Below are 121,541 nucleotides of genomic sequence, written 5' to 3'. Positions count from 1 at the left end.
GCCCAATTGATTTTTCAAAAAGCGACCTGAGTAAGATTTTAGCTAAAATAATATGTAAGTATCAAGATTTGGCAAATAGATGTCCAAGCATTTCTGCCAGCTATGTGAAAAATCTATAGACTTACATAATGTTATTTTGATTATAATCTTAATCGGGCCGCTTTTTAAAATCGACCCGAATCTGACTTTTTAACAATTATCACCTATCACGTAATACTCAGGACAACCGGTCTTGAAGTAGCAATTATTGATAATTTGAAGATCTTTAACGACATAGTGGTAGCTAAGATTGAGAGGGGTGGGGTACTATTAGATGGGAGTTTCCCAAAAAATTTTGTTGCTTGCAGGTTTTTAGGCTCACTTATAAGCAGTGTTGTTAAAATAGCGCGCTACTTTTTTCAGTAGCGGTAGCTTTAGTTGACTACTTTTTAAAAATAGCGATAGCGGTAGCTCGCTACAAATTTATTCAATTTTATATAATAAATACATCTAAAAATTATTAAAATATATTTTTTATTAAATCTAAAATTATAATCCTTTTATTTAATTTAATTTTGAAATTTACATTTATATTTAAAAATATACATTATAAATCTAGTTAGCATTATAAATCTAGTTATTAAAAATGTGTGAGATTGTTGAAGATAGCGAAATTTCTTTGGAAAATGAGAAAAATATAGATTATCCCTTCCCAAAATTCAAAAAATACTTTAATCTTGAAGAAAAAATTACTACTGGATATCGGTTTCAATGCAAGAAAATTTTGCCAACCACTGGTAGAGTCTAGGCTAAAAGGCATTGAGAACAGGACAAAACTATTTTTATTTTCTATTATACAATTATATAAAATGAATGATTTATTGCTTGATTAGCCATAATTTAAATTGGCTTAATTTACAACACAATCTATAATATTAATATAAAATTCAAAATTAATATATTATTAATTACCTTGTATATAATAATTATATTTTTTAAATCTTTATTTACCATAATTTAATGCTATTTTAATATTTTTTTATAAATGAATTTAAATCTCAGATAAATTTAAATTTTGAAAATTAAAAAGGTATTCTTCTAATTTTATAATTAATACAATCGCTTTATATAAATTAGATTTCTAGATCTGTATGATGATGATAATGTAATAGCTGGCATCGTTCATCCTAGTTTCAAGTTAAATTGGCCATACATTAATTTGATGAATCTAAAGGGCAACTTGATAGGCTGATGGTAACGTTAAAAAATGCCATGCCTAACCATGATACTAATACTATAGCTAGATCAAAACCGCGGCCTTCCATAGATGATTTTTTTGAAATAATAATAATATATTATTGAACCTCTATATGCTTTTTTTAAATCTAAAAATACTCATTTAAATATCTTTGATGATTTTTTTCATATAAAAAGTGTGTTTATTAAATTTAATACTGCGTTACCCTCAAGTGCTAGTGCTGAAATATTATTTAGTATAGCAAAGCTTATACTTTCTGATCGTCGCTCTAGACTTGGGGATGACAGTACCGAAATTTTATTATTATTAAAGTGCAATATTGAATAAATTATATATATATATATGTAACAAATTATAGTCATGTTTTTATACCAATATTTTATTTGTGGAAATAAAGTTATGTAAAAAATATTTTAAAAATATTGAACAAGAATAAATACTATAGAATAAATTGTGTGAGATTTATTGCATAATTAAGGAAGAATATTGAACAAGAATAAATACTATAGAATAAATTGTGTGATTGTATTACATAATTAAGGAGGAATATTGAACAAGAATAAATACTATAGAATAAATTGTGTGTGATTGTATTGCATAATTAAGGAGGAATATTGAACAAGATGTGGTCTTTTTATTTAATAATATAGTTATACAAAAGAAAACAAGTGGTCTTTTTATTTAATAATATAGTTATACAAAAGATAACAAGTGGTATTCTAAATGAAAATATATATCAATATATATATGTTTTATCCCCTTGAGATGTATTTATATACATGTTAATTTCATTAAATAAAAAGATAATATAACAATTTAAGCGAACATGCAACATGCACCACCTCCAAAAAAAATATATAAAAAAAATTAAGTCTTGAAAACACAACATGGTACAAAAAATGAGGAAGGAAAGAACTCGTTTGGCATGCGGGAAGTAATTCTTATAATGTTAAATGAGTGATAGGGTTAATATTTAATGTTACAATAATGGTTTCATTATTAAAATAATACCCAATACTTACATAAAGATTAACAAGGAATTATATAAAAAATAATATATATGGGGATAGTAGGAACTAAAATTGGGAAGGGGGAATTATTGTCATTATTTCCTAATATTGGAATATAATAAACAATTACAATTGGAAAGGGGAATTATTGTCATTATTTTCTTTTTTTTGGAATATAATAAACAATTTCATTTGGGAGGAGAATTATTGTCATTATTTCCTTACTTTGGAATATACAATTACATTTGGGAGGGGAATTATTGTCATTATTTCCTTATTTTGGAATATAATAAACAATTACTATTGGGAAGGGGGAATTATTGTCATTATTTCCTTATTTTGGAATATAATAAACAATCACAATTGGGAAGGGGGGAATTATTGTCATTATTAACAATGTAACTTATTAATCATAATTATAATAACTAGGAAAAATGGAATATGTATGATGCTTTAATATTTGTAACCAACAATATAAAAGTAAAGAAAATATAATGCAATATATTCCTATAATTTTTAATGTGATCAATATGAACAAAAAGAAACTTATCATCTACCTGAATTTCCCAAATGACGTTACTAATTCTCCCAACGACAATCCCCACACGCCATTCTTGATTGGAGCCCGCTTTAATAAAGACAGAGTGGCCTAATGTTAATTCTCTGAAATTTATTCTTTTTACATTGGGTCTATTATCACAGTCATCGTCTTTTAAAAAACTCCATTTCCATCTTAACTCCCTTCTGAATAATCTAAAAGAGGTGATGACTTAGTAACCGCATGTTTCGTGTTGCGATAATTTAACAACACATCTTCTAAAATGTCATCCCAGCCTCCTAATTTATATATCATATTTTTTGCTGATCGTACAGCTCTTTCAGCCATATTATTTGACCATATATATATATATATGTAGAATTCCCTTTTCTTTTAAAAAGTTATTAAAATCAACAGACCTAAAAGCTGATCCATTATCTGATACCAATTCTACTGGGTACCCAATGGAAAAAAGATTATTTAATACCATAATGGTGGTAGTCACATTAATGTTTTTCACCTTAATAATCTCTAACCAGCGAGAGTACCTATCAATAATTGCTAATCCATAAAAAATTTTAATAGGTCCAAAAAAATCAATATAGACTCGGTACCAGGGTTTTTTAGGTTGTACCCAATAATTTGTTTAACTTTTGGGAGTTTAGGCTCATTGATCATGCACATATTACATCTAAAAATCATTTCTTTAATATCTTTATTGACTCCTGGCCACCAAAAATACCTTTCCATAGTAACTAACATCCTATACAACCCAATATGTCCCTCATGCAACACACTAAGAAACTTTTTTCTTAACCTTTGACTTTGAGGAATAATAACTTGTTCGCCCTTAAAAATACAATCATTCTTAATATTCAACAACTTACCGAATGCCTTGTAAGTTGTAACCTTTAATCAGCGTACCATTTTCACCTTTTTCCAACACAATTTTTTTAACTTGGATTAATTCTGAATCTAAAAAGGTTTCTCCTTTATTCAATTCTAAATTGTTAATTATTCTTACATCCTTCATATCATTATTAACATTAGCAAAACAAATGATATCTTCCTTAATTAACCTTGATAATCCATCAGGAATGATTTGATCCTTACCCCTCTATAATTAATGTCAAAATCAAAACCGGCTAAACAAAAAGCCCATTTCTGTAATCTTGGAAACATATTGTAAAGCTTAACAGGATCTACTCCAAACAAACTCACCAGTGGTTTATGGTCCGAAAAAATTTTAAATCTCCTACCTACTACATATTCTTTCCATTTTTTTACTGCCAAAACAACAGACAATCCTTCTTTTTCAATAATTGAATATCTTTTTTCAGCTCCAGTCCATGCCTTAGACATAAACTCAATTGGCCTTTCTAAACCATCTTCTTCTACCTGAAATAAGACTGCACCCATGCCTTTATTGGACGCATCCGTTGAAATAAACAATTCCTTATTTCTATCATAATGTGCAAGAATTGGTGCATTACACAATTTTTCTCTAATTTCGTAAAAACCAGTTCTTTCATTGATTCCCCAACAAATTTTATTACCCCTTCTATGTAAATCATATAAATTAGCTGCTAATTTAGAAAAATCTCTTATAAATCTAGAATAATAATTCATAAGACCCAACCAAGAATGTAATTCATCCTTATTCTTAGGTTCGGTCATTGTACTTATAGGATCATTTTTTTCTTTGATTGGCAGTATGCCTTTGTCACTTATTAAATAACCTAAATATTTTATACTCTCTTTGTAAAACTCACTTTTTTTTATATTTCCAATCAGCCCAAATTCCAACATTCTTTCAAACACTCTTTTCAATTTATAAAAATGGTCTAACTTATCCTTACCAAAAATTAACAAATCATCTAAATAATAAATGACCCCCTTAATATCAGCAAATATTTCGTCCATAGTCTTCTGGAAATAAGCAGTTGATACTGTAAGCCCAAAAGGTAGTCTATTAAATTGAAAAAGACCCTTGTGGGTGGAGACGGTCAGAAATTTAGATGTTTTTTTAGATACAAGGAATCTGCAGATACGCCGATGAGAAATCTATTTTTGAAAAAAACTTTCCATTACCTACTTAAGCAATTATGTCATTAATCCTTGGAAGCGGATATTCGAACCTTTCTAATTGTGGGTTTACAGTAACTCTAAAGTCAGCACAAACTCTCAACGTATTATCTTTTTTTTAACTTACACTAATGGAGTGGCCCATTGTGAAAATCTGACAGGCTTAATTACTCCCTGCTGGCGCCATTGCTCTAGTGTTTTCTAATTCTTCTTCTAACTCGAAGGGCACTCTCCTGGCCTTCACAAATTTTGGCTTAAAGTCATTTTTTAATAAAATGTCCATTTCCAAATTTTTGACTTTTCCAATTCTATCATTAAAAACACAATCAAATTTCTTAATTAGTTTGTTGATCTCACAATACCCTTTTTTTAGTGAATAACGATTGAATGACATAATTTTTTTTATAAAATTTATCAGTATCTTTGAAAGAATTGTTAAAAGTTAAAAAATTTACCCTATCTCCTATCTCATTCTTATTAATAGTGTTTACATCAACGTTGAATTTGATTATGTCAAATTCTTTAATCCAGTCTTGACCACATCGCGGTGGTCCCTCCCCATCCAATACATACAAATTTAAATAATTAATTGTATTCAAATATTTAACCTTAATATTCGAGACCTGACCAACGACTGTGATAGGAGAACTCTCATAAGAGAATAATTTTTTAGAACAATTTTCCAACTCAAATTCTTCATAATTCTCCAATTTTTCAAGATCTTTAATGGGCAAGGATGTCACAGGAGAACCCGTATCTATCAAAAAAAAAATTTAGATTATTAAGTTGCATATTAATCATAAAATCATTAATAAAATTTATCTTATTCCTTGGCCTCAAATTATATGGCGTTTGTATCATTTCTTGTTTTTTGAAATTGTTGTTGTTGTTGTTATTGTTGTAGTTGTTGTTGGTGTTGGCCTTAAAATCCTGCTTGTTCTCTTTCCAAGACGAATAGCCTTGCCAATCGGCTCTATCCTCTCTTCTCCGAGAATCTTTCTCTACATATGTTTTATTATTATTAATCTCCAACGATTGAAATTTGACAACAATGTCCTCTATAATATTAAGCTCTATAGTATTTTCTTCTATCAACCTTGTTTTTAGCTTTTCATTACGACAATTCAACATAAATTGCACCGACAAAAATTCAGGATTGAGCCCCGAACCATACCCTTTTAGTCTATCGATATACTCTCTGGAAGACTCAAGTCTGTCCGGTTTTGTATTGAATAATTCAAATATGCGCGTAATCTTGTTTTTTTCAACTTTTTTTTGTATTAAATCTTTCATCTGTTGATACGATAAGTTATCTATGTTGTCCATAATACTAACAGCCATATCTTTGTCAATTATTTCGAACAGTTTGTATTTCTTAGTTGCCTCATCAACAATATTTTCGGCTAAAAATTTCAGATCCAATGTTTTCAATAGAACTTTGATTTTGATATGATTCCTATCCTCCACCATATTGAACAAGAATAAATACTATAGAATAAATTGTGTGAGATTGTATTGCATAATTAAGGAGGAATATTGAACAAGAATAAATACTATAGAATAAATTGTGTGTGATTGTATTGCATAATTAAGGAGGAATATTGAACAAGATTTGGTCTTTTTATTTAATAATATAGTTATACAAAAGAAAACAAGTGGTATACTAAATGGAAATATATATCAATATATATATGTTTTATCGCCTTGAGATGTATTTATATACATGTTAATTTCATTAAATAAAAAGATAATATAACAATTTAAGCGAACATGCAACAAAAAAAAAATTAAAATAGCGTAAAAAGTAGATTTAACTACTTTTTTTTTAAAGTAGCTAATAGCGCGCTACTCATTTATAAAATAGCGGTAGCGATAACGCGCTACTTTTAAAAGTAGCGTTTAACAACACTACTTATAAGGACTTTCGCTATAAAATATTTATTAATTTTGGGTTTTCACTTTTTTGTACAATTGTTTTTTTCTAAAAATTTTGAATTATAGTCGTTATTTTCAAAGTTAATTAACTTAACTAATTTTTCTTTAAATTCTTCTTTTGGTAATATATTGTATACATTTTTGGAATAGAGAGGAAGGGATGGATATTTATTCGCTAAAATGTTATTTAGGCGAATTTCCAAAACGGGAGATTTCTCCTTGCCCCCCCCCCCTACACCTATGCTCAACACATTAATTGTCAGTTTGCAATATAAATTTGTTGTAATTCTTTTATAAGGTTTATAAATTAAAAAGAAAACGGCATGTCTCGCCATATCTTTTTATTTTTAAATATGCTAAAAAAAAAATTGAACTTGTTTTGTAAAATTTATAAGCTTTTAAATTTTGCAAATTTCTTAGTTTTTTCCTCATGAAAAGCCTTAAAAAATATAGCTTAGATATAATTTTAATTCCAAAAAAATAATATATTTTAATAAGTCATATGCTAAACTATAATATAATAAAATATTTTTATGTTTTGGTAAATTCCATTTAAATATTATATTTAAATTTGTAAAATAAATTTTGTAATTATTATTATTCAATAATATTTTTTGAATTTAAAAAAAGTTGTTTGGAGATAGAATAATATTTCTTATAATAATAAAAATAAAATTTGGTATTTATTCTATCTCCAGTTTTTGCCTTGTATTTTTAATTAAGTATTGAGGAATTATTAAATATACGCATCGTTAAATTTAAAAAAAAATTAGGAAAGCATATTTAATATTCAAATTACAGATAATGAATTATTGCTCTCCTGTAAAGTTGGAAAAGGTGGAGATAGAATAATATAATTCTCAGGCAACGCGATATCCAAGTTTCAATTTTTTGTTTTAATTATTGCTTAGTTTCTTAGCAAGCAATAAAATTCACTCATTTTAAAAAATTTTAGACACATTATTAGTCAAGATGTATGTTCATATTTTATCTCCAAAAAATTGTCTAAAAATTGTTTTCAAAGAAATAAACTATACACAATTGGCGAAAATTTTAGATATCGATAAAATTAATTAATTAGCGAAGTTAGACTATTTTAGATATTATTTGTCGAAATGGGATATTTAAAAAAAAGTTTAAGTCAGGATGAACAAATAAGCCATAAGGATCTATATACGATCAATGTCAGTAAGATTTGGTGTAAAAATTTGGGTTTTACCATCATCTTGTGTATATTGTTTTACCATTTATACTGGTAACGATAAAACTATTCCTAAAGAGTCCTGAGAAGATTAACAGGTGTTTTCTAGCTTTCAGGATTATGCACTATTCATATATATTTTTTTTTACTTACATAAACATAGAAAAGATTTATGTTGTACAAAAACAATTCACATAAATCGAACCGAAAGATTCGCGCTGTATCAAAAATTAATAAAAAATGTTCAAACTCCATTTCCATCTTAACTCCCTTCTGAATAATCTAAAAGAGGTGATGACTTAGTAACCGCATGTTTCGTGTTGCGATAATTTAACAACACATCTTCTAAAATGTCATCCCAGCCTCCTAATTTATATATCATATTTTTTGCTGATCGTACAGCTCTTTCAGCCATATTATTTGACCATATATATATATATATGTAGAATTCCCTTTTCTTTTAAAAAGTTATTAAAATCAACAGACCTAAAAGCTGATCCATTATCTGATACCAATCTATACAACCCAATATGTCCCTCATGCAACACACTAAGAAACTTTTTTCTTAACCTTTGACTTTGAGGAATAATAACTTGTTCGCCCTTAAAAATACAATCATTCTTAATATTCAACAACTTACCGAATGCCTTGTAAGTTGTAACCTTTAATCAGCGTACCATTTTCACCTTTTTCCAACACAATTTTTTTAACTTGGATTAATTCTGAATCTAAAAAGGTTTCTCCTTTATTCAATTCTAAATTGTTAATTATTCTTACATCCTTCATATCATTATTAACATTAGCAAAACAAATGATATCTTCCTTAATTAACCTTGATAATCCATCAGGAATGATTTGATCCTTACCCCTCTATAATTAATGTCAAAATCAAAACCGGCTAAACAAAAAGCCCATTTCTGTAATCTTGGAAACATATTGTAAAGCTTAACAGGATCTACTCCAAACAAACTCACCAGTGGTTTATGGTCCGAAAAAATTTTAAATCTCCTACCTACTACATATTCTTTCCATTTTTTTACTGCCAAAACAACAGACAATCCTTCTTTTTCAATAATTGAATATCTTTTTTCAGCTCCAGTCCATGCCTTAGACATAAACTCAATTGGCCTTTCTAAACCATCTTCTTCTACCTGAAATAAGACTGCACCCATGCCTTTATTGGACGCATCCGTTGAAATAAACAATTCCTTATTTCTATCATAATGTGCAAGAATTGGTGCATTACACAATTTTTCTCTAATTTCGTAAAAACCAGTTCTTTCATTGATTCCCCAACAAATTTTATTACCCCTTCTATGTAAATCATATAAATTAGCTGCTAATTTAGAAAAATCTCTTATAAATCTAGAATAATAATTCATAAGACCCAACCAAGAATGTAATTCATCCTTATTCTTAGGTTCGGTCATTGTACTTATAGGATCATTTTTTTCTTTGATTGGCAGTATGCCTTTGTCACTTATTAAATAACCTAAATATTTTATACTCTCTTTGTAAAACTCACTTTTTTTTATATTTCCAATCAGCCCAAATTCCAACATTCTTTCAAACACTCTTTTCAATTTATAAAAATGGTCTAACTTATCCTTACCAAAAATTAACAAATCATCTAAATAATAAATGACCCCCTTAATATCAGCAAATATTTCGTCCATAGTCTTCTGGAAATAAGCAGTTGATACTGTAAGCCCAAAAGGTAGTCTATTAAATTGAAAAAGACCCTTGTGGGTGGAGACGGTCAGAAATTTAGATGTTTTTTTAGATACAAGGAATCTGCAGATACGCCGATGAGAAATCTATTTTTGAAAAAAACTTTCCATTACCTACTTAAGCAATTATGTCATTAATCCTTGGAAGCGGATATTCGAACCTTTCTAATTGTGGGTTTACAGTAACTCTAAAGTCAGCACAAACTCTCAACGTATTATCTTTTTTTTAACTTACACTAATGGAGTGGCCCATTGTGAAAATCTGACAGGCTTAATTACTCCCTGCTGGCGCCATTGCTCTAGTGTTTTCTAATTCTTCTTCTAACTCGAAGGGCACTCTCCTGGCCTTCACAAATTTTGGCTTAAAGTCATTTTTTAATAAAATGTCCATTTCCAAATTTTTGACTTTTCCAATTCTATCATTAAAAACACAATCAAATTTCTTAATTAGTTTGTTGATCTCACAATACCCTTTTTTTAGTGAATAACGATTGAATGACATAATTTTTTTTATAAAATTTATCAGTATCTTTGAAAGAATTGTTAAAAGTTAAAAAATTTACCCTATCTCCTATCTCATTCTTATTAATAGTGTTTACATCAACGTTGAATTTGATTATGTCAAATTCTTTAATCCAGTCTTGACCACATCGCGGTGGTCCCTCCCCATCCAATACATACAAATTTAAATAATTAATTGTATTCAAATATTTAACCTTAATATTCGAGACCTGACCAACGACTGTGATAGGAGAACTCTCATAAGAGAATAATTTTTTAGAACAATTTTCCAACTCAAATTCTTCATAATTCTCCAATTTTTCAAGATCTTTAATGGGCAAGGATGTCACAGGAGAACCCGTATCTATCAAAAAAAAAATTTAGATTATTAAGTTGCATATTAATCATAAAATCATTAATAAAATTTATCTTATTCCTTGGCCTCAAATTATATGGCGTTTGTATCATTTCTTGTTTTTTGAAATTGTTGTTGTTGTTGTTATTGTTGTAGTTGTTGTTGGTGTTGGCCTTAAAATCCTGCTTGTTCTCTTTCCAAGACGAATAGCCTTGCCAATCGGCTCTATCCTCTCTTCTCCGAGAATCTTTCTCTACATATGTTTTATTATTATTAATCTCCAACGATTGAAATTTGACAACAATGTCCTCTATAATATTAAGCTCTATAGTATTTTCTTCTATCAACCTTGTTTTTAGCTTTTCATTACGACAATTCAACATAAATTGCACCGACAAAAATTCAGGATTGAGCCCCGAACCATACCCTTTTAGTCTATCGATATACTCTCTGGAAGACTCAAGTCTGTCCGGTTTTGTATTGAATAATTCAAATATGCGCGTAATCTTGTTTTTTTCAACTTTTTTTTGTATTAAATCTTTCATCTGTTGATACGATAAGTTATCTATGTTGTCCATAATACTAACAGCCATATCTTTGTCAATTATTTCGAACAGTTTGTATTTCTTAGTTGCCTCATCAACAATATTTTCGGCTAAAAATTTCAGATCCAATGTTTTCAATAGAACTTTGATTTTGATATGATTCCTATCCTCCACCATATTGAACAAGAATAAATACTATAGAATAAATTGTGTGAGATTGTATTGCATAATTAAGGAGGAATATTGAACAAGAATAAATACTATAGAATAAATTGTGTGTGATTGTATTGCATAATTAAGGAGGAATATTGAACAAGATTTGGTCTTTTTATTTAATAATATAGTTATACAAAAGAAAACAAGTGGTATACTAAATGGAAATATATATCAATATATATATGTTTTATCGCCTTGAGATGTATTTATATACATGTTAATTTCATTAAATAAAAAGATAATATAACAATTTAAGCGAACATGCAACAAAAAAAAAATTAAAATAGCGTAAAAAGTAGATTTAACTACTTTTTTTTTAAAGTAGCTAATAGCGCGCTACTCATTTATAAAATAGCGGTAGCGATAACGCGCTACTTTTAAAAGTAGCGTTTAACAACACTACTTATAAGGACTTTCGCTATAAAATATTTATTAATTTTGGGTTTTCACTTTTTTGTACAATTGTTTTTTTCTAAAAATTTTGAATTATAGTCGTTATTTTCAAAGTTAATTAACTTAACTAATTTTTCTTTAAATTCTTCTTTTGGTAATATATTGTATACATTTTTGGAATAGAGAGGAAGGGATGGATATTTATTCGCTAAAATGTTATTTAGGCGAATTTCCAAAACGGGAGATTTCTCCTTGCCCCCCCCCCCTACACCTATGCTCAACACATTAATTGTCAGTTTGCAATATAAATTTGTTGTAATTCTTTTATAAGGTTTATAAATTAAAAAGAAAACGGCATGTCTCGCCATATCTTTTTATTTTTAAATATGCTAAAAAAAAAATTGAACTTGTTTTGTAAAATTTATAAGCTTTTAAATTTTGCAAATTTCTTAGTTTTTTCCTCATGAAAAGCCTTAAAAAATATAGCTTAGATATAATTTTAATTCCAAAAAAATAATATATTTTAATAAGTCATATGCTAAACTATAATATAATAAAATATTTTTATGTTTTGGTAAATTCCATTTAAATATTATATTTAAATTTGTAAAATAAATTTTGTAATTATTATTATTCAATAATATTTTTTGAATTTAAAAAAAGTTGTTTGGAGATAGAATAATATTTCTTATAATAATAAAAATAAAATTTGGTATTTATTCTATCTCCAGTTTTTGCCTTGTATTTTTAATTAAGTATTGAGGAATTATTAAATATACGCATCGTTAAATTTAAAAAAAAATTAGGAAAGCATATTTAATATTCAAATTACAGATAATGAATTATTGCTCTCCTGTAAAGTTGGAAAAGGTGGAGATAGAATAATATAATTCTCAGGCAACGCGATATCCAAGTTTCAATTTTTTGTTTTAATTATTGCTTAGTTTCTTAGCAAGCAATAAAATTCACTCATTTTAAAAAATTTTAGACACATTATTAGTCAAGATGTATGTTCATATTTTATCTCCAAAAAATTGTCTAAAAATTGTTTTCAAAGAAATAAACTATACACAATTGGCGAAAATTTTAGATATCGATAAAATTAATTAATTAGCGAAGTTAGACTATTTTAGATATTATTTGTCGAAATGGGATATTTAAAAAAAAGTTTAAGTCAGGATGAACAAATAAGCCATAAGGATCTATATACGATCAATGTCAGTAAGATTTGGTGTAAAAATTTGGGTTTTACCATCATCTTGTGTATATTGTTTTACCATTTATACTGGTAACGATAAAACTATTCCTAAAGAGTCCTGAGAAGATTAACAGGTGTTTTCTAGCTTTCAGGATTATGCACTATTCATATATATTTTTTTTTACTTACATAAACATAGAAAAGATTTATGTTGTACAAAAACAATTCACATAAATCGAACCGAAAGATTCGCGCTGTATCAAAAATTAATAAAAAATGTTCCAGTAGATCTTATGAAACTTTCATTGATAAAAAAAAGGACAAATGTTATTGGAATGTTTCCATTAGCAGTGGTGAGCAGGGTTGCTAGGTCAAAATTTTTAAATTGCGGGTATTATGCGAGAGAAATTTGGTATTATGCGGGAGAAATATGAAAAGTACTAAAAAAAAAAAATTTACGGGCCTCCGGCCTTCCGGGATTTTGAATTGACTTAATTATCCTCCGTTTATATAAATACAAAGTCAGTAACTATTTTTCAAAATAAAATAACATCTTGATTTATTAAAATATATTAATTTATAAAAAAAACCAACGAACTTTTTTAAATAGATAAGAATGTAAACAAGATAAAATTTAATAAAAAAAAACGATTTTAATTTTACAATTAAAAATATATTTTATGAATGTCCCACAAAACGACCGTTTGGAAATCTGCCGTGTGTGTATAACATTATAGGGATAGGCGCATAATTATCACGTTTAAATACATAATTAGGTACTCCAAAAATAAGAAATAATACAGATGCAAACAGTTGCGGGAATTTTAAACACTTATCTTGTAGTACAACATTCACAGAGATTATCATCACAATGTTGGTAGAATCTTTTTCCTATAATATTTAACGACTCTAATATAAATGATAACTATACTTGTAGAACAAAAATGAGCAAGGCTATCATCAATGTTTTAGGACCTAAATCCAGGAAGTCAATTCTTGACGATTTGAAAGATGGGCATACATATGCAAACAGATGCATCTAATAAGGGAAATATTAAAATATTTGCTATTTCAACAAAATTATGGTCGTTTCAATAAAACTATTAAATTTTTTCCACTCATATAGTGAAAAATCCAAAGACATAGCTAACCATATAATGGTAAATATAGGAGATTCTAGTTTATCAATAAATTGCATGTCAGCTTTCTGATCTGATAATGCCTCAGTGAATTTGTTAAAAACAGAGTGTATTTACAGAATTGAGTTAGCACAATGTTGGTTGCGATATGTTCCTAATACCCGCCATCGATAGAATTTTAAAATTTTATAAAAAAAAAATTTCTTAAATAAAGATTACAAAAGCTGTCTTAACATTTTGAAAATTTTTTTCAATAATGAATGGCAGAGGTATATTTATGATTTCACATGTAGGAAATCTACTACATGCTGTTAATGTGTTATTGCAATCAGAAGAATCTTAACAAAGATTCACAAAATTATGCTGCAGATGTGTTCATCTTTACAGTTAAAAATTGACAATAAATTTTATGACGCCATTGCTAAAACTTAATTATATTTTATTAGAGATTTAAATAATAGAACTAAATGTTTACCGTCGTTATTGAGATATTTATAAAATTCCTGGCATGACATATTATATATTTGTTTAACCATTAGCTCGGCCTCTAATGTTGTTAAAGCAATTCGATTTCTCTTCTTTTTCCAGGCAGTCCTAATCAGGCTAAAAATGCGCTCGGATGAGGCATTAGAATGTGCTGCAGATGTGTTCATCTTTACAGTTAAAAATTGACAATAAATTTTATGGCCATTGCTAAAACTTAATTATATTTTATTTGAGATTTAAATAATAGAACTAAATGTTTACCGTCGTTGAGATATTTATAAAATTCCTGGCATGACATATTATATATTTGTTTAACCATTAGATCGGCCTCTAATGTTATTAAAGCAATTCGAATTCTCTTATTTTTTCAGGCAGTCCTAATCAGGCTAAAAATGCGCTCGGATGAGGCATTAGAATGAGGGGAGACATACTCGCATATTTTTCCCAAGCATGGGGATTTATCGTTATTAAGAAAAAATTCTACCCATTTCTCCTCTGCTTTTAGACCATCTAACTTTAAGTATTTTGGCGAACATAAAAAATAAAGAGAATTACAATCTCCTTAAACAAGGCATAAATGTCTTTCGGTATTTTTAATATATTTATTAAATTATAAAAACCATCAATTGATGGTTTCTGAATAGAGTTATAATCAAATTTTGATTGTAAATATTCTAAAATTGTCTTAATAAAAATATCTGCTTCATTTAAAAATGTATTAATTAGAGTATTATTTGAACATTTTAATATAATATTTTTAGCAATAGTGGTATAAAATTTATTATCAATTTTTAACTGTAGAGATGAACAGAGCTGTAGCATGATTTGTGAATCTTTTTTAATAAAGAATATTCTGATTGCAACTGAATATAAACTGCATGAAGTAGATTTCCTACATGTGAAACGAATCCCAAATATGCTTCTGCCATTTCATACTCGAAAAAATTTTTCAAAATTTTAGGACAGCTTTTAAAATCTTTATTTAAAAAGTATTTTTTAAGGGTTTGTAAAATTTTAAAATTCTATCGATGGTAGGTTTTAATGACAACCACCTCATAGGTATATTTCGCAACAACTCACACCATTCCAAGTCTGACCATTTCACCAACTCTTTTAATTCATTAACTCTTTTAGTTGATTAACTAAATTCGTTAAAACATTTCATCACATTTCGACATCCACAGATAGTACATTCATTGCCTTCTTGCAAGAATTATGTAGTATATGGCATATACAGCCAATTGGTATTACAGTCAAAACCGTTTAATTGCATATCGCTTAAGTGCAAAATCTTTTAAATGCGAAAAAACCCCGCGATTTTGATAATAATTTCTATGGTATAATGTTAAATTACATTTATAATTGCGAATCGGTTAATTGCGAAATATCGGATAATTGCAAAATTTTTCAGGTCCCATTTATATAACAATAACGTTAATTTAATCGGATAAGTGAAAAAATAAAAAAAATTTATCGAAAAAAATTATTCATCATTTTTATATTTAACCTTTTTCCATTCATTCATTCATTTCCACGCCAGAAATTAATATAAAAATGGTAAAAAAATCATTCCAAACATTAACCCTGAAGCATAAAAAAGAAATAATTGATAAATTAAACACTACATCAAAAACACAATTAGCATCAAATTACAATTGCCACGTCTCGACAATCTACCGTTTAATAGCGAATAAATAAAATTTATGCTCACAATTTCTAAGGAATAAACCTCCTACAACTAAAAGAGTTAGAATGAGTTGTTACCCAAAGACAGAAGCAGCTTTATTGGTTTGGTTTACCCAAATGCGAAGTAAAAATTGCAGTCTAAATGGGCCAGTGATGTTAGAAAAGGCTATGTTTTTTAGCCAAACATTCAATGAAGGTAATTATAAGTTTTTATAATATATATATATAAATTATAGGCATTCCTACTAGAAGCTTGTTGCAGAGATTTAGGAAAAGACAGAATATAAATTTTCATAATGTTTGCAATGAAAAGGGGAGTGCAGATATTATTAATGCAAATGAATGGAGCAGAAATACACTCCCATCTCCGATTAAAGATTATCAAAGGAGTAATATTTACAATTGTGATTAGACAGGACTATACTACCGAGCATTACAAAAGGGCACAATGGAATTTAGTAGAACTCAACCACTGGGCTTCAAACCAGACAAGGAAAAGGTCACAGTTCTATTTATCATAAATGGGGATGGATCTGATAAAAAGTTATATGTTGTAGGGAAATTTAAAAACCCTAGGTGCTTTAAAAATAAAAAAACTCCAATAAAAGCAGCTGGATGACAACCTCAACTTTTGAAGATATTCTTAAAGAATGGGATTCCTCATTAAAGAAGAAAATTTTATTGTTTTGTGACAATGCATCTTGTCACAAAACAAAATTAACATTTAACAATATAAAATTAATTTTTTTACCAGCAAATACAACATCATTAATTCAACCTTTGGACATGGGTGCAATTAGATCCTTTAAATGTCATTATAGAAAGGGTATCATGAGAAAGATAACATTGATGGAAGGAAATGACACCACCTCTTTTTATAAAAGATTTACACTTTATGATAGCCTCTATCTTATAAAACTTGCATGGGGTGGGGTGACAAGTACCACAATCATAAAGTGTTTTATTGAAGCTAAATTTTTTGATAAGTCTATGGCATTTGATTGGGAATCGGAGGATGATATAGCATTAACTGACAACGAAGATGAATTTGATCCCATATTTGAAGAATATGGGTTACACGATGATGATGCTAGCTGCCAAGGAATTTTAGATGATCAGGATATTTGTAATCAGATAAGATTAGAGTTGGAAGGTTTAATTACTTAAAATTTTAATTAATATTATTTTTTATAGAAGGTTATGAAAGCTCCGAGAATGACGAAGGGAACCTAGAGATATCTGATCATTTAATTACAAAAACAGGCTCTTAATGGTTATTATACTTTTCTTGAATATGCTCATAAACATCTAAGGGATCAAGATTCACTAAGAAAGCTAGAGAATATAGTGGAAAAAGAATTATTTACTCCAGAGTCTAGCCAAACTCTTATCACAAAATATTTTTATTAAATCTTACATTACTTTATAATAATTGTGATGCATGTATAATAAAATTAGTTCAAATAAAATCTTATGTTATAAAGCATTAATAAACTTTCATTCCAGCATGGTCTGTTAATACATTTACATTTATAATATTAGAATTCATAAGATTTGAATAGGCACAGGATTTTAAATCAAATATCATGTGAATGAAAACAAAACACTTAATAAACTTAAATTCTTTTATATTAATCTTATTGTTTCCAATTTTTTAGGCAAAATATTTTAAAATTTGGCTTTAATAATAAATTAGAATTTAAAAAGTGATAATATATTTGTGTAAAATTATATTTCAGTAAATTTAATGAAGGTAAAATGACAAAAGTAGTTAAAATTAATGGAAATAAATATTAGGGTATTGTAAAGGAAAAAATGTTATTACCTTTCACAAAAGCTTTTTTTTGCTTTAATTCTAACATATCTTAAATAAAAAATGAGATAAAATCAAGTAAACAAATTTAATTATAATTTTATTCAATAAAAAATAATTTATTAACAACTATAATGCTAATACATAAATAATTACAATCTTTTTATAATTAAAAGTCTTATTTTCTTTGTTCCTTTCTGTCTATAATCATGTCTAGATCTAGAGAAAATATAAATATATATATCAAAATATATCACATTACTTTCAAGTGGTTCAGATATTTTAATATTATTTGATTGATCGAAATTAATTGAATACTTTTTATAAAATAATAACTTGATGAATTGACGATAAAAATATAGGATTATTGGTGGGAAGAAAAAAAGCTATGATCATATGTTTCAACAAATAAGATAAATTTTTAAAATTTAGTTTTTTATTCGTTACATAACTTATTCAAATTAAAATATATAGTTGGTTACATTAATTAAAAATTGTATTTATTGCAAAGTTTGATGGCTTATATGATTAAAATATATATAGATGATAAATATCTTTATAAAAAACACAAACTGATTTTTAATAAATAAATTGTTGAATTTTAATCGTATAATTGCGAAAAATCGGATAATTGCGAAATTTTTAAATATTTCGGTCCCAAGCTTTCGCAATTAAACGGTTTTGACTGTAATTCATTCTTGTGCTGCCTCAATTCAGTAACTTTGGTTTTAGCCAAAATTTACAGAGACATTATCAGCGCAAAAAGCTGACATGCAAATCATTGATAACCCTGAATCAGCTATATTTACCATTATGTGGCTAGCTACATCGTTGGATTTTTCACTATCCGAGGAAAAAATTTTAACAGTTTTATGGAAATGTTCTTATTCTTTTTGAAATAGCGAAGGATCAAGGGAAATGTTTTAATATTTCCCTTATTAGATGCATCTGTTAGAATTGAATATGGATGCCCATCTTTCAAATCGTTTAGAATTGACCTCTAGGATTCAGGTACTAAAACACTTGTGATAGCCTTGCTCATTTTTGTTCTGCCATATGAGAAAAAGATTCGACCCACATTGTGATGATATAGCTCTGTGAATGTTGAACTACATGATAGATGTATACGATTTCCGCAAATGTAGTTGCATCTGTATTATTTAATATTTTTGAGAATATTTTTATATTGCAATCGATGTTGATATACTCCCCTGTAATGACTTATATGAATGAAATGGTATTGATTTATTATTGGATAAAAATAAAACAGGATAGAAGGAAATTTACAAATTAGACATGTTTTTCAAATAAATATTTAAAATTTATTTTAAAAATATATTAAAAAACGTTAAAATACTTTTAAAAAAAATTGCGGTAGATTTTTGCGGGAGATTTCCAATTGCGGTAGTTTTGCGGGAGAGAGATGTCTGCGTGTAAACTAAAAAATTGCGGGAGTCTCCCGCTGATGGGGGAGACATGGCAACCCTGGTGGTGAGTGAGCATCTAAGAATATATCTGAAATAAAGTCAAACGATGATGTTCAAAACTTAAGGTATATATAATAATGATCAACCAATTATGATTACCTCCTAACAAATGAGAAGAATTAATTTATTGGATAAATCTTCGAGTGATTTTCGTACACAACGTGCACCAAAAAATGATAATAGCGATGTCTATTACTTACTCAATTTAAGTGTGGTAGCCACATAGATATTATATATTCCTTTAGGTGGGAATATGGAATAAGTCTTGTTAATCGGTGAAGCCGGACTTAGCCTAAATTCTATTCAAGTTATTAGTTTTAAAACACTTCTAATTGAGCGCAATGAGTCATATTAGTTGGCTTGAGAAATTGGCTCCAGAGTCTGCTAGATAAATCAGCTTCGGAGTGGGCTAGATGAGTCGGTGTCCAATATATTTTAAATTTTATCCTCATGAATTATTAGAAGATTAATTTAAAATAACTTTAAGCCCATTCTGAAACTGACTCATCAAGTCATGAGGCTCATTGTACCGCTCAATTTGAAGTTGTATTTTATTACTCCAACTCGAGGTTAGAGTAGTAAATAATCAAATTTTCAATGACATTAGTCTCAGTTTCTATTCAGATTATATTGCGTGATAAAATGCACCTGAAATACTGGTTCTGGCCAATCAAGATGCCAAGTTGATTTAATCCGAGAGGTAGAGAAAGGTCATATGCATTAAAGCCAATCGATAGACCTACATATTTCTAAAAATGGAGAAACCCCATCTAACATCCACCCTCATGGGCGTCGTTAACATTTACCATCTCTGGGGGCTCTACTAAAAAAAATTATGGGGGGCTTCACCCCCTAATTTGCGGGTCTTCGGTCAGCTTTTGCCCAGCCTTCGGCAGGGTTTAATATTAATATATTATACTTTTTAAAATTTGTTAACTCTGAACAATTATTCTGAATTTTATATTTTGTCATTTATTATATTATGCATACAAAATAAACTAGCATATAAATAATTAAAACAATACAAGACATTTCTAAAAATAATATTTTTAATACAAAATCTATTTATTACAGTATAAAATATTTTCGATTGCGGATATAAAATAATTTTGCATCAAAGAATTACAAGTTATAAAAAAGGTTAATTAATTTATATATATGCTTCAATTAATAATGGTTTTTAAAAACCACATAAGGCAATAATATAATTCTTAGCAACTTACATTGACAAAAGGTTATCAAACTAATATAACTCTCAGTTACCATTTTACACATTTATAGAATGGACTAATAAGGAAAAATTTATAGGCCTAAATCAAATCAACAATTCTTGAAGTAGATATTATAAAAGACCAATCCAAATCATAAACCTATTAAGTGGTTAGAGCTTCCTTTTAGATGACATGATGGTAGCTAGATAAGTAATCGAGAAAATTATTGTGAGATATTAAATTCTCAGCAGCTGTGGTAATAATCTTAAATTACATAGTCACATAAAGATGATGGTTAATTTGCAGTCATAGCCATGACACTCACGGTGTTAACTCATATCAGAATTGTTATGTTAGATAGATTGATAAAACAAAAACACTAAAAATCTTTAGAATAAATTATGCAAATATATGAAGCCTTAAGTTATTTACACGGTAAGGATGCCATATTAGAAATGAATATTTAGTGGCTAGAAAATAAGGAGAGTGATATGATGAAAGCAATTAAGATCTTATATATTATTGTATTGTCAATGTATTCAAATATTTATAATTAATGTTTTGTAGAAACAGATTCGGCCATATCAACTTGAGCATTTACAGATGGTTTCTGATTTTTTCCTATCTCAAAAAGAAATTTTAGTAAGTACCATGTTTTTTAGCTAATTTTGGATAATGATAAAAAAATGTATAAAAAAAATATTAAACGATATATTTAATCGCAGATACTAATACCTAAAATTGCATTTTAAAATATAAATTATAAGGTTAAATTATCTGATCTACGCCTTAGTCATTGTTGCATATTCATTTTTAATGTGATCCATAGGAATGTTAATAATATTTTTTCCTATGCTCAATAGAGCCAACGAATTTAATCGTTCTTGACCCATTGTCGATCGAATATATGTTTTCCCCCGTTTTAATACTAAAAACGATCTTTAACATGAGCAGGAGTTCGCGCAATTTTAAGGCAATTATATACACCAGGGAATATATCGATGGGTACGATTTTTATCAAATCTATTATTGATTTACATATAGGTTCGTGTTTTTTAATTATAAGTAAAAATATAAACCTTTAATATCGCGTATCTTCTATTGCATCAGGAAGTTATAATGTAAGATAAATGGTTTAATGATAACACTATTTAAAAAAAGGGGAAGGAAGGATGTAAAGCACTTATAGCTATTAATATATCTATGTTTTCTTGACAAAATCTCTTTTTTAATTCATTTATCATAATATCCAAAATTGGATAAAAGACATGATACTTATAAAAATTTCTGTTTGATCAGAATAATTAGGAGAAACAATATCATATATTTGAATAGAATCATTCTAAATGGCTGAAGGTATATTTATTCTTCTATTTGTTATTTTTAGATTATATAAATTGCAAAATTTATTTGCTTCGGTAAATAATGAAAAAAAATAAGAATTATTTCTTAAATTTGACAAAGAAATGATAAGAGACTCAATAAGAGCCAATGCTGTTGATATGTCCGAATCTAATTTTTGCAAAAAAATAGAAATATTGGAACACATAGATAATAATTTTTGGAATATAAACATACAAATAATTGTATCATATGTATAAGAATATATAAAATTCCCTTTACTTTCACCACATAACTATGCTGCTCTATATTTTCTAGACAAAAAATAATAGCATGGAAAGTATTTTTTTACTGCCTCTATCGTTCTAATATGGAATCCCCAACGAGTAGAGGCATCAATATTTTTGAATTTTAATCCTAATCTTAATTGCAAATCAATAAATTTATTATGATGGATAACAGATATTGAGAAAAAAGCATGCATACCTTCTAATACGTTAAAAAACTTCCTAAATTAAGATATTGATTTGCAGGCAGGGATCAATACAAGGTTGAGTTTATGCGCATAATGCACATATACATCCATTTTGTGATTTTTGCGATATCTTTTCTGGACTCCTGATATGCTTGAGCAACGCAAATTGCATTTATGGAATTGTTGTTTAAGGTTGTTATTAGTGTTTTAGATAATGACTCCTCATCTAAGTCATTTTTGAAAAGATATAAAATATTCCTTTGGTGTTTTATCAACATATCTAACACATATACTAAATTGTTCATTTGAGCTAACATCACGAGTGTCAACAGCCATGACAGCAAAATAGCCTGCCTCCCTTATTTGTGAAGCTATGTACTTTAAGATTATGTTTCCAGCTGCAGATAACATTGTGACTGAGGTTAGCAATAATGAGCATTACCTGGTGGCTTATATACCATTAAAAATGTATGACACTCTTTCAAACAGTTCAATATTTCAAAATATTTCTTTGATTATTGTTTGTCTTACTTTCACGATGTCCTCTAAGCGGAAGTTCTAACTTACCACATAGTATTATAATTTTTAATAATCGTTTCAAATATTCTCTTCTTTCAAGTGTTGTTGATTTAGTTAGTGCTATAAATTTTTCTTTAATGGTCCCTTATATCAAAGATTGTTTAAAATGATTCCAGAGAATTACATTCGTTGCATGACCATTTGTTGCTCCGTGAGTTGTTAAGTTTTCTTTTACCTTACGAAATTTTTGATAACCTTGATCAAAGAGGTAACCTTTTTGAGGTTGTATAGAAAAATTATGACAGGGAAAACACTAATAAAGTTTCTTTAATGCTATATTCAACCAAGGAAAGAATTTGTACCACTGAGATTGGAAGCATCTTCTATCACCAATCCAGTATATGGATATGTACCTAATATGTTACATAGGTCTAGTTGTTTTAGTCCCCAGATCGAGCTCTTCTGAAAAAGTGACAAATATTAATATATGAATTAAAATATTCTTGCTTTCATAAAAATTTTGACAAATATTATATATTTAAAGAAAAGTATTGTTAAAATAAAAACAATACTTATAAGCTCTTCTAAAAAAGTGACAAATATTAATATATAAATTAAAATATTATTACTTTTATGAAAATTATGAAAAATATTATATATTTGAAAAAAAAAAATTGTTAAAATGAAAAAAATACATGTATAGTTGTAATTTTTTATAGCTACTATTATTTTATAAATAAAATATCTTATATATAAATTAATTTACCTATTTTCTTAGCTTTTATTCCTACATTATTTACAATCCTCTCATTCACAATGAGCCTACTTTTTTCATTATTCAAAAAATCTAAATAAGATTAATTTTAAAATGTATTTCATCAAATGTAATTTGTTCTAATACAACTTCCTTGTCTAGTATACCTTTATATGGATTATTGCTACCAAGAATCTAGCTTGTTGTAGCATCCTTGTCAGATTCCATGCCTATATCAAATTTTATATTTAATTATTATAAACAATTTATACATTCTGAGATATCTATGCATTGGGTCTCACATACTATGCATTGGGCCTCACATATATCTTCAGATCGAACTACACGTATAGCTTCTATTATATATAAATAAAATATCATATATATAAATTAATTTACCTATTTTCATTCCTTCTGTCCATACATTATTTACAACCCTCTCATTCGCAATGAGCCTATTTTTTCATTAACCAAAAATCTAAATAAGATTAATTTTAAAATGTATTTCATCAAATGTAATTTGTTCTAATACAACTTTTTTTACCAATATACCTTTATATGGATTATTACAACCAACAATCTAGTTTGTTCTAGCATTCTCTTCAGATTCCATGCCTATATCAAATCTTATCTTTATATTTATAAAATTAATACTACCGAGAAAACTCTAGACTGGATCTCACATATATCTTCAGATTATGGCACACGTATAGATTCTATTATTTTATATAAATTAATTGACCTATTTTTTTTCTTTTAACTTTTTTGTAATATTTATATCACTTAAAACTACAATTAATCGTCTTTCAATATCTAAAGCATAGTTTAAAATTGAAAACTGTATTTAAATATACTTTGTTCACCACCAGCTTGCCCTTCTTTGGTCTAAGAAAAATTGTCATTGTTGGCAATATTTAGAGCAGTCATCTCAAAATCATTGCTACTTTTTTCTTCAGTTCTTTTTAAAAAAAATTTATTATAGATATTTTTTTGAGATGCATAATAAAGTTTAAATAGTGATTTTGAACTCGGCTAATTACAATGTTAATTTGTTAATTATCAATTAATAAATGATTATATTTATTTAATAAAATAATTTAAATAATAAAAATAAATTAAACTTCAACTGTTAATGCTAAATTGATATCTAAACATTATGCATGGTATTGATATTCCATTTTTAACATAGAATTTGATTGCAAGCTGACAAAATATAATTTATATGTATTAATCTATCTATTAATTAAAATAATATTCAAATAAAAATTTAGATAGTCTTATTAATTTTTAAATAATAAATTAAATCTGTAAATTACTTAATAGAATTATAAAAGAAATCGTTCAGTGGGCAAATGTTAAATAATAGTGATTATGTTATACCTTTCGGTCAAAATTTTATTCATTTTAATGTGACATTTTTTTATTCACTTTGTATTTAAATTTAATCGGTGAAAATTTTATATTAACATTTTTTTTGATACATCAATTTGTTAGTTTTTTTTTATTATTGTTTAAAAAAAGATATATAAAGAGATAAAAAAATTATTATTGATCTTTTTTTGAGAAAAATAAAAATGTAATTTATCATATAATAAAATTTAAATTATGATTAAAAATAAAATGATAATCAAATAATAAATGTGGATATTAATACAATTTTAACAGCAATCAAAAAATTTATTTTTAGTTCAAAGGGATATTAAAGAGCCATTTTTTAAAAAAAAATTTTGATTCAGGGTACTATTCAAATTTTTTAGGGGGCTCGAGCCCCTGCGCGTCCCCCACCCTAGTGGCGCCACTGCCAACCTTCCTAGAAAAATTCTGAGCACGCCTATGGCCAAGTCTATGAAGGCTTTTGACAATTATGTTCTCAAGTAGGCGTATTGTTAATTGTTGTTTGAATATCTAAGATATATAAATATCACTCACAATAATAGTAAAAAAAAATTTATATAATTCTTTCAATGGAGAGAATTGCCATGTATGTTTTTATGTACTCATATTTCTATATTAAATGGTAGGAAAAGATTTTTTTTTCCTTTCACTTGCAATTTGAGATTTGTTTTAATGATATAAATCAGAGACCTGCAGGTCTTGCGCTAACCCCAGCCCGGGTACATCGGCCGGGCCTAAAAATTTTTTAAATACTCGGGCCAGGCCTGAAATTTTTTTAGAAAATACCCGGATCGGGCCGTATATTTTAAAACCAAATATTTTGAATCACCATTATTAGCTATAAAAATTAAAAATAAATATAATATAATTTTAAAAAGTTAAGGCCGGGTCTAAAAATTTTTTTTTTAAAAAAATCCGGTCCTAAAAATAAAAACCCGGGCCGTGCAAATGGTACTGAAGGTTTCTGATATAAATAATGAACCATGGTAATTTTCCATGATTATGAAAAGAATACAAACTAAATTATATAATAATGTATTCACTACCCCGACGACCATATTTCCTCAATTTGGATTCTATTTGTTAAAGATGCAAATAATATTTTACTTATAAAATTTTTTGAAGGTTTATTCAATATATAAATTTTTCTGTTAACTTAAATTGTAAAAAATGTTAGTTTCTTTTACTTTAAAATCCTTTGTTTAAAGGTTTCTTTTACCTTAATATCATTTATATATTTTTTTTATTTTTTAACTTTGTACATATTTATATTAGTTATTATAAAAAATATATATAAACTCAAAGAAATTTTTGTGATGTAGATAATAAATAAACTTATAAAAAATAAAACATTTGAAAAACATAACTTCTTTTTGCCATGCTACCTCTGTACGTATTGTGTTTGTAATTTACCCTCGTGTCTCTCGCTTGATCCTTCCCATATTCCCTAAATGCTTTACATTTATCATAAATATAATACCCTCTACTATTATAAATATTCAATTCATTATAAAACATATTATTAAATTTATTATTAAAACTATGACATAATTTATTATTATTAATATGATTATTTGGTCTCTCGACCACTTTATACCTCCTAGATTCATATAGTCAATTAAAGCAATTAAGAGCTAAATGTCCTTCTTCTCTGCACTTAAAACAACGACGTTCCTTAAACTCATTAATCTTGTTTAAATTCTTATTTAATGTATTGTCTATTTCCCTTATATTACAAGTTGCAGATTTAAAATTTTTAGAATTTCTAATTGGGAAACCCTCACAAATATTTTTTCCTTAATATAACATTTATCCTCAGTATGTCCCTTATAACCACACTTATTACATCTCATACCCTCCAATACTTTATTCTTATTATAAAAACAATCCTGTTCCTTATGACCCCTACGATCCCATATTCTACAATATTTATTAACTTATTTAAATCACGCGACATATCCCTTATTAAGTCCCTTTGTGTCTTTAATTCTTTTACAATCATATTTAAAGTATTTGATGTAAAATTAATATCTTGTATGCTATCTCCTGTACCGAGTGTCTTATTATTTACCTCCTTTATACTTTTCTCCTGCATAATTGTCTTATTATTACGTAACTCACTTAAAATTAATTGTAAAATATTTGTTGTGTTATCTCGATCTATAATCTTCCCTGACCTTATCTTCTTCTCTAAAGATTTATCTATATGATTATATTTCCCATTGTCCGAAAATGTTTGTCCTATATGTGATTTATCACCTTGCAATTCCTTAAGAATTGAATGTAAAATATTTTGACCCGATATTTCTACTTCCTTAAATGTTAAATTACTTTCTGTTAATACCGGATTAATTATTTTATCAGTTTCCTCAATTATATTATTTCTATTATTATTTTGTATCTCTTGTAATACTAAATGTAAAAGATTCATTATCTTGTGTTTTAATACTTAAAGAATTATTTATTTTATCTGATATATCTGATTTTCCTTTCTTTGTTTTTACCTCTGAAAAATGCTATTTAATTCCTTTCTTCCTTAATTATTAATATAATAAAATATATTATTATTAAAATTATTAAAACAATAAATACAACGTTATTAATTAAATCATACCTATTAATAAATTTATTAAATATTTCAATAAGTATACTCTTAACATCCGATACGCTATTAATATAAGAATGCCTATTATTATGAGCCTAGAAAAATAACATATCCTCATTTAAATAATTCAAATTTTAAGCCTTATTTCCTTTAAAAGAAACCTATAATTTTTTCTTTAAATTTTCAACATTTTTCACTTTAACCCTTTATTTAATTTATTACTTCTAAAATCTAAAAATTAATTCTAATTGAATAAGATTTTAAAAATACTTGTGTCCACATAAACCCCTATGTAAAAATTAACTACACGGCACCATTAAAATGAAAGTAACGAAATACAAAAATTCTATTAGGAAATAACGAAATATCAAAAATCTATATATCTTTTACCTTTTACCTTTTTTAAGTATTAATTATAGATCTTTTACCTCTTCACTTTTTAAGTATTAATTATAGATCTTTCCTTACTTTCTTCTTTCTTAATTATTGAATCTTTTCTTCTCAAATATTTCTTTATTCATAAATTTCCATAAAAATAATAAGTGCTAGTATATACATAAATTTCTCCTTTTTTAAAACAAAAATAAACATCTTTTTCCTTTGTTGCCACTGAATTTTTCTTTTTCCATAAAAATAAACAAAATACATGGCTAACAACAGGTTCGTAAATATATATATAAATATAATCCTTTAAAATATAATGAATTTTTATCATCCTAATACAACAAAATTATTTAACTTTACTCGAGAATTTAGAAAAAAATTTTAAGGATGTCTCGAGTATTTTTCTTCCTAGAAACAATTTTTATATCTTAAAAAGAAATAACGAAACTATAATTGATTTTTCAATTAAATTAAAAAGCATTTGCACTTTATGTAGTTTTAAATCGCCGGTTGATGAACTCTTAAGAGATATTTTCATCTTAGGAGTAGGGTTACCTGAGCTGGACAAAGAACTTCGGTCAAAATATTCCGAAGGGAATATTACTTTTGAAGATACTGTGCGTCTAGCTATCGCGCTGTCTTCATTGGAGAAGGAAACCCTGACAGAAGTTAATAAAATAATTAAACATAAGCCTATGCAAGGTTCCAAAAATACTTATTTTAGGAACAATTATAACAACGTAAACAAATTCAATAATAATAATTATTATAATGCTAACACATTCAACCATAATTTTTATAAACCAAGTTTTAAACCTAATTTCAGTCAAAAAAAAGTAATATGTATTAGGTGCGGAAAAGCAAACCACATAGCGAAAGAGTGTAGACGCATGCTATACAAATGATTTTACCACGGACACCTCGCCTGTCTTTTGCTAATAAAGCTACAATCGATGCGAAGATCAATGTGCTGCAGCTTACTATGGAATTTGATACTGGCGCGGCGCGAAGTGTGATAGATGAGGTTACCTGGAGTCGCATAGGCAAACCACCATTATCACCTGCTTATAAACTTGTAGGATATAACCATATCAAGATCGAAGTATTGGGTAAATGTTTAGTGGAAGTCGATGTAAAGAAAATTTTAAAAATTTTACCTATTTGGGTAGTTAAGGGTGAGAATTCCCTTATTTTTGGAATGCCCTTTCTTAGAGAATTTGATATAAAACTACCTGAAGAAGTTCGAATTAATAATAAATATAAAAGATTTCAGTTTAAATACTATTGTTTCAAATCTTCCGCTAGTTAATAAAAAAAATTGAAACAAATATAATTACAGGAAGCCGTCATCAAGATCCAACCAAACACAGTACCAATTGCGCTACCGTATAGAAGAATTCCATTTCCGTTGCGTCAAACCGTTGAAGCTGAGTAGGGCAGACTTTTGGAAAAAGGCGTTATCGAGAAGGTGGATCCAACAATAGCTCCGATTACTTGGGCTACGCCAACGGTTAATATTTTAAAGAAATCCGATACCGTGAGGATATGCGGAGATTTTCGTAAAAATCAACAAATATTTAGCGATAGATAACAATTTATTACCAACTTTCGTCGACCTGACAAATAGGATCGCGGGTGGTAAAATATTTTCAACGATAGATTTAAGAGATGCATTTTACAATTCGAAGTTAGTCCAAAATGTAGAAACCCTTTAGTAATTTCGACTCATGTCGGTTATTACCGATATCAAAGAATTCCTTTTGAGTTGACTAGCGCTCCGATAATATTTCAACGTTTTATTTAAAACTTATTAAATGGAATTCCTATGGTAGTGTATTTTTAGACGATGTAATTATTACAGGCGAGAATAATTTTGATCATATACTTAATCTAGAAGAAGTATTAAGAAGATTTGATAGGGCTGGACTGACAACGACGACCAATAAAATTAAAATTGGAGAAAAGTCAGTTACTTATTTAGGTCATGTTATTGATGAATTCGGAATTCACCCGACCGAAGATAAGATTAATGCTATAAAAAAATTGTAAAACACCGTCTAATGTTAAAGAATCACGTTCGTTTTTGGGAATAATAAATTATCATGAATCGTTTATTAAATATTTACATTCTATTTGTGCACCTTTACACCGACTAACGAGTAAAAATGTGAGTTGGTTTTGGTCAGCTAAAGAAGATGAAATATTTAATAGTTAAAAAAATATTATCAAAAGAAGATACAATAATTCCTTATTTAGCCGATATTCCTGTCGTGATTTCTTGTGACGCCGAAGATGGTTTAGGAGCTGTTATTGCACACCGATTTCTTACTGGCCAGGAGAAACCGATTGCTTACGCATCGAGGACACTTTCGGCGGCTGAAAAGAATTACGCCACTATTGATCGAGAGGTTTCGGCGATCATGTTCGCTATCGAGATGTTTCATCAATATACTTATGGAAGTCATTTTATTTTGGTTACAGATCATAAACCTTTAAAATATATCTTAGGTGATAAAAGAGACCTAAATAAAATAACAAATAACCGTTTAATACGATGGGCCACGATTTTAAATTACGACTATGAGATAATTCATAGGCCGGGTAATCAAAACAGATGCGCCGACGCGCTGTCCCGTTTGGGGTTAGAGAGAGAAAAAATTAATGAAGTTAAAAAGAAAATTTGAAAATGAAATTAGAGAAGTAAAGATCAATTTAATAGAAGATTTATCGTTCACTCGAAGTAAAGTTATAAGTGAAACGATCAATGATATAAATCATAGATTGCATTTTATGTTCTATATTATATTTTGATTAGAGAATACATGTATATTATAATTAATTCCAGTAGTATATGAATTTATCGATATAAACATTGTCAAAGGCGGAACAAAAGTCTGAAGCCCCTCCAAAATGACGGGGATGGGGATTAACCCTAATCTCTCACAAATTGTATATAAAAGTCGTTCTTGATGGGGGGGGTCAACATTATTTATATTATTTGGATTATTTAGGGGGTATGGAGGTGGGAGGGGTTTAGGTAGTTATTGTTTTATGGGGTGTGTAGGAGAGCTTGTATATTTCAATATAAAAATTCATATAATGAGAAGAGAATAATGTGATATAGTTCTTGTTTATAAATTAGAGATTAACATGTTCTATATATTAATGGCAAAATCAGCAAATTGTCAAAAGTTATTAAAGATATTTGAATTTTAGAAAATTGTATACAAATTTAAAAAAGTTCTCAACAAATAAGTTTTAGGATAAGTATTACAACCTGACGAGATTTGAGTTGGAAAATTTAAATTTATTGATTGAAAATAGGCATTCTTGTACAAGGTATGTTACATCTAAACGGAATTCATTGCTCAAAAAGAATCATTCTGCTGCTGCTTTTAATAGATAGATGTATTATATAGGCTTTTCATTAATTTTATGCATTTAATATTATAATAATTATATCGAGGCTATTTTAAGAAAAGAAAAAGCATTTGCTGACATTTTAGCAAAAGCAAAAAACCTCAAATTGACGAAAAAGCATCAGCATTAGAATTAGTTTTACTAAAAGTTATTTTTTAAAAGTAATGATAGTGAAAACTTTGATAATTAATTACAGTTATTAGTTAAAATTTTTAAAACAGTCAATTGTAACTAATTACAGTTCCATTTCAAAACTAACTAGTTACCATGAAAGTTAATTTACAAATTTAAACCAGTTTTTTTAATATAATCTTTTTATTAGAACAAAATTATTTTATTTAATACAAATTTTAATTAAGACTTTAAATCAAATAAAATTTAAATAAAGAAATAGTTGCAATTAAATTTTTTTACCTGGAATAAATAAATAACAAATAATAATATTTATTTTTAGTAAAAATCTGGGGCTAATAAATTTATATTTGAATTTATTAACAAATTAACTTGGTTAAAAAAATGTGCTATTATTTTTTCAATTATACCCTTCCTAGACTAAACCAACTTTCTACAAGAATGCTTAATATATATGAGATATTATAACTAATAAACAGTAATTTAAACATAAAAATTATCAGATAATGATGGTAAATGATACGCAAAAATTTTAACTTTTAAAAAGTAAGTTCGTTACACATTAAAAAAAATATATAACAATTATTTTTGCCCTAAATGAAAGACTACCTGAGAGGAATCTAAATGGGTGCCTATTTACGGTTGAGCACTCAAATGTAAAGAACCTTATAATACTAAATCCTGAGGCCTTTTAACTATTTAAACTACGGTCTTAAAAGATCTCGCAAATTCTTAACAAGTATCATGTTTAAGTTTGTTTTATCTCCCAAAAATTAACGTAATATATTATATCAAATATGTACATTCTATGAAATAATTTATATACTATTTGAAGCAAGATTATTTATTATTTTATTTAAAGTTTAACAAGAAAAAATAAAATTTTAATACAATATATAAAATTATATATCTATTATTAATAACAATAATAATAATATTATTATGTCAAATCAAAGCACAATCTATGATTGACATCTAATGGGTAATACATGTGAATACAAAAATATAATATTTGATAGTCTATGACAAGGGGCGAACTGGCCATAAGACCAGGTAGGCATTTTGCCCACGGGGCCTCAAGAAAATGTCGATTTTTGAGGCTGCATTTATTTATTTTTAATGATATCTCTTTTATTTATATATAACATTCCTTGAGAATTATCATGTCGTTTACTATATTTTAATGCACAAAATATCAATAACGTTGCTTGTCGCTATACATCATTACCACGTGCTTTTCATTATACATTGATTTATTGTAGAAATATTATAGCCAACTTTTGTGATTGTATTTCTTGTTCTTAATTCATTGAAATTAAATAAAACTTAAGCATAATAATTTTAATAAAATAAATTTTTGATCAATTTGATTTTCTAATGTTTTTTTTAAATATTAATTAATTGATTGTTAATTTGTTATTTTATTACTACTAACTAAGCTCAAGGAACATAGATTGTTAAAATCTTACCTAATATTTGGATTACAACAATTCACTTATCACAGTAACGTATCCAGGATTTCCCTATAGGGGGGGTAACATTTTTATTAGCTTAAAATTATTTATGAAAACAGCCAAATTTGAGATGGGGGAGGGGGAAATTTCCCCCTTTCCCTCCCATTGGTTACGCGCCTGACTTATAAGTCGAGTTCACCCGACTTCGACTCAGAGTATGTAGTCGAATTAGTCGACTAATTCAAGTCGTGAAAGTTGATTCATGTTCAAATTCGTTTTTATTATTAATTAACAAAACAATTATTTTTTACTTTAGACTTTCAATTTGGTCGTGATCGTGAATACGTATTATATAATTTAGTCGACTAGAGGACGAATAATTTTTATGAACTCGAGTCGTCAACTTGTGTCGACTAAAGGACGAATATCTTAAATTAGTTATTATTAATTAAGATATTTGTTCTATTTTTACATTTTTTTATTTTAGACTTCCATCATGTACGAATTATATACTTGAGTCGTCTAGAAAACGAATAGTTCTTATGAACTCGAGTCGTCAACTTGAATCGACTAGAGGACGAATATTTCAAATTAGTTATTATTAATTAAAATATTTGTTATGTTTTTTACATTTTTTTACTTTGGACTTCCAATGAGTCGTGAATAGGAATAATATACTTGAGTCGACTAAAGATAGAATAATTCTTATAAATCGAAGTCGTCAACTTGAGTAGACTAGAGGACGAATATTTCAAATTAGTTATTATTAATTAAGATATTTGTTATGTTTTTTACATTTTTTTACTTTAGACTTCCAACTTGAGTCGTGAATAGGAATTATATACTTGAGTCGACTAGAGATAGTTCTTATGAACTTGAGTCTTCAATATGAGTCTGTATCTAGATACGTTTTTAGACAATGTTTTTAATAATTTTAAATATGGCTAACTCAGTATTTTATCCAGAAAAATAATACGCAACCTGAAGATATTGCTCATAGATGGAAAATAAAGTTTTGACATATATTCGCCAAATCTCGAGATTTAAGTAATATTTTATCTAGCGAAAATATTTAACCATTTTTAATAATCAGCTCAAATGGGGATATTTTGCATCACTTGTTATATCTATATTTAAATCCATTTTTAGACGATGTATCTGGAACTATCTAAAGTATCTTTTAACAATTCTGCTAATCAACAAGGATAGGTAGCAAAAAATTGTATTCCTATTAAGTCTGTAAAACACAGCCCGGCTCGGGTTTATTTTATATAATTTTGGTTCAGGCTGAGTCTTATATTTTTTAAAAAGTTTCGTGTCAGGTATAAATTTTTAAATATATTTTTACATATAAATTGATTTTAAAATTCTGGTAAATAAAAACGCAAAATAATCAGATTTTAGTTTTAAAGCTCTTATTCAAGTATATTCCCCAGTTTTTTTTAAAATAAATTACTATATATTTTGTATAGTATATGACCATACTACTTATATTTAAAGTGTTATGATTCTTGGCCCACTCTAGGAATTTGTACAATAGGAAATATAAAGTGTATCTATAAAAAAACAATTTATTTTATAGCCATTTCCGGTTTTGGGTAATAGGCTTATTTTCAATAAAGTAAATTTTTTATCATATTTTTATCGACATGAATGGATACAATTAAGAAGTTCTAAAAAAAAATTAAATATTAAAATTTAGAATTTTAGATGAAATTTAATCAAAAATCTTACTTAAGCATTCTCATAGAAGATGGGAAAAAAAATTTCATTTTTCATCACTAATTATATATTTACAACATAATTTCTTACATGACGTTTAATGTTTGCCCCCTTTTATTCAAAATAAGATTTTATTTTAATTTAATACATATTGAAATTAAATATGGACAAGCAATTAATTAAGAATAAACATCAGGTTTAAATATAAAAAGAAATGTGTTGGTAATTTAATTTAAAAAAATGTGTAAAAATATTTTTTAATTTTTCTTGTAATAAAAAAAATGCTTAATATGGAATAGAATCTATATTATCCAATAGTAGTATTAATTTTTCCAATTTAAATGAAAATTCCCAATCTTAGTCGAGAATTTAAAGACCAAAAACAATACACAAATATTGGAATAAAGAAAAAATAGATATAGTTACGAAAATTTTATCAATGGCCAAATCTACTGTGCAAAGATTTTAAATATCCCAAGAGATTAATTATATTTCTTAGATGAAACTGAAATAAACTTGCATGTTCACCAATCTATGCCAGGGCGCCATACAATGTCTGTCAATAATAAAATTCTCATCCTCTAAGGACAAAAATGTAAGCATACTTTGTATAATAGGAATTGGATCCTTTATAAAATAATCGAAGGAGAATGGGTTATTATTCCGTGATTCTATTTTAACACCAGATGTAATCTTTGTAATGGATAATACATCTATACATAGAAGCCATCTTATCGATGCTTATAAAGTAGGATTGAATACCTATCACCATATTCACCTCAGCTAAATCCCATCGAAAATTTTTTTAGAATCTTGAAAAATAAATATCGAGCAATCAATACCTGTCCTAATTCAGGAGATGAAATTGTTGTGAATATTATTCAGCTCTTACAAGGATTTATTCCTTATGATTATAGTAACTTTTACAATCACATGCAAAGCTATTTTGAGTTGGGCTATCGTGGAAAACTGATCAATTAGTTAATCCTTATAATTGATTTGTATTAATTCTTTTAATTTCTAAAGGCACCTTCATCCAATTCGAAGAACAATAAAATGATTTGATAAATTTTAATTTTGTTTTTATGTATTAATTATTTTATCGAAATCATCTATCCTACAGCTGTTTTCTGTATTAACGATATAACTAAATTGAGAATTGACAGGTAAACTGAGAATAGAGGAAAACTGAGAATTGACAGGTAAAATTTATTTTTATTTTATAGCCGATCAATTTTATTTTAAAAATATAAATATGTTTCTATTAAATAAACCCTATAAAAATACTAAATTTATATATAGATGAGGAGGAGCAGGCGCGTACGCAGCGGGGGGAGGCAGGGGGGACAAATCCCATTCCACCCCCAAAGCCAAAAAATGCAGGTTCCGGAATATATTTTTCAAAAATATTATTGTTAATATTAATTTAAATTTGTAATATTTATTCTTATCTCATATATATTTAATTACATTTATTTATCACATTAGTCTACTAAGTTATTTTATCAATTAATTTCGATTTCAAGTTTTCCTTAGCGTAATATTTACCTTTCAAATATTAGTGGCGTAATATTTATCTAAATTTCTAGTCAAATAATAATTATCCCTGAAACTCTTTGTCCAACAGAGAAAAAGAAATTGCAAGCTAGTCCAACGTCGCCGACATCAAGCAGTAACAGCTTTTATGGAGTTAGAAGAGCCGATTATTAATGCTATTACTGAAATATCATAATGGTTTGATTTAAATATTTCCTGAAGCAAGAAAATTATTGGATTCAATACTTATTCCAAATTTTTTTTCTCATTAGAATATATTATTTAATTATACAATTATTTTATGTAATACTTTTCAAAAACATGACATTGACTTGATTAAGAAGATGAGAATAGCGGAGAGCATTTTATTAGAACTCAAGGAAATCAGAGCTAATGTTGATGAAGAATTTCATATTTTATATATAATTGTTGAGTCAAAGGCAGAGCTATACGTGTTTAATATTTGTCCCCCTTGACTTGCAGCAAGCAAGCTCATCGTCAAAACATTAATATAGGATCAGTTGAAGAATTATAAAACAAATATCCCTACTCTTAGAATAACCCAAATAAATGAATGGTTTTTAATTCATCATGCAACACTTACCAATCTGCACAACTTCCACAAAATATAGGATCAGTTGAAGAATTATAAAACAAATATCCCTACTCTTAGATACATTTATAACCCAAATAAATGAATGGTTTTTAATTCATCATGCAGCACTTACCAATCTGCAGAACTTCCACAAAAGCCTTCAACATTTTTCAGATGATGATAGAAAAAAAATAAATATTTATTAAATTTTTATCATGAAGATGTTAAAGTATCTTATGATGCCTTATTAGCTGAATAACTATGATTAAAAGATTAACTACGGTTGATATAGTCCCAAAAAATTCTATGGATGCTTTGCATTATTTCAAACACATTTTAGATTATATTCCCAATGTATTAAAATAATTATTAGCAACTCTTCCCATTAGTAAACTAATGAGAGAACATTATCTTTTTAAGAAGAATAACAGAGCCCTGCAGAGGTATATATAATTTTTTTATAATTCACATTCATTCAAAATTGTGTATTAGAAAAGTTATTAGTCCTAATAAATTATGCTCAATATTTCTTAAAAAATTTTATTACCCCACCCCCCTCCTCAGTCCAAATTCCTGCGTACGCGCCTGAGGAGGAGTGATAAAGAAAATTAACTTGCCATCTCATAGTTTTCATTATTATTACAAGTCTACCTTTCCTATATAAAATTCAAATAATGGTTGAGATAATTTTAATATATTCAGCTACCTGCAAAATATTTAATTATTTGAGAATATAGTATTCTATCAAAAAATGTAAATAAGAATTTATTTGATTAAATAAAATGAGGATTGAGGAATAAGATAATGAAGTATATAATTGGTATTCACGATCACGACTCAAGTTGAAAGTCTACGGTAAAAAATTGTAAAAAATGGAAAATAACTAATTTGAAATATTCGTCCTCTAATCGACTCAAGTTTGTAGAACTATTCGTCCTCTAGTCGACTCAATTATATAATTCTTATTCACGACTCAAATTAGAAGTCTAAAGTAAAAAATATAAAAAACAGAACAAATATCTTATTTAAAAATAATAAATCTGAAATATTCGTCCTCTAGTCGACTCAAGTATATAATACTTATTCACGATCACGACTCAAGTTAAAAGTCTAAAGTAAAAAAATGTAAAAAAAACAAATATCTTAACTAATAATAATTAATTTGAAATATTCGTCCTCGTCGACTCAATTTTATAAAACTGTTCGTCCTCTAGTCAAATCAAGTTCATAGAAATATTCGTCCTCTAGTTGACTAAAGTTCATAAAATATTCGTCCTCTAGTCGACTAGAGGACGAATATTTTCGAACTTGATCACGACTCGAGTTAATCGACTAACGACTCGAGACTCTGAGTCGGATGAACTCGACTTATTAACAACACTAGCTACCACCATCTGACTTGTATAAAGCGATTAGATGTGCTTTTAAAAAAATTTGTTGAGTGTGTAATGGAATATCCTTTATGATATTTCAAAAAAGCAATTAAAAACTTGATGTCAAAACTATGGGAAGGATTTTTTGAATCAATTAAGTATTGAAAATAGGAGGGAATGAAATTAGGGAGACCATATTTTAAAAAAGTAGTTAAAACCTTGATGTCAGAACTATGGGAATAATTTTATGAATTAATTATGTATTTAAAATAGAGGGAATAAAATTATTGAGACCACCTGCTGAATTTTTGCTGAAATAATTGATAATGCTGAAACTATTTCTTCACTGGAAAAAATCATAATCTGGTGGATTGGAGGGATGGATAGATTATCTGTGGAAGTCTCGGGATATAGTTGTTTAAATAGTTGCAAAGCTTCCATTATTAGGAGAAAGATGGTTTTTTGAAGATATATGTTTAATTGCACCACCTATATCACCTTCATCTATTTTATTTGATATCATTTTACATCTGTGTTATACCCTCTACTTGCTTTTTATTGATATGGGTTTAGTTAATCATTTGGAGAGCAAAATTATCTATTCATTTGTTCATGGAATGAGATCTTTACAAGACAATAAGTCTTTCCATGATTTTAAACAATTTAAGTTTTTGTTAACCTTTTAGATAAGTTTTGAAATTCGAAATTAGCTTCTAGTTTTATTGGGTAGATGTATCAAGGTGGGTCACTTTTTCCATTCAAAAATCTTTCAAGAAAATCTGTATGAGAAGGATGGGGCTTAGTAATATTTAATAAAGATTTGATTGCTATATAATTTCATTTGTTAGAGGTTATAAATAATTTTTTCTAAAAATTTTGTTTTATTTCATGTAGATTTAATTGTTAATGGTGAATTAAAATTTAATAAAGAAATTATTTTTTTTAATTTGGGGGCCAAAACATTTTTTGAGGGCTACCCCCCTACTGTGGTTAAGGCCCTTTTTCATAATAGTTTTTTCCTCCATTTTTAGAGAGTATATTTATAAATTTTATATTTTATTTTTAAAACATAACTTAATAGATATATACATTTAATTTACAAGTTTAATGTTCTCGATTTATTATTATAAAAATGAAAAATTATGGTTTATTAATTATATTTTAAATATAATAGGTATTATGTTTCTACATGATATTTTTGACATAATTTTAAAGATATATACATTAGGTGGTCAACTTATATATACCAACTTTAGATACATTCTAGGCATAATTAAATACTAAATAGAATAATAGATTCAATAGCAAAAGCATAATATATATATAATTTATGAAGAGTTTCGCTAAGCCCGGCTAGCTCAGTCGGTAGAGCATGAGGCTCTTAACCTCAGGGTCGTGGGTTCGAGCCCCACGTTGGGCGTAATTTTTTATTTTTAAATACCAAAGTAGTATATCTTTTTTCTACTCATAACACTCAATATTACTTTTATAAAAATTTGTGCCGAAGAGATAATCTTTATCAAATGATTTACTGCATATATTTTAAAAAAAATGGTTTTTTATAAACAGGGATCAGAAACCTTAACAAATATCTTAGGCAAAAATAACAGTTCAAGTTCATAAATAGATATTATATCGGTTTGATTTCAACCTTTAAAAACTGAATCGAACAGTCAAAAATTAATTCGAATTATATATATAGATGTGTATTTTTGAAATTAATACTTAAAAATCAGTATAAAACCTTAACTTTGACTTTATTTATTGCATTACACATTATATAATACTAAATTTATATATTGTAAAACAAATAAAAACTGTATAAAAATAAATATTGAGCTGCTTTATTATTTTCAAGCAAATATATCTATATATAGAAAAAATTAATTTTATGGTTGAGAACTTTCCTATATAATCACTTTTTTTAAATGGTGTTTTTTAAATGTACATATTTTTATCTAGCATAATCTTGTAATCTAATAATTTTATTTTCCAGGGTTTGTCGTTTTCAAACAGAAACTTATTATGAAAGCACAAAATATGTAAACAACTTCTTTTAATATTATAAAAAAATTTTAATACTCCTATTTTTATGGTTTTTTTCAAAATCATTATTCAAAACAAACATTTATAAAAAAAAATAGTCTTTTTACTTAACATAATTTATTCAATAAGCTAAATAATGAATGAATATTTAATACATATGAAATTTTTTTAGTTATTTAAATTATTAATGTGTCATGGCTAAACAAGGATTTATATATTCCTTTACATAAGAAAAATATCCTTCAAGTCAAAGTGTTTACCTTTTGTATATGAGAAAGTTTCAACTAATTATGCACATGCAATTTGCATTTTTTAATTATTATTTATATCAATTAACATATTTCTTTTTAATGATTTCAAGATTAAAAAATTATGGTTATTAGAAAAGAAAATTAGTTAATTATGATTTCAAACCTCTTTCATTAAAAAAATTTGATTCTATATTACTTTCCAAATCTTATAATCTAAAATTATCCTAATACATAAAAAAGGGAATATATGTGTATTGCTATTAATTTATTTTAGATATTCATTTAATTTTACCTATTTTTTAAAATTTTATTAATTTTAGATATTCATTTACAGTTTTACCTGTTATTTATTTTTTAATATTAAAATTTTCAAATTTGTAAATTAAAAAAATGGGATGCATACAGGGTTGCCATGTCTCCCCCCATCAGTGGGAGTCTCCCACAATTTTTTTAGTTTACCCACATACATCTCACTCCCTCAAAACTCCCACAATTAGAAATCTCCCACAAAAAGCTCCCACAATTTTTTAATTTCTCCCACAATTTTTTTTTTTAGCATTTTAATGTTTTTAATATATATATAATAATTTTGAGAGACAGTATTTGATTATTTTTATATTTTTAAAATAAATTTTAAAAATTTATTCGAAAAATATGTCTAGTTCTTTTATTTTATTTTTCCGCTCGACATTTTCAAAATTATCATGTAGTTCAACATTCACAGAGCTATATCTTTTCCCCATAATATTTAACGACTCCAAAATAAGTGCTAACTTTACTTGTGGTAGGACAAAAATGATCAAGGCTATCACAAATGTGTTAGGACCTGAATCCAAGAGGTCAATTCTAGACGATTTGAAAGAAGGACATCCATATGCTATTTTAACAGATGCATCAAATAAGGGAAATATTAAAACATTTCCCCTGATCCTTCGCTATTTCAACAAGAATAAGGGCATTTCTATAAAACTATTGAAATTTTTTTCATCCGATAGTGAAAAATCCAACGATATACCTAACCACATAATGGTAAATATAGCTGATTCAGGGTTATCAATGAGTTGCATGTCAGCTTTCTGCGCTGATAATGCCTCTGTCAATTTTGGCAAAAATCAAGGTGTATTTACCGAATTGAGGCAGCACAATAATGAATTAATACCAATTGGCTGTATATGCCATATACTGCATAATTCTTGCAAGAAGGCAATGAATGTATTATCTGTAGATGTCGAAGTAATTGTGATGAAATGTTTTAACGAATAGTTCATCAACTAAAAGAGTCACTGAATTAAAAGAATTGGTGGAGTGGTCTGATTTGGAATGGTGTGAGTTGTTGCGATATGTACCTATCAGGTGGTTATCATTAATACCTGCCATCGAGAGAATTTTAAAATTTTACGAACCCTTAAAGAAATACTTCTTAAATAAAGATTTTAAAAGCTGTCCTAAAATTTTGAAAAAATTTTTTCAAGGATGAAATGTCAGAAGCATATTTGGGATTAGTTTCACATGTAGGAAATCTACTTCATGTAGTTAATATTCAGTTGCAATCAAAAGATTCTTTATTGATAAAGATTCACAAAATCATGCTACAGCTCTGTTCATCTCTACAGTTAAAAATAGATAATAAATTTTATGGCGCTATTGCTAAAAATATCATATTAAAATGTTCAAATATTACTATAATTAACGTATTTTTAAATGAAGCAAATATTTTTATTAAGACAATTTTGGAATATTTACAATCAAGATTTGATTTTAATAACTCTATTTACAAGTGTATAAATATTATGACCTTGGAACAGAAACCATCATTTGATGGTTTTTGTAATTTAATAAATATATTAAAATTACCGATAGACATTGAAGCCTTGTTTGAAGAGATTGTAATTTTTTCCATTTTTTATGATTCGCCAGAATACTTAAAGTTAGATGGTCTAAAAGCAAAGAAGAAATGGGTGGAATTTTTTTCGTAATAACGATAAATCCCCATGCTTGGAAAAAATTTGCGTGTATGTTTTCTCCTTACCTCATTCTAATGCCTCATCGGAGCGCACGCATTTTTAGCCTGATGAGGACTGCCTGGAGAAAGGAGAGAAATCGAATTGCTTTAACAAAATTAGAGGCCGAGTTAATGGTTAAACAAAATTATATCATGCCAGGAATTTTATAAATATCGTAATAACGACGGTAAACGTTTAGTTCCCATTATTTAAATCTAATAAAATATAATTAACTATAACTATTTGACTTTTTATATTTTATAAAATCTTATTTATACATTTGCATAAAATCAAATAAATTTATTTTTTACATTGTAAAATTAATATTTTGAATATTTTGGCAAATCATAAAAATAAAGAAGCATTACAATCTCCTCAAACAAGACATCATATTAAATCTTATTAATAATTATCCGATATTAGTAATAATATTCTTACTTAGCTATTTCTGCAGCATAATTTAGTGAACCTTTATTAAATTATATTCTTCTGATTGCAACTGCATATTAACAGCAAATAGTAGATTTCCTATATGTAAAATTCCTAAACATACTTCTGTCATTTATTTTTGAAAATTTTTTTCAAAATATTAGGACAGCGTTTATAATCTATTTATTTTTTAAAGGTTTGTAAAATTTTAAAATTCTACGATGGCGTGTATTAAGAGGAACCTGTCAACCAACATTATGCTGACTCAATCTGTAAATACACTCTGGTTTTTGCTAAATTCACTGAGGAATTATCAGATCAGAAAGCTGACATGCAACTCATTGATAACCCTGAATCAGCTATATTTACCATTATGTGGTTAGCTATATCGTTGGATTTTTCACTATCGGATGAAAAAAATTTCAATAGTTTTATAGAAATGCCCTTATTCTTGTTGAAATAGCGAAGGATCAGGGGAAATGTTTTAATATTTCCCTTATTTGATGCATCTGTTAAAATAGCATATGGATGTCCTTCTTTCAAATCGTCTAGAATTGACCTCTTGGATTCAGGTCCTAACACATTTGTGATAGCCTTGCTCATTTTTGTCCTACCACAAGTAAAGTTAGCACTTATTTTGGAGTCGTTAAATATTATGGGGAAAAGATATAGCTAATGCCAAATCTGCCATATTTACCATTATATATGGTTAGCTATGTCTTTGGATATTTCTCTGGAGAAAATTTTTTTAATAGTTTTATTGAAATGACATTAATTTTGCTGAAATAGGGGAGGATCAAGGGAAATGTTTTGATATCTCCTTATTAGATGCATCTGTTAGAATTGCATATGTTTGCACATCTTTCAAATCGTTAAGAATTGACCTTCTGGATTTATATCCTAAAACATTGATGATAGCCTTGCTCCTTTGTGTTCTACAAAGTATACTTTTCATTTATATTAGTCGTTAAATATTATGGGGAAAGATTCTACCAACATTGTGATGTCAAGTAGCTCTCTGAATGTTGTACGGCATGATAGGTATTTACCATTTCCGCAACTGTAGTTGCATCTGTATTATTTCTTATTTTTAAAGAATATTTTTGTTTTGCAATAGATGTTGATAGACTGCCCTGTACTGATTTATACTTTCAAGATTTTTGATGCCTCAAAATATCATATTCCCTTCCCCCATTGTATTAACTAAATACTGTAGAACAACTTCCCCGCACTGATTATAATTATTTTTTACATTGTAAATTTAAAATTGTTTGTTTTTTTATAAAATCTTATTTATACATTAGCATAAAATATATTTTTTTACATTGTAAAATTACAATTTTTTTTATAAAATTTTATCTTTTTTACATTCTTTTGTATTTAAAAAAGATCGTTGGTTATTATTTTTAAACAAAATTAATATATTATAATAAATCAATATGTTATTTTAATAATAAAGATAGTTTTTAAGAAATTTTGTGTCGTACTATATTACCTATTTTGAAAAATAGTTGCGTATTTTATTTTGGAAAATAGTTACCTATTTTATTTTGAAAAAGAGTTGGATATTTTATTTTGAAAAATAGTTGGCTATTTTATTTTAAATAGTTGGCTATTTTATTTTGAAAAATAGATTCGATTTTATATTTATAAAAAATAATAAGCGGATAACTAAGTCAATTCTAAATCCCGGCCGCAGGCCGCGCCTGCAAAATTTTTTTTTTTAGCAATTTCATATTTCTCCCACAATTTTTATATTACTCCCACAAAATACCGAATTTCTCCCACAATTTGAAAATTTTGACCTGGCAACCCTGGATGCAAACCTTGAAATATCAATATCAAGATAAAATAAATTTTTGTCTGACCCAAACTTTTTATCAGATTTTATATTTTGAAATAAGCAGGGATCCAGAATGAACCACTAAACCGTTATAAATATCTGAACTGTAAATAAGAAAAAGTTAATCCTGTTTCAGCCAAAATAAAATAAATAATTTTAATTACATTCTTTTCCTTGTGGTGTGCATATTTTACCACATCTACATCAATATCTATAATATAATTATTAAATGATCAAAATATGTTTAATATCATAAGTATATATTAATTTTTCGCGACTTAAATTGATCCACAAATTGCTTCATATAGTATTAGGGTTCCTATATTTTAGTATGCAAAATATCTAAACAACCAATTTTGATTTAGTTGATTTAATTAATCTAAAAAATCATCTGTTTTTATATATTGGGATTTAAGGAAATTGAATATCCAAAATAATATTAACTACTCTTATAGTACTTGTGGTTCCCCCAACACAAGTTTCTATTAGAAGAGCCTCTTCAAGGTTAAAATTAATATAAAAATTGAGACAAATTGATTATTTTTAAATAAATTTTAAATAAAACATGTCTAGTTTGTAAATTTCTTTCTATCCTTTTTTATTTTTATCCAATAATAAATCAACATCATTAATTTCATTCATATTTTATCATTTTTAATGTGTTTGCATTATAGGGCTTGGCGCTCAATTATCAAGTTCAGGTTAAATTAAATAAATAATATTATGCGGGAGAAATTTGGTATTTTGCGGGAGAAATATTAAAATTGCGGTAGAAATAAAAATTACTAAAAAAAAATTTTTACGGGCCTTCGGCCGGGATTTTTAATTGACTTAGTTTTCCGCCTGTTATTTTTTATAATTACTTTATATACAAATTTGATAACTATTTTTTAAAATATAATAAGTAACTATTTTTTAAAATAAAATAAGTAACTATTTTTTAAAATAAAATCGTTATCTATTTTTGTAACATCTTGATATATAAAAATATATTAATATAAACCAACGATCCAAACAAGATAAATTTTTATAAAAACAAACGATTTTAATTTTACAATGTAAAAATTATATTTATTTTATGCGAATGTATAAATAAGATTTTATATAATATAAAAAAAAATGGAAAAATAAATTGTTATAATATTAATTATATTTATTTGAGATTTAAATAATGGAACCAAACGTATACCATCGTTATTGAGATATTCATAAAATTGCTGGCATGACCTATTATAATTTTATTTAACCATTAGCTCGGCTTCTAATGTTGTTAGAGCAATCCGATTTCTTTCTCCGGGCAGTCCTCATCAGGCTAAAAATGCGCTCCGATGAGGTATTAAAATGAGATAAGGAGTAAACATACCTACATATTTTTTCCAAGCATGGGGATTTATAGTTATTACGAAAAATTTCACCCAATTCTCCTCTGCTTTTAGACCATCTAACTATACGTATTCTGGCGAATCATAAAAAATAGAGAATTACAAAATCCTTCAAGACATCAATCTTTATAGGTATTTTTAATATATTTATTAAATTACAAAAACCATCAAATGATTTCTGTTCCAAGGTCATAACCAGGGGCGTCGCTAGCCTTTACAATCTCAGGGGGCTCAACTAAAAAAATTTTTTGGAGGGCGGGCCGGGTTATATATTAATATATTTTTAAAAATTACTAAACTCTTGAAGGATTATTCTTATTTTCATATTTTGTTTTTTATTATATTATACGTACAAAATAAACTAGAATATAAATAATTAAGACTAGAATATTGATCATTAAGACTAGAATATAAATATCATTAAGACTAGAATATAAATATCATTAAGACTAGAATATAAATAATTAAAACTAGAATATAAATAATTAAAACAATATATTTCTACAAATTTTTCAATACAAAATCGATTTACTACAGTATAAAGTATTTTAAATTGCTGATATAAAAAATTTCGCGTCTAAAGAATTACAAGTGATAAAACCGATTAATTAATTCATACATATGCCTCAATTGTTAATGTTTTTAAAAACATCATAAGGCAATATAATTCTAAGCAACTAACATTAACAAAAGGTCATGAAACTAATATAACTCTCTCTTACCATTTTAGACAAAGTTTTATAGAATGGACTTATAAGGAAAAATTTATAGGCCTAACCAAATCAACAATTCTTGAAGAAGAGAATATAAACGACCAATCCAAATCATAAAACTATATGGTGGTTAGAGCTTCCTCTTAGATGACATGATGGAAGCTAGATAAGTAATCGAGAAAATTATTGTGAGATATTAAATTTCTAAGATTATCTTCCATTTTTAATCCTATATAAACTACTGGACAGTTGATCATTGTTGCTCATCTTAATTATGCAATCATATGCTCTCAGCAGCTGTAGTAATAATCTTAAATTACATAGCCACACAAATAATAGATGCTGGTTAATTTGCAGTCATAGCCATGACATACACGATGTTAACTAATATCAAAATCTAGTATGTTAGATATATTGATAAAGCAAAAACACCTAAAATCTTGGAAGAAATTATGTTTGTAAGAAATTATGCAAATATATTGAAGCCTTGAGTTATTTACAATTTAAGTGTGCCAAATTAGAAATAAATAATTTGGGAGCTAGAAAATAAGTAGTGATATGATGAAAGCAATTAAGATCGTATATATTATTGTATTGTCAATGTATTCAAATATTTTTAATTATTTTTCAGAAACTTTGGTCATATCAAAAGAAAGCATTTACTGTTTTTTTCTGATTTTTTCCTATCTCAAAAAGAATTTTTTATGAGCACCATGTCTTTTAGCTAATTTTGGATATGAAAAAAAATTTATAAAATAAATATTAAACGATATATTTACTCGCAGATACTAACGCCTAAAATTGCGTTTCAAAAATTATAAGGTTAATTTATTTATAAAATAAGTTCTCTACGCCGGCTAGTCATTATTGCATATTCATCTATAATGTGATCTATAGGAATGATATTAAAAATATTTTTTTCTATGCTCAATAGAGCCAACGAATTTAATCGTTCCTGACCCATTGTCGATCGAAGATATGTTTTCACCCGTTTTAATGCTGAAAACGATCTTTCACATGAGCAGGAATTAAAAGGTATAGTTAACGCAATTTTAAGGCAATTAAATATAGGAGGGAATATATATATGGGTAAGATTTTTATCAAATCTATTATTGATTTACACGTAGATTCGTGTTTTTTATTATAGGTTAAAATATAAGCCTTTAATATTATGTATTCTTCCATTGGATCAGGAAGATTATAATGTAAGATAAATGGTTTAATGATATCATTATTTAAAAAAAGGGGGGAGGAGGGATGTAAAGCATTTATAGCTATTAAAATATCTATGTTTTCTTGGCAAAATCTCTTTTTTAATTCATTTATCATAATATCCAAAATTGGATAAAAGACATGACACTTATAAAAAGTTGAAGAAACAATAACATCTATTTGAATATAATTATTCAAAATGGTAGAAGGTATATTTGCTCTTTTATTTCTTATTTTTATATTATATAAATTGCAAAATTTATTTACTTCGGTAAATAATGAAGAAAAATACGAATTATTTCTTAAATTTGACAAAGAACTGATAAGAGACTCAATAAGAGCCAATGTTGTTGAAATGTCCGAATCTGATTTTTGCAAAAAAATAGAAATATTATATATATAAATAAGCAAACTATTAAAATTTATTTAGCATTTTTATTAAAATATAGTTTATTATTAAGTTAGGATAAACAAATAAATCTATAATTATCAAATTATGAAAGAATGATTAAGTAAACAATTTAGCCAATATTATCTTTATGAATGTAAAAAGAATAATAGTGCATGAATTTTTAAGATATTGACTATTTATATAGAAAATATTTACTATGTTTTATTTAACTAATATTTTGACATCACCTTATGTGATTATAATAGAAAAATTTTTAAAAAAATTTTCATTTCTAGTGTCCTGCTCCTGAAAGGTGAAAATATATTGTAAAGCAATTTTTGCTTAACTTGAAAACTAAAGAAATCAATATTGTTTAATGCTCTGGTGAAAAATGACTTAAATAGAAATTCTATAGAAATTAGGCAAATTTGGGAGGAAATAGGAAAAACATATAACTTCAATTATGATCAAGTGAAAAAGAAACCTTCCATTAAAATAGATAATTAACTAATAAATTTTTATTTTTTAAAACTTAAATGTCAAGAGTGTTTTGTTATTAATTTGTGAAAATTTTAAGGATTTTTCAAAACATTTTGGACACAGACTTATATATAAATTTATTTACCTATTTTCTTTCTTTTAACATTTTTGTTTTCAATATTTATATCTTTTAAAACTACAATTAATCGTCTTTCAACTAAATCAAAGTTTGAATTTTAAAAACTGTATAAAATATACTTTGTTCATCACCAGCTTTATTATTGAATCCTCTTCTTTGGTCCTCAAGATTATTGCTAGTTTTATCTTTAATTTTTTTCATAAAGTCTTTAATGCTTAAATTTTTAAATCGCAAAGTCATTTTATTTAAATAGTGATTTTAAACTCGGCTTACAATATTAAATTTGTTAATTTTCAATTAATAAATCTTTATATTTATTTAATTAGGGTTATATAATAATTTAATTAATAAAAATCAATTAAACTTCAACTGTTAATGCTAAATTGATATTTAAACATTATGCATGGTATTGATATTTTATTTTTAACAAAGAATTTGATTGCAAGCTGACATAGTGAAAATATAATTTATATGTATTAATCTAATCTAATAAAATTTAGATAGTCTTATTAATTTTTAAATAATAAAATTAAATCTATATATTACTTAATAGAAATATAATAAACATGGGACAATCAAAAAAAGTTCTTTTTAGTTTAAGGGGATATTAAGGAACTATTAAAAAAAAATTTTCTTTGCTTCAGGGGGCTATTCAAATTTTTCAAGGGGCTTGAGCCCCTGCGCCCCCCCTAGTGACGCCACTGGCTATATCGTTGGATTTTATCCGAGGAAATTTTTTTTAACAGTTTTATTGAAATGCCCTTATTCTTGTTTAAATAAAGAAGGATCAAAGGAAATGGTTTAATATTTCCCTTATTAGATGCATCTGTTAAAATTGCATATGGATGTCGACCTTTTAAATCGTCAATAATTGACCTCTTGGATTCAGGTCCTGAAACATTTGTGATACCCTTGCTTATTTTTGTTCTACGACAAGTAAAGTTTGCACTTATATCGGAGTCGTTAAATATTAAGGGAAAAAGATTAGACCTACATTGTGACGATAGATAGCTCTTTGAATGTTGAACTACATGATAGGTGTATATAATTTCCGGACATATAGTTGTATCTGTATTATTAATAATATGATTGAACTATAATAAATAAAATAATTAACAGTTTGAAATAAGTATATTATTTATTTAATTTAACCTGAACGTGATAATTAAGCGCCAAGCCCTATAATGTTATACACAAACACATTGCAAATGATAAAATATGAATGAAATGAATGATGTTGATTTATTATTGGATAAAAATATGAAGGCTTGTAAACCAAAGGTCCCAGGTTCAATACTGGGAAGGATCTAAAAAATTTTCGGGTTTTTCTTCGATAGTGTCGGGCTTTAGACATATGATAAATTTCTGAGCTGAGAAATGTCACCCCGGTCACCGACAGGCTTGGACAGCCGGGTGCTAGGATACTTGTCCAATAAACCAAAAAAGACGGCCAGCTGAACTCGTGGGTCAGATGATAACGATTTCTTGGCCAGAGCTAGGATGATGGTGACCTCGGGGACCTCAAGCTCAATGTCTGTCTACCAAGTTACAATGGACTTGATAACGATACTCCGGTGGGAGATCCAACGGTATTGATACCAGTGGGAGATCAGGATTGGGATATCTGTAGATTTGATAATTCAGTGTGAGGAATACTCAGGTGGGATATCTGGTCGATATTAATTTGATGCACCGGTGGGGGAGATCAAGATACTTTGGCCTTGTGATACACGGTGATGGATACAAATGAAATTGATCAGGAATACCAAGATAAAAATAGATAGCAATATTAATAATATAATAGATAAGTGAAGGAGCTTATCACCAGAAAAGGTGAAAGCTAAAAAAATAAATAAATAAAACAGTATAGAAAAATTAATAAACTAGACATGTTTTATTTAAAAATAATCAATTTGTCTCAATTATTTATATATTAAAAAAACGTTAAAATGCTAAACAAAATTGTGGAGGAGAAATTAAAATATTGCGGTAGTTTTCCGAAAGTAGGATGTCTGCGTGTAAATTAAAAAATTGCTAGTCTCCCCGCTGATGGTAGGAGACATGGCAATCCTGCTTGTGAAACTCATATCGATAGCCTTAGACATCCCCCCATACTGTCATTTTTCAAAAGGCAAATTATCCAGGCACTTTGCCATCAATTCGATCATCAATAGAATTTTGAAATCCGCAAATATTCCTTCTACACTGGAACCCTCTGGCTTCTGACCTGATGGAATGACGCTAGTCTCTTGGAACAAGGTATACCCCTCGCTTGGAATTATACATGTGTAAATAGTTTTGCCAGATCTTTTTATTTCAGCTCTATCACGAAAGCTGAAAATACAAAAACAAATAAATAGACCCACCTTAATAATCTTTTGTTTGTTCCGGTAGTTTCAGATACCTGTGGATCATTTGGACACCAAGCGCTAAAATTATTCAAAACAATAAGACAAAGCTTACGTATAATCACAGGTGATCCAAAAAAGGCTCCTACCTACGACAAACAATATCAATCAAAATTTGTCGATCCAAAAAATACATGGGTCATTAAGCCCCACCGACCAATCCTAAATACATTCTTTTATTTTTTTACATAGAATATAGATAAAGTATTATAATTTTAATAGTTAGTTATTTTTCTAGAAAAAATTTAACTAGTTACTATAACACTAAGAAAATGTATTACTTATACGTTCAAATAATATATTTATATTATTCAGTTATAATAAAAATAAATTAATTTCATCTATTTTATAAATAAACAATATTATTAACTTACGTGATGGCAAAAATTTTATTAAATAATATTTATAATTAAAATGATTATATGATGGTGTCACTTCAATAAAAATAATTTCTAATCGTAATGAACCATTACAATTAGCAGAACCGAATCAAAACTTTATAAAATCTTTCTTAAGAACCATAATCAAACCGTAGCCATTATAATTTTTTCAACACTGAACCCTAAACAAACTGAACCATTATAAATAAAGGTTCGGCTCCCTGAAAATAAGTAGTCTCGAAAATATTGTAATAAAATTGTGAATTTATTTGTAATAAATATTTTTTCCTCAGCTAGTTTTGGTGGAAATGAAAAAATTATTTTAAAACTTTTTATACATGTTTAAGGATATTTCAAAACCTATAATAATTTATTATTTTTCATTTAAACCAATGTATAATTTCAATCCCTTCAATGAATTGGGAGGAGGGGAGGGTAATAAATTTTATATTGTTCAAATATAATTTTTATTTATTTTCAAACAAAAATGATTTGTTATATAAGTTATTCTATATATTCATTACTTTATATATTTCATTTTAATAAAAAAAAATGATATAATAATTTTATTAAATAATATTATTTAAAAATATGTATTCCATATTTTATATCAAAATAATAATTTTACTCTGAAATAAAATTACATTTAAAAGCCTGAAAAAATCGTAATATTTTGAAATAATAATTTATAAAGATAATATTGACCGACTTAACTTCTATAAATTTTTTAGATGAGAGAGATAAAATAATTATCAATATAAAAATTAAATATTTCTCAATGATATTTATATAATTGTGTAGATCAAATAATAAGTTAGTTGAGGGGTTAAATTTTATATATAAATATGATAGGTAGAATATCAATTTCAAAAAGACAATTTTCCAACGATGTATACAATACATATTTTAATTTTGTTTAAATGGGATATAATATCTTAAAATTCGTATTTTGAATTTTTATTAATTATAATTAGGAAGCTTAGAAGCAAAATAAATGCTTTTATACCATAAAAGCAAATTAATTGCGTCATAACAAGATAGTTTTTTTTATAAAGATGTGGCGGGGGAAGGGTGAGGGTAAAAACTTAAATAAAAAAGACAATGTTTTTAGGCTCGTGCTTAATTAATTATTTTTAGTAATAAGGTATAATAATAATACCATTTAGAAACCTTATGTAAATATAGATTAATATAGAAAATGAAATTTAGATCTCAAAATTCATCGTAACCAAATAATAAGTTGTTTAAATTAATGAACATAAGTCAAAGAAAATTAAATAGAAGTTGCATAATAAAATATTTCCAAAGGTAGAAAAAAAAATGCGCGGGATAGAAATAGGGGCAGATTTTAACAAAAATTAAAATATTTTTAAAAAAACAATTATGTCAAATTTCTTCAAATAAAATTCATAAAATAATCATATTTCGTTCTGTTCTCGCAATAAGAAGACTTTTTCATTCATCATCCAATGTGTCCAATGTTTGAAATTGATTTTTGTAAAAAGGAGCCTAAAATAATAATTTTAGGAATAAAAGATGTTATCAAGAGAGTAAAAATATAAAAATGAATTTGTATAAAAATATTACATCGCTCCTTTCTTCTTCTCTCCTTTGTTGGGTCTGCTGCTGTGTGTGTTGTTGAGATACCGACCTGCCATTCACCTCATCATCATTTCGACGAAACACAAAATCCTTAGAGTTAAATGCTTGATTAGAGTAATTACCTCCGCCTCTTTTTTTATTAGAGCTGTTGTTAGGAAGCCTTTGTCTAAGTTATGCATTATATGATTTGTATTTTCTTTTATCATTTTAACAAGAATCATCTACTATAAAAATGCTACAAATTTGAAACTAGTGAAAAGTTATGCGCCAATTTATAACAACATACTCAAAAAATTAAGTTGGTCATTTGCATGCACAGAAAATAATTATTAAATTTAATAACCTATTCATTCCACCACTACCATTTGTTGGATAATTTTGATCTTCCTCGTTTTCATAATGCCTCTCAGAAGGATAAAAGTTACGTGAGGCGCCACGTGGATCTATATAAAAAATCATAATGAATTTTATCCTGACTATTGATCACGAAGGTTCATAAAACAATTGCAATTCTATGCAATATTACATCCCACTAAATTTAAACTAACCAACGGTCCATAGTCAGATGTAATTCCAACCATTGGATGGATGAGAATGAATAATAAAAACGCAAATATTTTTTAAATAGTTCAAAAGATAAGTTTCGAACCTGCGCTTTGTCGCCTCTGGTTAGATAGCGGACCATAAGTATTGGAAGGAGGAATTCTAATGAGGTACTTGGGATCACTACAATCCATGGATCTTGCCCCCTGATATTTAGCTGGTTCGTAGCTGAATGTTTGTTAAACAGAAATTATATGACACAAATAATGATTTACAAAATACATTAATATAAAATCGAGGATTCTCGTGAACTTTCATTAAAATATATTATTCCCTTGTGATACTATGCTTTATTTTAGATCTTTCATTTCTATTTATTAAAGTTTGCATTAGAGATCTGCATCGGGCTTAAATCTCATTAGACCAGCCCGAATTTTTTTGTCATAGCCTGAACCAAAATTATTTCCAAGAATTGGGCTCAAGACCAGAGTAAATTTGGACCCCAGTGGGGGGTTATGGTCGGGCTTGGTGGGTCACTAGTTTGCATTGACGTGATTAAATTAATCCTCTTTTTTGTTTATTTTTAAATAATTATAATTTTTTTAAGAAAAAAACATTTTATTAAACATAATTTTGCATAAGTTTAATTATTTGTGATATTCATGAAATTAGTTTTTTTGATACAGTAAACTCCTATAAAAATTCATTTATATTTTTAAAATGAAAAGTGAAAAAATCTCTATTCTGCCCCGTTTAATAAATAATATTCCAAATTTTGTTGATATATAAATATTAATTCTAGTTGATGTTAAAATATTATTTAATTAAAATAAATAATCTAAGATTGTTATATTTTAAATTTGTTAATTATAAATCATATATATGTCAAATGCGTGTATTGAAAAAGAAAAGTTATTTATAATTTTAAAGATAAATAGTTAATTTGAGTATAAAATTTGTAAGGAAAATGAAATGCATAAATTGTAAGCAAATTAAATGACAATTATATGAAATAATTATTGATGGTATGTAAATTTTAGTATATAAATAGTGAGATCGAAAATGTAATAATTCAATAAAAGGAAAAGAGAAAATTTTATAATTTTTACTTTATATTTTTACGTTATTTTAGAATAATTTTGATTAAGTAAATATTTTAATAAATTAATTTGTTATCTTCAATTCTTGATTTTAATAATTGGTAATTAAATTAAAAAATATATTCAAAAATGTATTAAAATATCATAAATATTAAAAACATTATAAAATATTTTTTAATCAATTCTATATAGCAAATTTTACAAGTATTAGGAGTTATTTTCTTTCAGGGTAATTTATCAAAATTTGATTTAAATCAAAGAAATCCATAAGTCCTTAAAAATCAAATTAAGTTTAAATGTTAAATGCACATAATTACCGTTGATTGTTATCGTAATGAGGTGGATGTCTGGATTGAGGAGGGCTCATCAGCTAATATAACGTGAAAATTATAGATGTATAAACTTGAAAGAAATATATCACATTATTTTGTTTGGGATTGTATAAAGTATTAGAAAGATGTAAAATATATTTTAATTTTTATCAACTGACAAAATGATTGTGGAAATTACCCGCCTTTTTAAATTGGGCAGCAGTGACATAACGTATGTTATGCCAAGAATACATTTTGGGGAAATTATTTAACTTATTTACTAATTTTGAATAAAATAATAGAATATTTCCAAGTTGGATAAAAGAGAATCACATTAAGCGGAAATATTATAACATCAGCATATACCCCATATTTAGCGCTATCATTGGTGAGACTGTCTTTCCTATCGGATGTTTCCGAACCACGACTAGAAGTGTGAGAATTGTAAGAAGGCCCATTGCGTGATATGTAAGGATTATTGTTCAGTTTCCTGAAATTTAAAACAAGGATACAATTTTAATTTTCGAAAAAATGTTTCATATAAAACATGTTAGAATTTATTAAAATAATGCCTAAGGCAATGTTTATTTAATTATTTTTGAATTAAGAGTGAAAAAAAATTATAAAATTCCGTAATAGCAATATTATCATGTATATTGGTAATATACAAAAACATTAGAAGAGGGAACATCTGTTCAAAACAAGATGGAGTAGGAGGTGAATTTGAATAGACGAAAATAATACTTTTTTTAACCCCAACATAAAACTAATTCAATATTTTCGACACGAAAATCAAATTTTTTACAAATATTTGTTTTTAAAATATTACATGTATAGTTGGGTAATAGATAAATGTCGGCCCAATTTTCAGGCGCCTGTCGGAGAAAATTCATTAACAGACGTTTTTTTAAACTAGTTTCTTTCAAATTTGAGCTGCTATATTTTTAAGAAAAGCCCCACGGCTAAAAATATAGTAATTACCCAACTATAATTTTAAGAAATAATATTAAAATGAAAATGTAAAAATATATACAATCAAATTAAGCCTTCATTTATTTATTCCTTAAAGGATTTCTAAAGCAGACTCAACCTTGCCCACCTTAATTTTTTTTCCAACCTTATCCAAAATAAAAATTAATTACAAAAAACATGATTTATTTTTATATATTATTCATTCATTTTAACATTAAAATTTATATAGATTCACATGATATAAATAAAATGTTTAACAAAATTAAGAATACGTGATACGTGATAAAAGCGTTTTCGCCCTCTGGTTGTGGATACAACAGAGCTACGCTAGGTTTTCCTCAAAAATCCATCAAACTGGATAGTTAATTTAGGGGAGAAAAAAAAATGAGGAGCCCTTCACACGTTTGTGGGCAAGCATCTAATGTAAGCCTTCTTATGTAAGCCTTGATAGTTACTAACAAATAATTGAGAATGTGTTCATATCAATTGAGATTAGAAATTATTCATGAAAATAAGGAAAAGCTAAAATGGGTTTACCACAAATTATTTAAAAGGTGAAAATTTCAGTGAATAGGCAAAAACTAGTCAGTAATCGGTTTATGACTATCCAGCAACGAACACCACATAACAAACGGTTATTTTTTCTTTTTTCCAGAGAAACAAAATACTCTATGGAGTGATAGATAGATTATATAGCGAAAAAGGTCTTTGATAATGATAAGGATATGAGAGAAAGGAAACTATGACGCAGAAATAGGAACCAGCTCCGTAAGTTTTAGGAAATGGAAAAGTAATTGTTGGCCAGGATTAACAAAAGGCATTTTGGCTTGATTGTTATATGATAGTCTATCATTCACGGAAAGACTCTACCAACAAAACATATTTACAAACCTCGCCACCCCCCTGTCGACTGGTTTCTCCATAAATGAAATAACAAGAACAAAGACTAAGAAAAAACACTAAGAAAAAGCAAAGCTCCAGGGTCAGATAATATCACAGCAGAAAAACCAAAAAAAATAAATAGCATCTATAACAATATCGCTACCTATTTGCCCTCATTTAAATAAAATATGGGAGAGCGGAACTACTGCAGTGGGATGGATCAAAATCCTACCTAAGTAACTACCCAAAAACTAAGACCACAGAAAAGGCTTATTGAGCTATAGCCATCACATCCTATAGCATGGAAAAAAGCATATCACCCACACCAAAAATACATAAGTATATACAGGCCAAGAAAATAAAATACTGGATCCAAAAATTAATTTAGAAAAATAATCATGCAGAAAAACTAAGTACAAAACCCCCTTCTGCTTTACATTTGTGAATTATAACAGAGCTATTGATAATGTTAACCATGCAGTTTTTTCAGAAAATAAGATAAATAAAAGCTGAAGTCAGTGAAGTAAGTAATTCACAGAAAAGGTGAAAGACAAAATCAAGAGGTAAAATTGAGAGATGAAGAAATTAAATAACCTGAAAAATACAGAAAAAAAATTATGAGAGGTTTAGGTAGTTCGATTTAATTTTTAGTAGTTTTTTTATAGATTTTTTGTTTTTATTTAGCCTTAGGAATTGCTTCAAATTTAAGTTTAGATCATCGGATCAGAAAAAAGGTCAATATCAGCGCTCATCTAATTACCATGAAATTTTTAAATTAAAATAGTTTTTTAAATTAAAAAATGAAAAGAATGCTATATAAAATTTACCCATAGGGTGGCAGAAAAGGGTCGTTATGATATTGTTGTCTGTAATTATTGCCTCTATGATTAGCCGGTATAAAATTGTCCTCTAGATTTAATAATTGAAAAAATTAACTACAATAAAAGATCATATTAAAAAACAATGGTTAATATATTGACATTCAGATACAAAGCGGCTAAAAAAAATAAATCATTCTCAATTTTTTTTAGAATTTGATCAAGTCGTTTTTTTTAAATTGAAATGAAAAATGATGAAATTTGGCCAAATAATTCAGTGTTGGGTAATTACTATATTTTTGCCGAAAACTATCGATTTGGCCTAGGAGGTTATCTTAAAAATATAGCAGCTCAAATTTGAAAGGAATAACATAAATTAAAATGCCTTAATGTTAATGGATTTTCCCCAGCACATGCTTGTCAATTTTTAAGCGAGTCTGGGAGGAAAAAATTTTGTGACAAAAACAAGTTTGTGTTCGATAAGTGGAAGAAGATATTGTTACTTTATAAGAATATAGGAGGACTGTTCCAACATAGATCTTTTTAATTATTTTATACATTTTGATAATTGTATTATTGTGTTTAATAAATAACGTTTTACATTATAATTTAAGATTAGAAAAATATTTTTAAAAAGACAAATGTTCGTAGTCCAAGAGTATTTTATTTTTTGCCAAAAGCACCTTTAATTTTCTAAAATTTGACCCTATCAAATTCTAAATAGGGGATATTAGGTTACCTTAATTCAAACCATATAAATGGATGAGATGTCATGCAACTCTTTCAAGATTGTGACGACTCTCTAAAAGCATATTTGAAAAAATTACCGATACTACAAATAAAATTCCTTGTATTTAAAGATGGAAATGGTATTCAAACCCATTTTCAGAAACAAGAAATTATTTTTATTATTTATAAAAATCGAAGTCTAATCTAATTTTCTATTCAAGAATGCAATTCTCAAGGGTCAACATTTCTGTTGTTCTATGAATGGCACTATTGGAATAATTTATTTTGGATTCGATTATTTTGCGATATTCTCTTTAGCAACATTTAGAAACCGAAAAAATTTATCAACGTGTCAATTTTTTTCATTATTGAAATTTCTTGCATTTAAAACTAAGTCAAATAAATCTATTAACGAAAGCTAGTGGAATACTTTTCTGGTAAAAATATTGAGTTAGATATGTTAATAATAATAAATAAGCTAAAATCGAGCCATTTAACAACACTACATTTAAACTTAAAAAATTTCATTATACATTTTTAATATAATAATAAATTAGATATCTAAAATTAACTATAAATATATGCCGTTTAAAATGTATCTAGATATTTTAACAACGCTGCTAGCCATTCTCTAGAATTAAATATATGTAATAAAAAAGCTCGTATTAAATGTCTAGTAAGTGAATGGTTACATTACACATGGCCTGTATATCTTCTAAAGTTAGTTTAAACTCCCCTAATCTAAATCGATTGGATAATCATGTGGAAGTGTGGAAATAGACTCTAATTTGCAAAAAATAGACTACGACCATATTTGATATCAAATTTCTAAAAGGCGACTCAATCAAATTCTAAATAATTTTGAGGATGGTTCCATATCTTCATTAATAAAATATAAAAAGAACAAATGACGCATTCATTTTAGAGTTACAAGGATTTAAAAATGTGGCGTTTTTTTAGTCACACATATTTAAAAAATAGATATTTTCTTGTTAATTTTTTAAAATAATTATGGAAATAAATATGACCGCCTCCTTAACCTGACTATAAAGGTTCTTCGTTCAAAAATCATATTTTGAGGCTACACTGATGAAATATAAATCCCCACAATAAATTACGAGATATAAATAATCTTCAGGTAAACCATTTATAATGATATAAAATATAATGCTTTAAACCTTCATGATTGTGTTCGAAAGAGCCAATGCTGGCACTCCTGCCCATTAATTTTTCGCTACCAGAGTCCAGTCTATTCCTTCCTCTAGTTTTTAGGGAAAATAAAAATAAATTATATATCTAACTTAACACTCGAATTTTGTAATAGTGCAGTGTTACCTCTAAGCTTGGTCTCAAATTGCAAGCTTATCTGGTATTTTCCTTCCATTTATTATAACTCCATCTATATAAATTAACCATTATCATTAATGGTCAGACTTTTTACAGGTGATAAAAATTCTTGATTTTTTCAAATTTTATTTATTTTAGTCTAAGATCATTATAAAAAATTAGCGCAAAAAAGCAACCCGAATAGAAAATTTGAACTGTTGCATATCTGCAACGACAATTAGGGGTATAAAAATAAGATAATATTATATCATTGGAAAAAACGGAAATATGATATAGAATTTCAAAATTTGTTGATTTATTTTACATACAATATTATAACTTTTTATATCTTATGAAATTTTTTAAAACAATACAGATTGGTTTAAGACATGTGTTATATATATATACCTTCCAAATTTACAGCGTCGTCTTTTGTTAACAATAATTGTTGTTAAATACATAAAACAGTTGTTTCACTTAGTAAGGAAAATTGACTTATGAGGCTTCAACTTGTACCTATGTTTGTTAACAGCCCAATCCAGGTCGTTATTAAAAATCGAATTAAATCGGGTTTTAACAACCATATTTGTACAATTCTTTTCATTTACTAAGGGAGTTTTGATGAATTATTTATCATTGAAATTTAAGTTATTATTTATTATCAACAGTATTAACTCGGTTCCATAACCTACATGAATTTAGTTGCTACACGAATAAAATTTCTAAAGGGTTTTTCATGTTGATGCAATTGTCATCACTGAACTATCATTCCATCGAGCCACAAATATTTCATATGTCTTTTCAAATTGGCAATCGTAATACTTTCCATTTTTGCCATAACTTTAATTGTTTCCAGAGGAAAATAATTTGTAGGTCTGTTTTCTTTTATAGTCTCAGTTGCGAAAATTCAATGTTTTTATGTGATAAAAAAATACAAAGTAAATAGAATGCAGAGGTATTTAGGCAACTTTGAGTATTGGTAACAGTTGTACTTTTTAATACAAGATTCAAAGCTGTTAGGCTTTTATTTTTACTTTGATATATATCAGAGGCCTGCAGAGGTACCATTAGCATGGCCCAGCCCGTATTTTTATTTTCATATCTAACCATATTTTTTTTAAATATATTATAATTATTCTTATTTTTATAGTTAATAATGGCGATTTAAAATATTCAGCCCAGCCTGGCTATTAAAAAAATTTTTTTAGGCCATCAGAAATCTCCTGGCCCAGGCCGTATAATTGAAATCGCCAAAATTTAATATAAAAATAAATAAAATATATTTTAAAAGTTTTTTAAAAAAAAAAATCCGGGCCAGACCGGGCAAATTATACCTCTCTGATATATATATATTATGCAAATAAATACCCATCTGAACATTATAATCAGGGATGTGAACCCGAACCCTCGTATTTTGGCTGAACCCGAACTCGGACCCTTTTTAAAAGTGGAGGGTCCAAGGGTTCTAGGTGTCATAAAAAAATTTTAAAATATTAACTATTTTTATAGAATAATTTATTTTATCTTCGCGTTTTTCTTTCAATTTTCTTCCTGGACTTCCATTTTATTTAGAGATTAATATCATTAGTGTAGGTAATAATATTTTATTATCTAATTAATATGCTATGTTATAGAAATACGATGATTAATTTTAAAGTGAATTGTGTAATAATATTTTAATTTAAATGATAATGCACAACACGTTGGTCCTCAATTTTTATTATGCTAGAACGATTCTTAAGTCTGAAAGATTTCTTATTATAGGAGTATCTGGAAGTCATTGTCAGAAGATGAATTAATTATTTATTTCAAATTTCATAATATATTCGTTTATTACTTATTATGTATACAGATTAATGTTATATAAAAGTGATTTAACAATAAAAATATTTTATATACTTTTAGAATTGCAATTAAATTGAATATAAACTGATCATTATAATATATTCAAATGACATAAGTTATGGTAGAGTTAAATTATAGATGTTATACTAATAAAAAGTATATTAAAAATTAAAACCATTGGTATCTTTACAGAATACAAAATTAATATGATATCGGATTGGTAATCGGTCGATATCAATTGACTATCGAAAATATCGGATCGGCCTTCAAAAAGTGGTATCAGTACACCCTTACTAGAAATATAGTTTAATAGTCGAAAGTTGCCAAACTTTAATGGTATTTAGTAGACTCAAAAATAAATATTTTCTAAAAAATGTTTTTTTTATGTCATGTTAAATTATTTCAATTAAAAAGATTTATATGTGAAAAATCAATAAATCACAACTGTTGCAAATATAGTACGTTGACCATTAATGGGCTAAGAAAACAATTTTTTAAGAATTCATCATTGGAATCCAGACTGAATCTATCATGTTAGACACTTAAACAGTGAAATCCCCCCTTTCTTTAATTCTATTATCCAATTTACCCCTCTAATTCTAATTATCGTTAGGGCAAATCTACCTGATAATAGGTGGTTCGTTGGTAGTACTTGTTTTGCTGAGGCTCTTATCCCTTTCCTGTTGTATAAGCTTAGCCTCAATCCTGGCTTCGACAGAAGCAGTGTCAACGGGTTTAGCCTCCCCAAATATGGAGGCATACTTTTTCGATTCGATAGGGGTAGCTATGTTCATGTTAAAGGGACCAAATAAAAAGATTAAAGTGACAACTGGCAAAAGATATACAAAATCCTTAAAATATAACACCGTATAATTATTTCACTAAAGAAAGGTTTCAAAACTCGATGGCATTACAGTGAAAGGGGGAATATTTTTTACCAGATGTTAAAACAAAATAAAATGATATTACAGTATTAATATTTGTTGTAACACATGTCAACAATGTGAATAAACATTCTTATATGGTGTTCAAACTTTCCATAATTATTGAAAAAACTTGTTGAGAAAATTAAATTTTTTTTTATTAATTATAAAAGTTTGAAAACTTAATGAAGACAATTTTTCAAAATTTGAACAGGAACGAATATAGCTTTTTTAATCATATAAGAATGTTTATTCACATTGTTGACATGTGTTACAACAAATCATATTAATACTGTATTATATTTTTATTTTAATCATACTTAAATATTAATCTATGATAAAAAAATATTAAACAACCTTTTTAAAAAATGCGGCACTTGAAGTTTGTACAATTTTAAAAAAATTAATTTTACATAAAAGCGTATTTACAATATTTTTTAAATATTTTCATATTTAATTTAATTAATTACTTTTCGATGTTTAATAACTCATAACTAATAATTCTCCTCTATTCCCAATTACTTCTGTAAATTATTCCTTGCCCATCTCAGATGAGAATGAGATGGAAAATTATCAATCATATTCTAACATTTCCACGAATAATAATTCTTTAGCTACCATTAATAAAATACAAATCATCCTCTCCCCCATTATTCCTAAACCCAAAAGAACATACCATTGTTGGATCAAAGAAAAGATTGACATGGTAAATTTTTTAGCTATGCCAGAGAAGGAACAGAGGAAGATTAAGGATGTAGCGAAATTTGTTAAAATGTCGAAGGCCTCGATTCATAAAATAAAACGGGATACATTCCCATAAATTATTGGTGATCCCTTAAAAGAATTCACTCTTAAACAAAGAGGGAGAAAAATAAAGGACACATCAAATATTGAAAGACAAATTACTATTTGGAGCTGGGCTATCTTAAGCTACCAATTGACTAAAGTAATCTAATTATATAATAAATTACGATTAACTTTTAATATTTTAATTAAATAGGTACTACTTAGCAAGAAATTTGGGATGAATATGAACTACCATTTAAATATTTCTATAATCAATATTCATGTATTAGTGTAATTACTAATATATTTCTTATTAAATATTGTTTATATGTAATATAATATATGAATTGAATAAAATATTTAATAATTTATCTCAAACATGATAAAATAGAGTGAGAGAAAAAAAACTATGACTATGATTTAATAACTAAGATGAATATTTAATTATTATTTTTAAAATTATTCCACATAAAATATCTTTAACTAAGCAAAAGAAAATATGATGACAAAACTTTTTATATTTTTTTATAAAAAAATTTTTTTAAGTGTGACATTTAAAAAGTTGTTTAATATTTTTTTAACATAGATTAATGTTTAAGCATGATTAAAATAAAAATAGAATAATATTATTTTGTTTTAACATCTGGTAAAAAATATCACCCCTTTCACTGTAGTATATGGGTCGGGTATAGGATTAATTTTTTTTTTCAAATTTAGATTATTTTAAGGATATTTATTTGGACAAATATAACATATCATTTATTCCATTTCCAAGACACCTTGGGAGAGTTTTAATTTTGTTTTTTCTTTAAATCGGAAATTTGTATACTTATTCCTGACATAACTGATAAGTGTAAAACTATTATAGGTAATTCCTACTCTTAATTATATAAAATACCATGATATTTTTATTTAAAAATCACTTTTTTTTCATTCTTATAAAACTGGATCACACTGTTACTTCTTTAGTGTGACAAATCCAATATTAATTAGTAATTAAATATATGGCTATAAAGATGATATTTAAAATGATTAAGGTAATGATCTTTAAAATAATTGAAATAAAAATTTTATATCATTTATAAATTTAGTTGGCTTTCTATATATTTCCTTTGTGTATTACACTAATGAGATTGAAGGCTAAGAAAGCTGTTAACATGTAACATAACACTCTTTTCTCTGAACTAATTGATTTTTTGTGTTTTCTTTTATATGTGGGTATTATGTAATGATAATGAATGAATAGATTTATTTTGATTGACCAACAGATTTGACCTTTAATATAATAGTACAATTTATATTTAGAATATACAAATTTGATTTTTTATCATCATCATATTTCTAAAATTCATTATGAATTTTTTCAGGTCAATAAATTTGCACCTGTGCAATTTTTTTGATAATTCTGGCTTCTTTTATTATTTCACTACAACATTTATGACTTTCTCTTCTGTAACAAATTGTAGTATTTTCAATTTTTTTTAGATATAATGAATAAAAATGAAATAATTAAAAAATTACATTCTCAAGAATATAAATTATTTGAAAACAACTCATTGAAAAGCAAAGTCTGGGATTCTTTTAGTATAATATAAGACAATCATAATAATAAAATTGGATATGTTCAATGTAAAACATGCCTCATACTTTCATATTCACAAAAAGTAGGATCATCCCATTTATCAAGGCATAAATGTAAACCAAATCCTAAAATTAAATTATCTTCTTTTTATCCAATTAAAAATGGTAAAGCATCATATACAAGTGAAAAAAAGGAAGTTATCAATAGATGTGTAAAATTTGGTGCTGTAGATATTCGCCCATTTCAATGTATAGCTGGTAAAGGCTTTAAACATTTAGCACAATATTTTATTGAAGTTGATTCAAAGAGGGGTTTGATTGACGTTAAAAATATTTTGCCAAGTCTCATTCCCATAACTATATCAAGGCATATGAATGATGTCTAAAAATTTGCACAAAAATATATTCCCAGAAGTACAAAATGCTTAAATAAATTCTTGTAGTGCAACAACTGATTTATACACAGATGACTTTAAAAAGTACACATATATAACAATAAATCTTCACTACATAATTATATGGAAATTAATAAAACGTGTTTTGTATACTTCTCTATTTTTAGAAGATAAAAAAACAAGTGAAAACATTCACAAAGAACTTGTTTCTAATTTTACAAAACTTGGATATGCTTCTGATGCATTTTATAAAATCACATTCATCATTCATCACTAATCAAGGTAGCAACTTGATAAAGGCTTTAGAACCATATAAATGATTAAACTGTTCTGCTCATCTCATTAACACTATTCTAAGAAATACCTTTTCTCTAAAATATATGAATATCAACACCTTTATTATATAACCTCATTCTAGAATGCAAATGACTAACTAGATATTTTAAACAAAGTGGATATAACAAGAATCTATCAAAGTCACTTTGCCAAGATGTTGAAACAAGATGGAATTCAAAATTAAAAATGTTCAAAAGCATATTTTAGAATCTTTACAGAAAATAAATATATAATACAAGCTAAATGCGATTGATAAAAGTGCATTGAAATCATTAATAGAAATGTTGATAGGCAACAAGAGAGCTTGAGGGAGATACAAAGCCTACAATATTGTTTTATTAATCTATAAAAAATTGGCAAATTTAACAGTGTGTATTATTTTATATGATGCACATCAAAATAACAATGAAATTATAAAATTGAAATTAAGAGCTAAAGAATTTTTAATATCTAAATTTCAATTAGATATTCTCCACAAAATCGCAACATTTTTAAGCCCAAAATTCCGCCAATTAAGAATGCTTACTTTGGAAGAAGCATTAGATGTAAAAAATTCTCTTAGAGCGATAATGAAAGATTATTCGGAGTATCAACCTATTCCTATATATGACCTGGATGAAGTACTTGACCCTACTTTAAGTAATGCTACCAAAGTTACAAGTAGCATATTTTTTATAAATGTTTTTATCTATATAATATTTTTAGGTACATCTTCAGATCTGCATGAAGTGCAGGCCCCTACTTCGAAGAGTAATCCAGTAATTTATTCTTTATGAATATTTTTAGCAATATAATATGTTTAGCTTCATCCTCATTAATGGATATGTCTTCATGGGAGGATGATACAATGCTTAATAATGAGGCTGATAAGGTTAATTTATATTTGGATATTAAGCAGGAGGAGGATATCAATTATGATAATCATATCATAGATTGGTAGAAGAAACATGAAAAAATTTTGCCAAAATTGGCAAGATTCGCCAAAAAAAATCATGCAATTCCAGCATCAAATGCTTCAAGTGAACGAAATTTCAGCACTATTGGAAGAGTTATCGAAGAGAGAAAGACAAATTTAAACAATGAAATTGTTGATAATATATTATTTTTAAATGATATTTTGAAAATATATATTAAAATTTTGTTTATATCATTTATTAATATTATATATATATATATAATAAAATATTGTATTTCCATTAGTATTACTTCAGCATGAGTATTCATAAAATAATTTAATGGGCTTGAGAAAATTGTTTGAAACTTATCATGGGCTTGGGAATTTTTTTAACATTAGATATAAGCCCGGCCAGGCTTGGTCAAAAAATTAAGGCCCATGAAGGTCTCTGATACTACATGAGAAATTATGATCAACCAAATTCATTCCTCTTTTTGCTTAATCCTTAATTTTTACCATCTCCTCTAGAAAGCAAGAATCAAAAAAAAATATATATATAACGTTTAACAAGTATTGAGAATTTTAAAATTTATAAAAATCATCATACGATCGTCGGGGTTTTCTGCCAGCAATTTTGATAGGTTGAAAGCAGGTTTCTTTTCACCGTCGGCAGAAATATTATCTAAAAAGATGAATACATATTAAATAAATTTAATGGTGAAATAAATATAGAAATTATTTAGTTTGCTCTTTTAATCATGTTATATTTAAATTAGCATATCTAAATCGAAGTATTAATATCAGAGACCTAATAGGGATAGTATAATTATATCAAATTAATTTAAATCTTGTAAATTTAATGATTTCTTTTAATAAAAATTAAGATTTAATTCAATTTTATATTTTACTTGTGGGTCATTCCATGTCAAATCAATCACTTTACAACCCGACCATCTCAGATTTTGTTAAAATTTGGTATTTAAGTTAGTAAAGTATTGTAAGTGACGAATCCAAAATATTAGACTCTTAACTCTATTAGAACCGGAGATATAGGGCTTCAAAGTGGCTCAGCTTGGTCATTTTTTGAAAAAAATGAATTTTTAAAATTGGGATAACTTTTATACTAGATGCACTATGTATATCTATTATGGCTCATTTTATAGCCCTAAGTAAACTCTTGAACGTATGTTAAATAAAATTAATTTTTAGTTTATATATTTTTCTTAAATTGCGGTTAAAAATTTGTGATTAAATTTTTAAAATGTTAGACTAAAAATTTTTTTCCAAATTTCAGATATTCTGTAAAGATTACCAAGAACTGTTCATATAAAAAATTTCAGAGTGGGCCCAAAAATATTAATTAGAAAAAATTTCATTTTTGAAAAATCCGATAGATGGCGTCGGTAATTTAAAATATCAATTTTAACAATATAAGTCAAATTTTTTTTATTCCATAATAAAATATATATCGAATAATTAATAATAGTAAGCTTAAAATAATTTTAATTAAATTATCGATTTTTCGAAAAAATTTTTCCAATAATTTATCGTCTGTTATTTTTCCTAAAATTTATAATTTTTAAAATTAATTAATTTATTAATATTTTATTAAAATGTTTTGTACAAATCCATTAAATCTGCCAAATCATTATTCCAAAAAAGGACTTCGTAAAGTCAGTATTTGGATGACAATGTATTATAAAATTAACAAAGGAGATTATATTTGTCCTAAATGTCGCAAATCTTTATATAAAAAGAAGAAAGATGTTTCAATTTTAGAGGATAGTAACATAGCTACAACCTCAAATAATTTCCTAAACTCCATCCATATAGAAAATAATTATCCAAATAATAACGATAATGCGCAAATCCCTACAATTTTTTTAGAATCTTTAAATTCTACTTTAGATCAAATGGGGCATTCACCAATAAAAAAAAAGAGACTAAGAGAGAAAGGATATCCCAAGAAAAAACTTGGCAGAATTTCAACCGCGATTGCCAAAATTCTTCAACCCAAAACGAATACAAATGGTAGCGAAGATTTAATAACTCATATGAAAAATAATTATCCATTATTGTCGAAAACACAAAAATATCTTTTATTAACGACATTACCCTAAAATTGGAGCATTCAAAAAATTAAAAAACAATTTAACGCTTCGTTTTATATGATCCGTAATTCAAAATTTATTCTTGGTCAAAAGGGGATTCTTTCAACTCCCAATCCGAGAGCAGGTAAAACCATAAATCAGGGCGCAGTTGACACTGTAAAAAGTTTCTATTTAAATGACGAATATAGTAGATTATTACCCGGAAAAAAAGATTGCGTTTCTATAATTGAAAATGATGAAAGGATTAACGTTCAAAAAAGGTTAATTCTTAATAATTTAAAAGAAATCTATATAAATTTCAAAACTATCTACCCTTCTCCATTGCGCCCTAAAAATTGCATAATGCCAGGTTCAAGTGTCACTCACTCGGTTTGTGTCTGCCTAATCCATCAGAATGTTAAGTTGCTAATAATAGGTAGCAATTTAGCAACTTTAACAAAAAATAGGGATTTTGAGATAAAGACTTACAAAGACATAATTCCAAAAATGATTTGTAATCCTCCCCTACCAGCCTGTTATTTTGGCGAATGTCATGAATGTCCGGGGTACCAAGAATTAAGGGCTAAATTAGAAAATTTATTAATTGCACATGATATATACAGGATATGGATATCTGTAGATAGAACCAGTCTAGAAACCCTAACGCAAACAGCTGACGAATTTCTTAATTACTTATTTGAAAAAATATTTATTTTGATTCGCCATGCTTTTATTACTGAACAACAAAACAGATTCCATCAGAATCTTAAAAATATTTTAGAGCATAATCATTATTTGATTATCTGTGATTTTTCTGAAAATTACTCATTTATACTTCAAGATGAAGTCCAAAGTTATCACTGGGCCACTTCCCAGGTTACTCTACATCCATTTGGAATATATTATAAAGTAAATAATGTATTAAATCATATAAGTTATGTGGCCATATCTGAATCGCTGGAACATAACACTTGTTTATTTTATTTATTCCAAAAAAAATTGATAAATTTACTAAAAAATTACTTTTTATCCGATCCAAAATACATTTTTTATTATTCCGATGGGTCCGCGGCTCAATATAAAAATAGGAAAATTTTTATAAATTTGTGTTATCATCAAGTAGACTTCGCCATCCCAGCAGAATGGCATTTTTTTTCTACTGCCCATGGGAAAAATGTTTGCGATGGAATAGGGGGAACCGTTAAACGCTTGGCTGCGCGGGCCAGTTTACAACGTCCTTATGATAATCAAATAAAATCTCCCTATGAATTCTTTAAATTTGCTGAGGAAAATATAAAAAATATTTATTTTTCCTATACAACCCATAAAGAATACCAAGATGAGCAAGAATTTTTAGCGGAACGATTTGCAAGAGCTCTTTCAATTCCTGGTACTCAAAAAATTCATGCAGTCTATCCTGTTAATTTATCACAAATAAATACAAAAAAATATTCCAGTGCTATTGAAGCCAAATTAGAAAAAATACAAAATATAATAAGAGAAATATCAACTAAAGAATATAAAGGGTATGTTACATGTTTATATGATAATGAATGGTGGGTAGCATACATTCAAGATATTATTAGCGATGCTGAAATAAAGGTAATTTTTTTACATCCAAAAGGACCTTCTCAATCCTTTTATTATCCATCAATACCAGATATTCTAATTATTCCGATATATGATATTCTCACAATTGTCAACCCCTTGACAGCCACCGGAAGTACATACACTTTAACTAATGATGAATCTAACTTGGCAATATATAAATTAAATTTAAAGAAATTTAATTAAAATTATTTTAAGCTTACTATTATTAATTATTCGATATATATTTTATTAAGGAATAAAAAAAATTTGACTTATATTGTTAAAATTGATATTTTAAATTACCGACGCCATCTAGCGGATTTTTCAAAAATGTGATTTTCTCTAATTAATATTTTTGGGTCCACTCTGAAATTTTTTATATGAACAGTTCTTGGTAATCTTTACAAAATATCTGAAATTTGGAAAAAAAATTTTAGTCTAACATTTTAAAAAAATAATCACAAATTTTTAACCGCAATTTAAAAAAAATATATAAACTAAAAATTAATTTTATTTAACATACGTTCAAGAGTTTACTTAGAGCTATAAAATGAGCCATAATAGATATACATGGTGCATCTAGTATAAAAGTTATCCCAATTTTAAAAATTCATTTTTTTCAAAAAATGACCAAGCTGAGCCACTTTGAAGCCTTATATCTCCGGTTCTAATAGAGTTAAGAGTCTAATATTTTGGATTCGTCACTTACAATACTTTACTAACTTAAATACCAAATTTTAACAAAATCTGAGATGGTCGGGTTGTAAAGTGATTGATTTGACATGGAATGACCCTTGTAATTAAAATAATTTGAGTCATTCTGACAAATAGACCAAAAAAAATATTTCCTACCACCATGTTTAAAAATAAACGAAACTATGTATGATAGTTACATATAAAAATCTCTTCAAAATTTGATAAAATTGTCTGATTTTTATAGAGCAGATATTGCTGTTTTACCAAAAAAAAATACATCAATACTGAAGAATTTTAAATATTTTCTTAAAGTATTTTCAGAATTTTTTTATTAAGCTCCAGATAACTATCAAAAAAATATTCAAAATAGTCGAGCATTAACGAAATCTCGGGGTTTCTGCAATATTATTTTGGCTAAAATCTTAATCTAAATGGCGAAATCGAGCAGTTTAACCACTAAAGATGTGTCCAAAAACCATTGTTAGGTAAAATATTAAAAAATGCCAAATCTTGATAATTGATGTGATAAATATAGAACTTATTCGTTTAACTCTCATTAATGCAAAATTTTTTAAAAATAAAGCCAAGTAAATATTAATACAATCGAAATGAATCAATTTCAGGTTATGGATTCTTTTATAAAAAACCTTGAAAGTGAGTTTAATGTGAATATTGGGTTTAACTCTAACATTCTAGCTCACTTCGATATTAAATGATTTTGAGGATTTTGAATTTTGCCAATCTAGATATTGATAAAAGGGTTATAATTTTATAGCTATAAATAATATTTTATAACTTTATTGCATTTTTTCAACAGTTTATAGAGATAAATTCATCGCTGCTATTATTCATCCTGCATTTAAATTGAATTGGGAACAGATAAGCAGAGACCAAATAAAGAATTCAAATTAATTCTCAGGAAGATAATATACTAGACTATATTTAAAAAATAATTTTCCAAAATACAAAACCCCTTCTTTCATCTTGTGTTCCATTGAGGCTTATTTATTAATGCTAAACAGGCTTTATACGAAGCTTCTCGTCAGATTCAAATTTATAAAATTTGCTACTTTTTATAAATTTTTTGATACATCATTTTCTTTGAAATATACAGTACTTTATATTATAAAAACTAAAGGAACAGAGCAGCGCTTTTTCTAAGAATTTGGAGCAGGAGCACGTTTCCTTTTAAAACTAAGTAGCGAGAGCTAGCTTCTTTTAAAAAGGAGTTTAAGCAACTATAATCGAATTTATCATTTTTACCTAGTTTTATTTATCATGTTCTTCTAATTTAACAATATCCATATTACTTTTCCTCTACAGTATTGAAGAAATTACAAAAACACCAGCTAATATATCACTGATGATAAAAAGACTTAGGAAATATTTTATTTACCAAAAATTATAATATATTAAATACATAATAAAATAAATCGGCTTTTTGGTTCTAAGATGGACTCATCCTTAGTACGGAAGGAAAAGCCGTTTTTAGGAAGGATTTTCAATAACGAACTGGGTATTTATATATTTATCGGTGCAAATAAATATTAAATTGTGCTGTATTTTTATTATTTAATTCGTATTTCTATTTAAGTCTGTGTCCAAAATCTAAAAAATATAAATAAATATTATTAATTTTTAAGAAATAAAATAACATTTTTAATGTATAAATAAAATAGTGTTTTAAATCAGTTTTCTCATTTACAAAAATTTATTTTTTTGAAAAAAATAATAAAAATTAATAAATTTAAAATAAAAAATAAAAAATTTTTTCAAGATATTTATTTGGGTAATTTTTATGAAAAAACAAGTAAGTAATATTAAAAGTATGTTATTTTTCGTATTTTATTGTCGTTTTGTAAAAAAATAATGGATGATTTTGGACATTTTATAATTTTATTAATTTACGAAAATTTATAAATTTTGAAGTTTTTTTCAAAACATTTAGGACATAGCCTAAATACCTTTGACTAAAACTCGTAAATCGATAAATTTGTTTAAAAAATGATGAGCAATATAAAATATTGGACCATTGGCCCTCTATCATATAACTATTGATCACTCCTTTGGGCCAATAAGTATAGAATAGTGTTTTTAAATTCTCAGGTAATAATGTAACAAGTTTTATTTTAAATATATTGCTGGAACGTTCTGATATATATCTAAGACTGGTTAATTGATTAGCATCAAAGGAGCAACCCAATTCGAATTTTTTATAAATTTTCATAAATCTTTTACATTTTTTGCCATCTGGTGCAGGTTGGCTAGAAGGTGGGAGATTTTGATTAGAATTGGGATATTTAGGAAATAGTGAAGGTGGACGTTCGAAGGAAGGCGCTCGATTTTGGCCTATAGGGAATATTTTAATTTCATAAATTTGAGGTAAAGTTTATAGTAAATTGGCTATTATTTGATAGTCAATTTAGTGCTACTGACATTCAAAAAATTTACCTTTTATAATTTTGAAATTCTAGTTATATATAAATAATTTTTAAAAATTAGGATAACAAAAGGCATTTAAATTTACATGCTAAAATTTGTATCGAAAATAAAAAATTACCTTAACCCTTCAATCACTGGTGGGGTATATGAAACCCCAGGCATGCTAGTAATGATATAAAAACGTTTAAATATTATGATCTGGATTCTTCAGTAGCTTCATCAAATATATCTTAGAATCTATATTCTAAATTTCATATATTTTGGTTGATTAGTTTTTAAGATATAAGCATTTTGTGACTGAATGGAGTTTGTGAGACCCCACAACTTTTTAATTTTTTAAGAAATTTTTAAAAAAAATTTTTTTAAATTATAAATATATACTATATTATAAAATTTATCAAAACAAAATTTAAATATCTTATATTTTGAATGAGATATATGAAAAAGAAAACGTAAAGATTTTCTCTGGTGGAGTTATTTTATTATTATTTTTCACCAGCTGACTCAAATTATTTTATCATTTAAAATAATTTTTGCAGATTCTGAAACTAAATATATAATTATTTAAGATGTAATATAATATTATTTGAGGTGATTATGACAATATAATTAATAGTGAGTATTAAGATTTTATACATGATAGTGATCATGATTAGAGACCTTCATGGGCCAGGCTTGGGCCTAATTATAAATTTTAGAGCACGCCTGGGCCGGGCTTGGGCCTAAATTTTTAAATTCAAATTTAGCTTATTTTAAGGATATTTAATAGGACAAATATAACAAATCATTCTGATTTTATAAGTGTTATTTATCAAATATCCTATACACCTTGGGAGAGTATATATTTTTTTAAATAGGAAATTGGTGTAATTTTACTTAATTTAACACAATGGCCTGGGCACGAAACAGCAAAAATGAGGGAATATTCCCAAAAATGTTCCCAAAGATGACCAACATTGATATGACATATATTTTCCCAAGTTAGCGTCAAATTCAAAGCAAAATCCCAACAGTAGCAGAAAATTTAAAAACAATTGTTAGACGTAGACAAATAGATATTCAAGTAAACTTATTATAATATTTGAAAATAAAATTTTAATTATAAAACTCAAAAAGGACATAATTTCTTAGTAATTTATTCTTTATAAATCTTTTTAGCTTATAATATTTTTAGCTTCATCCTCATTATTAGATATGCCTTCATGGGAGGATGATACAATACTTCATAATGAGACGGATGCTGATGAGATTAATTTATACATGGATATTCAGCTAAATGAAGAGGATATCAACTATGATGACTGCATCCTAGATTGGTGGAAGAAGCATGAAAAAATCTTGCCAAAATTGGCAAGATTAGCCAAAAAAATTCATGCAATTCCAGTATCTAATGTTTCCAGTGAACGGAATTTCAGTACTATTGGAAGGGTTATTGAAGAAAGAAGAACAAATTTAAATAACGAAATTGTATATAATATATTATTTTTAAATGATAATTTGAAAATATAAATTAAAATTTTGTTTATATCATTTATTAATATTATATATATATTATTACTAAATAAAATATTATATTTCTATTAGTATTACTTCAGCATAAGTTAAGTATACACAAAATAATTTTATGGGCTTGGGAAATTTTTTAAATATTATAGCGGGCTTGGGAATTTTTTTAAATATTAAAAACGGGCAGGGCCTGGGCTTAAAATTTTTTTTTACGATGGGCCTGGGCCGGGCTTGGTCCTAAAATCTTAGCCCATGAAGGTCTCTAATCATGATACACAATCTGAATTAGATGAAGAAGAAATGTTAGTTGAAAACAATAAACTTAATATTATTTAGGTAAATATGAAATCATTTATCATAGTATATTTCTCTAAATTAGCTAAAAAAAATTACTTTACTAAATGGAAAAATGATCTTCCCAATCAAAGAATAAGAACTCATCAACAAAATTTAGTTATTCATCTACCAGGAGTAAAAGAATAAGAGAAAGAAGCTACACTCCAGAAAAATGTTTTGACTTGTTCACAACACAAAAATGATTGAAGAGATTATTTGTCATACCAATGAAAAAATTAAAATTATTTGTAAATACTATACTGACCAATATGAAAGTTCTACTAAAGAAGATTATGTAACACAATTCAAGACATTATTGGGAAATCTTTATTTAGCTGGAATTTTTAAATCTAACCATCAAAATAAAAAAAACTTTTTTTCAAATATGTAAAACAAATTTATGTTTAGAACACATTAATGTTTTATGTAATAAATGTTTTGCATGTCAAAACATATTTCAATGTTCTATATTTTTTTTATGTTTGAATGTATTAGTGTAATTCTTTTTTATAATGAAGAATAAAGATCCATATTATGAATTATCATGATAATATGATAGATAAGTTAATTTTTTAAATTGAATATTTGAAATTTTGGCACAAATTATAATTATCCTCATCATCTTTAATTTAAGCTTAAGAAATAAAAATAAATAAATATTTTATCAAGTTTAAGGTTAGTTCAATCTTATATCCAAATATTAAATAAAAATAATGAATGGGGATATATACATTTGAAATTGGAGTCTATTAAACCCCACCCGAGTACTAACGTCATTTTTTCACCAGAGTATTGAAGGGTTAAATGACACGAAATTTTAATTTTTAGTATTATTACTCTTAAAAAAATCACATAATTACAAATAACGTTAAGTTGCCCTGACCCTTGGTATTCTAAAAGGAGACTAAAATTTTGGATTTAAGTTTTCTCATATTTTAACCCTACAAAATTTTAAAAAAGTAATTTGACATGAAATTACTTAATTCTATATTTTCAAACAGAATCTGATAGATACCAAAATGAATTAATGACTAATATAATAGATATCATTTTCTAAGATTAAAGTTAAAACATTTCAAGCTTAAGCTAATTCAATTTATTTAAGAATAATGAAAAGTCTAACCCCTTCCAGTATAACTATTAGATTCGTTAAATCGTGAATTTGGTGGAAATCCAGTCGATTTCCCATAATCAGACATGGAACCGGTATATGGAGCTCTATTGACGTGGGTCTGTTGCTGGTGCAAAGAATTGTTGGGGTTAGAAAGGTTATTTCTCGAACCTTAAAAAATAAAAATCTGATTAACAAATAAATATAGTTCATAAGTGTATTAATGGGTTCTGCATGGGAACTCGAACAAAGATTCCCTCAGACTTGTCAGATTGGGGTAATACTAAAATTTTAATCCTTTATATTTTGTTTTCCTAATATTTTTATAAATATTTTTCCCAAGAATAACGAAAAACCTTTATTTTCTTTCAGCGCTTATGATTTTTCAAAATCCAATAAAAAATAAAATCAGATTGAAATAAAATTTTTAATCGGACCAGAATGAAATCCTTGAAGGAAAATATCAGTCAGATACAAATTGTTAAAATTATTTTATGATCAGACCAGACTTGAAAAATAGGTCCGCTAAGGTCGACAGACTTTGACTTGATCATACAATACTTATTACATGTTCAGATAAAAGAATAACATAAAAAACTAGAAATTTTACCAAAAATGGTCATATTTATGAGGTTAGTACCTGCGTCCTTAAAATACAAGTGAATAAGTGGAATTGTAGTTAGTGCCTTTCCAAGCAAAGAGATATATATCAAAAACAATTTCTAATTGAATTTTACTAACAAAAACATTTGTAGAAGCAGGGTCATCTTACCAAGTTCTCAAAAAAATTAAGCAGATAGATGAATTGCAAGGATAAAAATTTCAGCTAGTTACCATTTCACACACATAGAAACTTAGGCCTTAAAAGTAATAACACATGCATACAACTAGAATAGGTACAACACTGGGCAATTTTGTTACCAAATTAATGTGAAAGGATGTTTTTCTACATTCAAATTTTATACTAGGCATAAATCTAAATTCTTAGATTAATTAATATAATATTGATTTTCAGCATTACAATAGCTTTTTTTCTAGTGAAACAAACATGATTCATTGGGATTGTCCCCATACACTTTTGATGGGTCTATGACCCTTTTGCCTTGCCTTCGGCCGAGTTTATATTCAAAAATTTATATCTTATAGCATTATATATAGATAAATACATTGGACCCAAAACAATTTATAGATTGTTTAAAATATAAATTATATAAATCAATTGTACAAAAAATATAAATTTAGAGTTTTATTTCTAAACTAAAATTTTTTTATTATTATTAAACATCGCTCAACTATAGCCATTTATAAATAAAATAATCAATGAAAAATAGAAAAATGAATAAAAAAGTGTTACAATCAAAGGCCAAATCATGAAATCTGGCAACCCTATCTCCATTCATATATAACTGATATAAAATTCAACAATAATTTTATTTTGACTTAAAAAATTATTACTGCATAATCTAATGAACCAATAAGTTATAAATATTTCATATTTTTTGATTTGATTTCTAAATTTTAAATTATAGAATCTATTTTAAGTCATGGTAGAATGCTAACACATTTTAATTAACTTCAACCTCGAGAAGTTTCTTACTGCACTAGGGATGTACCGATATTTTTATCGGATTGGATCGGGCCAATATTTTATCCATTTTAAAATATCGGTTATCGGTCAATATTATAAAATTTTCCGATCCGATATAAAATGGCGTCTTTAACAAAAATAAAATGTTATCAAATTTTTTTTTAAAGTTATATTTTAAATCATTTATTTTTATAAATAAATTCGAAATCCATTTTTATGTATATTTTTTTAATAATAATAATTAATTAATAAACATTCTGCCATATTGCTATTTTTTTGCGCATTCTGTTTATAAAAGTGTGCGATAATCTCTTCAGAATCAGTTTTTAGTTAAGCTGGTGTAATTGACAATTACCATCGCCGCAGGCTGACCTCTGATAAATTGGAAATTTTGGTATTTCTAAAAAGAAATCTTCGATATATTAATGTAAAATATTATTTTAAATATTTATTTCAAATTTTATATAAATTTGTTTATTACTTATTATGAATATAGATTTATGTTATACTTATTATATAAAAGTGATTTAACAATAAAAATATTTTATATACTTTTAGAATTGCAAATGAATTGAATATAAACTATAACTGATCATTATAATATAATGACATAAATTATAGTATAGTTAAATTATATACTAATAAAAAGTATATTAAAAATTAAAACCATTGATATCTTTACAGAATACAAAATTAGATATGATATCGGATAGGTAATCGGCCACTATTAATTTAATATTGGAAATATCGGCCTCCAAAAAGTGGTATCGGTACACCCCTACTCTGCTGCACTCAACGTTCTATGTATAGTAGGGCTGTGCTGATATTAATTATCGGATGGGCAGATATTTAGCCTTTTCCAAAAATATCGGATAAGGCCGATAACTGTAATAACGATCCGATTATTTTTACTTTTCTTTTTTTTGTTATTTAATGTATATTTATTTTATTTACATTATTATTTTCTAAATAATATTTTTTTAAACAATGCAAATGCACAACACCCCTTAAATAATATTTATTTTTAATCTTTTTAAACAATAACGCCAATTTTATTATTTATACTTTAAATAAAAAAAATTTTTAAATATGGTATCTGAATTATGGAAATATTTTACAAAATACAAAGATAATTTTGCAAAATGAGTTATCTCTGGAATTCTAATTTCACATGGAGGAATAATGAAAAATTCATTTAATGCTACCAATATCCGTAAACATTTAAAGTGATTCAAAACGACATTCGAAAAGCTAATACAAAAAAAACGAGAAATATTAGAAAATAAATCAAATCTTTTTTAAAAAAAGCCTTGAAAGTCAGCCAACAATATCAGCCATTCTTAATAAAACTAATATTTAGAAAAATTCTGATCCTAAATCCATAATTATTTCTAAATTTATAGGGGACATGATAGTCTGTGACCACCAGGATTTCTATCTTAGCGGATGTCGGTTTTAAAAGGCATTTACATAATTTATGTCTAAATTATAAAATTCCCAAAAAAAAGTATTTTTTGCAAGGTGTTATTCCGGATATATATAAATAACTCTCCAAAAAAATAGTGGATTCTACCTATTATATGCTCTATAGAACAAAAAAGGGCAAGACAGCTATTCGTTCTAATTTGGGAAATCTCTCATTATGAGTGGGAATTAGCAGAAAAGGTAATTGATGTTCTGGAACCAATTCAGAGAGTAACAAAAGAAATAAGTATGGAATCATGTTCAATTAGCAATGTTATACCTCTTGTTGAAATTCTGAAAAGTGAATTAACGATTAATGGGGACAGAGATAGAGGTGTGCAAACCATGAAGGATATCATTAATAATCAATTAACAACTCGGTTTTTTTATATTTATGATGATGATAATTATCTTATCGCACCATTACTTGATCCTTGTTATAAGGATTTCTTTTTACCAAAAAACATTTCATATATTGAAAAGCTCAGGACTGCATGTGAGTCTTTTTTTAAAGGTGATGATAATGTTCAACTTCCAACTCCTAATAAAGATTCGCCAGGTTTTATATTTTTTTAAATAAATTTATTTTATTGTTAACTGAGGTAATGACAATGAGAAAAATGTTCCACATAACATAACATTAAAAAATGCAAATTTAATTTAAGGGATGCTTATAAATTGAAAATCAAAGAGAAACTAGTAGCAAATAAAATAGTTGAAATCGATATTAATGTAGATGATGAACTGTCATACTTGATAGAAATCAAGGAATATTTAAAAGAATCTTTATATCTAGAAAGTATAACATATTTTTCATATTTAATCAAGTATTGCTTAATTGTGTTATGATTGACCCATTAGTTTGGGTGATATCTAATTATTTTTCAAAATCAACAAAAGATTGGGTTTGTATGAAACCCACTATTTTATAAATGCTAATTTTATTTTGTGTTCCTTATTTAGATATATCGAATAACATTAATATATTATATCCCCTGTGGATCCACTTGAATATTGGAGAAATGGTGAAAAGTTTTAAACTTTGTCTAAACTTGCATGTAAATTTTTTGCCCCTTCTGCAAAAAGTGTCCCATCTGAGTCTGCCTTCAGTAGGGCAGGGGATATAGATAGTCCACATAGTAGAAGCTTATTGCCAGAAAATCTAGAGGCTCTCAAATTTATTTTAAAAAATCTAATATATTATAATTTTATATATTCAACATAAAATGTATATATTATCAAATATATTTATTTTATCTATATAATTTTTTTTAATTATTGTAGAAAAATTTTTTTTAATTAAATGCATAATTCGTTTTTTTGCATAAAAAGTATTGATTTCTAATTACATTTGGTTCAAAGGGATGGTGAAAAATCAATATAAATCTCGGATCGGTTTACAACCAATATAGGATAGGTGAAAAATATGTAGATCCGCACAGCCCTAATAGTCATTAAAACTTTTAGAACAGTGAATATGGAAATATTGTTCTAAGCTTATTTGAAGATATATATTTGAAAGCTACTTTTTAAACCTTTTTCAGAGACGGAATAATTTATCTACTATAAAAAGTAGTAGATATAATACATATACTTTTAGCCTTCATTTTAATAATACCCTCTAAGGCTTTACAATTTCGCATGGAATATTTTTTATGATAATAACAAATGTAAGGGAATTCCATACCCAATCAATAACTTTTCGGTCCGATCTTTTTTGATAAAATTTTGCATATTGAGTGAATGTCATTAGAATGTATCCAAAATTTTAGCCTGATGTCAATTATCAAAAGTGCCAAATTATTTTTTAAAATTGGATAAGTTACACAATAAGGTTTATTTAGGTGCCATTTTGTACCTCTGTTAAAGGCCTTTTAGTATATATTAAAAAAATTAAAACAATGTGGTTTTTATTTACGTTATAAATTTTATATCTAAGGGATCCAATCTATTTGTAAAAAATTTATACTTAAAACAGCTATTGATTTTTTTAGTGAAGTTAATATTTTTTCAAAAATAGATCGCGCTACTATATATATTTCCAGTATTAATATCATGAAATAATATTATATAAGTCGAGAGATAGAACACTATATTTTTAATAAATGTGGCAAACGTTTTTTACAAACAAAAATTTAACTTTTTTCCTAGAAAAAGATGATTATAACCGCAGCTAAGTATTTCATGATATTAATGCTGAAAAATTTTATTATTCATGCTTAAGAATAAAAATAAATTTAAAAAGTAATAATTTTAAGAATTCATTAATATAGGAGCGCCATCTATTTTGGAAAAAATATTAATCTATATTTTTTAAATCGCAATAACTAAAATATATATTTGAATGTTTATATATATTTTAAAAGGTTACACTATTTGAATTATATATTATTATAACTTTCTTACATTTAATATTATCTTATGGAGGTCAATGTAATTGCATATTAGTAGAAGTTAAATGACATAATTATAAAAGACTATTGATAGGAAACAATTTTATAATAAAGAATCTATTATTTTGACAAAAATCTCAACTTCAAATTTTCTTATAAATAGCTATAATATAAGTGTATAATAAAATATTAAACTCAAAGAAATTAGGAAAGCGAAACACCTGGAGTTTTTAGTCTTCAAACTTTATAAGGTTTAAAAAATATTTTAATATTTCAAAGCGCTTATACAGTTACAAAACACCCTAATTTATTTTTACCATATTAACCTATCTCAATTCTTGAAATATCGTATTTTTCGAAAAAGGTATTCTTTGACACTTTTGATTGACAATTGATATCTCAAAAACTACTAGGAGATTAAAATTTTGGATGCCTTCTATTACCAAAAGTATGAGTATTATTCTATTCAACAAACTAAATTAGAATAATTATTTTATACTTTATTTTTAAAAATTAACATTTCCACTATCCATGTGGGCATTTTTCTTTTTGATACCCTCTTGGCCTTGATTAAAGATTAAAATTATATATTTTTTCTGGGAACCGAAAAGAACAGAACAATTTTTTGTCTAATGAATAAACACAAAAATGAGTAGAGATCTAGGACTATATCAAATATCAAGCAAATTTTACCATAAGATGTATCATAGTTTCTTTGACTATTGCGATTCGAGCTTGCATAATCACTACCCCTTCGATTGCTGTCTCTATATATACATTTGTTTTAATTTTAACAAATATTGTAAATTTCTAAGGATAAATAAGGCTATATACCAGAGTGTTTTAGCGATATTTTTAAGATAGAAGCCAAAAATCGAACGTTGCAAATATTGTTTTTAAAAATTGGAATATTTCGAGTGTTCATGATTATAATTTTATCATCTGCTTACTAATTGTATTGGTTCCAAATCTAAATCGCTAAAAATTTGGGCTTAATCTCCTAGAAAATTTTTAAGTCAATTTTAAATTAATATTAATAGATTAAATTGAATTTTTTTAAAAATCGAGAATTCCCTGAGAATCTAATACTATTAATTTCAAATTTATTTTTCTAGAATTCCCAATTTTCAGCGAATTAGAACCTATCCTATAAATTATAACTATATCTTTTAAATATTTAAAGAAAGTATTATATGTTTATATTATAATTTCACCAAATATTAATTATGGAACCAAGTTAGCAAAAAAACTAACATCTATTTTAAATCCTATTTTATTTTTAAAATGAGTATTATATTTTATAAGAGCTTCTAAACGTAATTTGACAATTTTGGATTTCGTCAAAGTATTATATTTTTTCGGATGTATTTAGTATTTACATTAAAACACTTTCTTTTAAATGTATTTGTATATATTTATATTGGAATAAATTTTTTTGAAAATTTGCCCAACCATGAGATATGTTTAGTTCAAATTTTTTTATAATATTAAATGTTCAATTAAGATGCTAAAAGGCTCTAGTATGGCCGTATAAGAGATTTCTCTGATAATTATACTTTATTTTTAACAATATTAACGGTATTCTTATATTATATATTCAAAAAAATTCGAGATGCACGATATATGGAACTGACAACTATCTAATACATAAGCACCTTGGAATGTTTGTAATAAAGAAATCGGTAGTGGCAAATATTTAAATAGAAATTAGTTTGAGATCTGAAAGAAAAGTGGAATAGGATATTTGCCGATTTGTGCATTTCATTTCGATCCAAATATTTCTACTTAATATATGTATAAGTCTTAATCCTTTTATGACACCTTTTTTTCTTAATTTACTCAATGCTTAAATTATAATTCCAAGATAATTATACAACAGTTATCAGCAGCCAAATACGGGTATTGTGCAGCTACAATGAAGAGAACATTCAAAAAATTAATCATTTAAAACAGTCACTTTATTACATAGACCTCCAACTCCACTTTGATCGATTTTAAAAGAAATATATAATTATACTATGGTATATAAAAAAAAAATTTAAAGTTATTTTGGAGTTTTTTTTAAAAATGAGAGGTAAGGAAGATTAGGCCTTAACTAAATTCACTAAGAGTGAAATTAGATCCTAAATTAAGCGACTTTTTAAAATATAACCTGGATCTGTTTTCATAATTGAAGGATGGATTATTAGTATCTTGAAATTTCCAAGGTGCATCAGTTTGATATTGATATTTGCCATAATTGTTGGATCTGTTATCTAATGGAAACGATATTAATATAAAAAAAATTAGTCCTTTTGATTTTGGTAATATTTTTGGATAAAATATATTGATTTCTTATTTACAATTGGTTCAAAGGGGGATGGTGAAAAATCAATATAAATATCGGATCGGTGAAAAAATCAATGTAAATATCGGATCGGTGAAAAATATGCCGATCGGCATAGCCCTATTTGAAAGCGTATCTGGAGCAAATAAAATTTAATTAATAACGCTTTGAAAAAAATAGGTTATGAATCAGACCTAGTAGAACTATTAGCTTTTCTTTCAAAATTCAAAGAAATAGTTGAACTTCTATCTATACAAGAAGACCTAGACATTATATCACTTCTTAGAAGTGAAATTGAAACAAATTTAATAGTAAATGATAATGAAAGCTCGGAAATAAAGAAAAATATGCTTAAAAAAGTATGCGTTACATTTCCCGTTTATGATCTGCAAGTAATAATATATAGGTATGTTCATTTATTTAAAATATTTATTATTTCAAAAATAATCTAGATGTTAGCATCAGAATTTATTATAAAACATCTTAAAAGTATAGAGCATGATGATATTAGGGAAGTAAATATAGTGATTAAAAATTAACATGAAATATTCAAATAAACATATTTAGCAAAATTAGCAAATGAACCTTAAACAACTTAGACAAATAATTTCAACTTTAAGTGATTTAGAATAAGAATGTCAATGCCATATTTTTCTCGGAAAACGCGATTCACAAGATATGGATGTTCCAAATTTCTGGAGAGAAAAGGTGGATCGAGTTTCCTAATTTTTCCATGCTAGCTAAAAAAAAATTGGATTCCAGCAACTAGCACACTTAGTAAAAAAGTTTTTTCTACGACTAGGTTGACGTTGAATTTATGAAGATCCATTATGTCCACTATATTTAATAAAATTATATTTATACATGATAAGTATAAAATTGCAATGCCAAGATAATTTCTAGTGAAGTGTATATTTTAATTTATTTTTCAAAAAAATTTATTAGCAATTAAAAAAATATTATAACAGTGAACAGATTGGATTGTTGAAACTCGTGGGTCTAGTTATATGTAATTGGTATTTTAGAGCTCTAAAATTCGGAAGTATGTTTTACTGTAGAATATGCTGAGCCGTTTAAGAGATAATAATGATTTAAACGAATATTAATAATATTCATTGTGCATTGCACATAATAAAAATATAATTTATTATATTTTTGAGATTCAATAATACAATTAATGAATGCATAATATAATATTTGACTTATGGTAATACCAATTTTATAAAATATTTTTTAAATATGTGAAACCAATAATTGTAATGCAAAAACATTAACAAACCTAATCCATTCCAGAGTTGTTAAAAAGCGACGCTCCAAGACCTTTAAAAACCAGGAGTGTGGGCTGGAGCAAAAGCTAGCTCCTTTTAGGGCTGGAGTGGAGGAGTGCCACTCCACCACTCTTTTAAATTTAATGTATAAATAAAATTATTTTTTAAATATTAATATATCTATTTGTTATTTAAAATTCAATAAAAATAAAAATTTATTTTTTTAAATTTATGCAATATTAAATGTTGAGGGGAGTTTTATACTGGATCTTCAGTTAAAATATTAGTTTTTCTTTCTTTTTATATTGAAAATTTCTTGTAAGTCATATCGATATTCATTTTATAGATCCATGATAAAAAATAGTTTTTGATATTATGTATCCAGACATCATAGAAGAAGAAATCAAAATAAAAAATAAATTATCTATTTAAATAACTATATTGCAGATTTTTAAATGTTTATATTGATGAAAATATAAATATCATAGTGGCTATTATCCATCATGCATTCAAATTAAATTGGGAATGGATAAAAAATGCACAAAATATGGAACTAAAATACAAATTAATTAATTTTTTAAGAAAAAAAATTCCTGATGCAAAAATAGCTACTAGTTAACAGGAACCCTGCAATGATTTGGAAAATTTTTTGGATTCCATGAATTGATCATCAGAAAGATAATATATTGGACAAATATTTTTCAAATAATGATAACAATACTATTTTTGATAAATTTCCTGATATTTTTAAAATACAATACTCTGCTTCCCTCTAGTGCTCCTGTTGAGTGTCTGTTTAGCATTGCTAAACAGAGGGGAGAGGTGTAGATGTTTGTTAGATTCAAATTTAGAAAATTTATTACTTTTAAAAACTAATAAAAGATTATAAATATTTTGATATATTATTTAATATAAATAAAAAAATTTGGATAAAAAAATAAGATTGTTTTGTGTACTTTCTAAAAAAACGAAAATCAAAGTAGTGGCTATGGATTGGCAATCTACTTAAAAAGAGCTATCTCCATTAAAAAATATAGTAGTGGGAGGAGTGGGGGTGGTAGCTAACTACTTTTAAATATGAGTGCTAACAACTCTGCCATTGATTCTTGAATGGTAAAGTTAGTGTTAAATTTGGTTACGCATAATCTATCCCCATTTTATAACTGTTATCTCACTAAAATATTTATATTACAATACTTTATTCTAAGATATTATAAAGAGATTCAAAAATAAAGTAAAATTTCTATAAATAATTTATATCTAATAGTTTTCAGATTATGCATTTTTAAAATTTTTTAAATTAAAATGAGGTCTATTTGTCCCCAAAAAATTCATGATTTTTGTAGTACTTACTTAAAACAAATTATTTGTTATCTGATATTCGTATTTTACAAATATGAATCACAAGACTCAAATCAAATAAAAATATATTATCTATTTTTTGGCACTTATTTGATCGATTATTCATATTATTTGAAATTATTTATAAATATCAAAATTATCTCAAAATATTACAAATTATTTATTATTCTTAAGTATCTCCTTCCAGGGATGTTAGCCCAGATCTAGGACCCTCATATTTTTACTATACCAAACCAAGACTCCTTTAAAGAGTGAAGATTTCAATATTATACAATGTAAATTATTTTTATAATTATATATATTTTATCCATTTTTTTAAATAAGAAATATATCAGTTAATTCGATATTTATTTATTTCTTAATTTTTTTATTCTTTAAATTAAAATATCCCATAATACAAATTTCATGGTCAATACAATAACTTTTACTGCTGGAGAAAATGGGAAATATTGGAATTTTATGAATGTAAATTTTGCTCAGGTATATTTATTTTCTTCAAGTAGCAGACTAAAAGATCATAATAGTTTAAGAATGATAAATGGTCAAGCAGAAAATGGAATTTTACTTCTAACATCAACATCATGAGTGAGCATGCACCAACTCCCTATAATTTTGTTTACAAAATTCAATAACCATATATTTCAATGAAGGAATGTAAATGAATACTTGATTGTCTTTTATTATGTAATGTTAAATTTATTGTATTTTAAAATTAAATATAAATATAAATGATTATGAAGATAAAAAAATTTGCAATATATTAATATAATAGCAATAAAAAAAATTTTAAGAAAATAAAAAATCGGTTTTTTCATTCCTAGTTCTGGGTGTCAAAAAATATATTAAAATACTTTTTCTTCACGTTTTACAAAATATTCTGGTTTTCATACTTATGCTAGTAATATAATAGGAATATGCTGCTTATCTTGTTTTAATTCAATTTAGGAAAGTAAAATATTGATATAAGTATTGGATCGGCATCGACATTGTAATTTTAGAAAAAATATTGGCCAATATTTTTTAAAAATTTAGATACCAATTTATACAAATTTTTTATTTATTTCTAAAGTAATTTCCCTTTCTTGTAATAAATCCTCATAACTCCCAATTGATAGAAGAATCAAATTTATACTACTATAAAAGAAAATTATACAAAATTTTTGTGTATAAATTATATGTCTAAGAAAAACTTATAGTAAATAAAAATTGTGAATTTAAATTTGATTAATTAATCAAGATATCAATATTTTATCTCAGATTAATCCTGTTAATTATTGGAGGGTTAAGGCTCAAAGGTTTCCAACTTTGGCAATCTATTCATCTAAATATTGGGTGTCTCCTGCAACAAGTGTTCTATCAAAATCAGTCTTTAGCATAGCTGGTGATATATAGTGTTGTTAAATGGTTCAATTTGAGCCCCTTTTAAAAAAAAGGCAAATTCAATATTTTCCCAATAAAAATATTGATTGCTTTAAGATTTTGCTAATATATGTATATGACCAAAATCTTAAAGCCTGCATAATATTTTTCTAAATAAAATATGAGGTTAGTCATTTTTAAAAGTCAGCTAAAATCAAGTCGCTATACAACCCTAGATTTAGCTGATAGGAGAAACTAATTATCACATAAACTTGAGGTTCTTATTTTTATAAGAAAAATATCCAATGTTATAATTTTAATTTTTTTATATAATTTATTAATTGATATTGATATTTAATTTTTTTTTACTTTGAATTCTAATAAAGATAGTTTGTAATACATAAAATTTAATATAAATATATAGTGTTATGGCTAATGTTGTTAAACCCCTCTTTTTGAGTTGATTTTTCCAAATGGCTAAACCAATATTTTAGCCAGAAAAATATTGCTTAAGCCTTGAGATTTTGATAATATGTCTAAACTTTTTTTCTTTCTATGAGCAAAATCTTCAGGTTTGAGTAATATTTTTCTGGATAAAATATCAAGTTAGCCGTTTTTAAAAATAGGATCAAAACGTGCCATTTAAAAACACTAGTTCTGGCATATAAATTTACACTTATTTAAATTAAGACTAAAATAGATAAGTAAACATTCTGGTGATTATTAAAAAAATAATATGGAACTATATGTATAACTTATTATAAAAAGTTTCCACAAGTTTAAAGATAGCATTTTAAAGCATTGAGCACATTTAATTTTTAAGAACCCGGATAAGTAAATATTTTGAATAAAATGCTTTTAAAAAAATTAATATTCTTTTTAGTATTCTTAGTCTTATATTATATAAAATATTGAAAAAAAAATTAATGTAAATATCTGTATCAAATCAGTTATATTTGAAATAAATATCGGATTAGAGAAAGAATTGTGGGTCAGTGTAGCCCTAAAATATTAGGGTATGATTGAGGAGTAAATTGTTGAGAATGGGTAGTGTAATTATAGAAAATTAATGTTTTGGGCAAAAATTATTTAATATGGTAACAAAATTAAATAAAATTAAAAACAAAAATCTAATATTTATTTTAAAATTATTTGATATTATAGACAAATATTTTTTTAATGGAATATAAAAAAAATTAATTAAAAAAATTGTTATTTTAAGTTAATATTTTTATCAGGGACCCAGAGTGAACCGTAACGAACCATTAAACCATTATAAATATCTGAACCATAATTACCAAACCGATATAATTATTTTTTATAGGAGTAAAAAGAACCTTAAACCTGTTCAAACTTTTTTAGTTTTTATATTTTAGAAATGGAAATAATTTGAATATCCAGAATTATATAAACTTGCTCTTATAGTACTGGTGGTTCCTGCAACACAAGTTTCTGTAAAATTTGTGTTGTTGTCATAACGAACAAAAAGAATCCATTTATATTAGAAAATATATTATTGTACATTCAAATAATTATTTAAAAATAAGTTATTTTGAATCTTATATTTTTTTTATATATATAATTCATAGATGCTTATAATAAAAATAAATTAAACGATGGTGTTACTTCAATAAAAAAAATTTCAAACCGTAATGAACCTTTATAATTAGCTGAACCAAACCGAACCTTTATAGATTTTTTTCATAAGAACAGTAATCAAACTGTAATCATTATAATTTTTTACATACTGAATCGTAACCAAACTAAACCGTCATAAATAATGGTTCGGGTCTCTAATTTTAGTAGTAAATGTGCCACATTTTAAATCTATAGGGTGTTGGTATCTAGTATACCATTCAAGAATTAAATTAGAGGTCAGTGCAGCCTAAACCAGAATGGGGCTTTTATTCGGAGTTTTACAGCTTAGTCTATATATTTTTTTGCCTTTATGAGGGAAAGTCATAAATTAACCTAATTGTAAGCTTTAAAAAATGTTAGATCTTGGCTTGGCCCATAAAAATAATAACCACAAGTTGTCCAGCTCAATTTAAACATTTTCTAGGTCATTCAAGCTGATTAACCTCTAACAGAAATGTCAGCCATAAAAATAATATCATATCAATTAAAATTATAATAAAGGTGCTAACCATAAGGCATGTAGGTGGCTACTTCAATGTTTATTGTCCTTCCACTCAACGTCTAATCAAAATATAAAATAATTGAATTAAGGTTTCTATAATATTATTATTTATAATAAAATGTGTGGATTAAAAAGTTCCTTGAATAAATAGGGAAGCCAATTCCTCAAAAAAATTGCAATTAGGATATCAAGGGTATATTAATAAAACTTAGTTTACACAAAATATATAAAGAAATTTTTTTTAAAAAAGTAATAACATCTTGATTCTTTTTCATAGCTTCTATCATATCATTTCTGGAATTGAATTCAATCTGTCCTATACCCTTTGTACCTAAGTTAAGTTCTGTTATCTGAATAGGTTTTATTTTATATATGATATTTTTTAATATATGATAGGCAATATATTTTTGTTATGTAATATATTTTTTTCAAGAGGTAATATATATGATCATAAATCTACAGTAAAATTTTTCTTGTTACATTATAAAATAATATAATCTTATAAAAATTTTATCTATTACACAAAATTTATCAGATACCTTTAATTTTTCAAAAAATTTTTCAATTTGAGAGCTTTCGATTAGATAGGGTAAATTTTTTAATTGTATTCTAAAAGGTGGCTTATCAGGTATATGGCTAAAATCCTCAATATTTTCATAAGCAGCTCTGGGAGCAGATGGGAAAGTTTTAGCTGTATTACATCCATAGGTAATATGAGTGGAATCTAAATGCAAATTACGTTTTTTAAAATTTTATATAAATTGCTATTCATTGTTTGAATAATTTTACCTATTTTATTATGTTCCATTTCATGGGCCCATGATGAAACAGAAGTTCCAAGTTCTATGGGTATCTTCTTAGGTTTCTTTTTTCCTGTGTACAAAAATAACAATTTTTAATTAAAAATAAAAAATAGTGCATTTATAAATATATATCTACCAGATGTAGCCATTTCAGCAAATATTGAATGCCATTAATTTTAATAAATTTTTTTATATAATACCAATCGAAATTTTTTTTATAAATATTAGGAAAATGAAAATAAGTAATGATTCCAAATTAGCTCGAAAAATCTTTAATGTATAAAGGATATTAATTTAAAAATTTCTTAAATTTAATTAAGGATATTATGAAAGCATAGATAGAAAATATTCTAGATAAACACAAAGATAGGTAGGTAATTTTATAACAAATAAAAATATTTTAAAAAAATATAATTTGTCAGTCAAAATGGTGTAAATGGCAGTTGTTAAACCCTACTTTTAAAAATAGAACCTCTACCTTGAAAAGTTGAATAGCCTCCTGAAGCAAAAAAAAATTTTTTTATGGTTCCTTAATATCCCCTTGAGCTAAAAATAAATGTTTTTAATTGCCCTCTGAATAATTTCTTTTATAATTCTATTGAGTAATATATAGATTTAATTTTATTAAAAAATTAATAAGACTATGTTAATTTTTATTAAATGAAAACTATTTTAATTATTAGATTAGATTATTACATATAAATTTACTATGTCAGTTGCAATCAAATTCTATGTTAAAAATATAACGATATCACTCACTAAATATTAATTTAGCATTAACAGTTGAAGCTTAATTGACTTTTATTATTTAAATTAATATATAACCCTACTTAAATATATATAATCATTTATTAATTGAAAATTAATAATTTAATATTTTAGCCGATTTCAAAATCACTAATCAAGTATATTATTGATTTTTAAATTTAATTATCATGTCTCTTCCTAAAATTATATTCAAGGTCCAAATCCAAATAAGTATATGAGATTTATTTAAAAAAGTAAGTAGACATATAGTTTATAATCCTCTATTATATATATTTTTTTATAAAATATTAAGTAAAATGCCACTTTTACAGACGTATCTGACAGTTATATAATATATTACAGTTAATATTTTAAAACTTTACTAATAAATGCTTTTGATAATAAATATAAGTAATAATTCGCTTACAAATATTTAACTCCATCTATTTATTTACAATAAAAATAAAATTAAGCGTATTATTATTCATCCTACAATGGATGTAATAAATTAGATATCTTTTCTTCTCTTTTTTACGTGTTTTTAGGAAGCTATTTTTTTCTTCTTCGGAATATAGATTTGAGTTAAATTTTTAATACGAATATATTTTTAATATTATATCAAACTACTATTATTTTAAGAAATAATATACCAACTAGAGATGGTGCGACAATAATATATAAAATCTTAATTACTTTCATGATATCACTCTGGTTCTTATTTTGTAGTTACAAAATGTTTCATTTCTAATATGGCATTTTGCCGTGTAAATAACTCAAGCTTCAATATATTTGCATAATTTCTTCTAAAGGTTTTTAGTGTTTTTGTTTTATCAATTTATCTAACAGAAAAAATTCTGATATGGGTTACCATTGTGAGTGTCATGCCTATGACTGCAAATTAACCAGCATCTATTATTTTTGTGGCTATGTAATTTAAAATTATTACTACGCTGAGAGCATATGATTGCATATTTTAGATAAGCAATAATGGTCAACTGTGTAGTCGTTTATATACCATTAAAAATGGAAGATAATCTTATAGAGATTTAATATCATACAATAATTTTCTCGATTACTTATCTAGCTTCCATCATGTCATCTAAGAGGAAGCTCTAACCACCATATAGTTTTATGAATTGGATTGGTCGTTTATATTCTCTTCTTCAAGAATTGTTGATTTGGTAAGGTTTATAAAAAAAATTTTATTAGTCTATTCTAAAAAACATTGTCTAAAATGGTAATAGAGTTATATTCGTTTCATGACCTTTTGTCAATGTAAGTTGCTAATATTATATTATATTATGTAGTTTACAAAAACCATTATTAATTGAGGCATATACATATATATGAATTAATTAAACTTTCTTATCATTTATAATTCTTTAGGCGCAAAATTTTTTTATATCAACGATCGAAAATGATTTTGTATTAAAAAATATTATTTTTAGAAATGTCTTGTATTATTTTAATGATTTAAATGCTAGTGTATTTTGATGCAAAATATAATAAATGACATTCAGAATAATTATTTAGAGTTAGTTAATTTTAAAAATGTATGATATATTAATATAAAACCCGGCCGAAGGCCAGCAAATTAGGGGTATAAAGGGGGGGCTTCGCCCCCCTTAAAATTTTTTTAGTTGAGCCCCCTGAGATTGTAAAAGCTAGCGACGCCCCCTGATCACTATTTATCAAAAAATGCAACCCGCTACTCCAATCTCTACATAATAAATTTAGAAATAAATTTATTTTATTGTTTACTTATAATGTAATTGCATAGTATATAATACATATAATCATCGTTTATAAATATTTAAACAGTTAGTTTTGATTATAACAAAATTTGTGTAAAAATACTATATTTCAGTTAATAAAAATAACAATTTATGGTAATATACATTTTTTATTTATATTATTTAGTGCTGTAAAGTAACGTCAAAAAAGTAACGACGTAACTAACGTCGTTACCTTTTTTTGAAGAAAAGGAGTCATACGTTACCTTTTTCTAGAAGTAACGAGTAACGGTAATGTTGTAATTGTGGTAACATGCAAATTTACTAGATTAAGAAAAACGCCAGACAGGCAAATTACTTTTAAACAAAATTAGAAGCCCAAAGATATTCAAATCTACAAGAATTAAATCTCGGTACAAATTGAGACTATGCAAATGTTGATTAAAGAAAAAGGATATATAAGGAGAAATTATGATGCGAAAAATGATGATTAAATTATGATTTCGAACTTAATTTTTAATTTTAATTTTAATTTTTTTAATCTTTAATTTTTAATTTTAATTTATATTAATTTATTTTGATTATGTTTTTATCTTATTATTTAATAAAGATTTAGTATCATTTTAGTTCTAACTTTTCTTTATTTGACGAATATTATAGAAAAGTATATATAATCGAGGATATTAGTTTGATTTAGTATCATTTTAGTTCTAACCTTTCTTTATTTGACAACGGTTCTAATCATCCAATCCTTCTAAATTCTCAAAATGTTACAGGTAACGCGTTTCTTTTTTTGGCTTTAAATTTTTTCTTAAAAAAATATTAATAAAAAAAACATACTTTATTGTGCTATAAAATTACTTTTATTTATTTTTAATATAAATAATAAATCGAGTTTTTAATTTATATCAACCACCATTCCTTTCATTCTTATTTAAATTTTCGCTTGTTATTTTCAATCAAATTTTAATCTAACTAATATTCAATCAAAATTCAAAGTATATATTAATATTATTATTCTATATTATAATTTATTTTAAGAATATATGCCAAACTCTATAATAGTTGATTCTTCTGATGAAGAAAATTTAACCCTTCCATGGCCTCAATTTGAGACATATTTTATTCCAATAAAGAAAATTAAGGGTACAAAATCTACACTTTGTAAATGTAGATTATGTCCTAACACAAATATATGAACCTCGATGTCTAACAGTTCCTAAAAAAAACATATGAAGGTAAAAAGATGAAATAATATATTATTATTTTTAGATTTTAATAATGATATTAATATAATATAATATACTATTATTTTAAACATATGTGTATTATAAAATAATCATTAAAATAAGTATACTTTCATAATATTTTGAAAAGCTTAATCATGAAATTTAGATATAAAACAATTGAATTATACTTTAGTATATAGGGCTGGGAACCAACATTAAAAACTTAAGATTAACAAAATATCTAATGTATTGGGTTTAAACAATATCTTCTATTTCTTGTTTTAGTCTTGCTATTTGTTTAATATCAAATTGTTGATAAATTAAAGAATAAGATAGTGATTTTAATATATTATTATTTTAAACATATGTTAATTAAAGAAATTTTCTATCATAATATTTGAAAAGCTTAATTATGAAATTAAAATATAAGCAATTAAATTATACTATAGTATATAGTGCTGGGAACCTACATTAAAAACTCAAGATTGATAAAATATTGGTATTGGTTCAATATAGTATTGAGTTTAAACAATATCTTCTATTTCTTGTTTTAGTATTGCTATTGGTATAACTTCAAATAGTTAATATGAATTTAAAAAACTTTATTTTATGTATTTTTAAATATATAATGAAACTGAAGCAATATTGTTTTAGAGAACAGAACCTATATATTTTTCCTGATTCCTTTTTAAATGATAATTCTGAATTATGAAAAAAATAAGAAATTGAAAAACCTTTGGCCATCAGAATATCAATTTTTAATTTTTTAGTGAGGGAATCAAAATGCAGTTAAATTTTTAATCTACAATTATAAAAAAACTTAGTTAATTTTAATAAAAAATTCAGTAATAAATAATTATATTTTGTTTAAAATATAGGCTTTACATTCCTCATGTTTGAAAGAAATAAATGAAAACTTAAATAGTAATAAAGGAAAAAAAATTGAAACCAATCAACTCACAATCATTGATATGCAGAATCCATCTACATCAAAGATCAATATAATTCAATCAACTGTTGATGAATTAGTTTTTAATTTTGTAGAAGAATTACAACCATTTTCAATTGTAGAAAGCCCTGCAATTATTAATATTATCAAAAAATTGCAGCCATCCAAAAATGTGATATCAAGGCCTACCCTTGTAACAAAAATTAACAAAGCTGGTGAAACCATGACAAAATAATTAGTGGATTTATTGCGTATTCCAGAAATTGTTTGTACAACTGTGGATTCTTGGAAATATTCTTGTAGATTGATAATATTGTCTTTTAAAAAATTCTTATTTAGGGATGACTGTACACTGGCTACATCCAGACACACTTGAGAGGGTTTCAGCTCGCCTAGCTTGTAAAAGGCTAAATCAAAAACACACATTTGATTACCTAGCAAAAATAATCTTTGAAATCTTTACCACTTATAAGATACAAAATAAAGTGACCAAATGCATTACAGATAATGCAAGAAAATATATAAAAGCTTTCAATTAAAAAAAAGTATAATATATTTACTAAAAATTTATTAGAGTATATGAACAAGAAGAAGAACCGGATGATAAAATAGTTCATCTGCCATTATGTGATCTATTTGAAAATCATAATGATAGTATTGTATACCTACCCAAGCAGTCACACATCTGATTGCAAGTGTTGACATTGAAAAGGCAAATAACGATGTCCACATTAAAGCCATTTCAAAAATTACATTTTCTAAATGTAAGCTATTGTGGAATAAACATGGGCAATCTTCAAATGCCGTGCTAAACACACGTTCAATTGGATCAAAGGTTGGAAGGGTGGTATTATATTTAATAAATAAAAATTTTAACGGGAATTTATCAAAAATATTTAAAGAAGTATCTTTATTTTGAAAAAAATTTAATAAAACATCTTCACAAGGATTTTCATTAATTTCCTCATCAAAAAATTTTTTATCTTTATCAGAAAATATTTTGGTATTTGTTTTGGATAAGGGAAGCAGGTCTGCTCTTTCTCTATCAAGATCTTTTCTCAAAATGGAAATAAGATCTTGCCTTCTTTGTTTATTCATCTCTGATTTTATGTTGAGCACTAAGCGCTCTTGTTTGTCTGATGAAATTTTTGAAAATCAATTATTGCTAAAAATAAATAAAAAATTATTACAAAAAAATGTTATCTTATGATTATATATTATATATAAAAAAATTTTATAAGATCTCATCATTTTATGTATTATTTTTTATAGTTTTGTCTATATTATATAATATAAGAAAAAATAAATATATTTTTGTATATAATATTTAATTTTTTTAAGTAACGAGTAATACGTTACTTTTTTGAAAAGTCAGTAACGCGCGTTCCTTTTTAAAAAGGTAACAAGTAAGGGTAACGCGTTCTTTTTTCCAATGTAACGAGTAACGGTAACGCGTTTCTTTTTTGAGGTAAAGTTTACAGCACTAATATTATTGCATTTTAATAAGTTAATCATTTCTATCATCCCAAAGTCTAGAGCGACGATCAAAAAGTATAAGTTTTGTTTTACTAATTAATTTCTCAACACTAACCCTTCAGCTCAGGGCAGTATTTAATTTTATATACATATTTTTAATATAAGAAAAATTAGCTCTTATTAATAATATTAATTTGGAACCAATACCTACAACTTCACTCCAACAATATCTTCAACACAGAAACAATCCCTTCAACTATATCTTCATGCCCAGATAATAACATTAATTCAACCTTTATTGCTGAGGCACAAGAATGGCTAGAAAAATTATGAAAGAAACCCCCCCCCCCACAATAGCTCGTATACCAAAATGCCAGAATTATAATTTCACAATTTTTTTTAGCTATTTTAACCACCCTAAATAAAAATATTAAAGGCTTAGATTGGATTAAATTATTATCATTTATATATTTAAATCTAAATCTTCCAACATCAAAATCAAACTTAACACAAAGCATCCAAAAACATTAAATTCAAATGATAATAGTTATTTTGATATTCCCAAACAACTCCACATCCTTTCAATAAGCTTTTGACAGATAAAAAAAAGGCCAAGCTTATTGAAAATAAAATAAACCTATGCAATGTAAATTCAGCTATCAACATAGCCTGTTCAAGTGATACTATGGCCCCCAACAATGATATAAATCTCATGGCCATGGAATCTAAACATCCTCAAGATTTTTCACAAATCATCCTTCCACTATCTATAATCCCATTCCACTAACCGAGATGGAAATATTGGAAGCAATAAAGACATTCAAAAAAGATTCTTGAGGAGGCATCGATGGCTTTAGAGCCATTTATCTCCAAGATATAATTAAACCAACTATATCCCTATATCAAAACATACTCACACAATTCACCATATTGCTTAATCATTTCTTTCATAATAATATACCGAATCTCATTCAGCCCATCATTTTTGGAGCCCGCTTAATATCCTTAAATAAAACCAATGGGGACATCAGGCCTATTGCAATAGGGTCACTCTTCCGGCGAATCATTTCCAAAATAATTTGATCCCGTATAAAATCTAACCTATCCAATCTACTACAACCAAACCAGCTTAGTTTTAATGTTCCTGGAGGATATGAGGGTGCATCCCATTCAACACGTGTCATCCTCAGTTTTGCCAGGTCAAAATTTTTAAATTGCTGGAGAAATTTGGTATTATGTGGGAGAAATATGAAAATTGCGGTAGAAATATAAAAATTGCTAAAAAAAATTTTTTATCAAAAATATATTAATTTATAAAAAAAACCAACGATCTTTTTTAAATATAAAAGAATGTAAACAAAGATAAATTTTATTTAAAAAAATGATTTTAATTTCACAATTAAAAATATATTTTAGAATGTCCCGCAAAAAGACCGCAATTGGAAATCTACCCTGTGTGTATATAATATTATAGGGATAGGCGCTTAATTATCACGTATCACGTTTAAATACATAATAAGGTACTTCATAAGAAATAATACAGATGCAACTATAGTTGAGGCAATTGTAATCAAATATCTTGTAGTACAACATTCACAGGGATACTTATCATCACAATGTTGGTAGAATTTTTTTCACATAATATTTAACAACTCTAATATAAATGAAAACTATATTTGTAGAACAAAAATGAGCAAGACTATCATCAATGTTTTAGGGCCTAAATCCAGGAGGTCTATTCTTAACGATTTGAAAGATGGGCATACATATGCAATTCTAACAGATGCATCTAATAAGGGAAATATTAAAATATTTGCTATTTCAACAAAATTATGGTCGTTTCAATAAAACTATTAAATTTTTTCCACTAAAATAGTGAAAAATCCAAAGACATAGCTAACCATATAATGGTAAATATAGGAGATTCTAGTTTATCAATAAATTGCATGTCAGCTTTCTGATCTGAAAATGCCTCATCAGTGAATTTGGTAAAAACAGATTGTATTTACAGAATTGAGTTAGCACAATGTTGGTTGCGATACGCCATCGATAGAATTTTCAAATTTTATAAGCCTTAAAAAAAATATTTCTTAAATAAAGATTATAAAAGCTGTCCTGACATTTTGAAAATTTTTTTCAATAATGAATGGCAGAGGTATTTTTAGGAATGATTTCACATGTAGGAAATCTACTACATGCTGTTAATGTGTAGTTGCAATCAGAAGAATCTTAAAAAAGATTCACAAAATTATGCTGCAGATGTGTTCATCTTTACAGTTAAAAATTGACAATAAATTTTATGGCGCCATTGCCAAAACTTAATTATATTTTATTTGAGATTTAAATAATAGAACTAAATGTTTACCGTCGTTATAGATATTTATAAAATTCCTGGCATGACATATTATAAATTTGTTTAACCATTAGTTCGGCCTCTAATGTTGTTAAAGCAATCCGATTTATTTCCTTTTTCCAGGAAGTCCTTATCAGGCTAAAAATGCGCTCGGATGAGGCATTAGAACGAGGTAAGGAGAAGACATACTGGCATATTTTTTACAAGCATGGGGATTTATCGTTATTACCAAATAATTCTACCCATTTCTCCTCTGCTTTTAGACCTTCTAACTTTTAGTATTTTGGCGAATCATAAAATAGAGAGAATTACAATCTCCTCAAACAAGACATCAATGTCTTTCGGTATTTTTAATATATTTATGAAATTATAAAAACCATCAATTGATGGTTTATGTTCCAAGGTCATAATATTTATACATTTGTAAATAGAGTTATTAATATCAAATTTTGATTCTAAATATTCTAAAATTGTCTTAATAAAAATATCTGCTTCATTTAAAAATGTATTAATTAGAGTATTATTTGAACATTTTAATATAATATTTTTAGCAATAGCGCCATAAAATTTATTATTAATTAACTGTAGAGATGATCAGAGCTGTAGCATGATTTTGTGAATCTTTTTTAATAAAGAATATTCTGATTGCAACTAAATGTTAACTGAATGAAGTAGATTTCCTACATGTGAAACGAATCCCAAATATGCTTCTGCCATTTCATACTCGAAAAAATTTTTCAAAATTTTAGGGCAGCTTTTAAAATCTCTATTTAAGAAGTATCATTTTAAGGGTTAATTTTAAAATTCTATCGATGGCAGGTATTAATAACAACCACCTGATAGGTATATATCGCAACAACTCACACCATTCCAAGTCAGACCATTTCCCCAACTCTTTTAATTTATTAACTCTTTTAGTTGATAAACTAAATTCGTTAAAACATTTCATCACAATTATTTCGACATCCACAGATAGTATATTTATTACCTTCTTGCAAGAATTATGTAAAATATGGCATATACAGCCAATTGGTATTAATTCATTATTGTGCTGCTTCATTTCGGTAACTTTGGTTTTTGCCAATTACAGTGGCATTATCAGCGCAGAAATCTGACATGGAAATCATTAATAACCTTTAATCAGCTATATTTACCATTATATGGCTAGCTACATTGTTGGATTTTTCACTATCCGAGGAAAAAAATTTAACAGTTTTATTGAAATGTTCTTATTCTTGTTGAAATGGCGAAGGATCGAGGGAAATGTTTTAATATTTCCCTTATTCGATGCATCTGTTAGAATTGCATATGGATGCCCATCTTTCAAATCGTCTAGAATTGACCTCTAGGATTCAGATACTAAAACACTTGTGATAGCCTTGCTCATTTTTGTTCTGCCACAAGTAAGGTTTGCACTAATATTGGAGTCGTTAAATATCATGAGAAAAAGATTCGACCCCCCACATTGTAATGATATACCTCTGTGAATGTTTAACTACATGATAGATGTATACAATTTATGCAAATGTAGTTGCATCTGTATTATTTATTATTCTTGAGAATATTTTTGTATTGCAATCGATGTTGATATACTCCCCTGTATTGACTTATATGAATGAAATGATGTTGAATTATTATTTGATAAAAATAAAACAGGATAGAAAGAAATCTACAAACTAGACATGTTTTTCGAATAAATATATAAAATTTATTAAAAAAATATATAAATAATCAATTAATGTCTCTCAATTTATCTATATTATAATTTTCCGATGTCCTCACTACGTCATCGTGACGTCATGTCATCGGTACCTATTTATTTATTTATTTTTTATTTGTTTAATTAATTTATTTATTTTATACAAACAGATGATTTTATAACTTAAATTTTCTATGCAACTGTAGGAGACCATATTAAAACCAAAAAGTAATACATTATTTATTATTGTTGATTTTATTTATTTATTTTATACAAACAGATGATCCTATAACTTAAATTTTACAATGGGAGGCCATATTAAAACCAAAAAGTAATACATTATTTACTAAATATTACAAATTATTAATATTTTATATCTCTAGGTTTGAGAAATTTTTTTCAAAATTAATGCAACTGTAGGAAATACAATATTAGGAAGCATATAATTATAAAAATGTTTATCAAGCCCTGCTACCCTTAATAATTTGTAAAAGATATTCCCATGTCCATTGATCAAATCTTGAGTTTATACCAATGTTTATACATAGGAAAGTAATACATTATTTATTAAATATCACAAATTATTAAGAAAGCCCATCAAAAATGATGGGGAATGAGATTTTTATTCATTTTTTACGATATTGTCATGCCAGGTCCAAGCTCACAATATTAGGAAGCATATAATTATAAAAAGTATATCAAGCCTAGCTCAACCCTTAATAATTTGTAAAAGATATTCCCATGTCAGGTGCAAGCTAATATTAATTTTGAAGTTCCAAGCCCAGTCCTATCCAATATAATTTTGAAATTTTTTTCCCACCTCGGAGATAGTTAAATTTTTAATTGATTTATCATCACATAAAGGGTAAAATCTGATTTACCAATTAGTTTAAAATGTAAAAAAAAACATAAAAAATATTAGGGCAGACCTTATTTTGTTATGATTCTCTTTTATACCAATGTTTATACATAGAAAAGTAATACATTATTTACTAAATATTATAAATTATTAAGAAAACCCATCAAAATTGACGGGGAATGAGATTTTTATTCATTTACGATAGTGTCATGCCAGGTCCAAGCTCACAATATTAGGAAGTATATAATTATTAAAAAGTTTATCAAGCCTAGCTCAACCCTTAATAATTTGTAAAAGATATTCCCATGTCAGGTGCAAGCTAATATAAATTTTGAGGTTCCAAGCCCAGTCGTATCCAATATAATTTTGAAAATTTTTACCCACCTAGGAGATAGTTAAATTTTTAATTGATTTATCATCACATGAAGGGTAAATATCTGATTTACCCATTAGTTTAAAATGGAAAAAAAAAACATAAATAATATTAGGGCAGACCTTATTTTGTCATGATTCTCTAATAAGTGCTTTGTTCAGGCTTTCTCAGTTTCCCTTATTACCAATTCACATGATATTTTTCAAAATTAGTGCAACTGTGGGAGGCCATATTAAAACCAATTGTCAAAGTAAAACATTATTTACTAAATAACAAATTATAAATATTTTATATAGAAATTCATAACTGAGTTAATTATATAAATTTAATATCTCTAGACTTGGGAAAATTTTTTCAAAATTATTATGGGTTGGACTGGGCTTAAAAAATATTTCTCAAAATTAATATTGGCTTAGTTTTCAAAAATTATTAAGGATTGAAATGGGCTTGAGAAAATCTTTTTAAATTATTAAGATCTTGGATGCTTGGAAATTTTTTCCAAATATTGTAGGCTTGAACCTATATTGGGATTTTTCAATGTTAAAAGTTAGTCTTATGTTAATATTTTTATAAAGTATTATATTTTATCCGTAGACTAATTGGTAAATCAGAGATTTCCCCTTCATTAATTATAAATTTAATATCTCCCCCCCCCTAATTTTTTTGATGATATCCCTCCAACTACTAGATATATGCATCTAATATTGACCCATCTACTGGTTTACAGAATTTTAATGTTCGTTTTATTTCAATAATAATGTTTATTTATATTTTTGCCAGATTTCTTTATTTGTCTAGGCTAACCCAACCATCCCTCACATTGCTACAAAACATGATGAATCTATTAAAGATAAGCAAAAAAAATAATGACGAATAAACAAACGCCTTGCCCGTTCTAGAGTTACTGGTAGCCAAAATAAAACTTGAAATTAACTCCTCTGGAGGTTTATCTATTTTTTTTTATCTTATGTTTTATATTTATATGTTTATTTTATTTTCACCAGTTGCCTCCAAATGATATTTCTATCACCATTACCACATTCCCTATGCCACCTCTGCCTATTTTTTAACAAATATAAGCATTCAATTCCGTACTATCATTCACTTCACTAGGAGTTATTATAAATATTACTTTATATGATTCTCTGAGAAACTTTCATGATTATTTAGAGGAATGTTCAAACTTGAATGTGCAGTACGGCCATTTTCATCAACTTTATTAATGGAAAAATATGCAGTAGTTCTGTCATGGCCTTTATAACAATTCTTACTACCTTTTTATGGTTGAGTTAACATTGTCGTTCATGATTCTATTTTAGAGGGGGCTACCAATGCTGAAATTGACAGAAATATCATTTTGCGTTCTTCTTTTACCAGTATACCAAGGCATAGGCATATGACTCATCTTTATCAGGACTTGTACACTGCTTTGGTAATCCGTCATTACTTTCATCTACAACCCTAAATGATATGAAATTGTACATTAATTATTTCCTTTCCAGACAACCTTCCAGATTTATTTTGTCGCTTTTTCCATCAAAAATAAAAATGTCAACAAGGATTTGCTCTTAATTTTATCAAATACACAACATAATAATTATTCCTCGTTATTTTTTAAAAAAATTAGCCTAAATTTATATGTCAATAAAAAATATTTTATAATTTGCATATAAGTTTCATTAGTGTTTAATGTCATTTTTGTTAATAGACAGCATTTTTTTTTACTTAACATAAAATATAGACAAATAATTTGGTAAATGCAAGACATACATTAAATTTATCCGAAAAGCTACAATAACCCTATATAATAAACAACAATTTATTTTTTATATATAATTATAATTGATCATATTACCAAAAAGTATAAGAGTCGGTTATTTATATTTTATTTGTCATGATTCTCTAATAAGTGGTTTTCCCAGTTTCCCTTAATATGGAATTCACTTTCTTTTTTTAACTAATTGGTAAATCAGATAGTTCCCCTTCATGTGATTATAAATCAATTAAAAATTTAACTATCTCTGAGGTGGGAAAAATTTTCAAAATTATATTGGATACGACTAGGCTTGGAACCTCAAAATTTATATTAGCTTGCACCTGACATGGGAATATCTTTAACAAATTATTAAGGGTTGAGCTGGGCTGGATAAACTTTTTAATAATTATATGCTTTCTAATATTGTGAGCTTGGATCTGGCATGACATCTATCGTAAAAAAATGAATAAAAATCTCATTCCAAAATCCAATCTTCGTTGTGATTGAGCTAATTTTTCAATTATCTCACCCGTGCTTGGCGTCAAGTGCCTATAAATATTTAAAAAGGCCAAACCATTCAATCTAATTAGTTATACTTCTTAGGTATGTTTTATATATAAAGTATAAAAAATTTAAATGTTGGAAATACAAATTATTAATACACAAGTTAATAATTGTATTTTATATGTAATAACTTATAAAATATTCATAGAAAAATATATAACACATTAAAAAATAAAATTGCACAAAATATTATTAAGAAGCATATTATTATATATATGTATAATGTAAAATCCAATCTTCATTGTGATTGAGCTAATTTTTCAATTATCTCACCCGTGCTTGGAGTCAAATGCCTATAAATATTTAAAAGAGCCAAACTATTCAATCTAATTAGTTGTAATTCTTAGGTATGTTTTTAAAGAATCGTAATATATATTGTAGACTGAATATTGAATATCTAAAATAGTGTTTTTATTAATTTCAAATCAAGTTTTTATAATAAATTAATTCCCGAAATAAAAAAATATAAATATTCGGTTTTATAAAATTCTCAAAAATTAAAAAAGTAATAATCAAAATTATCAATTTCAATAATTGAAAAAAATAAAATAATATCTTATTATATAATATTGTAATTGACATTTTGCAATATTTCACACAAAAACTTGCATAAATTAATCGGATTATGACAATAATAATTTTAATATTTTGGGAAAATAATCTAAAAGATGTTTGAAATGACGCAAAGCATCCATAGCGTTTTTTGGCCCATATCAGATCAGCCATAGGTAATCTTTTATACCATATTATACCATAGTTGGCATTCGGCTAATAAAGCACCCTAAGATAGTTGTTACTGCTTGATGGCGAAGACTCCATCTAGTTGGACAAGCTTTTTGCAATTTCTTTCTCCTTATTGTACAAGGGGTTTCAAAAATAAATTTGTTTAAAACATTTTGTCGCATGGGGTATTCCATTAATGCAGAATCTTCTAATGCTTTAAGTTTTATAAGACCACGAAAATTACATTCATTATCATTATTATTGAAATTCAAGCTTCCTGAATCCAAATAGCCACATAATCTATATTATAATTTTCCGATATCCTCACTACGTCATCGTGACGTCATGTAATCGGTACCTATTTTTTTTTTATTTGTTGATTTTATTTATTTATTTTATACAAACAGATGATCCTATAACTTAAATTTTCTATGAAACTGTAGGAGGCCATATTAAAACCAAAAAGTAATGCATTATTTCCTATTGTTGATTTTATTTATTTATTTTATACAAACAGATAATCCTATAACTTAAATTTTCTATGCAAATCTTATTTTGTCATGATTCTCTAATAAGTGCTATGTTCAGGCTTTCTCAGTTTCTCTTATTACCAATTCACATGATTTTTTACAAAATTAGTGCAACTGTAGGAGGCCATATTAAAACCAATTGTCAAAGTATTACATTATTTACTAAATATTATAAATTATTATTATTTTATATAGAAATTAATAACTGAGTTAATTCAATAAATTTAATATCACTTGGCTTGGGAAAATTTTTTCAATTATTATGGGTTGGACTGGGCTTAAAAAATATTTCTCAAAATTAAACCTATATTGGGATTTTTTAATGTTAAAGTTGTCTTATGTTATTATTTTTATAAAATAATATATTTTACCCGTAGACTAATTGGTAAATCAGAGATTTCCCCTTCATTAATTATAAATTTAATATCTCTGGGCTTGGTTTCAAAATTATTAGGGATTGAGGTGGGCTTGAGAAAATCTTTTTATATATTAAGATCTTGGATACTTGGATATTTTTCCCAGATATTGTAGGCTTGAACCTATATTGGGATTTTTTAATGAAAAATGTTAGTCTTATGTTAATATTTTTATAAAGATATATATTTTAACTCAAAGAATAGTTTCCAGTAACATACAAAATGTATACTGATTATGCTATGCCGACAACATATGTATCCCTATTAAAGATATCACTAACATTCATTATTTTAACAACAGTCTCAAATAATATGGGAAAAATCAAAATTTAAAAAATACTAAAACTCTCTTTTCCTTTCTTTCCATTTTAATTCCTTTTATTATCTTCCCCTTTCTCATCATTTCCTTTTCCTATCTTCACTTTTTAATTTTCTTTATCTTTACCTTCCTTTCCCTTTTAATTTCCCTATTTTCTTTCCATTTAATTTTCTCTTATTTCCCTACCTCAGGCTACACACTCCAGCCGAAAGCTGAGCTTATCAAAAAATAAATATCATTCAATTCTTAATTCAACTCATATTCAAGCAAAAAAATTATACTGGGTTATATGACGTGAAGCCCATATAAATCTACCAAATGCAAAATAAAGTTATTCATCTATATATACTAAAAATGCTTATACTTTTCATTTTAGAATACAACTATTTTAGCTTCTGATGGATGATATTCCCACTATTTCTAGAGAGGTTAACCTAATATTGACTCCTCTTCAGGTTTAATACATTAATATGTTTTTTAATTATTTTTTTGTTTTTATTTTAGATAACAAGCCATGTCCTAACCTCACTTAATGATTGTACAGGTGGTGATTTATCCGTCATTAATAAAAGAAAAAGATGGCAGGTCAATCAAAAAAAGAAACGCTTCAGGGATCGTGAGGCCCTACAAAATCTACTAACAACGCAAAATAAAGTTAGCCTTATATATATATTAAAAATGCATAAATGTTTTTTTTATACTCTTTTATATTGTAGAATACATCTATTTTAGCTTCTGATGATGTTCCCACAGTTTCTAGGGAGTTGAACCTAATATTGACTCCTCTTCAGGTTCATTGCATTTATATTTTTTATATTATTCTTTGTTTTTATTTTAGATAACAAGCCCTGTTTTAACCTCACTTAATGATTGTACAGATGGTATATTGACTCCTCATCAGGTTTAATGCATTTATTTTTATTAATTATTCTTTTGTTTTTATTTTAGATAACAAGCCATGTCCTAACCTCACTTAATAATTGTACAGGTGGTGATTTATCCATCATTAATAAAAGAAAAAGATGGCAGGTCAATCAAAAAAAGAAACGCTCCAGGGATAGTGAGGCCCTACAAAATCTACTAACAACGCAAAAATAAAATTAGCCTTATATATATATTTTTTTTATACTCTTTTATATTTTAGAATACATCTATTTTAGCTTCTGATGATGTCCCCACTATTTCTAGGGAGTTGAACTTAATATTGACTCCTCTTCAGGTTCATAGCATTTATATTTTTTATATTATTCTTTGTTTTTATTTTAGATAACATGCCCTGTCTTAACCTCACTTAATGATTGTACAGGTGGTATATTGGCTCCTCATCAGGTTCAATGCATTTATTTTTTAAAATTATTCTTTTGTTTTTATTTTAGATAACAAGCCCTGTCTTAACCTCACTTAATGATACAGGTAGTGATTTATCCGTCATTAATAAAAGAAAAAGATGACAGGTCAATCAAAAAAAGAAACGCTCTAGGGATCGTGAGACCCTACACAAAATCTACTAACAACGGAAAATAAAGTTAGCCCTTATATATATTTAAATGCATAAATGTTCTTATATTATTTTATATTTTAGAATACATCTATTTTAGCTTTTGATGATATTCCCATTATTTCTATGGAGTTGAACCTTATATTGACTCCTCTTCAGGTTCAATGCATTTATATTTTCTTTTGTTTTTATTTTAGATAACAAACCCTGTCTTAACCTCATTTAATGATTGTACAGATGGTGATTTATCCGTCATTAATGAAAGGAAAAGATGGCAGGTCAATCAACAAAAGAATAGCTATAGGGATTGTGAATCCCAGCAAAATATACAAACAACACTTAATAAAGTTAGTGTATATACTAAAAGGGCATAAATGTTCTTTAATTTTTTTATATTTTAGAATACATCCTGTTGTAAATATTTTTTTTGTTTTTATAGAAAGTCATTTTGAATATTTTTGTTGTCAATATTTTAATCAATATTATTTTTTTTTGTCTATATTATTTATTTTAATCAATATTATTTGTTTTTATCAATATTTTTTTTTATTATTATTTATGTGGGTTATAAAAACTCTGAAAAAGAAGAATTATATTATTATATTTTTTTTTATTCTATTTTTTTGTGGAAATAAAGTAAATACCAAATTGATACATTAATAAATTGATACATTAATATATCAATATCTAAGAAATTTCGAATCATATAAAAATATATAAAAATAAGAAATTGGTGCCGTGTTGAACACTAGAACCTGAAGGTTAATCGCGGAGAGATTTACATATATTTCTAAGCGAAAAAAGTGCTAATAAGTAAAACGGTAAAGCGTTGATAAATTTTCAGGTATTGTCAAGCGAAAAAAGCGCTAAGACAATAAGTTAAACCGTAAGGCGTTGATAAATTTTCAGATATTGTCAAAGCGAAAAAAGCGCTAACATAATAAGTTAAAACGGTAAGGCGTTGATAAATTTTCAGATATTGTCAAAGCGAAAAGAGCGCTAACACAATAAGTTAAAACGGTAAAGCGTTGATAAATTTTCAGATATTGTCAAAGCGAGAAAAGCGCTAACATAATAAGTTAAAACGGTAAAGCGTTGATAAATTTTCAGATATTGTCAAAGCGAAAAAAGCGCTAACACAATAAGTTAAAACGGTAAAGCGTTGATAAATTTTCAGATATTGTCAAAGCGAAAAAAACGCTAACATAATAAGTTAAAACGGTAAGGCGTTGATAAATTTTCAGATATTGTCAAAGCGAAAAGAGCGCTAACACAATAAGTTAAAACGGTAAAGCGTTGATAAATTTTCAGATATTGTCAAAGCGAAAAAAGCGCTAATACAAATAGAAGTGAAGCGAATAACCGCTGTGAGATTTAAAAAAATTAGTAAGGCGGAAAGAGCGTTAAAACAAATAAAATTGAAGAAAGTAACGGCTGTCAAATTTACAAGAATTAGTAAAGCGAAAAAAGCGCTAATACAAATAAGATTGAAGGGAATAAAACGCTGCAGATTTGTAAAGATTTTTAAAACTAGTAAAGCGCTGTTACAAAGGAAATTGAAACGAATAAAACGCGGGAGATTCGCAAATATTTTTAAAGCGAGTAAAGCGCTATTTAAAAAAAATATAAAGCGAATAAGTCGCTTGATATTTATAATTATCAGAGCGAGTAAAACACTATTACAAAAATTATACCAGTAGTGTAAAATTATTAGTTAAATTGCTGAAATTTAAAACGAATTTTACATTAATTTTCGTGAATTAATTATTTGAAACAGAGTAAACACAGAATAGTGTTTTTAGTTTAAGATATCATACAAAGAATATTAGTGATATATAAGTTTTGGCCATTATATTTATGTATATGTGCTTTGTAGGAATATTCACAGTCCTAATCAAATCCTATCTCTTAACTCTTCAAGTGATAAAAATTTTTATTATAAAAGTTATAGTTAATTTCTTGTGAATTGATTATGAAAAGTTTGAAATTCATAAAATACTGGGAGATGCAGTATAATATTCTTGGAGCACTTGTCATTTTAATAATATGGATATGTAGTTTAATTTTTGGAAGAATAATTAGAAGGAGTAGGAAAGTAAGGATTAAAGGCAAAACATTGACCATCGAAGGACATAATGGAGAAGAAGATGTGATGGGTAAGGTAACCTGGTTACCTGTACAGGATTTGATCAAAGGATGAACTGATAGTAGCCTAGGAGAGTTGAATATAAATGATAGAATTGATAACACGCAAAAAAAGAGACCGTTATAGAGGGTCGGGATATAACGATCAATTGGGGCCATATAGATGGTCAAGAGAAAATTCGCAGGGAAGACGAATGGAAATAAGGCCAGGTTTTAATCCACGGGGAAGAGAAAATCTAAATTGTTATAATTGTGGAAAACAGGGTCATATGGTAAGAGATTGCCAAGAAACGAAATGTTTCGAATGTGGAAAATATGGACATATAGCTCCTTATTGCCCGAGAAAACGTGATAAATTACGTTGTGCGGGATGTGGACGATTTGGTCATAATAGGGAAGAATGTTGCCAATTTCAATACAAGAGGCGGTTTTCCACAGAGAGATATGGCTCAAATTGCTCCAAATGTAAGAATTCTTGAAAGCGGGAAAAATAAGGATATAGAAATATCCAATTTAACGGAGAATAAAAGTTTAAATAATATATGTTTACGATGCTGCAAGGAAGGACATGTGGCGAGAGAATGTCAGTATTTGTGACTATATGATAGCAAAAGATATACCACAGAGGTCGAGAAGCAGTGGGTCAAAAAAATGGAAAAATTTAATTATGGGAATAAAAGGGAGAAGTCGAAATGTATAAATATGATCCAAGAGGAAATAGTGCATGATCCTTGCCCTAGAGTAGGGATTAATTTGAATGTATGGTTTGCATGTTATTTGACACCGGGGCAGCTATCTCTGTGATGGAATATTAGAAATTTCGGAGTATTTGGTCGGAGGGAATGATTAAAAGCGAAGACATTAAGATCCGGCAGTTGGATGGATCAGAAGTAGCCGTGATGGGAAGAGTAGAATTAAAAGTGATGTTGGACAATAGAGTGGAGATATTGGATTTATGGATAATTAATCGAAGAATAGAGACCGTATTGGGATGTACTGGATCACGCGAATAGGTCCAGATTGTAATTTCTGGGGTATATTTGCTTGGTGCGGTATATTTGTATCTCTTGAAAGAGATGAGGGAAATCAATATATGAATTATTGGTATAGAGATAAATTACCTGGAATTGAGACCTTTTTGGGGGAAGAAAGGGGTGGAAGAGGAGATATCGGGGGGAATTATAGGGGAGATATCGGGGGGAATTCTAGGGGAGATATCGGGGGGAATTCTAGGGGAGATATCGGGGGGAATTCTAGGGGAGATATCGGGGGGAATTCTAGGGGAGATATCGGGGGGAATTATAGGGGAGATATCGGGGGGAATTCTAGGGGAGATATCGGGGGGAATTATAGGGGAGATATCGGGGGGAATTCTAGGGGAGATATCGGGGGGAATTATAGGGGAGATATCGGGGGGAATTATAGGGATTGTCGCGATTTTAGGAGAAAAGAGGGAAGAGAGGATGCTAAAAGGAAGGAAGAATTAATGATAATGAAGAATTAGAAGTAAAACTAGATGAAGTTCCAAAGGGTGAAACAAAGTTGCAGAAAGAATGGTCGGAAAATGATGGTATGAATCAAGGAAATACCAAAAGAATATATAATCAAGAAATAATAATGAAGGAGAAAGAGACAGGGCGACAAAAGGACGAGGAATTTCGAAATGAAGAAATGGTTTGCGATATTAAAGGTGCAAGAAGGAGTGCGAAGATTGGTGAATAATTATAAGAAAATCTCTGATGAAAGTTTGGGATGCCTAAGAGATTATGAGGTAGATATCAAATTGAAGGAGGGACATGTACTAAAATTTTGTACGTTACGGCGAATACCGTTTGAATGGCGAAATGAAGTGAACAAGAAATTAGATCAATGGGTGCAAAAAGGCATAGTATGTCCTGTAGAATATAGCGAAAGGGCAACACCATTGGTACCGGTGAAAAAGGCCAATGGAAAGCTCCGTTTATGCGCAGATTTTTGGGTCACGTTAAACCCGTGGGTGGTGGAAGTGAAATATCCCTTGCCGCGAATTGAGGAAATATTAGCCAGTCTCAAAGGAAGTATATATTTTTCAAAAGTGTTTCAAATGCCTACCTACAATTGCGGGTGAAGCCAGAGGTGCAGCGTCTATTGGCCATTACTACGCCGAAAGGATTGTTTGTGTTCTGTAGATTGGCATTTGGACTTAGCGTGTCGGCTCCGATTTTTCAACGAACAATGTCAGCTGTTTTTCAAGGTCTAGAAGGAGTGTTTTATTACATGGATGATGTATTAGTAAAAGGAGAAACTCCTGAACAGCATGAGCAAAGATTGGAGGAGGTGTTCAAAAGAATCAGGGATAAAGGGTTGCGTGCAAGCGCAGAGAAAAGTGTATTAGGAGTGTCTGAGGTTATATATTTGGGTCATAAAATCAATGGAAAGGAGGTTAAGCCGTTGGACAAAAATATGGCGAGCATAACAAGCATGTTGAAACCTAATAATAAAGTGGAGGTACAGGCTTTCTTGGGAATGGTAAACTATTATCACCGTTTTGTGGAGGGTTTTGCCCGGATAGCGGCACCATTATATAAATTATTGAAAAAGGGAAAAAAATTTATATGGCAAGATGAGCAGGAAGAGGCCTTTGAAGAGTTGAAAAGTAAAATCGGAAAAGAACCTATCTTAGTATGCTTTAATAACGATTTGGAAGTCATATTGTCCGTGGATGCTTCATATAGGGGTGTGGGTGGAGCCTTACTGCATTACATAGACGAACTGGAGAGACCTATTTTGTTTTTCTCGAGAATTTTTAAAGCAGCAGAGACAAGGTATTCAGTAATCGAACAGGAGGCCTTGGCGGTTATTTTTGGATTGACCAAGTGCCCGGAATACTTAATTGGAGGCAGATTTATAATCTACACGGATCACAAACCTTTAGTCCATCTTTTCAAAAAGGATAATAAGGAGCTGATGTTGTCTCCTCGTTTACAAAGATGGTTATTACTCGTTGGCAGTTTTGATGTGCAGGTGAAATATAGGCGGGGAAGGGAAAACTATTTACCTGATATTTTGTCTCGATGTGGGGCCGGAGAAGATGAAAGCGAAATAGGATCCGAGGAAGTGGAAGAAAGCAGTGACGTCACTAGGGGGGGGGCGCAGGGGCTCAAGCCCCCTGAAAAATTTGAATAGCCCCCTGATGCAAAAAAATATTTTTTTTTAATGGTTCCTTAATATCCCCTTAAACTAAAAAGAACTTTTTTTGATTGTCCCCTGTTTATTATAATTCTATTAAGTAATATATAGATTTAATTTTATTATTTAAAAATTAATAAGACTATCTAAATTTTATTAGATTAGATTAATACATATAAATTATATTTTCACTAAGTCAGCTTGCAATCAAATTCTTTGTTAAAAATAAAATATCAATACCATGCATAATGTTTAAATATCAATTTAGCATTAACAGTTGAAGTTTAATTGATTTTTATTAATTAAATTATTATATAACCCTAATTAAATAAATATAAAGATTTATTAATTTAAAATTAACAAATTTAATATTGTAAGCCGAGTTTAAAATCACTATTTAAATAAAATGACTTTGCGATTTAAAAATTTAAGCATTAAAGACTTTATGAAAAAAACTAAAGATAAAACTAGCAATAATCTTGAGGACCAAAGAAGAGGATTCAATAATAAAGCTGGTGATGAACAAAGTATATTTTATACAGTTTTTAAAATTCAAACTTTGATTTAGTTGAAAGACGATTAATTGTAGTTTTAAAAGATATAAATATTGAAAACAAAAATGTTAAAAGAAAGAAAATAGGTAAATAAATTTATATATAAGTCTGTGTCCAAAATGTTTTGAAAAAATCCTTAAAATTTTCACAAATTAATAACAAAACACTCTTGGACATTTAAGTTTTAAAAAATAAAAATTTATTAGTTAATTATCTATTTTAATGGAAGGTTTCTTTTTCACTTGATCATAATTGAAGTTATATGTTTTTCCTATTTCCTCCCAAATTTGCCTAATTTCTATAGAATTTCTATTTAAGTCATTTTTCACCAGAGTATTAAACAATATTGATTTCTTTAGTTTTCAAGTTAAGCAAAAATTGCTTTACAATATATTTTCACCTTTCAGGAGCAGGACACTAGAAATGAAAATTTTTTTAAAAATTTTTCTATTATAATTGTTGTAGCTGTTGAAAAAAAGAAGAAATAAATTTAATATAATACATCAAATGTCAGTTATTTTCTGACAGGGGAATGAAGTTTTCCTTGGGGGAAGAAGAGGAGATAAGGATCACGGGGTGTGTTTCATTGTTCGGAAAAACCCGTAGTTGGAGATTGGGAGATATTGGATTAGATGTCAGCTGTGGACCTTTGGATGTCAGCTGTGGACCTTTGAGAAATGAAGAATTGGATAATTATATTATGTTATATTTTTCTACATATTTTATGTTAGATTATTGTGGTTTTATTGGAAATAAAGATAATTATGTTAAATATGGATCGTCGTTAATGGTCAATGGTATTTATTTAATATTATTAGAAAGAATTATTTTGGGTTGTTAAGTTATATAATTGAGAGTAAAGGGCATTTTTGTTATATTTAAGGTAACTTGTAATATTGTTGCCAGCTGACCAGGATCGAAAGAGTGGGTTGATTCGGTTTTAAAGTAAAACAAAATTTTTATTGTATACATATTACATAAGAGAAATTTTGACAAGGCAATGTACTACAAACTATACAGATACATGAGTTTAAGGATATCTATACTTTTATATTTAACTTAAAAGGTGTAAGATAGAAAGTATGTAATGAGTATTAGGCAGAAATATGGAAATAAGATCAGGAATTTAAGATAGTAATATTTGGTATATTATCTTATGTCTAGATGTATATGGTACATATAATCTTGATCATTATTTGGTATGCCTTAAAACTCATTGAATGGTGTTATAGGTATTCCGTCATAGGAAGCTGAAAGACCTCATGAACAGCAGGACATAAATTATTGTTAAATATTTAAATATGTGAAATTAATGAAAATATATATGGATATAGACTTTTGTAATAAAGTGTGTATTATTTAATTATGCATTTTGGGTTTGTAAAGGGATGAATATGTATGGGATAATTTATTATTAATTAAGGTTAATATATTGCATAGGTAACATGATATATTTAACTATGAATTATTATTATAATGTTAATATATTGTATAGGTAACATATGATATATTTAATTATGAATGAGAATTTGAATGAATTGAAGTATGATGAAGTCAGAATAATATCTATAATGTTAGATGTGGATAGTTATTTTGATTTAGTGTCTGCATTTAGTGTATATATAAATTGGATAGGAATTTGTATGATACATTAGATGGTGTATAATATTTTTTTTTTCCAAATTATGAAATCTTTATATTTAATATATATATTTTTTTTTAAATTATAAATTTTTATAAGAAGTTTTATTTGCAATTATTATATTTGTGTGGTATGCAATGATGTGAAGGGAAAATATTTTTACAGATAAGGTCAGCCCGTGTTGAGAGGTATGCCTTGAGGTGAAAATATTGTTTAGTTTGCATACTGGGGAAAGTTTTTTTTTTGTAAATTTATGCTGCATAATACATTTTTTAAAATCTTTTTAATAATTTTATAACACATCACATTTTACTATTTAATTATGAACATATTTTTAAAGAAAATACTCAAATTATTTTATATTGTGAAGGTATATTAAAAATTCTTTACATATATACCATATAGCCCATTATATTATCAATTTTTGTTACTTTGCATTCTACATTTTTGTGAATTTGTGCTAATTGTGATGACAGAGTTAGGTAGAAATGGTATATTTTTCTTAGGATACTGAGTAATTCCTAGATGGAAAATATTGTATTTTCTACATATTATATATTTGTTCCTTCATATATAATATTAAATGTATTTATATACTTATGTATTGTAATTTTATTTTTAATCTTTGTTCGGCCAAGTTTCGCAATTATTTTTAATACCTAAAGATGGATTTTTATATTCATTTTAGGAAATATTTATAAAGATGTAGCTTTGTTTTTTTTCACATGATAGAATGAAAATTACATGTGTTGAAATTGCGTTTCACACATAGACAATGTTTTCACATTACATTATTATATGTAAAATCATTATTTCCTAATTACCATGAATCATATCCTAATAATGTATATTATAGCTAGTAGTTCCCAAATGTCTTAAAATGAATAAATTATTATGTTTTGCGGATATTACATTGTCCATATTAATGTTCCGTAGATTATAAATGCAGATACCCCCATGTACATGTCATTATTGATAATGTCTGTTTTGGCGATTTTATATTGAAATGTACTGGAATTCTTATATTATAAATCATTATAAGGGAAGTTGATTCGATAAATTCCCTGAACATCTTCAAGGCGTTCCAATACAATTATAATGGGCGAGTCGATACAATTCAAAGAGGTGATTCGATACAATTCAAAGGGGCGATTCGATACAACACCACCACAAAGAGAGGGACGCTGTGCTTGTGAAGGGTGGGCGTGTTGTAGCTGTTGAAAAAAAGAAGAAATAAATTTAATATAATACATCAAATGTCAGTTATTTTCTGACAGGGGAATGAAGTTTTCCTTGGGGGAAGAAGAGGAGATAAGGATCACGGGGTGTGTTTCATTGCTCGGAAAAACCCGTAGTTGGAGATTGGGAGATATTGGATTAGATGTCAGCTGTGGACCTTTGGATGTCAGCTGTGGACCTTTGAGAAATGAAGAATTGGATAATTATATTATGTTATATTTTTCTACATATTTTATGTTAGATTATTGTGGTTTTATTGGAAATAAAGATAATTATGTTAAATATGGATCGTCGTTAATGGTCAATGGTATTTATTTAATATTATTAGAAAGAATTATTTTGGGTTGTTAAGTTATATAATTGAGAGTAAAGGGCATTTTTGTTATATTTAAGGTAACATGTAATAATAATCACATAAGGTGATGTCAAAATATTAGCTAAATAAAACATAGTAAATATTTTCTATATAAATAGTCAATATCTTAAAAAATCATACACTATTATTCTTTTTACATTAATAAAGATAATATTGGCTAAATTGTTTACTCAATCATTCTTTCATAATTTGATAATTATATATTTATTTGTTTATCCTAACTTAATAATAAACTATATTTTAATAAAAATGCTAAATAAATTTAGAATAGTTTGCTTATTTATATATATTTTTAAAAAATGGACACTATAATATGGAATATTACTTTTTATATATTATATTTACAAAAATAAATACACTGAAAAGAAATACATTTTAAAATTAATCTCATGGTGCTTATAAAAAAATTCTTTTTGAGATAGGGAAAAATCAGAAAAAAACAGTAAATGCTTTCTTTTGATATGACCAAAGTTTCTGAAAAATTTAATTAAAAATATTTGAATACATTGACAATATAATAATATATAAGATCTTAATTGCTTTCATCATATCACTATGGTACTTATTTTCTAGCTCCCAAATTATTTATTTCTAATTTGGCACACTTAAACTGTAAATAACTCAAGGCTTCAATATATTTGCAAAATTTCTTCCAAACATAATTTCATCAAAGATTTTAGGTGTTTTTGCTTTATCAATATATCTAACATATTAGATTTTGATATGAGTTAACATATTTCTTTTCTTTAGGTTTTTCTCCACTTGTTTCTTTTGTTTTCCCATCTTCCTTTTTTTTTGTTATGAAATTGATATTATACCTTATTTTTGGTATCGTCCCTCTAATTCGTATGAAAATTTAGGAAATAGGTTTTTTGTCGTATTGCAATAGTTCGTTCCCAAAAAAAAGCCAATTTGCAATAGTTCGTTCCCAAAGTAGTTTGTTCCCAAAATAATTATGAAAATCCAAGAGATTAAAGCTAAATCGCAACAATTATCAATAAGAAAATTGTAAAGTATATATTATTTAATTTGCATATAATAATTAATTTTTTTAGAAAACTAGGCAAAACAAAGAGTGCATATAAACAAAGCTATTATTCAAATTCTAATAATCAAATGGTTCAATATAGTTTGATTAAATCAAAATACAACAATAATATTATCTATTCTAACAAAATTTTAATTCAATTTATACATTATCATGCAAAAAAAAAGAGATTGCATTTTTATATATTAATTAAAATTTTTATTATGAGATATTTCATATAAATTTTAATAATGTTATATCAAAGATATATTTATAATAAAGAGTTTGCTAAAATATTGTAAATTATCTGCTATTTATATCATTTTTAAACAAAGCTATTATTCAAATTCTAATAATCAAATGGTTCAATATAGTTTGATCAAATCAAAATACAACAATAATATTATCTATTCTAACAAAAATTTAATTCAATTTTTACATTATCATACAAAAAAAAGAGATTGCATTTTTATATATTAACTAAAAATTTTATTATGAGATATTTCATATAAATTTTAATAATGTTATATCAAAGATATATTTATAATAAAGAGTTTGCTAAAATATTGTAAATTATCTGCTATTTATATCATTTTTAAACAAAGCTATTATACAAATTCTAATAATCAAATGGTTCAATAGAGTTTGATCAAATCAAAATACAACAATAATATTATCTATTCTAACAAAAATTTAATTCAATTTATACATTATCATGCAAAAAAAAGAGATTGCATTTTTATATATTAATTAAAAATTTTATTATGAGATATTTCATATAAATTTTAATGATGTTATATCAAAGATATATTTATAATACAATTGTGCTGTCTATTATATATTAATGGATCTAGAGCATTAAGAGTTTTCTAAAATATTGTAAATTATCTGCTATTTATTTTTAATTTAAAATAAAAAGCATTTTTTTATTTATTTGCCAAATCTGTAACAACGTTTCAAAATTATACAATTTTATAATCGCTTCAAATATATTTGTGGCCATTTTTGGTCATTTGACGTTTTTTCACAAATGTCCATACGATCTAGTGGACCCTAACCTTATTTTTATATTGCATTTGAAACTGGTTCTAACCAGTTTCAAGAATGATTGTATCGCGATTATATAACAACCTTTTTTTTTCTCTTTGTTTTAAAAATTATAAAGGTTGGAAAAATACCTTTTTCTGACCATTAAATATTTTTCTTTGATTGTGTAATTTATATACATTTTGTTTTGATTAATTATTGGATGAATTAGATTTTTCTTTTGCTTTGCAACTTCAACTTTAATAAACTTTGAAAATATTATTTTCCCTACGTTGTCCGTGTGATACCAAGACTAAATCTATAAAACCCGGCCCCCTGGATCCCGTCATCGATAATCCCGGACCCCCGATCACGGACTGTATGTTTCCCACTCAGACAGGGGGACCCATCGGTCCAAACACAACAAATAATATATCAATATCACTCACTAAATATTAATTTAGCATTAACAGTTGAAGCTTAATTGACTTTTATTATTTAAATTATTATATAACCCTAATTAAATAAATATAATCATTTATTAATTGAAATTTAACAAATTTAATATTATAATTAGCCGAGTTTAAAATCACTAATCAACTATATTATTGATTTTTAAATTTAATTATCATGTCTCTTCCAAAAATTATTTTCAAGGTCCAAATCCAAATATGTATAAGAGATTTATTTAAAAAAAGTAGTAAGCATATAGTTTATAATACTCTTATATAATTATTTATAAAATTTAGGTAAAATGTCACTTTTACAGACTTATTTGACACTTATATAATATATTACAGTTAATATTATAAGATTTTACTAATAAATGCTTTTGATAATAAATATAAGTAACAATTTGCATTCAAATATTTAACACCATCTATTATAAAATCTTATTGAAATTAAACGTCTTATTATTTAACCCACAATGGATGTAATAAATTAGATATCTTTTCTTCTCTTTTTTTAAGTATTTTTAGGAAAGCAATTTTTTCTTCTTTGAAAAACAGTTTTGAGTTAAATTTTTAATACGAATATATTTTTAATATTATTACAAACTACTATTATTTTAAGATATAATATACCAACTAGAGGTGGTGCGACAATATATTAAAAATCTTAATTGCTTTCATGATATCACTCTGGTTCTTATTTTGTAGTTACAAAATGTTTCATTTCTAATATGGCATTTTGCCGTGTAAATAACTCAAGCTTCAATATATTTGCATAATTTCTTCTAAAGGTTTTTAGTGTTTTTGTTTTATCAATTTATCTAACAGAAAAAATTCTGATATGGGTTACCATTGTGAGTGTCATGCCTATGACTGCAAATTAACCAGCATCTATTATTTTTGTGGCTATGTAATTTAAAATTATTACTACGCTGAGAGCATATGATCGCATATTTTAGATAAGCAATAATGGACAACTGTGTAGTCGTGTATGTATCATTAAAAATGGAAGATAATCTTT

At 26.6% G+C, this 121,541-nt stretch overlaps 1 protein-coding gene, 1 long non-coding RNA gene and 1 other non-coding gene across 4 annotated transcripts; 1 reads left to right on the top strand and 2 right to left on the bottom strand.

Annotated features, from left to right (window-relative positions):
- Positions 1 to 18,152: 18,152 nt before the first annotated feature.
- On the bottom strand, positions 18,153 to 18,465 carry LOC135927609 (uncharacterized). Its single transcript, XR_010572121.1, has 2 exons — positions 18,331 to 18,465; positions 18,153 to 18,287 (listed from the first exon to the last, which is right to left on the bottom strand). It is a non-coding gene; the product is annotated as an uncharacterized LOC135927609 (long non-coding RNA).
- A 21,353-nt stretch (positions 18,466 to 39,818) lies between these two features.
- Positions 39,819 to 39,891, top strand: Trnak-cuu (transfer RNA lysine (anticodon CUU)). The gene has a single exon. It is a non-coding gene; the product is annotated as a tRNA-Lys (tRNA).
- Positions 39,892 to 52,811: 12,920 nt separating this feature from the next.
- Positions 52,812 to 91,923, bottom strand: LOC135925839 (eukaryotic translation initiation factor 4B-like). Of its 2 annotated transcripts, XM_065461359.1 has the most exons (19): positions 91,804 to 91,923; positions 91,654 to 91,737; positions 91,404 to 91,588; positions 91,122 to 91,214; positions 90,872 to 90,923; positions 84,562 to 84,664; positions 83,103 to 83,176; positions 76,977 to 77,135; positions 73,808 to 73,918; positions 67,801 to 67,875; positions 62,902 to 63,061; positions 60,285 to 60,367; positions 58,387 to 58,468; positions 56,072 to 56,195; positions 55,712 to 55,764; positions 54,401 to 54,522; positions 54,095 to 54,194; positions 53,737 to 53,917; positions 52,815 to 53,658 (listed from the first exon to the last, which is right to left on the bottom strand). In XM_065461359.1, the coding sequence occupies exons 1-19, from the start codon at positions 91,814 to 91,816 to the stop codon at positions 53,605 to 53,607; spliced, it is 1,908 nt and encodes a 635-aa protein (XP_065317431.1). In that variant the 5' UTR covers positions 91,817 to 91,923; the 3' UTR covers positions 52,815 to 53,604. The 2 variants fall into 2 exon arrangements, with proteins under 2 accessions (XP_065317432.1, XP_065317431.1); XM_065461360.1 differs by lacking the exon at positions 73,808 to 73,918 and having other exon boundaries at positions 52,812 to 53,658.
- Positions 91,924 to 121,541: the final 29,618 nt, after the last annotated feature.

Source organism: Gordionus sp. m RMFG-2023, chromosome 3 (genome assembly GCF_954871325.1).
Source record: "Gordionus sp. m RMFG-2023 chromosome 3, tfGorSpeb1-WG-v2, whole genome shotgun sequence".
Taxonomy (NCBI): Eukaryota; Metazoa; Nematomorpha; class Gordioida; order Chordodea; family Parachordodidae; genus Gordionus; species Gordionus sp. m RMFG-2023.
The sequence above is the reverse complement of the archived record's forward strand: the minus strand, read 5'-3'. Positions and strand labels throughout refer to the sequence as shown.

Bases quoted from the DNA above. Each gene is read 5' to 3' on its own strand.
- LOC135925839 (XM_065461359.1), bottom strand. The intron at 54,523-55,711 runs GTAATTATGTGC...ACAAACATTCAG, and splicing joins CATTACGATAACAATCAACG to CTACGAACCAGCTAAATATC. The intron at 53,659-53,736 runs GTAATATTTTTA...TTATTATTTTAG, and splicing joins GAGAAGAAGAAAGGAGCGAT to GCTCCTTTTTACAAAAATCA.